The 121,103-nt window shown below is 41.3% G+C and overlaps 9 protein-coding genes and 1 pseudogene across 10 annotated transcripts; 7 read left to right on the top strand and 3 right to left on the bottom strand.

Moving 5' to 3' along the window:
• Positions 1–2,578: 2,578 nt before the first annotated feature.
• LOC139208270 (nuclear factor 7, brain-like) lies at positions 2,579–4,498 on the top strand. 2 transcript variants are annotated; one of them, XM_070837903.1, is made up of 2 exons: positions 2,579–2,679; positions 2,793–4,498. In XM_070837903.1, exon 2 carries the CDS (start codon positions 2,800–2,802, stop codon positions 4,207–4,209), a length of 1,410 nt encoding a protein of 469 aa, XP_070694004.1. In that variant the 5' UTR covers positions 2,579–2,679; positions 2,793–2,799; the 3' UTR covers positions 4,210–4,498. The 2 variants fall into 2 exon arrangements, with proteins under 2 accessions (XP_070694004.1, XP_070693996.1); XM_070837895.1 differs by having other exon boundaries at positions 2,623–2,679; positions 2,797–4,498.
• A 667-nt stretch (positions 4,499–5,165) lies between these two features.
• osgn1 (oxidative stress induced growth inhibitor 1) lies at positions 5,166–17,428 on the bottom strand. The gene is made up of 8 exons (XM_070837882.1): positions 17,269–17,428; positions 11,777–11,839; positions 10,321–10,457; positions 10,040–10,231; positions 9,483–9,574; positions 8,349–8,545; positions 7,906–8,249; positions 5,166–7,620 (listed from the first exon to the last, which is right to left on the bottom strand). Exons 2-8 carry the CDS (start codon positions 11,832–11,834, stop codon positions 7,000–7,002), a joined length of 1,641 nt encoding a protein of 546 aa, XP_070693983.1. The 5' UTR covers positions 11,835–11,839; positions 17,269–17,428; the 3' UTR covers positions 5,166–6,999.
• Positions 17,429–45,237: 27,809 nt separating this feature from the next.
• Positions 45,238–49,167, bottom strand: ccdc51 (coiled-coil domain containing 51). The gene is made up of 7 exons (XM_070846800.1): positions 49,098–49,167; positions 47,985–48,077; positions 47,685–47,883; positions 47,458–47,595; positions 47,107–47,271; positions 46,620–46,826; positions 45,238–46,050 (listed from the first exon to the last, which is right to left on the bottom strand). The coding sequence occupies exons 2-7, from the start codon at positions 47,987–47,989 to the stop codon at positions 45,475–45,477; spliced, it is 1,290 nt and encodes a 429-aa protein (XP_070702901.1). The 5' UTR covers positions 47,990–48,077; positions 49,098–49,167; the 3' UTR covers positions 45,238–45,474.
• A 75-nt stretch (positions 49,168–49,242) lies between these two features.
• Positions 49,243–52,941, top strand: tma7 (translation machinery associated 7 homolog). The gene is made up of 4 exons (XM_070849898.1): positions 49,243–49,359; positions 49,933–49,988; positions 50,340–50,424; positions 52,453–52,941. The coding sequence occupies exons 1-4, from the start codon at positions 49,344–49,346 to the stop codon at positions 52,485–52,487; spliced, it is 192 nt and encodes a 63-aa protein (XP_070705999.1). The 5' UTR covers positions 49,243–49,343; the 3' UTR covers positions 52,488–52,941.
• A 697-nt stretch (positions 52,942–53,638) lies between these two features.
• dnase1l4.1 (deoxyribonuclease 1 like 4, tandem duplicate 1) lies at positions 53,639–62,775 on the bottom strand. Its single transcript, XM_070849888.1, has 10 exons — positions 62,663–62,775; positions 58,048–58,133; positions 57,485–57,573; positions 56,949–57,035; positions 55,852–55,964; positions 55,515–55,627; positions 54,793–54,950; positions 54,558–54,654; positions 54,370–54,445; positions 53,639–54,120 (listed from the first exon to the last, which is right to left on the bottom strand). Exons 2-10 carry the CDS (start codon positions 58,126–58,128, stop codon positions 53,951–53,953), a joined length of 984 nt encoding a protein of 327 aa, XP_070705989.1. The 5' UTR covers positions 58,129–58,133; positions 62,663–62,775; the 3' UTR covers positions 53,639–53,950.
• Positions 62,776–67,826: 5,051 nt separating this feature from the next.
• Positions 67,827–68,984, top strand: LOC139207754 (nuclear factor 7, ovary-like; annotated as a pseudogene).
• A 3,201-nt stretch (positions 68,985–72,185) lies between these two features.
• On the top strand, positions 72,186–73,755 carry LOC139212946 (nuclear factor 7, ovary-like). Its single transcript, XM_070843531.1, has one exon. It carries the CDS (start codon positions 72,303–72,305, stop codon positions 73,692–73,694), a length of 1,392 nt encoding a protein of 463 aa, XP_070699632.1. The 5' UTR covers positions 72,186–72,302; the 3' UTR covers positions 73,695–73,755.
• A 2,025-nt stretch (positions 73,756–75,780) lies between these two features.
• Positions 75,781–79,727, top strand: LOC139214292 (complement C1q subcomponent subunit A-like). Its single transcript, XM_070845108.1, has 7 exons — positions 75,781–75,853; positions 76,754–76,937; positions 77,304–77,480; positions 77,771–77,847; positions 78,537–78,653; positions 78,864–78,944; positions 79,384–79,727. The coding sequence occupies exons 2-7, from the start codon at positions 76,775–76,777 to the stop codon at positions 79,534–79,536; spliced, it is 768 nt and encodes a 255-aa protein (XP_070701209.1). The 5' UTR covers positions 75,781–75,853; positions 76,754–76,774; the 3' UTR covers positions 79,537–79,727.
• A 4,916-nt stretch (positions 79,728–84,643) lies between these two features.
• LOC139214301 (complement C1q subcomponent subunit C-like) lies at positions 84,644–88,249 on the top strand. The gene is made up of 7 exons (XM_070845120.1): positions 84,644–84,732; positions 85,210–85,325; positions 85,414–85,476; positions 86,276–86,441; positions 87,078–87,218; positions 87,553–87,679; positions 87,861–88,249. Exons 2-7 carry the CDS (start codon positions 85,220–85,222, stop codon positions 87,993–87,995), a joined length of 738 nt encoding a protein of 245 aa, XP_070701221.1. The 5' UTR covers positions 84,644–84,732; positions 85,210–85,219; the 3' UTR covers positions 87,996–88,249.
• Positions 88,250–91,077: 2,828 nt separating this feature from the next.
• c1qb (complement component 1, q subcomponent, B chain) lies at positions 91,078–93,806 on the top strand. The gene is made up of 5 exons (XM_070844773.1): positions 91,078–91,153; positions 91,792–91,957; positions 92,436–92,667; positions 93,061–93,178; positions 93,316–93,806. Exons 1-5 carry the CDS (start codon positions 91,151–91,153, stop codon positions 93,526–93,528), a joined length of 732 nt encoding a protein of 243 aa, XP_070700874.1. The 5' UTR covers positions 91,078–91,150; the 3' UTR covers positions 93,529–93,806.
• Positions 93,807–121,103: the final 27,297 nt, after the last annotated feature.

The raw sequence follows: 121,103 nt of genomic DNA, 5'->3' as shown, positions 1-121,103 counted from the left end.
CAGGTATGCAGAGGCCTTTAAACGTCTCTCTCAGGCTCTACTTTTAATGACTTCCATCACTTTTTAGGTGAACAAATGAGTGCAGCATGTTAAGTATTTAAAGAAGCGCTCTCTGAATTTATGGTAGTTCTCAGCAACAAAAAATCCCCCAAAAATATGTCAGGCCAAAACCAAAACTGTCTCACATTTTCTTACTTGAAAGGTACATTTTATTTATTTGCTGCCTCAAGAGATTTCAACAAGTTGATTCCTACTTCTAGTGTCCACTTGATTCTGTCTTTAACTGTGAAAAGTACCACCAGAATCCAGAGGGAGCAACAGGAAACTACTGTCACATGAGCCAATAATGATATATATGGTATAATATACACACTGTTTAGATTCAGTTCAGATCTATTTCATTATTTCATTATGTAGCAACCATCAGGTGATACGCAGCAGTGTGTGTGTGTGTGTGTGTGTGTGTGTGTGTGTGTGTGTGTGTGTTTCAAAGTGTATTTTACTGATCACCCGGCAACAAGCTGAGTCACCGACAGCCTTCCCGCTGGTCTGATTACCATGGCAACCAGCATGCCACAGTGGTGTGTGTGTGTGTGTGTGTGTGCTTGCATGTGAGTATGTGTTTTGCTGAATCACTGGACCATCTACCCATCAAACATGAGCCTGGTTTCCATGGAAACCAAAGCATCACTGTGCATCCAGAATAACATAACAATAACAAAAAAAAAAAAGTGATAAGCTAATAAATGTGAATAATTCTATTTTTAATGTGGGATCAGTCGGTGGTTTGATTACATGTTTTGCAACAAAGACACAGTCAGCCAGGTCATGGCGCTTTACACTGAAAATAAAAACATGTTCAGATGAACAGAAAGCACACAAGTCACACCAATAAAAAGCCAAAATCCATTCGTGTCATTCGCCCCGCTGGCTTTGTTTGATGGTGAGCTGGGCTCTTATTTTGTAAGAAATTAACTCCCAGAAAGCTGTTTTTCCTGTTTACCTCTGGTCACCTGATCATGCCTACAGGAGACCTTCACACAGGAAGGAGCTCCATGTTATGATGTTACTATAACGTCTAAATGATTTTACCGAATTGTCACTTTATGCTACTTTTACTTAGATAAAAGTTCTGAGTACTTCTTCCACCAATGATCGTCTACCAGAGGAAAGAGAATCTGCCACAGACGACTTCTGTGTTCATGTTTTGAAAGAGCAGGGGGCTTCCTACAGTTTACCGTGGAGGCCTTAAACTCTTCGATGGCTTTAGTATCTGTTGGATCGTTTTGCAATCCTGTGCTGAATATTTAACACAGTACTCTACTGGCGATGGAAGGTTTTTATCTCTATTGTAAAGAAATACAAACTTCTGCATCCTTCTTGGGCTGCTGACTTCTGTTGGAACCTGATTGGAACATATTGGCCATGTTAAACAAGTGTGTGTCGCACTGATCAGAGACGTACTGGGATCAACTGAAGCCTTTAATAGCTGGAAGCCCGGACCGGCTCAGAGCTCAGAGCTCTACTTGGCTGTGTTTCATCATGATGTCGGTGACACCTGCTGACCAGAGGCACCAACTGACAACAACGAGGCTTTTAAAATCTCTTTATGCTTTTAAAACACTCCTCCTCCTCTTTTAAGAGTTATTTTGAATGATTCTCATCTTTTGAATCAACAAATTCATGGATGGGTCTAAAATCTCCCCATAACTGCTTTGTAAAAGATTGTATCTTTCCTTTGTTTCTTTAAGGTTTAAGGTTATGAATTCTCTTCTCTACATTTTCTCCACGATCACGAAATTCACACCTTCCTGTATCATGTCCTCTTATTTGAAATAACGTACTGTTTAATCCTGAATGATCAGAACGTAGCCTGATCTGTGGCAAAGTGTGACACTTTCTGATCTTGTGTCATTTTTTTATTATGATCCAAATGTCTTCGCCCTCTGCATTCTTAAACACAGGATGCATTTCTGTATTTACCAGTGGTAAATGGTGGAAATACAGCCGGTTGGGTTTGGAAGGAAACCTTTTCTGACTTACAGTTCTAAAAGTGATCGAGCCTCTCTGGAAAACGACACCAAATATTGTACTATATGACTATCATATATCACACATAAAGAGTGTGCTTATTATCTATCTGTCCGTCCACAACCCTTTAATCTCCTCACCAAGAAAAAAGTGATGGAAAAATGTATTCTTTATGTATTCTATTTCCTTGGGGCACTAATCACAAAAATCAATGTTTTTTTAAGAACAGACCCCACATTTTTTGAAATATTGGCCTCTACCAAACGGTTGAGATGTCGTAAGTAAAACATGTTTTCAATAAGATATAGTGAGTCAAAATGTGCTCTACCATATGGTTGAGCTGAAGGTTAAAGGGATAAGAGTGAGCAATGACAGATAAGCAATAGATAAAATAATGGATGTCAGTGAGTTTCATTACTGAGGAAATGAAACTCTCTCCTGCTGAATCACTGACGTGTCAAAGGTCTAACAAGGCTCCACCTCTAAGGCTACTCATATATAAGACATTCAAGGGAAGGGACATTTTGTTTTTCAAAGCAGAGACGAACAAAGATTTACTGTAGGCCACCTTCAGACCAAACTGGCGACCTCTGTGCCAAAAAGACAGCTTCTGGAAGGGAAATAGGACCACGACGCTGCATGCTGAGTGTGAGTTTTATGAAAATAATACAGATAAAATGAAAATAAATTGAAAGTAACTTGAGGGAGGCCATGGCTGATTAATGTCTGTGCTTTCTACCTCTTTTTTCAACTTCACTCAGAGAGAAAATGACTTCCTGGTCAGAGGAGGATCTCTCCTGCCCTATCTGCCACGACATCTTCACAGAGCCTGTTGTCCTGTCATGTAGCCACAGCTTCTGTAAAGCCTGTCTGCACACATGGTGGACGGCAAAACAAATCCGAGAGTGTCCGATCTGTAAGAGATCGTCAAAGAAACAACCACCCGTTAGTTTGGTGATAAGGAACCTGTGTGAGACCTTCTTACTGAAGAACAATCAGAGAGCTTCCAACGATCTCTGCAGTCTGCACTTTGAGAAACTCAAATTCTTCTGTCTGGATCATCAGCAGCCAGTTTGTGTCGTCTGTCGAGTGTCAAAAACACACAATAAACACGTATTCAGACCGATTGATGAAGCTGCACTGGATCTTAGAGAGGAGCTCCAGAAGTCCCTGAAGCCCCTACAAGACAAACTGAAGCTCTTTGAACAAGTTAAAGGAAACTGTGACCAAACAGCAGAACACATTAAGGTCCAGGCCCAGAACACAGAGAGGCTGATTAAGGAGCAGTTTAAGAAGCTTCGTCACTTCCTACAAGAGGAAGAGGAGGCCAGGATCTCTGCTCTGAGGGAGGAAGAGGAGCAGAAGAGTCAGGTGATGAAGGAGAAGACTGAGGCTCTGAGCAGAGACACAGCAGCTCTTTCAGACACCATCAGAGCCACAGAGGAGGAGCTGAGAGCTGAAGACGTCTCATTCCTGCTCAACTACAAGGCTGCAGTGGAAAGAATCCAGCAGCGCCCCCTGCTGGAGGATCCACAGCTGCTCTCAGGAGCTCTGATAGACGTGGCCAAACACCTGGGCAACCTGAGCTTCAACATCTGGAACAAGATGAGGGAGGTGGTCTCCTACACTCCTGTGATTCTGGATCCAACCTCTGCCAACCAGGAACTCCTCCTGTCTGATGATCTGACCAGCGTGAGACGTGGAGAGAAACAGCAGGTTCCTGAAAACCCAGAGAGGTTTGACACCTTTCACTCTGTTCTGGGCTCGCAGGGCTTCGATTCAGGGACTCACAGCTGGGATGTTAAAGTTGGAGACAGTGCGAACTGGGTAGTGGGTGTGTTAGCAGAGTCAGTCCACAGAAAGAGAAACAAAACATCTGGATTGTGGAGAGTAAGGTTCTTCAGTGAGAAATACACAGCGTTCTCCCCATTTCAGCCCTCCTCTGTCGTCCCTGTGAAGAAGCTCCAGAGGATCAGGGCTCATCTGGACTGGGACGCAGGAGAACTGACATTCTCCGACCCTGATACTAACACACACATACACACCTTCACACACACTTTCACTGAGAGGCTTTTTCCGTATATTAATAATGGAGATAAACTTCCACTTGAAATATTACCAGTGAATGGCTGTGCAGTAGTTAAAGAGTTAAGCTCAGAAATAAAGCAGGGATCGTAGAATATGAGGCAAGAAAATTAGCATCACTCTTAACCTTTCTCTTAAAACCACTGAAATTACTTTTCTGTCACGTTTGCTTTGTTTCTTACTATACTTTTCATTTAAATTCTGTTTTATGAACTGATTCCTGTCGTCTGTCTGAGAAGGGGTAGGGAAGTCACAAAGGTAAACAAGAAAACACACTAAAGGCAAATAAAATAAAGTCAGCAAAGACAATTACATATGAAAGAAAATATGTCAAAGTAGAATCTCTGTACTGTAATGTTTTGTTTGTTGCTCCATCCTTCAAAGTCCAATTGAAATTGAAATTTGAATTTATTTTGGCAAAGAAATCCACACATAAATGTTTGGTGTCTGTTCTTATGTTATTTTGCATTTTATGTCATAGTGACTGAAGCTACCGTCAATCAAATAACGCTGTAGCAGTCTGCATGTAACATACAAGATTTAACATCAAAAATACACAGCGCTGGGGTTGGATATCACTTCTGGTTGAAAGTGAAAAAAAAAAAAAAATCATGGGAGCTTTTCATTTGTGAACTTTTTTCAAAGTGGGATATTTTACATACACAAGAGGCTCATCAAACACCACCAACATGCTGCTGGAAGCCAACGGATTTAAGCGTTCTAGTATCTCTACATCTTCCTGCGTGGTAACAGGTTTTCATATTGTATGAAAATACAATAAAAGAGAAAAGGAAGTGGTCCTGCCTCACCGGTCTCCCTGTAAATCACAGGAAAATGTTGAAAATTAACATGTTAACATACTTTTAACATCTTAAGACTGTAGAAGATTGTGATTGTGATTTTTTGAAATTTAGAAAGACCATGCACAATAACAAGCACAAGAAACTACTAATTTTACACCTACAAAAGTCTACGTTTTTTACATTCTATGTGTTTTATGTCACGGTCAGAGAAAAACACAACAAAACATGTTTGCTGAAAAAATGGCCTTTTAATAGAAACCCATAAACATGGAAAATATAGAATGAATGTCAATACAGGTGGAAAGTTATTTTGATGCATACATTACCCCATTCATACACACGAGCTATGTTAAAAAAAAAAAGATTCTTTACAGTGTATCAAAAGAGACATTCAGATGGAGGCGTTTTCATTCGTTTTCATGTCATTAGAGTGTCTGAAGGCACTGCTGGCTCCTGTGGACCACAGCTCACTACCAGCATTCAGGCATTAGGCGCCAACAACCCAGGCAAGATAAAGGCTAAACTGTAATAACCCTTCGATTAAAACACTTAAAATAATGCATATGTAGTGAAAAGTTCATATGAAAACTGAGTTTATTTTGAACTCAAAAACTACAACTCTGTGGGTAGCTGAACTTGAGGCGATTAGCCAAACAATTAATTCCTCAATTAATCAATTGACAAACATTAATAGGCACCGATTTTAAAAACCGATTGGTCGTTTAAGTAACTGTAGCACGGTCACATAACAGCCTCTCAAATCAACTTTTTGTTGATAATAACCAACAATGGTTATTATAAATCAAGATTATACAGGAGAAAAATAATGGTATATTACAGTTGAAGTCAACATGATTTCAATTTACACTGCATTAGTCTTCTCATATGACTTCAACCAAAACACAGAAGAGACCATTCCCTGTCGTGATTACCAGCTACAGAAGTGGTAGGTTCATATGGAAACAACATTCATTGGCAATATTACACCAATGCAAATAGGGCTTAAAACCAGTGCTGGTTGTCTGTCATTCATTCAGTGTTAAGTTACTGCTCACAGTGAAATCAAACTCTGACGTTACAATGGCAGCAAATTAAACATCTTCAAAGACAGGAATCATAGAAAAAATATATATATACACCTTTCTCTTTTGTTTAGTTAAGTAGAAAAAGTTTGCATAATCATCAGATTTACAAAGATACCAGGTAAGGTACAGTAGCACCAGCAAACCCATAAAATGATAAACAAACATACACAGAAAATGATATAAAGAAAGAAGCAGGGATTCATTTTCAACCCGTTTGTGTTGTGGAAACAGCAAACATGACAGTGTAGTGTTGCAAAATCCCAGTAAAAAAAAGTAATCTCTAACTGGTGATGGCGACCAGGAAGTTACTGTAGTGACCACGTCTGAGTGATGAGAAACTGAACCAGAACTGCTCTTTCCCTTCTGCCTCCCCTCTCCACGCCCACTTCTCTCATCTCGTTTCTATCGAACTCTCTCTGCCTCTCGAGTTCCTCTTTCCATCCTTTTCAGATCTCCAACTCTGTTTGCACGGGCCCTCATTGACTCATTAAGTCTGAAAATGGGTGACAGTCGAGTCTGCAACATGATTTGGACCAGTAGAGTAATCATTTGACCACCAGAGGGCACTGATGAAAAATGGTTTCTAAGTAGACAACACATGAGGTGATGATGAAGTCTTACAGATACACTTCCACCTGGTAAATTTGTAGCTTTATACTTTGATAGTGACCTCTATGTCTATAACTGTCTGCATTTCTCAAGCTGCTTTTAGCCTTCAAGATTAGGTCTGGAGGCTTTTTAGATCAACCAGATCTACAGTAGATTTAATAAAGGTATCAGAAACACCCAAACTAGTCAAAGTCCAGTCATGGAGCCCGCTTGTTGTCTGTGTCGCACCCCAATATTTGATTTACTTAGTCTGTGCTTTCTGGGAAATGTGACCTGTGCCTTTTGTTTGCAGCATTTCCTGTTTTATCTCAATCCAGAAGCTCTGATCAGATCAAAGTCAGTCACTTTGCTTCAGTCCACTCAGCCTTCCTGTGCCAGGATACGTGCTACGAATCCACAACACAAACCTCTGCTCGTGTCTGGTTGGTCACCTGTCTGTCCACCCATCTGTCCGTTAGTCTGTCCATGGCCAGGTCCCCCGCTCCTCCTGCCCCTCCCTCCTTCTGTCTCTTGGCGAGGTCGCTAGCGATAGCCAGCGCTCCTCCTTTCAGGAACCTGACAAAGTTCTCGCCAACCAGCGGCCCCATGGCGTACATGCCCGGCCCTTCTGCCGCAACCACGCTGTTCGTGAATGGGTCCACCTCGATTGGGTTTCTGCGACACGTGATTGGGTCATTGGGGTTGATGCCAAGTGGGCGCCCATTGTCCTCCAGGAAGGAGAGGTTGGGATGGGCGCCAATCAGAACCAGCGCCTTGGAGACCTGGACCACCGTCCGCTGACCGGAGTCTGACTCCAGGACGCACTTGTGATCGGGTCGGAACGCCACCACCCTGTGGCGTGGGAAACTCAGGTAACCCGGGTAGCAGGAGGGGCATGAGGAGGTAGTGGAGGAGGATTGAGAGAGGGAAGGAGGAGAGGAAGGGGTGGAGTGGTCATGGTGGTTCTGGGCGTGGTGCTGTGGTGGTGGGCTTGGCTGGTACTGCTGCCGAGTCATCATCTGGTGAACCTGGAGGTCGAAGGACAGGGACGGTTAGATGCAACACAAGTACTAAACCCTTAAATTATTATTATTATTATTAGTATTATCATCATTATCATTATCATCATTATTATTATTATCATTATCATCATTATTATCATTATCGTTATTATTATTATTATTATTGCAAATATGGAATATTTGATTCATAAAATGTCTTTATTTTGGTCAGGAAATGTAAATATTTAAATGAAGCTATCGAATGCTGCAACATTATCAGCCATCAGCAGCTTCAGGTATCAAAGTCGTCACCTTGTGGTACTCCGGGTAGAGCAGTTTGGGCAGCTGGTTGAAGATGAGGCCGGGGTCGGTGACGGAGCGTCTGAAGGCATGGTAGACGGGGGTACTGAGATGGTGGGCGGCCAGCACTGCATCTGCTGCTGTAAGGCCCGCCCCCACCACCAGCACCGGGTCTGACGATTGGTCGAGCTCCCCGCGAGAGATGGCTGCCTCCAGCTCCCAGAAAGAGTGGCAGACGAAGGGCAGGGACTCTCCCTCCACGCCGAGCCTCGCCGGGATGTCGTGGGTCCCCGTCGCCAAAACCACATTGTGGGCCAGCAGGGAGAAAGGCACCTCCTCGGTAACAGAAGAACCATCTAGCCGGAGGAGGAAGAGGAAGGTGGGTGAAGGTTAATATGTGGCACTGTCTGTCATTTTGAAACGACACTAATCAGGAGTGTTTCCATTTGCTGTACCTCCTAGCTCCTCTCCCTCTCTGTGCTGCAGTCCTGTCACTCGCCAGCAGGGCGACCCCTCCTGGTTGCCAGGCTGTCTGGTTACCGAGGTGACGGTGGTTCCACAGGCGAAGCTCTGCTCCAGGGACATCTGGGAAACGTAGTGTTGGTAGTAGGAGGCTATCTCTGCTGGTGTGGCACGGTCATTTCGTACATTTCTGGAATAAAAACAAACACGAGTACTTTTAAATACAAAATACATACACCGATACGTTTAAACACGACATAGGACCGTTTTTTAAATATATTATCAAGGCTGAGAAGCTAAGAAATCCATTTAAAAAAGGCATTAACTGAAATTTGTATGCCATTTTATTAATCAAACATATGTAAGAATTAAAAATAACAAGGTGTGTCGAACCACTGTTAGTCAAAGAGCTAAACCGGAAGCTGAGTATGAAATAGTGTATATAGTGTAAAGGTCAAATCCAAATCAGGTGTTGGCAAATGGTCATTTTATGTAAATTCAGTGGGGTTCAGCCGGGCTGGAGTCATTTGAAAAACAAACTGAAAAGAGAGTAACACACACGCACACTGTTTGCTCTGAGGGTCATATGTCTTTATACAGCACTGATGACTGTAATGTTTTCTCTGTGGCTGCAAAGTGACTTTAACAAGAGCCCAGTCAGCTACATTAGGACTCACAGGTAACATGTCTGCTGTGTTAATAATCTATAGGTATATTGGGTAAAAATACAACAATAAAACTTCAGTTGGAAATTTCCTTTCAAGCCTGTTGCCTTTCAAGCCTGTTGCCTACCAAGGAGAGCCAAAGACTGTCCGTCAGTAGCAGCTGTCACTTAAGAAGCAGCTTTTTGTTCAGGTTTTCAACTAGCTGAAGAGTTTTTTTAAATGGAGTGGACGGTAGAGCTGTATTACAGAGTTCAGTAGGTCACAGTAACGTCCATGTGGATCTGTCATGTTGTTCAGTGAGACAGAGCGTTACTTAGTGTAGATAGCCGTCTGGTTTCTGGACCAGGACCAGGAAATGTATCACTACTTGTCCTACATTGTATAAACCCTGTTGTGTATTTAACTGACAAAAAGTGGTTATGCAAGTCACATGTTTGTTTGATGGTTTCACTGTGGACAGACCTGCGTTTTTCTCTCATCCAGTCCTTTAGTTTGAGTCCAGGGAGCTCCATCCAGTTAGCCAGGCTCAGCGTTAGCATGGAGCCCTCCATAGCCTGGGAACGGCACACACAACATTAAAATCACTCAGCTGTGTCACCGTGTGCAAATAAGCAGCTGATGAGGGGAAACTAAACTTGTTTGCACAGATTAGCATGATGCCTGCTGAGTAAATTTGTTTTCATATTCATGGACAAAGATAAAGACCCTGTTGTGTAACATGCTTTGGCATGTCAAGGAATCTTAGGAAAGATAAATGTAATACTTTAAAGATATTTCTGCCCATTGAAATAAAACTCAGTGGATCAAATAATCCTCTTCTGTCAGCCATTATTGGTAATATAACCATTTAAAAAAAGAGTTATTCTAATATTAGTGCTATTAGACCAGACCATCCCCTCATCCCTGCAGCTTTTAAACTCACAGTAAACCACACTGCTTTCACTAAAACTAAGTCTAGTGAATTAGTAACAGTCTGATATAACCTGCAGATAATCAGAGGGATAATTCTAGCTACGTACATGCCAGGCTCCCCCAGGCGGACCCTTCCCCAGCACCAGGTGAGGGACGGCACGCTCCGGCTCGTATCGCCACTCCAGCGGAGAGGTGTGGTCCAATCCGAAGTCACTGTCAGGGAGCAGCAGCGAATCAAAGAGCACGGCCACGGGGTTGGACGACCGTCCCTCCAACCCCTCGCACAGGTACTCCAGATCCTGGAGAGAGAGAGGACGAGAGACCCTGTGTGATCCTACTGTTAAAAAAAAAACTTTATTTTCAATTCTCAGACTCATGCATGTGCTACCTGCTCCAGCAGCGACAGGTGAGGCTGCTCTTCCAGCTTGCTGTGCAGCAGGGGGTTGGGGTGCGATGCCTCAGGCGACAGGTAGGGGGTGTAACCTGACAAGAGGTATGACAGACAGATCCCTGATGGGCCGTTACCTGAGAAACAGAGAGAGAGACAGGGGGGAGAGGTGAGCTTCGGTGGGACTGTCGGGTTTGTTGTGGCTAAGCAATGTGATTGGTTTCCAGTTACGCAGACAATCCACACGGTGCTCTGGTGGCCGTTATTGTGTGAGCGCTGCATGTCGGCACTCTGCTGCTACTCTTGCAGCCAGGAAACATGTCGTGTGACTGCAGCACAGCTTATGAATATTTAACTAAAATGAATCAGCGGTCAAAAACACAAACAGCGACGGCTAATAAAATAGACGTCGTCACTGCACAGTCCCTGAATGGCTCCAACATGAGAGTCAGTGGGGCTGCAGCATGAATCAGCAAGTTTGAATGCTGCATATCAGCCTGTGCAATAAGCCAATGACTCATCAAGAGCACACACACACACACACACACACACACACACACACACACACACACACACACACACACACACACACACACACACACACACACACACACACACACACACACACACACACACACACACACACACACACACACACACACACACACACACACACACACACACACACACACACACACACACACACACACACAGAAGAGGCAGTAAAACTCTTACTTGCTCATGATGATTAACTTACTTAAAAAAGGGAATGTGTGACCTCACAGATAAAAGTAACCTAACTTTCTGTCTTTTAAAGGGACATTCAGCCTTTCCTTGCAGGCTAACACTGTTACCCCGAACTTTGCCGGTGAGCCTTTAATCTGGGCGAAGCAAGAATGATCGGTCATAGGATAATGTTTAGTAGATAGTAGCGTCTTCATCTTCTTTCTTCTGGTGAACTTCTTTTAAGCCTAACAAACATTTTGACCTACTTTTGTGCAGCACTGCCTCTACCTCTTCCTGCTGTGGCGTCATTTGTTTTGGCAGATCACTTTGACATTTGGTGCGAGTGAGGCTTATTAGAAATAAATAAATAAATAAAAATGTTTTTGTATTTTCAATACTTGTCTTGCGACCAGTGGTTCTTGATTCGTTTAATCCGTCGCAGTGACCAACATGTCTGCTTTATCAGATTTGTGTCAGTGTGAGCGAACAAATCTGTTGTTTACTGGTGTGTTCAGGGGCTTGTGAAAAAGGAAGGAAGGAAGAGGGTCAAGTAGTCTTGTTCTGTTTCATAATCAGCTACACATAATGTAAGCCACACATCAACCGCCAAAGCAAACTGAGCTGCTACTCCTTTGAGGTTTTCTGCTGCTTAATTGAAACGGCAATTATGCATATGTGCTGGTGACATCTGTGTGTGTGTGTGTGTGTGTGTGTGTGTGTTCGTTCTTACCGATTATCACCACAGGCAAAATCTCTCCAGGGAGAATTTCTTTATCATGAAGATCCATGTTGACTGAGGACAGAAAAACATCATACTCATTATTACTATCATTTCTCTTATCACCACTATTATCTAAGGTTGGGAAAGTAGAGTAAGGGTGAATTAGTTAATCATTGACAAGTCCAGTCCGCGGTCACAATGGTCACTCAGTACATTTCCACTAACACACACACACACACACAGTCATGTTTCCATCACTTCAGAGGACATAACGTAGACTTGCATTAAATCATTGGCCCAATTCTTTACCCAAACCTTATGCAGAACCACTTCTTCCTGCCCCAGCTAACTGCTCTCACTAGTATGGTGTGTGTGTGCCTGACAGCGACTTAAGTCATATCCACACACGCACACACGCACGCTTCCCCTGTCTGACTTCATAATTTAACACTGCAACACGATCTTGTGTAAACAAAGATAGATATGGCAGTGTCTCACACACTTGATACTACATATGAAATGTGTGTGTGTGAAGGAAATGAAAGTGGGAATACACACAACTATTGATTGTCCAGAATCTACAGATCTAAATATATATTCTCTGAAATGTTTGAAAATGTAAAACAATTGTAAATATGAATATTATATTATTATATATTATATTTCACCACAACATGCATGTGTGCAAACAAGCACGCCTCCTCTTCTGAGGTTGAATTTCACTACATTTCAAAAGGTGTCTTAACTCTGAAGGCATCGGCAGCAGGGTGAGCCCTTAGGCTTGCTGCTTCCTGTATTTTGAAGCAGAGTAACAGGACTCCTGTGATGACAGAAATGAGCTTGAATGTAATCCTCTGATGTTGACACCTACAGTAGAGCTTGGCCTCGTTTCTTTTCTACAAAAAATGCTGTCATTTACAGGATAAAGGTGCCATGGCAACTGTCACAAAGAGTCACAGACAGTCTTCTCTTTTTGTCACTTTTTGCAATTTTTTAAATCGAACATCACGCTTGAGCGATCCTACAAAAAGACATGGGTAGATATTTTTGATAATAATGCCAGTAAGTACCTGAGTTTTAGGCAAAAACTTACACCATATTTTTAGAATTATAGTAATAAAAGGGTCTGAAATTGGCTGATTTTTAAATGAGTAACAATCTGATTAAAAGTAAACATAATAATGAATCTGCCCAGATGTTTAATGAGACCTCAGGTTATTATAGTCACTGAAATTCTGATACTTAAAAAGCACTGAGGTCCCACATGCACGGCTCCAGGGGCCAGTCGCCCAGGAGAAAATTGGAGTTTGAGTATTCTTGTGCACAAACAGTGGTGCAAGTCAGCTCTTGTAATTTCCATCCAAAGCTCATTGTTCACTCATTGCTCCCTGCACAGGGACAAACGCTCTCTGTCTGCACTCCCACATGTTTAAATCCAGCTGAATGCAACAAGATGTAGGAGGTGTTTGGTGTGGCAGGAGGGTGCAAAAAAAAAAAAAAAAAAAGGGTGAAACTTAATATAGATCATGATGTCAACTGTGATCTCACTCCTTTACACTTGCAGGGGGACGGGCGGGGGCAGTCTGACCAGAGGGCAGTCATGCGTAGCGGCTGGTGTCGGCCGCATTAGCAATTTGCAGAGTCATGCTTATACAGACAGACAGAAATTGAAGCAAGTGGAGGGTGGAACAGTGGAGAGAGAGAGGAGGAGAAAAGAGGAACGAATGAACCTGACTGAGTGAGAGAGGAAAAAAAAAAAAAGAGAGAAGCTGAGAGATAAAAAGGGTTACATAAGGACAGTGCACAGGTTGGCACACAGCCCAGACTGGAGTGGGTTTCAAAGCCAAATGTTTTACTGGACACACACACACACACACACACACACACACACACACACACACACACACACACACACACACACACACACACACACACACACACACACACACACACACACACACACACACACACACACACACACACACACACACACACACACACACACACACACACACACACACACACACACACACACACACACACACAGACACAGACACAGAGTGACTACGTGCAGCCCTAGTAGCCCAGTTTCCTTGTAGAATTGACCTGACAGGATGATTAGTTTTTCTTCGTTTTTTTCCGGAAAATACTGAGTACGTGGGCCAAGAAAAGGTGACTAACTCCTGGCTGAACAGACCATCAGTCAGCAGAGTCGCAGGAGCCCGTCGATCGCTGGCTTCACTCGTTTAAAAGATGTGAAGCAGCACAAACCCTCTGCAATTTCACATTTTCCCCCCTCATTTATCATGAGTGGAAACACACTCTTAAGCGGAGGATTGTGCTTACTGTAAACTCCTGGCTGCAGGAAAAACTACTGACTAACTTCTATTTTTTATGAGCATCAAATCTGGAGAGAATCAGGCTCGCAAATGTTCAACAATCCAGGTAAAAAAAAAAAAGGGACGATCATCGCAAATTACGAAGACTGCAGAAAATCCACAACCTCCACACGGGAAATTGTGACTGTATGTTGGTTAAAGGATGAGTTCACTCAAATAACTTTTCCCAGTCTTTTTTTTTTTTTAATCTCCAACTATCTGTTTGATTTGATACCAGCAGGGGAAATGGGAAAATATGTTCACAAATTTTTCTGTGTTTCTTCAGGAAATTTATGAACAGCTCCAAATACACCCAGTGAATGTACTGTTCCTTTAACATCAACTGTAACGGTGTGATTAAACTGAACTCCTTAGCAGCTTTTAAATCTGATTTCATTGTACTTTATTGTTTTATCATCATTCATTTCTTCCTGTATTTACTTTAGGGTGAGGCTGACTTGTTTAAAGTTTGATACTGACAACCACTCAAATATTTTCTCACCTTAATCAGGTAATACCACATCTAGCTACAAACTAGCAGCCAAACAGATTAAGCTTCTCAGATATGGCGATCCAAAGTTGTTTTCAAACAAGACTGAAAATGACAACCAACCGGTTTTATTTGTTTGCTGCATCAACAAACACAGAAGAAAAAAAAAGATGAGCCAAATGTTATCAGTAATAGTGAAGGGTTATCACTCAACGTGTGCATCACATGCATAACTTGACAACACACCAGAGACAGCAGTCACACAGCACCTCTTTAGTGCGCATGCATGACTGCCCACATGTGCGTGTGTGTGCACCATGCAATCAGAATGTAATGCAATCCTCAATCACTACAACATGTCGGCTTCATTGACCGAGATGGGGGTCATGTTCTAAATTAGCTTGCTCACACTCACATAATCTGCACATTAAAAATAACTTCATTCACAAATCAAACCTCCACCATCAAGACTTTGTAAGCAGATGAGGAACTGTACTAAAGACTTGATTTCACACACACACACACACACACACACACACACACACACACACACACACACACACACACACACACACACACACACACACACACACACACACACACACACACACACACACACACACACACACACACACACACACACACACACACACACACACACACACACACACACACACACACACACACACACACACGCCACTGAAGCCTTCACCTCTGTGACCTTAACCAAACTTCTGTTTTTTTTTAACTTCTCTTTTACTGAAGACCTCAGTTCAAAAAAATCAGTTCAGACAACACTTAAGTCTTATTTTCCTCAATACAACAATGGTTTAATAGAAAGAAAATGTTATAGTCTTTATAGTGGGACCTGATTTAAAATAATGGTGTCTCGGTATCAGTCCTGAAACAATGAGACCTGTTCTATAATTGAAAGATTTCAAACCACACCCAGCCTAAGTGCTCTGTTATTTCATGGTTGTGTGAGTGACACAGTGAGCTTCTTTCCCTCCCAACCTGAAAATAAGATATTGAAAAGGAAACTCCAGCTGTATTTGTCAATGTGACTCTCACAGGAATCCTGTTTATCTGCACAAGCTCTCATCCAGCTGCAGATGTTATTTCAATACGCGGATGTCTCTTTAACGCAAGTCATCGCTTATGTTATGCAACGTCCCCCTGACTTTGTCTCCAACACCGGCAAAGCACTTCAGCAACGCCCCATATGGCACCTGTGCTGACGCCGTCCTGGATCATCCTGCGGCTGGCCCGTTCCATCTGCCATCTGCGCCGCCCAGACGGCTAATGAGATTTTAATTATCTGAGCAGCAAAACGCCTGGAGGCAGCCGACAGCCAGAGAAGAGCCAGAATCTCTCCTTATAAAGTTAACCAAACAAACTGCTCTGTGGTAATAGAAACAGTCACTGATTCCAGATTTTTACATGAGGATTCCCCCCCTCCAAAGACAAAGCCATGGGAGAGAGTGTGTGGGTGGGGGTGGGGTGGGGTGGGGGTGTCACGTGATTTAATAATCACGTGACTCCCTCAGCTTTACCTGTCAGATTTATCTGGCAGACAGGAAATGAAAAGAAAAACAGTTCTGTACTTCATTTTTCAGACTTTCCTTATGGGACACTGAGAAAACCTGTAGTTACTGTGAACCCTTCAGATTAAAACTATACATGCAAGTTAAAATATGATAAAGTTCTTATAATAAATGCCACCAGGACAACATTCAAATGCTACTTACACTTTAATAATGCATTAGAAATAACAAAAAAATAAAGAATAACACTCTGAATGGTTGTGTACTTTTACTTCTGATATTCTGAGTGCAGTTTAAAGCCAAAAAGCCAAAAAAGACTTTCACTTATATAACATCTTAATGTTTATTCCCCCGCTGCACTGAAAGGAAAACATTAGTCCCATCATTAGTCCAGGGAGGAGATATGATCGACTGAGAGTCAGTGGGCGTGCCGGAATGTAACTGAGCGCAACTGAGTGCTGAGCAGCAATGTTCAGATATTTTACTTGAGTACTGTATTTCACCAGCACTTCCCCTCTGCTACATTTACACAGCAGCTTTAGATTATTAACATAAAATAAAAATCAACTAAAAGTACCAGGATGTATTGTTTTAGCTTCAGCTGCCCACAAAGTATTTCAAGTTAGTCCACTTCTACCAGCTGCAACATTAAAAGGGATGAATGCTTCAGTCATGTATTACTGTGTATTATGACTAACAGTCCAACAGAGTTCTAACAGGCCTACTGGCGCTTTTAGTGGAGGTCAGTGGTGTCCAGATATATCACCACTATCTGAACCAGTAAATTGACCAGTAAATCCAGGGAGAGGTCCAACCGGTGTGACAGTGTGTGTGTGTGTGCGCGCGCAGAGACGACCCCCCCCCCCCCCCCGCCCACCCGCCATGTCTCGCATCACGTCAGTGGGCTGAGGGCACAGACCTGCAGCCACCGGTTACCTTTAATGAACACACAGCTACACACAGATGAACCAAGCCACATAACACACCGCTGACTAACGAGCGACAAACCCACACACACACACACACACACACTCCGGCACGCGCTTTCCGCACCGCCTCATGAATGAATCCAAGATGAAGGTAACTCACAGATACGTCGCGCTGAGGAGGGTGTCTGTGTCCTCTCTGTGTCCTCTCTCTCTCTCTGTGTGAATATCAGTCTGCCTGGTTGTCTGAGCTCCTGCTGCTCCTCACTCGCTCATTTCGCAGCTTCGTTCCGAGCTTTTTGTCCGGTTTCTTCGGCACATGTGCGACGCGAGCCAGCAGCTGCCGCTCTGTGTGCACATTCACAGGTTATATACCGCTAAGCAGCGCCCGGCCCGCCGACCAATCAGCGGCCACCATGAGCCCCCATGAGCCCCCCCCCCACCCTGCCTCCGTCACCGCGCAGCCTCGAGGAACAAAGATCGTATACATACGCGAGATGGACGAGGCCGGAGGATGACGTAACGTCGTTTGGTAATTCTAAAAGCGGTGAGTCACTCACATACTGGACAGAAGCACTAAATGTAAATACTTCTACTTTACATGAGTGTTTAGCTTTTCTGTCGTTAGTAGGTTTGCCTGGGGAATAATGTGCTCTGTACTTCACTGCACAGTTCTGACAGCTTATTACTTTGCATATATATGCAGATTAATAATATGAAACATGATTACAAACACATGAATTATTAATTATTATTAATTATGAGTAATAATATTATATTATATACTCATAAGTAATACTATTAAGTAATTTTATGCACTTTATAATTTAAAGTGCATAATAAGTATTTTTACTTTAGTACTTTAAGTATATTTTTACTCCAACAGGCTACTTTTGAACTTTTACTGTGAATACAGGACTTTTGCTTGCAGAGACGCTGCTGAAATGGTACTTTTACTTAAAAGATCAGAGCTTTTGCTCAAAGACAAAAATAGTGAGAGCAAGGCTTGAAGGAGAGTTACATCATTGTGGTTATGATATGAGTAATTAGGCTCAGTGAGCTCATCAGAATGAACAGCTGTAATAATAAACAGATGAAAGCGCGACAGGAAGGGACACAATGTTGAGATTTCAGACAACACTAATAGAAAACAGGCGCAAACTCTTTGCATTTTTTTTCCCTTGACGGTGGTGTTGATGTATGGAAATGTAAACAGAGTGGGAGCTCTTGCTTTTCTCCTCCTCTCTCACAGCCAGCCACACACTGAGGCAGAGCAGTAAGTGAAAAGTGTTTGGTCACTTATACAACAACCTCTCAACACACGTTCCTGGTCTCCATCGGTTGAATCCCAATGACTTTGCTGAGTTCCCGACCTTTGCTCTAGGGCCACCAGCTGGTTGGAGTTGGAGTTTCCAATTATAAAGTGAAATGTCTTGAGATCAGCTGAGTGGTTTTTGCAGTACATTCATGGTTCCCAGATGATGAATCCTGATGGTTAAATGTCTAGTACTGGATGGATTACTGCCCATGGAGGTTCAGTTATCCATGTTCAGATCTTCACTGTTGTGTGTATGCAGAGAGTAGTTATGTTGTATTTTGTCCTTTGAACCCAGTGGAGGACAATTTGGATTCATTTTTGGTGACAACTGTTTTTTTTCTTAACTTTACATTCTGTTTTTCCTTTATTGAATATGATTGTTCTAACAGTTTCACATGACTGACTGACAGCATACCACTGACCACCTGTCACAACCCTGGCTCTCCATGGTTCTGGGTTCTGGCTCTTTCCTTCATGAGGCAACAGGCTGACTGTTCACCGCTGCCTTGCATCTCACTTTGCTTAAGTTGATCATTGGCTGACATCCCCACAGCGAAACATAGCAAGCCGATCCCTCATTAGAATCACAGGCTGTATTGTGAATACGCTCCACCATGATGACAGAGGCACTGCAAGGTTGTGTTATGTTGTCTTAACAAATTCAGAGAATGGAAAGAAAACATCGTCTGTTTTTGACTTTTGACTGGAAATTCAACTCATTTAACTGACTGAAAAAAAAAACTGTCGGTAAGCCGACAATTGCTTGTATTTATAATCAGGAATATCGGTCTAATGATATAAAGAACCCCCCCCCCACCCCATGAACACCTACTAGAGCTCTACATTACACTGGCAGTTATTTTACCTTTAAAGCATTGACGAAAAACATGACCCAGCACCCTCAGGTATGATGTGTGTGTGATAAACAGGGCAGCTGCACACGAACAGTATGAGATGCAGATGATTATATTACATCTGATGAAATGTATCCTGCTGATAGCACACTGGCCTGAAATGACTTTTTCACCTCAGTGTTGAAGGCGTTTGGGGAAGTGTCAGAAGCCTCACATGATCTTTTGTGAATGTGCAGTGCATGAACAGTGCGGCTTATACAGAAACAGGGATGACTCAGCGCCGCAGCTCTAACTTCAGATCCACATAACTAATTCTTCATTTCCAAGGCGTTGTATATGATCTATTAAACCTCATGCAAACATTTGATGTCATGAAAATGAGCCTTCCCATTTAGCTGGATTGCAATGACTTTTGACCCTGTGCAGTGCGATACTGTTATAAATAAATAAACAAACCAAATGAATCTCTATTGTTTTGTGGATTAGGAAACATTACATCATGTTTTTATTTACTTTTGTATTATATTCTTATTGTAAGTCTTTTTATTTGCCTTTATGTGTGCATTAAGGTGTGCTCACAGTTTGGTTTAGATATGTATCAAATACATAAAAACATATGTTGGATCTGTTTCTGTAAAGCACTTTGTAATCTCTGATTTTTAGAAGTGCTATATAAATAAGCACATTTTGACAGTATTGGGTTATCAGAGCAAGAATGCATTAGTTGAACTTAACTGCATCAGTTCTCCAATGTAAATTAACAAAGTAGTTTTGTATTAAAATTGACGAATGATGTTTGAAGTTAAGTTGGAGACTGGAACATATCCTTTCTGGGCGAGGCTTTATGTCTGAAGAGCTTTTACAGTGATGAGCTCTGCTGTGAAACTTGTTCTGCCGTTGTTGCCCCTGCTGGAGTGAAAATCACCACATGACTTTCGAAAAGTCTGCCTTTGGCAAATACTCTGAATACTCTGGGAGGTCACAGAAGCAAAGCATTCAGATCATGGCAAACAATAAATGGGACACATCATCTATCTATCTATCTATCTATCTATCTATCTATCTATATCTAAGTTCACATTGTCATTCACGTTCTCACTTTCTGCTTTTAATGGCCTCATTTTAAATCATTTTAATTATAGCAACCATTACATTCATCTTAAATCCATCCATCTCTCCACTGTGACTTTGGTGATTTAGGAATCGAAGCTTCCCATTTCCTACATTTAACGGCCATGCTTTAAGTCACTCTAGTTACAGCGATCATTTCAGATGAAATAAGATGAAATGTGATCTTTTTCTGTGGTTGCACTCTACTTAGTAATTCCTATGGTGGCCTTGAGGGTCAAAACACAACAACATTTCACAAAACAATGTCTCATTAAACAACATTTCACAAAACACAACATTTCAGATTACCAAAAAAGTGGAACAGCATTTCCTGTTTATTACTGAACAGAAACAAAGCACCTTGGCGACCGTTCAATGTAATTTCCTGATTATATTGTGTCATGCTCTCAGCAGTGTCCTTACACTTACGCAGCTCCGATAAGACGGCCCTTCTGAGGTCTGTTGTTGAAGAGCAGTCGCCTCGTCACCCCCGTCCTAATTCTTTCAAGCGTGGCTTTCAGGATTCCACGTGACATTTTGATGTCATGATATGTTGAGAACAATTACATCAAATGAATGCCCTTTTTTTAAAATACTCCCCTTTGGTTTCAAACTTCTCCTCCATTCTTTCAATTTGAGTTTAAACGCAAAAGAAACAGGAGCTGACATTGAGCTGTCGCCAGTTACTTGAGTTCTGTTCAGTTACAAACTCATCTTTTCTGTAATCTGAAACGTTGTTGGGTTTTCTCAAATGTTTTTAATGCATTTTTGTGGTGGCCCTGTAGGGCGCAGTTCGAGAAAAAAATCACATGTTGACATTAAAATGAATGAACCTAAAATGTGGTTGTTTAAAGTAGGAAGTGAAACGCTTTAATTGCTTCATCACCAAGGTCACAGCAGACCGATGGATGAATGAACACAGAGAGAGACAGCAGAACAAGTTTCACAGCAGACCTGATGATTACAACATACAGACAACTAAAAAGGCTTACAATAAGAATACATAAGGGTTCTGTCCAACCACAAACACAAGTCGCGGCTTTTCCATAAGCTGGTATATCGTTGTGTTTTGTGAAACGCTGTTGTGCTTTGACCCCCAGGGCCACTGAAGATTTTAGAGGAGAAGATTCAGGTATTGAACATTTGTACTTACTGCAAAGACTAGATAACTTGAGGTGTTCAGTGAATGACAACAAATCCGTATCAACAAACCAGAGAAGTCACTGACTGGATCAGCGGCCTATTGCTGAGGAGCTCCTGGTGGTGACTGAGGGCGCCGATGTAAGATCAGCTGTGATTCACAGTAAGTAACTTCCTCATAAAAAGCTAAAGAAGACTAAATATCAATGGAAAAACACAACCCTGAAGTCTAGGGACAGTGTACAGTTAACCAAATGATTAGTCTAACAGCCTAGTCATGGTTTCTGGCATGTTGCCTGGAATGTGTCAGTGTTTTGATTTATACATTAAACTGGTTCCTAACCAGAGGGCACAGAATGCTGAAGCAGAGGCAGAAATCATAATACGAAGATAAGAAGCTCTTTTGGCAACCTGTCCAGGTAATCCTCTGCCTCTCACACTATACAGATACAGAAAATGTCTGTTTAGATTTCAAGTTTCATTTGTTAATTACCTACGTTGCAGTTTTTTAAAGGCTTACTGTAACTAGCACCCGGGTATAAATAACCAGGTGGCAGCTATTTGATTTACACCCAGTCTGGTCACACAGTATAAAGAATGCTAAAGTTCACTGGTTGATGTGGCTGTGGTGGTAGAAGGGTTTGGTTAGAGGGCTTTTGTGTGGTCGATCAAGGTTTGAGCTCCATTTGAAACAAGCTGTTTATTGTTTATTGTTTTAAAAAAAATAAACTTTGCTAACTTATATATTTCAGTTTTCTTTATTATCAGTTTTCAGCCAAAGTTTGGTTAGGTTTAGGCTCCAAAACTACTTAGTTGGGTTTAGGAAAAGATTGAGGTTTGTGTTAAAATAACAAGTTAAATACAAATATAAAAGGCAGTGTACATTAAACACAAAATATATTCTATCCACCTGGGTGTAAATAGCCAATGTGGCAGTGCCAATAGTATCGTTGCATCTGCCAAAAAAACACGCAGTAGTCAAGCCTGTCTCTTACAAAATGCATCTATATTCACCTGGTAATTTGTTCTAGAAAATATGTTTGGAACAAAAATAGTGCTGCTTGAATTGGGTTCACTGAATCCAAGATGTGTTATGTGTTGATGCTACATGGAGGTTGTAGTAAGATGGTTGGGTGGATGGTTGGACATGCAAAGCGAAGGACCAGGGAGATCCTAGTGATAAAGCCTAAAAATAAAGATCCATCTACATAACAGCAACATCCAAAGCTGATTCAGCAATGGATCGAGGCATCTTCAGGCCGACAACGATCATAGAAACCACACAGCAAGACCAAAGGTTTTGATGAGATGGACTTAAGATAAAAGAAAAATGACCTGAGAAAGAAAGAAAGAAAGAAAAACTTTCCAAAGAGGGAGACTCTACATGGTGCCAAGGATGGGAACAGTGGTGGGAGCTCATTGCAGCCTTAAGAAGATAAAATAGTAGAATAGTATCCTGTTGTTGCCTGAACAAAACTATGAAAATGTTAAACTCAAACCAAATGAAGAAGTTGCTAAACTTTTTCTGAAGTTCATCAAAATATAACCTGGACATCATTATGTTTTTCACAAAATGTATTTACTGATGTAGATTTTGTACATATGTATATACATGCATATAAATACATACATTATTTTACATGAAGATCATTTTTAGGCTTCCAGGAGTTCGTCACTACTCTGAAGATGAAATCTTGCCCCTCTGGTACTTTGAACATCGTCTTCTGCATATCTTCTATCCAAAACCTTTTCAACAGCTACATTACACAGCAGCTAGTAGCATCATCCAAGCTAAACAAGGAGTGTTTAGCAGATCTGCAGCCTTTGAATCCTTTGTGATGGATGAATTAGAAATGGCAACATGCATTCACATGCATTCATATTGTTCATGGGAATATTTGGTAATTAACAAAAGGCCTCCAGACAGAGCACTTAATGTGACCAGATCCTACCTAAAGGAAACCCTTCATGTTTCAAATAAACTACTCCAACTGTTTTTGGCGTGAAAGCAAAGAGTCTAAAGATGCCTTTGGGTAACCCAACGCTGGTCTGTGAGTCACATCGTAATCCCGTCCAGGAAGCTTTCCTTTTGTCTGTGTGTGAGCGTTCGAGCGCCAACGTCACCGGGATCTGCTTTCAACAGCAGAGATCACAGGCAGAGGATGAACAGATCAGAGCGAGACAAAAGGGCCTGTGAAGGGTTAAAAGTACACAAAGCATTCCTCCTCGGCTTTTTTTCCAGGAACAGAGAGAACATTTGAACAAGACAGAGACACAGTGAGGTACAGTGGTGGTCAGACACAGAACAGGGTTTTAAACTTCACACAGCCCAAAGAAAACAGGAACGGATGAGATGTGCCGCGTAAGATATTTTACATGAATGTGGCTCTCAAACTGCTCATGAAGGGGACACGCTGTAAGATGCCTGATGCCTTTTAAGAGACTTAAGAGTCAATGATGAACATAACCTTTAAATGATTACTTCCCAGGAGTGTGCTGTATCACTTAATTCCCAGAAGAGCCTGGATTTCTCGCCATTTTCTCTCATCAATAAAGATTTATTTCAAATACACAATTTCCAGATAATTAATCATAAAACTACTGTTAAGTATTTCAAGCACATAGTTTCCCAAACTACAATTTTTCCTAATACCAGTTTCATTGAAGCCTCCTCATCCAAGGCTGTATTTTTAGTAATGTGGACATTAAGTACAATATAAAAAAAACAATGATGTTTGTAGTAAAAGTTCTCACATGCTCACTAAGTGATAATTCTGCTTTGTTTAACCTCATTTTTCATTCATTCATTCATTCATTTTTTTCATAATGTACCTAAAACTGGGCTGAAACATGAGCATTCAGTTCATCGGCTCTTGTTTTTTGAGCCATTTAAGCCTCACAGGTTGCACAATTGCGACTGTGTGTCTTCACAGTGAGGTTGCCAGGTTTGTAGAGAGACCGAAGCCTGTGCTCACCGACTGTATCTGGCAACCCACATTATAGCAAGAGACTCTGTGCAGAAGCATTAGGCTCATCCACACAATGGAGTTCATCAAGAAATAGTTCCAGTATGTAACTCCCTCTAAGACCCCAAATCTTTGTTTACGTCTCTGTTTCTGTACGGATTAAACGAACATAAGATAAGATAAGATAAGATAATCCTTTATTGATCCCCATGGGGGAAATTCAGGTGTTGCAACAGCCAAGACAGGATATATGAATACAAACATACTGCAAAGTGTGAACTGATGAGCATTAGAGGCTGTGGTATATGTATTTCTGAACGTCAGTGATAGCGATCTTCTCATGTGACTCTCAAAATCTCAAACTTCCTTTAAGTTTTATACAATCCTGTTTAAATTCAGTAACCTCACATGTGTCTTTAATGCTGTATCTGTAACCAATGAATGCAATAAAGGCCTTAGGAATGTGTGTGGGAGTCCCTGGACCCTGTTAACCCCCCCCCCCCCCCCGTCTAGCCTCAGTCTGCTTCACTCCTTCCTATGGACTGGTGGGTTGGCTGACAATTGGATTAAAATATTACATAAATAAGATTATGTAATACTTTGTCTTGGTGCACAGAGGCTGACTGATTGGTGGTGACGTAACACTTTCCTGTCAGAGCTGAAACAGCATTATGGTGACAGCTGGGATTATCCGACACAGTCACTTATGCCGTGTTTCCACTGCATGGTACCACTGTTCCGCTCTGTTCCTGTACATTCATGCTTCCCTCTAATCACTGACATGCTGTAACCTACACTGTAGATGTACCGCTAAACTGACAACTTCTCTGCTAACCTTTCTCTCTTTCTCCCACTGTCATTCTCTGGTGCTCATGTGCTCTTACTTGCTCAACCACACACTCGCCACAGACACACACACACACCTTATGCACTGCCCTATTCCTTAAAGTAGCTATGCTACTCTTAATCTTAAAGGCATTTTGAGGGGATTGTGTTCTTGATATGTCTGAAATTTGTCAATTGACCACAGTGTAGTTTTCGTGGTCTGACCCTTTTGTCTTGTGAAAAATGGAGGTGGAGAAAAAGTAAAATTTGTCTTTCTTTTGAATGTGATTGCCAAATACCAGAGGTGTGCGAGTGTGGCTGATGTGTTATGACAAGGACGAGCCAGAATAATCCAGAATCAGATTGTTCATGATTTGTCAGGGGTTTTCAAAGTCAGACTCTGTGGGCCTTACTATCATTATTACTTGCCTTTCTTATGTTTGGTAGATTATTCTCTAGATTTTGTATTCCCAAAAGATTTTCAGAAAATGTAAGAATATTATGATTCTCAGGCACTTTCTGGAGTTTTAAGAAACATCTGTTTTTCCTATGATTTATGGATGTTTATTGAAAAATCATCATATTTTCATAAAGTCACTGAGCTCCTGATGTTTTCAGAACACCAGCATGCTGCTTTCACCTCACACTGCAGTTTTCAGGGGTTCATAACAACCTTTGAATTGTCCAAAGTCAGCGAGCTTGTGCTGCCCTTCATACACATTCCACAGCATAATGTTTGCAACCATTGGTCTGATATCAGAAATAAATGTAGTAATGGAAACCAATTCTGTATGTGGACAGAAACTGATGATTCCAGTTTAACCCTCAACAGGCAAAAGATGGCAACACGCAGCATATTTCTATCAGCTTCAACGACCCAGGGTCTTCGCAGGAATTCAGCAACACCCATTTACCTTAAGAGATAAATGCATCAGATGTCATGGCTGTTAGTTACACCCCCCTCCATACTTGTATGACGTCTGATCAGTCTCATTATGAATGAATGTGCCCAAAAGGATTCACAAATGTTTGGGATTCTCCACATTGATATTTTAGAAGTCAGTGGTTGTATATATAAAACAAATCCACAAAATTAGGTTTACAAATGTATTTCTGATGCACACACAAATAGCATTTATGCTACATAATTTCAGCAGGTCAGTGTCAAATGGTAGCTGCTCTCCACAGGTAAGTGATAACTGTCCTGTCATGCATCATCCAGTATGTTTAAGGGATGAATGCTTACTAAGTTAGCGACATAGATTGTATAAAAGAAGTGGATGTGCATTCTGCAAAGACCCCTGCATCAAATTTGTTTAGACGTGACCAGATGACCGATTCAATAGTCACAAGGTAGTCCCGCCCTAAAGCATAACCTGCTTTATTGTCTATTTTACTCTAAAACAAGTGAGAAGTACGGTCATTTTCTCATAGACTTCCATACAATTGACCTATTTGGAGCCAGTGGAGTCTCCCCTAATGCTCATTAGAAAGAATGCAGGTTCATTGGGTTCGCTTTTCATACCTGGAAGATACATCCACTTTTACAGTGTTACTATTTCAGCTAGCTAATGGGTGAATGTTGTCTGTCAACATTTTATAGCTAGTTTGTCAGTCAACACTATATCCAATGCCACATCATTAACTCACTAACTCAAGCATTGATAACTCAAACATATTTAATCGTGCATGACAGAAGAGCTGTCACTTACCTTTGTATGCAATGCTACATGACAACATGAATCATAACATGAAACATAAAAGCTTTGAATCTATGCCCCCAGCCTCAAAGAAGCCACTCACAAATGCAGTGAAGTTCGTACATGGCAAGCAGCTCAGTGGTTTATATGTAAGTGTAAGGGTCGGCCTACTTACATAGGGGTCCACTGACATGACAGATCAGTCATATGCATTTCAGTGGAAACAGATATAACACTGGCAAAAAGTTTCTTTAATTACATCTTTCATTTTGTTGGTAGATGTTGTATAATCACAAAGTTAACGTTTAAGACTTGCCCGACACCTGGTTCCATCATGGACCGCTATCTGTGAGACCTTTTCATGCATCTACTAGCATGAGAGCTAATGCTGTTACAGTGGAAATCTACCAAGCCTCCATGGCACTCCCAGTGAGCGTAGCACCCTATTCAAATCTGGGAAAACTTAAATGCACAAGACGCTCAACCTGCAGGTTTTTCTTTTACTGTCAACATGAATTTGTGTTTGAACAGCAGAAGTACGTCTCCCTGACACACACCCTCCCTTCCCTTTTATTTCCACACAAGTGCACATTAACACACGCAAACACACGTACTCATTCACACACAGGGATATAGGTGCATGGATTTGATTTTATTATCATATATATATATTTCCATTTGATTTACTCAATTTACTTATATATTTGTTTGATGTTTGATGTGTTGTGTATTTCACATTGTTTGGTGTGTTGTCTTGACACCACACATTTTTGAAATAGCTTCAACACAAGGACGTGCTACACAATCAGCTCACTCACAAACAGACGTGTTCACTTGGCATTAGTGACACCAGGTGAGATTTCTAAGCTGAGAATGCAGCAGTAATTTTCTGAACATGATCACAGCTGGATTTTGTCTCTGAAACACAGGAGGGCTGTCATCTTTCCCCTCCAACTAACAGGCTCTAAAACAAACACCCCTGAGAGAGAGAGAGAGAGAGAGAGAGTGTGTGTGTGTGTGTGTGTGTGTGTGTGTGTGAGACTAAGTCATTCAAAATTTAAATGGTTTACATTTCCCACCCAAAAAAATAGTCCTTAAATTCTAAAGGAAATGAAGAGAAAGCTGGAATAAGTACTTTACTATATACACAAGCCAAGTGACCAAATTATATTCGTTTAAGGATAAACACTGTTCAAAAATGCACAAACATGAAATTGGAGATGTGGTGCATAGAAATGTACAGCCTTTTCTTTTTTCTCTTCCTACATATGAACTTCTTTCTAATGATTCTAAAGAACTGCGTTGTAGAAAAAAGACTTTCTCTGGTTATTTTTTAACTTGAATCTGTTTCTGTCCGTCTGACTCTGCCTCAACTGATCCTTGACATTTTCCTCTTACTAATGTTTCACCTGCTTCACCTCGTCTTCATCCAACATTTCCCCTTTCCCCCTCATTCTTTTTCTAATCGCTGCAGTATACAAGACACGTTCTCGAATGTCCACTATCAACGTTATTTGAATTTTCTACATTATAGCAACTACAGTATTTCGATGTGCAATCCCAGAGTTCCGATGCTGTTAGTTTTTGTTGCCTATTTATGTTGTTCCTTAAAACTCTTCCAAATTAAATGGCAAAATATATAATTTGTAACTGCCCTCAAAAATGCCCTCATTTTTTGATGCCACGATCAGCTTTCTATTTCTACAAATTACTTTTAATCCTCCTATTATGATGTGGATCAATTCCACATATTTTAACTTTTGTTCACAGTTGTTGGAATTACTGGCTATCTTCTCTTTTACCTCCTGAAATTCTTTGACTTTTTCTCATTTAGAGTCATGACATTTGGTGTAAAGTGTGGATATATTGTGGAATGTCTGGACTCAATTTATATACAACAGTAATGTTGTGAATCGACTTGACCCAGATGCTTTCATGTAAATAATAGTTAAACAGGCACAAAGACAAAATGCATCTGTGATGGAAAGCTGGTTTTATTGTTTTGACTGGTTCTGATTGGCCTGTCAGGGTAAAACTGAGCTTTCCCACACTTTACTGCAACATATTTTGCCAACAGACAGACGCTAATAAATGATCAGGAGACTGAAGGGAGTCACATGCTTGTCTGGGCAGCACATGATGTGAGATTTTGGAGGTGTGTGCGTTCGGCGCCATCTATGAACACGTTTTAATGTACTGTCGTTGCAGAATTACAGCTTGATGACTGATTTACTACCTTGTCTAAAAAGTTCAAGCTGGATATCCAGACCTGCAGCCACTGATCTTTACAAAGCACACAGTAACGCCCTGTGTTGTCATTCAGTCACCATGCTAGTGAGTTGCAGAGGGTGTAATACTACGCTATGGTTAAGGTTAATGCAAAGCAATGGCAATGAGACCCAAGTTGCTGTAAAACAAAATTATCCTTAAAATCTTTACTAAATAAGAGAACAGAGAGCCAGAGCCAGAAGGTGTCTACGGAACATTTTAAAGTCCTACGGCCCCTGGTGCCATCTACAGTGAGGCAATGTGTTTTATTCCCCCATAAAAGTTAGAAAAAGTGTAGCAATAAGGAGTTTGTAATGCCGCATCTGACCACTAGGTAGCAGTAATGCAAATAGCGCTACAATCTACAGTGATATAGTAATACCAGTGGAATTAGTATCCAATCGCAAGGATGCGTCTGATCAGTTCTAGCCAATCACAGCACTGCCGGCACTTTCGGCAAAAGTGGTCAGAAAAAATAACATTCCTGAAAAATGACTGGGAGAAGAGGAGGAAAAACACCTTCCTTGGTGCAAATATGTATCCACAGCATTTGTGAGTTAGCAACACAACAATTCAGATAGCAACTTCTTTGATCATCTCCTACTCTGTGTGATGGCAGTGCCTGGTAGTAAGATTAGCATGTTGTTCTGTTTGCTTTCCACATGCTGTACCACATCAAAACTGTATTTCCATTTCTGGCGTGAGTTAACTGGGTCACTGCCTGCTGGTAGCCTATCTCACTGGCTTGATAATGGAATTAATCTCAAGCTGTTTCCTTGGTAGGCTTGGACAAAAAAATCACCTGCTGGGTATTATAGCGATAACTACCAAGAAAAAATGGGCGGTTCGCACATGCAGAACGTGTCCTTATGGCGTGATATCATCAAACATTACCTGCATTTTTTGACGCCCCCAATGTTTAATTCAAGTCAGCGCCTGTGTCTACAGCTCAAATTGCATAATAGGCACAAGGAAAGTAAGCATGAAGCAGACAGAAGCAGGTTAAGATTAATGTTTAGTTCTTGAAATCCTTTGTGTAAATCTGTTGGTCCGCAAGTATGTTTCAGCCCCACCTGGTTACCTCTTTTGTTTTCTCCAAATGCAGACAAAAAGCTAACAATGTTGCTAAGGGACAGGTTAAAAAAGCCTCTGTTACCAAAGCAGGAGGTGCTCAAGCTAAAATCTGCAGCTGACTGCCTGTCTGTTATGTGCAATGTTTTAATAACTTAGTCGATCTCAAACCTAAGTAGATGTCACTGGAATTCCTAGTGAGCTACACTGACTTTATGTATTCTTCAGCAGCTCCTTCAGTGAAAGACTGTTACACCCCAGGTGTAAGAAGGAACGCTTCCGCAGGTCCTTCATTCCAACTGCAGTCAGACTGTACAATGCTGCATTATAGCTTGCTGCACCAATCACCAGCACAACCACTACCTAATGCACTTCATTATTACTACCCAATCTTGGGCAACTGTGCAATAACTGTGCAATAATCCACAATCTACATAATTCTTCTGTATATATTTTGTTTATTTAATTTTCTATTTCTTTAACTATTTCTGTCCCCTTGAGCTGCAGTAACAGCAAACTTTCCCCACTGAGGGATCAATAAATGTTATCTTATCTTATCTTATCTTATTAAATTTAAATGTGGATGAATAAATCATCATAAACTGTGATGAACCATGCAGATAGTTTTGGTTTTATTTGTCCATGTGTTCTGTCACAAAGATTTCTGCCTACACCCCAGCACAACAAAAGGGAAAGGCGTTGTGTTTGTGTTGCTCACAGCATTCAAAAATTACGTAATTAAAGGAATGAATTCTAACATGTCTTCCTGAACCCACAGTTTCAAATATCCGTTGTAATGGAGGAGTGCCGCACTGCCTTCCAACCCATATTAATTCTGCCATTGCACCGAAGGTACTTTAGATATGTTGAAGTGTTTTAAATGGCTCATTTGCTTGGGTTTTGCAAAAATACTGTTTTGCTTTTATGTTGCACATAAAATGACAATAAGGAAATTGATTGATTGAGGAAGTAAGGTTTTCCTCTTTTCTTTTTTTGTAATGTAAGACTACTAAATCATTTTCTTAACCTTCACAACAAATCGTCTAATCACAATCCTTAATCCTCCCTTTTAAAAAATAGTTCATCACAGCACACAGACCAGAAAAACAAGGAAACAGCTAGTCTAGTTAAAAGTGCAGAACAAAACCTCATCAATACTAGAACTGCAGCTGTGCGCCTCCTTCAAGTTCACTTTACATCCATATCTGATTGGTGTCACTAATTACTTAACCAAGTAAATGTGAGATATAGTCACAATGTCCCCCTCTGTTATGGGGTTGAATAATCACCAGAGAAGTGTTTTTTTGCAGAACCTTATGATGTCACAGTGAAGGTGACTTTTGACCTTTTGGACCTGAAATGCCATCACTCCATCATTTTGTCCTAATGGACATTTGTGTGAAATGTTCTCCGAATTAGCCAATTAATTGATTATGAGTTGAATGAGTTATGAGGTCACAGTGAGCTTGACACAAACACAATTGCGAGGCAAACAGTAGAAACACAGCATTCATGTTAGATTGCAATTCAGCAGCAAAAACTGAGACACAAGTACAAGCGGACACACACACACACACACACACACACAAAGCATGTCAGCACACATGGACATGTCTAGACACACTCCCTCGCATGTTTGACCCCATGACCCTTTGTCAATGAACAGACCTCCATAGGTCAAAGACACACACACACACACACACACACACACACACACGCAGGCTACTTTCCTAATCCCTCAGTCTGCTGAACCTGCTAACCCCAGAACTCCAACAGAGCTTGAATTCAAACTAACTTGAATAGAACAGATTAGAACAGAATACTTTCCTTTTATATTTTTGTCCTGCAGTCTTTTTCATTTACATTCTCTGAATCTGCTCCTTCCTTTAAATGGGTTAGTTTGTTCCAAAGTTTTATTAGTAGCTGGAAGGTAGATGTAAAAAACAGAGCCATCAGCAGCTGGCTGACTCACTGTCTGTTGATTTTCATAAATCTTGTTCATGGACACTTTGCTGCTTCTTACAGAACACACCTTAACTTGTTATGAAGGTTTTTCACTTGCCCTGTTAGTCAGTTTTAGCAGTATAAGCCTCTTTGTGGCTTTCATGGATTTACACCAAGGCATGAGGAATGTTCCTGCCGTATTAGACCTCATGTCTGATTCTGTTCTGGACGGCTTCAGGGGAAATTATTGGGTCAGGTAGGACCAGCAAGAGGACAACATCACATTTTAGAGCTAAACAAAAGAATTTGAGAAATACTTACTGTGTTGTTGTATAAAATAATATAAATGTCTACTAGACAGATCCTTGTGTGCCTCTGTTGCTCTCATCAGATTTTGGTGATCAGTGGGAAAGAATCAGTATTTTTGAGGTTTTTTCATGCTTAGATATTGTTTTCGGTGTCTAATTCTTTAGTAATATACGTGATGTATATTAATAACATTGTAGAAAAATATAGATTGCGCCTTTGAGCATACAAATTACTCAACCCCCATTGCAAATAAGGTGTATTGGTAAAATTTACAAACTGTCAGCTGTGTTCAATGAACAACTCAAATAAGAACAATTTAAATAGCTCAAGACAACTAATATGACAAATTCAACACAAAACATCAATTTTAATGACTACTGTAGCCTCAGAATTATTCAACCCCCTGAAAAGAATCCCTCATACGCAAATCAGATGTTGTCTGAAGCACACCTAATCAAGAGCCTCATTAGTTGCATTAGATGGGCTTGAGATAGAACACATCAAATACCAGGACTGGCTCAGGGTTTGTTCACAGTGACGTTTGGATGCATGTAAGAAATATGGGTAAGCTGAGAGAACTGTCCAGATTGTTAAGAGAGGAGATCATTGTCTTGCACAAACAAGGACAAGGATACAAAAAGATAGTCAAAACACTGAATGTTACCAGAGATACTGTAGGAATCATAGTTCACAAGTCCAAAGCTAAAGTAACACTGGCTGCACTACCTGAACGTGGCAGAAAGAGGAAACTATCAACAGCTGCCACCTGATTTCTGAGGAGGCAGGTGGTCAAAACCCCCCGAGTGACTGCAAAAGACCTGCAGCAAGACTTGGTGGCAGCAGGCACTGAGGTTTCAGTTTCTACAGTAAAGCACAGACTAAATACTGAAGGCCTCCACGTTACCCCAAGACACAACAAAAGAGCACAAGACAAGTCGGCTCCTCCAATATGCTTGAAACCATATAGATAAGCCACAGACGTTTTTGGATTTTGTTCTGTGGAGTGATGAAACAAAACTGGAACTTTTCAGGTCTCTGGAGGAGGAAGAATGAGGCATACGCTGAAAAGCACACCCTGCCTACAGTGAAGCATGGCGGTGCCACGGTGATGCTCTGGGGCTGCTTTGCTTCATCTGGCACTGGAAACCTGCAGTATTTGGAGGGCAAGACGGATTCTATCAAGTATCAGGAAATCCTAGGAGAAAATGTCATGCCGTCCGTGGGAAGCTGAAGCTTAGACGTCATTGGACCTTCCAACAGAACAATGATCCCAAGCACACCTCGACCAAGTGCACCAAGGCTTGGCTTCAGACAAACTCTTGGAAGATACTAGAGTGGCCGTCACAGTCACCTGACTTGAATCCCATCTCTCAAATGTCTGGTGGGATTTGAAGAAGGCAGTTGCAGCGAGCAAACCCAAGAATATCAGAGAGATGTAGGCTGTTCCTCATGAGGAATGAGCTAAGATTCCTCAGGAACGCTGTCAGAACCTGGTGTCTGGCTGTGCATCATGTTTACAGCAGGTCATAACAGCTCTACTAAGTACTAAAGAAGCTTGTCAAGAAGGGGTTGAATAATTTTGAGCCTGCTGTAGTTATTAAAAGTGGAATTTTGTGTTGAATTTGGAGAAACCACTTGTTATATTAGTTGTCTTTAGCTATTTAAAGTGTTCTCGCTTCAGTTGGTCATCGAACACAGCTGAAAGTTTGTAAATTTTGCCAACATATTTAATTTGCAATGGGGTTTGAATAATTTTGAGTGCAACTGTGGATGCATGTTAATGTTCAACAGATCACTGGAGGCTTAGCACTCATATCATAAATTCCATGTAAACATCTGTGATCACCAGCACCATGAGGACGTTTTAATGTAATACCTGCTACAGTTTCAGGTTTTCATTTTCTTATTTGCCTTCCACTGGACTAGTTAGACTAGACTCGACTATCTGCTTTATTCTTCATATCATCCCCTCCATTACTGGAAGATGTTATGGTGTTTGTAGTCAATGAGTCACCCCTGTCTAAAGGCCAAAGTCTGACAGAAGAAACACGAGACTGATCTCCAAGTTTACAACCAAAGAGCTACTACTGACCTACTATGCTGAAAAGTAAACATTACAAAATCAGGGCTACAACAACTACTACCAATATTACAGTCGAAAATATGAATTTGAATAACAGGTTTTACTGTACTTGGCCTATTCGACTAGTAACATTTTGTAACATATTTAAAGCTGTATTAATTTCTTTGCAACCTGAAGGCAGCAGAACAAGATGTAAATACGACATGTTATCATCTAAAGTTGTTAAGGCTAGCATGTTAGCAAAAACTTGCCTCCTCATCCAGTAAATAGAGAACAACATTATTATACCACTAAGGTTGTTTGTGTCCACTTGATCAATAAGTCCAATATTCACTCTCCTTTTAGCTCTGGTTTGGTCTCCACCAACTCCTGGAGGCACAGCAGAGCTTTGAGCTACGCACGCTAATATCAGCATGCTAACAAACTCACAATAACAGTGCTAACATGCTGATGTGTAGCAGGTGTAATCAGAGACAGTTTGTATCTTAATTTAGGGTGTTAGCATGCTAACATTTGCTAATTAGCCTCAAACAACAGCTAAAGATGGTGGGAATGTAATTTGTCTAGCAATTCATAAAAGAAAGCATTGGATATGTTGAAATTTGGACCTGATTATGGTGCTAGATGAGAAGTTCATTGATCACCAAAGTGACTACAATTCATCTTTATGTGGACCAAATTTCATGTCAATCAATCCAAAAGTTGTTAAGATATTTCAGTCTGGACAAACATATATGGGTATGCATGGCTGAAAAACTCTGTGCTAGTCTGTTTTTGGACATAATTCATCATTGATACAATGGAATCAACAGCAAAACACAAGTAGTTGATAAACTTTTCAACTGTGCAAATTCAAGTAAATGGCAGGCTTTGACACAATCGTTTGCAGTAATGTTAATCAGAGGCAGCAAGGAATCCAAAAATCAAGGACAGACTGGTTCAGTGTTGTTTCAAAGCTTTCAAATAGTGAAAACAACTAAATAATGAAAGAGATTCAAACTTCTGTTTCTTTCAGAAATGTAACAGCTAATAACAAAATGTACTGCTAGCTGTAAATGAATGAGCCTCGTTCTATAATAAACTGGCATGTGTGTGTAAATATTGTGTTAATATTCCACAGATGTTAGTCAGGTCCATAAACCACTCATCCTTATCTGGCAGTAAATAAAGTCACATGGTATGACTAAGCAGACCTCACACCCTGGAATAAAATCACAGTCATCAATACTGTGAGTGTATCTCATACATAATGTATATGTGAATTGAATAATGGTGGTCGGGACATGCTTGTAACAAACATGCTTAAAAAAAAAGGGCCTTTCATGCATAGAGGTCACTACAGTGTACAGTTATTCAAAAGCTGTTTTCTTGTATATGCATGAGTTTTGATGGCATAGTTGCACATCAGCAACTACAGTGGATGCTACTGCATCATCTCATACACTGCTACCCAGTGCCAAGCCATTGCAAGTGACATAGAAGTGTTCAAACCTTCTATAAAAAGAAACCCTTGCAGGTAAGAAAAATATGGTGCCATCAAGTAACATCTAAAGAGTCATGCAATTGCTAAATTTTCCAAGTATTGATTTTATATTGGGAGGAAATTATGACTAGTCACATGTCCACTGAATTGTTCATCATGCATCACTAGCTATATTTCAACTACTGGACATTTTTTGAAAAAAAAAAAGTTCAAATCTTGTTTTTCATGCCTAAAGATGAATAAAAACCCTTAGTAAAATAATCCTGACTGAGGTTATCATAATTCATGCATGAAAGGGTTAAATAAGCATGACCAACCTTTTGATTGAATTTACAGCTTAAGTACTTGAACTTTTCCACAATGAACTGTGTTATCTGCCAGTTACTTATATAGCTGGGCAATAGAGGTCAACGTTTCGATGACTTGACAATTGAGGACTATAAAAGTTTTCAACCATGTTGTTGTTGATGTTATAAAAGATATCTTATAAACATAAAGTATATGAACCACAGATTTACAATTTGAACATACATTTTTATTGGTAATTTCTTCATTTCTTCATGTTTCGGGAAATCAGACCCTGGTCAAGAATCTGAGACATGAAGATAAAATAGTCCTGCAGCTAAAATATAGGAATAGAGTATAATGTAATAAAAATTTGAAATACATTAATGAAATAAATGTGAAATATAAATATAATGTTGTGTTGGACGGTTGAGTAAAATGGATGAACTGTAAAGTTGGATCTATGGAGCGTGTGCTGTAATGTGGTAAATGGGACAGGTAGGCATAGAAATACACATAAAGTGCTCGATCAAATATACAGAGATGGATAGATATATATTCTGATGGGTAAAAGCTTATAAATAGGTGGTAAATAAATCTAAATACAGTAGAATTGTGTATTTACAGTATATGTTAAAAAAAATTGTATAAAGTAAAGGAAGCATGACTATTGGATTGTCGGTTTAAGAAAGTTACAGAAATTGTTTGATACACCCCCCCTCATCCAGTGTCCCAAAGCTGTTGGGGGAGGGTTAGAGTTTTCTGCTGCTATTTGACCATCTGAGAATCTGTTCTATAGAAGCATACTGGCAGCTTCATGGTGATTAAAGCCTGGGAGGGTGCATGGCTTAGCAGCTATATTGGAACGGGGTCATTAGCATTTTCACAGCTTATTTGCTCAGTTCTTTTTCTGTCCTTTTAGTGCAAACAAAGTTGAAATGTCTAACTAACACTGCTTTACAAATCTCACAATTACGCTGCGTCAATAACCTCACTTCACTTCAGCTGACTCGCTGTTACATACTCCACTATGGTCGGCAGCTAGTTTCTAACCGCATCTCTGTTTGTCTGCTGTTTGGTGCTGAGCAGGTAATGTACAGAGGGTTTTTAGAGCTTTATCTCTGAAAACAGCTGCCTGCTGCAACTGAAAACAACGTTCTGAGAACATCGAGAGTGAATTAAAACTGTAAATTTACTGACCAGACAGAAGTGATCAAATGTCCAGCTGTGGAGCCCACAATGAATTTTAAAGTAGACAATGCAGTGAATTAACTTAATGAATGAATGACAGCCTGATAATACATACACACACACACACACACACACACACACACACACACACACACTGCATAGCACAGTGTAGTGATGTGGGTGACCTGGATACCACTGTCATGTGAGAAGACGTGCTAACTCTTTCCCTCGATCTCCCCCTCACATGCTGTCTTTCTCTGTATTGCTTTTCAGGAAACAGATTAATCTAAGGAAGGATAAAATACACCTCCTGTGGAAGAAATTATAATTGTGACATTATAATTGAGACAATTGTGACAAAGTCAGAAATATACATGAATCAAAATTAGAGACTCACAAATTCACATGTACAACATACAGTGTGAGGAGGTAGGAAACAGAGACTATCCACTATTTAAAATGGTAAATGAATATATAAATATTGGTGACTTGTGACCAACACACTGACCAAACAATATAATTCACTCTGCCATCAGCTGGGAGTTTTTAGAGACATTCTAGCGTTCTAGTGATCACTTCTGTTTTAAAACTGTGTCAGCCCTCCAGGTCTTTCAGTACAGCAGGTCACTAATATACCTGATCACATGACCAAAACAGTGTGTACCTGGTGGGAAGTGAAAGGTTCATCACATGACAATGGTAACCAGGTCATTCAGTTCACAGCAGTGTAAATGTGTTTGTTGTCACTTTGAGTTTCACACCTTGAGAGAAAGGACTGAGCTGCTCTTTAAAGTAAAGGGCTGTTTGAGGGTTCGTGTGAGACATGTAGAATGAAAAGAGACACCTGTTCCAAATCTCCACACTATTAGAGGCCATTTAGGTCACGATTCACACTTTCTCACACACACTCGACAATAATCTTACACAGACACAATTATACTTTCTCACACACACTACTATACTGCCTTTCATACACAGTCATGCTGTCACACACACCATGATGTCTTGGCCATTCATCATAATTACTTACAAACACTGCTGCTTTCCTAGAAACACATCATCACACACACACCATTAACACAGTCAGTGTGTATCAGACATAGTTGTGGTGTGTATGAGACAGAATGACGCAGCACTAGTCAAAACCTGTGCGCCAAGCATGAGTTGATTGACAAGGAATCTGACTGAACATTTAATTCTATACAGCCTACAAATAAATTGCTTTTAAAATACAAAAAAGTAGGCTATTCACTGAAAAAGGTGATATATTGTTCTCCGAAAATTCCAATAGTTTGTAGTGTTTGCTGGTTCTGCACCTTGCTAAACTAAAAAAAATAAAAATCAGAAGCTCAGGTCCACAGTGCATTCTAAACCTGTCTGAATGAAACATCCTCAACTTGTTTTCAACTACTTGTACTTGTTCTGTACCAAAACCTAGAGCACGTGTTCCCTGTAGCAAAGTCTATGCTCTTCCTGAAATTCTCATATGTGTCTAAGCAGTTGATGCAGGTGCTCATCATCACCTGTGTTGCTGTTGATCAGTGATCACATAGGAAATCAACTGATGGCAGAGGGTAGAAGCCAATGGGGGGATGATTGTACCTGACTTTGATAGTCCCTCTTGCTCTAAAACTGACATGATTACAACACAGGGATTTTCAATGAAGGCATGAAGTGGCCTTCTTGTCAATTACAAGCGAAAAATACCACAAGGAAAACTTCAAAATGTAAGAATTACAGACAGACAGAGAGAAAGGAAGGTGAGAGATAAAAAGGATGTAAGGAGAGAAAGAGTAAAATAAAGGAAGGGCAAAACAGGGGAGATAGGAAGGTAGGAATGTTCATCACAATCGTAATGTCAAAGTGATACTAGTCTCTTCCAGGACCAATATTGTGTGCACTTGGAATGACCAACAATAGAGAGACAAGAGACAATAGCATACAGCAGCAGCATTTACCTTCAACTGTGTGTCCGCAGCTAATCTCACATACTACTGGACTGACATGCGTGATGCTTTTGTGCACATTTATGCCTTGACTGTGTTATACTGTCATTGACTGCCCATTCACACCGTGCCACTATGACAATCAGCTAATAATCCTGGCCTCATTGAAGGGGTACTTTCTGCAGTGGAAAATAAAATGAAAATAAGCACCTGATACCAAAAGGGAGTGGTGTTGTTTTGTTGATGTGGACGTTCATGCGACTAATCATGTGAGATGACAGGCAGAGATCATACCACATCAGCTCAATAGGCAAACAGGAATTCTCTTGGTGGCCAGATGGCCAGCCTGGACATGCCCCTGCCTCCCCAACTGCTCTGTTTTGTGTTCATCTTTACAAGACGGACATAATGAACCTTACGGGGATAATGGAGCACCCTTCATAGTTTCTCCTAGAAGGCATTCGTGGTGTGGAAAAATGAAAAGCGTGAGTGTTGGCTGATTTCACACGATCCATCAAGTACTTAATGTGAAGCATACCAACACCTTTAAACGGGAACTCCTCCAATTCAGAACAGCACTGCTGTATCATTGTCACACTCATGACGGACAAAAAAAAAAAAAAAAAAATCAGCATAACCGGAGATATCCTGGGTCAGATATTTTTAAATAATCATATCTTATATTAAAGATAAATGCTGTGATTTGATGACTACAGAGGTCTTGTAGGCTCCACACTCCCTCATCTTTTAAACTTGTAGTCTTCAGCTCCATCCAAAGTTGACTCAGTTATATTTACGCAGCTCCCTGTTGGAGCCTTACACAACTTCTTTCACATATCATGCAGTGGTGCTAAACAAGACCTGAATAGACTTTGATGTGTAAAATCCCCTCTGAGTTCCCCTTTGAACAAACTATCTCAGCTTACATCGTAGACTGACGGCAACAAGCGTCGCATACCTGCAGGGATGAAACAGTATTAATTGAGTGGTATGTGTTGTTCCGTCCTGTGCATTCAGTGTTGTATGTCATTGTCACTATGTTTTTACTGTAGTCTGCCCAGAGACTGCAGATCCAAATACACTGTAGCTCCCACGCTGGAACAAAACATCAAATGACAATATTTATCTTTGATACTAGACATGATTTCGTTCAAATAAATGAAATAAATGTGTATAGAAGGCATGATTAGATATTTAATCCAGGTATATCTGTGGACCCACATATCTCTCTACTGTACTGCGTTAGACTTTCTTTATTGATCCCCCATAGGGGGAAATTCACATGTTACAGCAGCAACAATAGAAAAGAAAGAGTGAAGAAAGCAACAGTAGAAAATAAGCAATAGCAAATAAATATATGTTGTGATGATAAATAATATTTACACTATGGACATAGAATGTACGAGTATGGACAGGAATATGAAAGGAATGGAATGATATGAATGGAAAACAGTGTATTAACATCAGCCAGTGATGCTGCTGTTAAAGAGTCTGATGGCTGATGGGAGGAATGACCTGCGATAGCGAATATATATATGGATGTTATTATGCTCTGTGCATCATGTTGGTGGCCCAGCCTTGTTGTTGAGTTCAAGGTTTTCTTCTGTGTAATCCTTTTCCTGCCCAGACTGTTTATTAGCCAGAAAGCTATAAAGAGCTTAATAAAAGAATAAGGTTTCCAGATCACCAACATCACAATCAGCCAATGATTAACAATGTAGAGTGGATGTGTTCTGAAGAGTGCTCCTGTGTTTGTTCATTCTTTGACTGTTTCTTGATATTTTTGCAAAATTGCTGAAACAGGTCTAACCAGAGGTTTAACCAGGGAACCTGGAGTTTGTGTGTGTGTGTGTGTGTGTGTGTGTGTGGTTTCATAGCTGTCACTGTGCTAAGTAAAGACCCAACACCTGCTGCAGTGGATTTACCAGGACAGAGGAACACTGGAGAGAGACAATACACAATATGGCCATAAGTATATGTACACCTAATAACCCAAATTGTGATTACAAACCCATGGGCATGAACCTGCTGCTCTAACAGTCTTCACTCATCTGGTTTGAGGTTTCCCACCAGATGTTGGACCTGGCACTGATTTTCTCTTAGTCAGCCAAAAAAGCATTAGTGTGGTGCAACACTGATGTTGCCTGTTTTAATCATTAGTAGTAGATGAAGTAGTGGTATCGACATTTTTCTCTGCTAAAAGTGTTTGTGAGGCAAAATCTGTAAGACCCACTAACACCAAAATTGGTACGTGGTTTGCAAATTCCACCCACCACTCAGTCACACACAAGTACACAACTCATGTACTTCGTAGTTGCAGCGTAACAATCAAGTTAACATTTTGACAATCATCCTGAAAACGGCTCGGTCTACGGTCAAAATTCTTCCATCATTTTGATCTCTCAAGTCACCTGCATCTTTGCTCCACTGGTCTTGTGCTCTTCTGCTCAGTTTTCAGGGATCATGTACAGATGTGTGATCTTAACCTGGTATAGGAATTTCAACATGTAGATCCGTTCTGACAAGGCAATTAATTTTCATCAAGATCGGCCATTTTCCTAAATTTGTAATGAGTCATGATGCATTGAGGTATCAACCTGAAGTTGGGGACACGTGTTCAGGAGCTTTCACTAATTGAATTACCTGAGTCATCCTCAGTCAATGCAGACATTTTGGTAATGATTGAATAAAGCTGGTGTGGCTCATTGCAACATATTAAAATTTCAGGGCATTTCACATTCCAAAATTCCAAAAATAAAACAAAATCAACCATCATCCTACAGTGCTGACATTTTTTTAGCACATCCCCTGATGTGTGACAAAAGTTTGCCTCACTGGACCAACGATCAATTCAGAAGTCCTCATTCAAATGTTATCGAACTTGACACAGACATCTCATCATAGATATCACGTTTCAAATGGTGTTCAGATCTGTCGAGCGATGATTCTGCAGTGACTATTATAAGTAATGTCTGCACAACAGTGGTTTGATGTGGATGTGAGAACACACCTGAAACCAGCAGAATGATGGCTGATGTTTTCAGAATTATACATTTTAATTATAACATTTTGACTGTTGCAAGCCTTTTGACTTTATGTAGACAAAAGTACACCATTGTCATATTTGACAACATACATGCATCTGGTGTGTTTTCTCATTTGAATCTTTCAAATCAGCTGCATCTTTGCTCCACTTGTCTTCTTTTCAAAAAATTGTGAAATTCTTTTCCAAAAATATTTTTTATTTAAATAGTTTTTGTATTTTTTTTCAAAATCCTAGTTTCAACACCTTGTCGGAAACCATTGGGCCAGAACTTAGACGTCATCTACTGACTTCACTGATCTTACTGCAACCTCTTAGAGGAATTCCGATACGCCAATCCATTTTAGTTTACAAGCCAATAAATTCTCATGAAAACAGCTACAATGTAGTCAAGTGAAGCAGTCTTCACTCAAGGTCTTAAGCTGCATCAAATGTTTCTGAAAGTAGATTTGTATCCTAAACAGAGCATCAGCATATAGTGATGGTGGTCATAACTATATGCTGAATTATTTTCAAAAAAAATCAAGAGTTTTGATTCTCCATAATTAAATAAGAAACAAGCAACCAAATGTTTGCAAGCTGCCTGGAAACCCGTCAGTGCAGCTTGTGGCTGCATTTCTTTCTATTCTTATTTTATGTACTTCTAATAATCTATTTCTTATTTTTTCCATTTAGCTTTGTCTATTTCTGTCCTTGTGCTGTTGTAATCCCTGAATTTCTCTTTTTTGGAGATCAATAAAGATTTCCCATAACTGAAAAAGTACAGTATGTTGTATCCACATACTTTTGACAATAAGCTGTATCAGAAATAGTGAAAAAGGACACAGAGCTGGCTCGTCTTGACCTTTACAGGAGATAGAACATAGACAGAAAAACCACAGAAGCAGCAGGTGTCAGCTGATATCTCATCAGCTGCTGCCCCCTACTGGTTGCTGCTGGACCTTACACAATGTCTCTAAAAGTTATCGCTGATGAACTGTCATCATGCACAGTTGTTTTAGAGGCAGATTATAACTTGGCTTCAATTCCTCAAGACAGTGGTTCATCAGCAAATTGCTGATTCCAGCCTCTAAAATCAGAATATTTCCTGTTTCTCCCTGTCTATGTATGAATACCTTTGGGTTTAGAATTGCTGCTCAGACATAGCGAGCACTTAAAAGAGATCACCTTTGACTGTAGGAACTTGTGCCCTATTGTGTATTGTGTATTAGTATTGTGTGAACTATTACAGTACTATACTGTACTGCACTCTACTATTTTTTGTAGACCTGGCAATTAATCTATATCTATCTATAATCTGTATCTGGCAGATTACTTGATAATGATTTGAGAATGATTTGGCTGGTCAGTTACTATACAAGTCATTAAGGCAGTTCTTTAGCAAACGGTGAGGCTCAGCAGAACAAACAGTTTAATACATTAGTGGTGATCGGCCATGAGGAACAGCCCAACATCAGCATGAAAACACACAACACATTCAAGTACTGGAGGAGATTCAAATGGAATTCCACTGCAGGGAGCAGGCTTTGTAAAACTTTATTAACATTACTCTACATTTTGTCATATAGTTAGCTTTTGGGTGTTTTATTCTAGATTTTTATCTAAAGAACAGTGAGGACTGCAGTGATTAAAGGCAGGTAAAGGCCGTCTTTTTAAAAAGAAATATAATTTGGTCAGTTTTATTTTGTCAACACACATAACAATGCTTCCTTACATTACTGAAAAGTCACAGTTCATTTACTACTCCTTCATGTGTTTATACTGATCTAGTGCACCATTCATGTGAGATAAACCATCAAATATAAATTAACATGCCATAGGTCCTTCCAACGTCTGGAAGCAAAAATCAAGTGCAACTCTGATGTGTCTTTTGTCCGAGTATGGTGCCGTTTTAGCTCGGAGAGGACTGGACACGAATCCCAGAGGTGGGATCAAGACGTGGTCCCTCTGAGGTGAGGCTGGTTAACTGTGGAGGAGGCTGAAGAGGACAAGACTGAATGAAGTTACCACAGTTCGAAACTCACTTGGCAATGGACTAGCTTGGCCGCACATACCCGTCAATTATATCATCACGTTCTGATCAGATAATCGAAGGCTCAATTATGTCTCAGTCCTCTGCTGACTGGATGTGATTCAGAAGTGGTTGTTTGGCCAATAACCATGACATTTTTTACAAAGCACAAGGTTTAGCTCAACCTTTAGGTATTAAGATGCTGCTGCTCTCCACATTCAGCAAAATCTGGAGCTCTGAATTTTTATCAGGAAAAATGCATTCTTTCTGAAAATTAAAAGTCAGAATACTCAACCGGGAGGCTTCTGAGATGTAGGAAAAGAGGAGAAGGAAAAAAAAAAAAAAGCCAAACATATCGTGGTTTCTGTTTTATATCATGAATTGAATTTTTTTGCATTTTGGATTTCTACGCAGGCAAAGCAGGAACCTGCTGCTTACCAAAGGCCTCATAGTTTCCTCACAACAATATTAAGGTGGGTCCTTTAGAACTATAGTGTCAGTTTCGACAAACCTGATTATCATGTTTGACATTTAGGGGGGAAAAAAAAACATGGTGGACAGTAAATGAAAAACACAGGTGAATTGGGACTAAGCTTCTGTTACATGTTACCTTTAGATCACAGAATTAAAAATATTTAGAAGAAAGCAAAGTCACTCTCAGTTTCAGCAGTTCAATAAGCAGCAATAGTAGATGATACTCCCAAATCAAAACCTGTACCATGTTTATTAAAGGGAACTGTGTTACTTCCAACCAACTAATTGAGATAATTCCTCCCAGTGTCTGACAGTGTTAGAGTGCATGTGAACATGGAGGTATCATGTCTAACCAGCTCCTCTGAGCAGCAGGTAGACAGCAGAGATGGTAACAGCGGTGGCTGTGTAGGTAAATACAGCATTATAAAAAGTGCTGGTCCTGATTCGTTCTCCCAGTGTCCTTTGGGTCTCCTCCAGACACCTCACCACCGCCTCAGACTCCCACTGGTCCCCTCTCTCTGCCCTCTCTGGCGTTGCTAAGTGCAGCTGACCAGCCTGTGCTTCAGCCTGTGGTCTGGTCTCCAGCAGCTTCCTCACCACCGACAAGTCATCCTCAACTCTACCAAGACCCTGCTCCAGTTGGACCAGTTGTGGTGGCATGGACTCCAGGAGGGACTCTGTCTTTTGGCTGCTAATCTGGAGGTCTTTTAAGGCCGAAAGAGGCACCGTGGGCGAGTCTCGGGTCCGACCTCTTTTGTCCTGAGGGTCCCTTTGTGAGAAAGCGTCACTCAGAGTGACCCTGAGGCTGTCGATGAGCCCTCGGAGCTCGTCCTGCTGGGAGTGATGGTTTCCCGCCTGGACTTTGAGGGCTTCCTGCAGGCTCTCTGGACCTTTCTGGGCTTCCAGCAGCAGACTCTTCAGCTCCTACAGGTGAGAGAGGTGAGGCTGTATCAGCTGAAATAAGACCAAATGCACATTGGCGTCCTGGTGATGTGCTGATAGCGGTAAAATATACAGCACATGGGGAAAATCAGAACAGAGAGGTATGTGTGATTTGAGGGAAAAGGGAAAAAAAGCAGCTCTGTAAGGCTGGACTTGTGCACCGCTGTGCTTTGGGCTAAATGCTAATATCAGCATATGATGTTTAGTGGGTATAATGTGTTAGCATAACTACATTTGCTAATTAGCACCACACACAGTGGTCATCAACCAAAATACTGGACAACCTGACAACAGGAAGGTAACAGACCAACATCCAGGTGGTCTGCTGCTAAAAAGAACTTATTGCAAATATTAAAAAACTAAATTATTAAAATAAAAACAACAATCCACAATTCAAGCCAACATGTCAATAAATCCTAACAGTCTCTAGGCCCAATCTGACCACTGAGTGCAAACAAGACATTTTTTCTCAATATAGTGGTTGAAAATGTTTCAATTAGTGCTGACACAATTCGTGAAGTAATCCACCTGCCGTCATCACCGCTCCTCACCTGCAGGCGGACGCGGTTGACGTACGTCGATCCCATGACCCCGATCAGGGCTCCGAGCACCGAGCCGATGACGGACCAGTTCTTGGTGCGTTCCGCTCTCGTCCTCTCCTTCTCGTGGCTCTCCCTGACAGCCGCTGAGAACAAGGCGAACTTCTCCCTTTCCGCACCCTCGGCGTTCTCATACGCTGTGCGGAGACGACGCTCCTCCTGCGGTCAGGAGAGATCGCAAGGGTGGTTCACTACAAATTAACTTCAGTTAACTATGAACAGGTACATTACTGAACAGATCTCTCTGACAGGACTAATATTTCCTATATCATTAGTGATTAATGAATCGTTTTAGTGCATTTTTGTTTGTTTTGCAAATGGACTTTCTTCAGAGCTTTGAATGGACATCTGCTGGTCATTGTAAGGCTGAAACAGCAGTTACTGTATATCCGTCTCCCCCGTCCGATGTTTATGCACATTTTCAATTGCCTCAGCTAACCTGCAGCAGTCTGTGCTCCAGCGTGGCCAGCTCCAGGTAGTGAGCTTCCTCCCTGGAGACTCTGTCCAGTCGGTCTCTGACCTCCTTCAGTCTGACCTGCAGGGCCTCCAGGCTAGCATGAGCCTCGCGCACCATCCCTCTGGCCACCATAAACGCTGCCTCAGCCTGGAAAAACACACATCTGAAACTCACAATCTTTCTCGGTGTACATCAGTTGTTCTCTGTGACTTGTTGGAGAGTAGCAATGATTCATGGACAACTAAGAGTCTTCAGATCATTTGGCGTTTTCACTGACTATTAACATGCTCACACATCATCCTGGATTTCCAAGGTTTCCTGCGTGTTACTGACCTCAGTGACCTTGGTCTGGGCCACTCTGAGCTCATTGAGCCCGACAAACTCCTCATATCTCTCCCACCAGTAGTTGACTGTGGTGGTGGCCGTCTGAGCCGACCTCTGACCCCACTGTCGCCCCAACTCCCCTGCATGCTGGAGGATGGAGAGAAGTCAGTGGTAGTCAACATGTTGGCAGTGACGTCTATGACCTGGAAAGTTGTCAGAGGAGGGATTTCTTGTACCTGTAGGGCAGCCAGGGCACGCTCCTTTACCACCTCAGCTCCACCCTTCCCATTGGGAGGGCCGGGGTTAGTGGGTGGAGGGGGGCTAAGCTGATGATGAGCACTGTAGGTTCGGACCTGAGTGATTCTGCTAGGCAGGGACAGGCGGGACAGACAGCACGAGCCATGAGCCCAGAGACAGATCTGAGCTTCTCTGTACCTGTCACAGCGAAGATACTGTTAATCATCATCCTCTGTGTGCTATCTTTTATGTAGAAGCATCCAAAAAGCTACGGTCTCCCCCGCCTATGGTCCACATACCTCATTTAGAAAGGCAGCAGTCAGAAGTGCAGCTTGTGAACCGTCAGAGCTTCACTTTCACTACAGCTACAGATCCAACACTGGAAAAGGCACCTGTAAAGAAATAAATTAGATGATCAGTTATACATGTTGCAGAAGTTCAAGGCATTCCATTTCGGATCGGGATCTGACGACTGAATTGGGTCCAGCTTCTTAAAATATTTCTGATACAATCTCAGCAATCCAGCTAGATTAAATTTCAAATGTGAGTACTCCGAACTTGATGGTACTCATTATTAAGACATTTAGGCTCTGTCCACTCATTATTGAGTGAGACTATCTGCCCTACCAACTTATTAGTCAGGCTCTGATTTATACTTAAAAAACAAAGTTACTGCAACAAATGCCTGTATATTCATATTTGAATCAATATCAGCATTAATGCTAATTATATAATTCTTGGCATTGATTTAATAATTTATTGAATAACAACAAACTGACTGACTGAATGAATGAATGAAAACAGATTCCAGAGAATAGTTTTACTGTCCCATGTGGCAGTAAATAGTTTCACATGTTAAATTATGTCTTGATGAAAAGAAACAGACCATAGACATTATAATCTCAATCTAGCGACACCATGATGTAAGCAATTAAGAGGAACCTTACTCTGTTGCTCAATTGTACCGAGTGTGATAACTTATAACAAAAACACATTTAGACAAGACATTTAATAATTGGCCGACTTCAGAACCGCATCTAAATCTAAATCCAATCTAAATCTACCAGCTGGTGAACAAAAACATGACTAATATGGACTCTGTACCTTGATGATTTGTCTGTCCTCGTCATAGTGCCAACATACAACAGACTGATACTTAACATCAATAACCGGACAGAAAGGACAGGAAAGGAGGAAGGGGAAGTTTGTTCGTGACATTAGCTTAACATATATTTTCTCCACGGTTAGCTGAGTGCTCTGTCCCCTCTCCTGCTTCATTCATAACCAGCTAACTGCCTTTTAGCTTCACGTTGCTAACAGTTACCGGTAACATGGCTTTTTAGTAGTGTACAAAGTCGGTGCAATCTTTTAATAGGTTAAATGATAGAGAAAAAGTATCAAAATAAATATACCTGCTTTCTTCAATGTTGCCAAAGCATACTTGTCACACGGATTAAGTTTCTTTTGGCTAACTTGTTAGCATCTTGGTGACAAATGGTGTGTCAGATGATTTTCGCTCGGGCACATAACGGTAATACTACTTCCGGGTCACAGTTTACTGGGGTCCTAACAGCGCGGATTGGATCGACAACCGGCTTTATTTGCGACAAAAAATACATCTATTTCTTCCTTTTAATCCACTGTGACGAGTTTTAAGCATGTCCGGCAGAGAAGGTGAGCTGTTGTTTCATTTCATGGTCAGCTGAAAGTCTCGGCCATCATGAAAGGTTCATATTTGACAATGTAACAAAATCCATCGTAGCGTGTTTCGCTGCGTCGATTAGATTAGCCTGCTAACGGCTGCTAAAGAGAGCGCCAGTCCGATTACGTCCTCTTGAGCAGCCAAACTGCATTAAACTCGTGCTTCTTAACGCTGAATACTTTATTTTATGCCCGGAAATACACAAGATATGCCATGTAACCTGTAACATGTAAACCACGTACGAATAACTGCAATTGTCTGGGACGTTCGGGATGAAGTTTAATCACATGAAATACATAATTTAGCTAAACACAATCTATTCTATTTTAATGTGTTGTCAACATTTAAGCTAATGTTTAAATATTTGCATTGTAGCGGTACCGTAGGCTTCTTGGTGCAGCTACTTAGAAGTCATGTTGCTGCTACCAGTAAAGCAACATTTTCTGATAAGCAAAGTAAACAGTCAGGTTTGTCAAAGGAGCGTGGTGCCCTGGTCGTTATTACCAGTAGAGCTGTTACAATATCCATTCAATTATTGTCCCCAGGAGGCAAAAAGAAACCGCTGAAGGCGCCCAAGAAACAGGCCAAGGAAATGGATGACGTAAGTGTGTCCTTCTGTCCTTCTGTCCCATCACACCACACGATTATTTTGAATTTCTGTCGATATAAACATTCTTTTCATTCACATGTAACTTGAGGCGTGACAATAAAGCTAATATCCATATGTTCTTCATACAATGAACATTTGTCCAAGTCAATGCTTTGTGCACTCATTTCTCTTCCTTTTAAACACTGCAAAGCTGTTTTTCACTTAAATAAATAAAAAATATATATTCATATATCGACCAGAATTAATGTTAGTTGCAGCTGGAACTGAAGAGGAACATAAGACATAAGTGATATCATGGGAAGAGTTTAATCAAAGGATTGTTATCTGTCTGTGTGCCTGCAGGATGAGATGGCCTTTAAGCAGAAGCAAAAGGATGAACAGAAGGCCATTGATGCATTGAAGGCCAAAGCTGCTAAAGGACCTCTAGGTAAGACCGGAAAAACAGCCGTGTTGTATATGACATGTATGTGGCCCTAGAAAGAAATGTTTTGGATTTTTTTTCCCCTCCCAAGTCAATCCTCAAACATTAATCACATTTCATATTAACATTGAAAGAGCTCGGTTTATGGTCATGAGTGGTGCAAGGATTTAACTGGGGTTCTGCTGATACATCGTCTAGTGCAGCGTCACATTGCTGCCCGTTATTAGAACCCCTGCAGCACTAAATGGATGTTTCCATAGCCCAATTGTGTTTCTCCTTACTGTTGCTCTCTACTGAACATCTTTCTGTTCTTTCGTTCATTGTGAGAGAGAGCAGCAGTCACAGTGAGGAGATGTTTTCCAGTGTAATGGCTTTAAAAGAGAGCTGTCAAAGTCCACAGTCCTCACTCAGTGCAAGAATCATGCAAGAATATCGTTCCATATAGCCAACGTGAGGCTTCAGCGGTCTGACTTAAACACATGAAGCGGTTATCTTGGTCCTGGTGGCCGTGTGGTGGTTAGCTTGTGTTTTGGCCCAGTAAGAAACCAACACACGACTACCAGGACAAAGATTCTTTCAAATCAATATTTACCCTAGGATGGAATTGCCAGTACCAAAAGGGCTCCCGAGGCGTCTCAGTACATTTGTGCACAGTAATGAACGGAGGGAATCTGTTGACATTAATATCAAAAATTGAAATGCGTGCGCACAATGCTCAGGTTCATTGCAATGAAGTAACATGTCACCCTGTGCAACAGTAGGGCTCACTTATGTGAGTTTAACATTTTGGAGAACAATGGAGCTTTATGGAAGAGAAGAATAACAGTAATCAGCTTTAGCTCCAAAAACAATACTCTAGCTATTCAGATCAATCATTGTTAGTTTATGTCTTTACATGGGGGTTCGTGACTGTTAGAATATTCTAGAATATTCCCAGCATTACACTTTAAACTGACATTCAGGGATTCTCATATTCTGGTAAAAATGATATTTTTATAAATCATTAAATTCCTCTCTGATAAACTGAACAGGGACAAAGCTGCGTATAACAAACAGCTCAGCCAGTCTTTTAAAAAAGTAGTTTTGACTCATTGCAAATTAAAATAAAAGGAAGTATGTAACTCTTATACACACAAATCCCCCCAAAAACATCTCCTTAAAAGGTGACTAGTTTGCATCTCTTAATTCTGCAGAAGGAGCATGTAGCTATATGAATTCATTAATGCTACTTCCTGTTTATTTTGGTTATGTAACATAGCAGCCAAAAGATGGAATGTTACTCTTACAGGCAGGCTACATTGAACACGTAACGTATGTGGACCGTGCGGCAGGGCCCCTCCACTGTAATCAATGAGCCTGCCTAGCTGACAGACCACAGTCGGAGGTGCAGGGAGATGTTTGCTTAGGCTAACATCCTTCACTTCTCCTGCTGTTGGTGACACAACAAGACTTTTTTTGGGTCTTGAGAAGCCGCAGCATTCATTAACTGACACACTGTAGCTCATACTGCATATTTACTGCCTGACTGAACACTTACCGCTAACCTTTTCCTTGGCCCCACTCGCTCACACAGTCACTTTTCTGACACTCACTCAGATTTTAGCAGGGGGGGGGGGCACATAATTCTGCAGCAGTGGCGTGCTGCTACTGATTGAACATGGGTGATGCAGTGCAAATGACATTTTCCGTTTCCAAAATAGCCACTGTGGCGCGTGTGATGTGAATTTTTAAATCATCTGCCCATATCCGCAAAGGATGCCTGCAAAAGTGTATGCAGACATCGATTGTCATATCAACATAACCGTTTCCGGTGTGGAATATATCTACACCTTTACAGCGACAAGAAACTACACGAACATATAGGCGAGTGAGTACTGTATTAAGACCACCCCCTACCTTCATTTACAATCTGACCTTCAGTTACTAACATATTGACAACTCTTGAAATGTACACACTTAAAAACAAAGTATTGGTCCGATTAGAGGTTTTCTTTGACACTTATGGTTCCTGTCTTTTTTTTTTTTAACCTCCAGGCGGCAGTGGCATCAAGAAATCAGGCAAGAAGTAAAATCTGAATCTGAAGACAGTTTGACTATTCCCCGGCTTCGCTTCCTGCGTCTGCGATGTGTGTATGTTCACTGAGAAGACTCCAGTTCATTTTTCTCTCTTAAACATGAACGGCGTCAAACTTAAAACCCGCCCTGGTGTTGACCCTCTCCACCAGAGAAAATGTACAGAAAGCAATTTCAGTGATTTTGCAGATTTCAAGGCCCGGAGTATCTGTTGCCTGTCAGGCCCGGTACACACCCCCTAAGTCCCTATTGGCACGTAATTAGAGTGTTCACACTGTGTTGTTTGTTGTCAACCACACTGAAGAAATGGAAAGTGTGAAAGAATCCTGATCTCCACAGTGTTTTGGTTTGTGGCCATGTGAAACTTCAGAAACACAAATTACCCCCGTCTGTCTTCTGATTTTTGTTGTAATGTAAACAGGGAGATACTAATAAAGTTTTTGTAAGTAATGCTTGTTATTTCAATCAGTCAAGAACGATCAAACTTTAAATTCACATTTGTTGTTTATTTTTTAGGCCTCATTAATTCAGTAACTTGAAACTGCAGCTTTTTATTAGCAGTGACACATGACACAGCTTCAGTAACAACACCTCTAGTTGGGAATAACCAGGACATAATCGCCATTTACATCCTTAATTTAAAAAACAGATTTGTGTGACCAACAACTTCTGTCTACTGTCAGTCAACAGTTGTATTTGCAGACTCATTAGACTTGAGTGTAAAATGTGTTGTTTAAAGCTAGTTATGTTGAACTAGTTTCTTCCTGACATGAAGCACAATGCAACAAAGTTAATTGCAACCCAGTATTTGTTAAACCACTTTAACAACTGTATACAATCAACACTTTTTCACTAACTGAAAAAATATTTACTTATAATTTGTTCTCCTGTGATTTCTGAGTTCTCTGAGAGATGACCGCTGTCTTTGTTCTTTACTGAAAGTGCTTAGTTCAGTGCACAGCAGCTGTGCGTCCACATGGACAGTGAGGACAGAGGAGTAAAACCAAAGCATTTCTCTGCTGTGACACTAAACTGAAAATCAATCATTCCATTGTTAATTAAAAAACTGAAGTAACATCAGATTTCCCCTTTAAAAGAAGATGCAACTCATAGATTCAACACATTCTTAAAAAAGATACTGATAGAATAAACTCCAACCAGGCCCAAACCTGGTATCCTTTATTTCACTTCGTGTGACAATGTGATACAATGATTCAGTCATAAGACAAGACTAGCTGAAACAGCCAGTTCATGTCAGTTGGGGATATGAGCGCTCATCTAGAGAATCAGACAAGAGGCAGTAATCAAGGATGGCGCCAGAGGTACAGCGTTGTGAACCCAGAACATCTACAGTGTCCAGTGAGCAGCTGGGGTCTAGTGCGACGGTCAAGTTGAACACTTGTTACTGTAGGTAAAGGGCTTAGTTTATTCTGCTGAGTGTTGTGGACAGATCCACGGTTTAAACACCACCTCCGCGGTCTATCTTGGCCATCTTCATCCGGAGGATCTGGATCTCCATGCTGAGCTTCTCCCTCTCCAGCATCAGGTTTTCCCTCTTCAGCTCCAGCAGGTCCTCGTCCACGGCCACGAGTCTGCGAGGCACCGACTGAGGCTGCTGCTGCTCCACACCTGCAGAGCAAAAAAAAAAAAAAACACCATCCAATGAGTCCTGGAGCTATGTCACGATGGGTTGGAAATAGTCCAACGCATAACCCCCTCAAAATGTGGAATTACTATTTTTAAATCACTGGAACTAAAAGGGGCAGAGCTCTGAGAGCTTATCTTAAAATTATGACTTGGTGTTTTTCCAAATATCTATCAGTGATGAAATTCAGTTGAAGTCCATAATAAGTTTGGAAGTATAATTGTTTTAGTTACCGTCGTCTTCATGTGTTGAGTTAGTCAAGGACTTCATCTCCACCTCCACGGGGTAATGGTCGCTCACTTTCAGAGCCTGAGAAACAACAACAGTTATTGATCAGGTGACAGGAGCTGCTGTCAGTTTTCAATATCTGACCCATTTAGAGTGAAGATAGTGAAATAGTAGAGTGAAAACAACAACACACCTTCTCCTCGCTGAGTCCATATGCCTTCTGGAAGTTGAAGGGTTTGGCAGAGTTCGGTACCACAGCCTGGAGCATGTCGTCCCCGTAAACCACAATCCTGAGCGCAGACGTACAGGATGTGTTTTTACTCGTGTTACTCTTGAGATGCTCACACTATGCTACTGGTTCTACTTTCATATGGAAAGACTCCATTTTCTATATTCTCTTTTCCACTGCTGGCGCGTGTGTGTGCTACCTGTCGTATGTGTGGTCGTTTCGGTTGCTCGCAGTGGTGTCAACATCGTCTCCAATCAGCCAGTGGAAGTTCTTGTCGCTGCGGATACGGATGCTCTTCATGTCCTTTTTGGAGACGTACGTGCCGTCCGCATTGAAGTCGCCCAGGATCATGACGTTCTAGAGCGAAGAGGTGGCAGAGCATCAGCACATCAACATCAACAACATCAACTCTTTTTTATACTGTTGGATAGTTCTTTTGATTACATGTTCTTGCTGTTTCCAGACCTTTCTGTCGGATGAAGCACACTGTTCATTACATAAAATTGGAATGGAGTTATTGGGTTGAACTTTCCGTGTTTAGATATATAAGATTGCATCTGTTGCATCTTTTAGCTATTTTGATCACTTACCCAATTTACAATCATATTTCCATTGCTTTTAATTATATATTTCCACAATTTATTGATTACTTTTAGTAATTTCAAGCATTGGTCCATGAGCCGTTTCAGCATTTACCCACTCACTCACTATTTCAACTGTTTGTCGCTATTTTAACCATTTATGCACTTTCACCGCTGTTTGAGCTTTCTGTCTACCTCTATAATCACTTGGTAACTAGTGATGCTGTCAGTGTACTGATGCTGTCAGTGTACTGATGATGTCAGTGTACTGATGCTGTCAGTGTACTGATGCTGTCAGTGTACTGATGCTGTCAGTGTACTGATGCTGTCACGTCCTCACATCAGTCCTCCACTTCTGCTTGACGTGCTGGAATACGTCATAGAGCTCGTCCAGCTCTTTCTCAGAGTCCTCTGGTTTGGTGTGTACCGGGATCATCACTAGGTCCTTCAGCACTGTGGTGGGCACACACACACACACACACACACACACACACACATTAACTTGGAGCCCACTGCGGTTGTTTCCTCCTGTGAACTCTGATATTACATTTTATTACACTCAGACCTAACCCCAAACCAAAGCCTTACCCATAATCTAAAGAGGTTGATAACAGACAAAGTGTTATTGCCGTTTCCTGATTCTTATATCTGAAAATATTCTCTCTCTTGTCTCTTACCTGTATTGAGGCATCTGAATCGCAGGATGTAGGGATCTCTGGCGAAAACGTCTCCTCCCTCGGTCACCTGGTCATCAAACTGATAGGAGCCCACCAAGTCAAGCATGTCATCCCTATACACACACACACACACACAAATTATCAGATGTCTAAATGACAAATCTTTATCCAGATGTTATGACTGAACTCCTTCATTTCTGGTTCCATATGCTAGAGGTCCATATACAGTGGGTCAGAATATTTTGCTTGAATTCATCTATTTGCTTTGGCTCAGTGTGGCCCAAACTAAATGATCTGTGATCACTAAATCCAAACAGATGTATTTTTGCAAAATCCTGCTTAACCTGTTGAGCCCTAGCCTCTATTTTGGAGCTCTCGAAAATTACATGCCCAAAGTTAATGTTTACAACCACAAGTTAAGGTATCATGATAAAGGTAAGACATAATTTATAGTTATGGCGTCATAAAGTCTCCGCTTTCATACGACACCTCGTTTGTGTGTCTAGCATGAAGCGACATACCGGTAGCCACAAAAATGTTTCAGTACGTGGCGCTATGATGATTTTCATATGTGGTCGTTAGTTTGCTTGGTGTTGCAATTGTGTTTAGGTAAAAATGGTTCACATGAGCTTGTAGCCGAGTCTGTTTAATTTGATGTGCAACGTGCGTATGTTCATACATGATGAGTGTACTGCTGGCCGCTGTGTTTTAAAAGAATTAGCCTGCAGAGCCCAATTGGGTTCAACAGGTGAATCCATAGCTTTCATATTGCACTGGTACCCTTTTTAAAGCTTGCATCTTAACCACAAACCCAATTAGCACCTCTTGATTGACTTTCTTTGCCATGAAAACGTGTCATCAGAATCTATGGTATCTGACTCGGACCCAAGCTGATCACTGTTCTTCAAGAAAGATGATGCTACACATTATTTATCATTATGCACCATTTAGTCTACAAGAGCTGAGTGTGAGTGAGAGGTGAGCTAGCCTCGACCAACAAGAAGATTTAGGCTTGTGTCAAATTATCTGCTCCACAGACTTTGAACTACTTATGACTCAGTTGGTCCCTTTTATGGGGAATCACTGAGAACACTCACCTGTACAGGAACATGAACTGCTCCTTGTAACGGGTACGGCCCAGACGACTGCTGATCTTCAGAGTGTAGTGATGCGTCCGGTTGGATCTGGACGGACAGACAGACAGACAGACATGTTCATCTCCTTTCTCCTTACATAGCTCCAAATCATCTTCAGATCAAACATCTTTTCAACAGCTATTGGATGGGCTGCTGTGAAATTTGGCTCAGACATTCACTTCCCCTGAGGATGAACTCTAATCGCTCTAGTGATCCTCTGATGTTTCATCTAAGAGCGTCATCAGGTCAAACTCTTGAATTGTCTAATATTTATAAGATTTTGGTTGGCATTCCCATCAGCCTCAGCTGTGCTTTGTGTTCAGTGCTATTTACCAAATGTTAGTATACTAGCACACTAAACTGAGACGATGGTTCGGCATTGTCACTGCTCTGTTGGCACTGGGATCTTTTTTTATTATTTTACGTAACTTTCTGATCTTAATAATAATAATAATGGTGATGATGATGGTAAAGATAGAAACAAAGCCTGCACTCACTTGTTGAGTGCTTCCAGGAAGATTTTAACAGAGTCTCCGCTGACGTCCACCACCTCCAAGATCACGATGATGTCATATCGAGACACGATCTGGGGGCAGAGAGAGAGAGACAGAGGGATGGTTTTGTCTTAAAACCTCTGGCTGCTTTTACCGCCTCATGTAAACACGGTCTCAGTCCTGATTGGCCCACACAGCCCTACTAGCATCTGACAAGGTTTGGAACACACACTGTAAGTCATTCCTTAACGGCTTTAGCAATTTTGTTACAATGAGGAGGACAAAGAACAAAGAACAAAATTCGATATGTAACAATACAAATGTTGAAAAGGACTTGAAACTGTTTCATCTGCTGCAGTGTTTGAGGGCCAAATCGGCTCTTTATCAATTCTTATTGATTCTCTTCTATCAGACTAAGAGACAAAACACTGACAAAATTCTAGTAGGAGCAGGTGACAGTGTTGCAAGGCCTTTACAGTTTTTGTGTATTTGTGTTTTTACAGTCAATCAATCTTTATTTATATAGCGCCAATTCATAACAGTGTGCACACACAAGTCATTGTTACCTTAACCAGGACACTGAGGACATCTGGGTCTGACACTTTGTTTTTTCCAAACTTCTGGATGTTAAAAGATGCTATCTTCATGGTGGCTGCAGAGGAGACAGAACAAGGAGTGGAAACATCACTGGTATTTTAATGAGCCTGTTTGTGTCTCAACATGCAACAGCATGTGTGGCATTACTGATACATTAAACAAGCTGGTAAGTGTGTGTGTGTGTGTGTGTGTGTTTGCAGCTTTTCAGTTCACTTCAACTGAAGCCAAAAATTCTCATGGCACAAAGAAAAGATGTTGAAAGAGAAAATGTTTTAGTTTAAGAGCACGCTATTAAGATGCTGGCAGCCTGTTTTATTGAGACCGACTTTATACAGCAGCTGTATGGCAACTGAAAAAAAAATCTAAGATCGTTCGATTAAATTGGACATTAATTGATCAAAAACAATTTTAGTATAATTTTTCACCACTTTATCTCAGTAACTGTTTCTGTATATAAGCTATCATGAGAGAACAGGATGATGAAAATGAAGCTGAATTTAATTTCACAAAATGTGAATTTTTTGCAGTGAATCGTTGGAACATAAAACAAATTAAGCACATTTTTGAAACAAAAAGTAATTCATAAAAAGGTAGTTTGGGGAGGTTAAATGCAAATTCACTCCAAATGAACAAATACAAATTCTCATGGCGTTTATTTTTGCATTGCTTTTAAATATTGTGGCTGAATCATTTGTCAAGCTTGATTGAATGTTTTGGTCAGGGTTTCATTGTTCATTTATAAAAAAAAAAAGAAAAAGCCCTTTCGAGTCCACAAAGTTACTGTTTTGAAATGATGCTGAAACAATGAATTAAATCAAGTGCTTTAAAACAGAAACAGAGGGACCGTTGAGGACTTACTCTTAACATGTCCAGTCACATGTGTCTTTACGTCGCCCCTCCCTAAATCCCCTGTCAGCCCCTGTCTCGACTGATCTGCCCACCTGCAGCCATCTGCTTTACATCAACACAGGACATACTGTACTAACAATGCACTGAAGATTTAGCTTCCAGAACCGCTCTGTCAGTTTACCCTGTAGATCTCCACCCTGTTATTTACCTGCCATGTCTGAAGGAAAAGTTTTTGTCATGGGAAAAAAAAAAAAAAAAAACAGTTCGAATGTCAGAATACTTTGAGACTTAAGTTTTAACTGTGAGGTTTGAGTCTTTTGAGAAAAAAAGTTAGAGAAAGTAGTCATGTCTTTATATATATATATATATATATATATATAAAAGGAATACTATGAGAGTTATTTCATTTTAGTGTCCTTAAGTCCATGATAGTGAGATGCTTGGTGGTGGTAACTTCAGATGCACCACATCCACGTTGGTCTCACCTGTTAAGTGCAGGTATTTAAATGAACATTTTGTAATTTAAGACTTATTTCCTGTAAACATAACTCATCCTGGATCCTGACTGGGATCATTCGAACTCACACTGGAACAGTTTTTGACGAGGGAGCAGTCATGTAGTCATGAATGATCTGGTGCTTCTTCTTTTTTCTTCTTCTTCCTCTTTTATACAGTCTTACAGATAGTTTTTGCCTTTTATTGTTCTGTCTGTCTGTTTTGTACATATTTATTGTTTTGCACTAGTTGTATGTGCTTTAAAAGCCCATTTAGGGGCAGGGGCAGGCACCGCTAAATAGCAAAGGCCGTAAATGCTGTTGTGTGTGGCATCAGTTTATACTACATACATTAAATTGACTGTTTTCTTCCAAATTAGTGACTAAAACTGCTACTATGACTACTGTATAAATAAGAAAGACTTTCATCCCAACTAACATTTTATTCTCATGACATTTTGACTTTATAATAAAAACATTCAGACTTTATCGGAGTGGCCCTAATACCCTGTCCTAACATGGTGAATGTATAAACAGGTTTATTGTTTATTCCCTTCGAGCACTAACTTCGTGAATGAACACGCTTACTGTATGTTGACAAGATAACAAGCTCAGGTCCCATTTAATAAACTTAATACACTCACATTAAATTTGTTTTTTTGGTTTACAACAATGTGCACCGCTATGTAACAACATGTGTAACATCAAAGCAGCAGTGAGCAGCCGGAGGGCATTATTAGTACATGACTCTGTAGGGCAGCGTCTCGCCACAGGAATGTACTGGTAATCTGTCAATCTTCCTAAGCCTGAAGTAGATCACACACCGCTGGTAGCATGCGGGACACTTCCCAGCTACGTATCATTCTTTATTTGTATCTATTCATGCATTTATTTCTTTGGTAGCTTGTGCTAAATGGAATATTATTTAAATAGGCTTTGTTATTAGCTCTAAAATGCACAACTGCATTTAAGTAACAGTAGGAGCCTTTGAATATGTTTTTGGCACCTAATTCTGTAAAAAGACGCTGTAAATCGCTGGTTGTGTTATCAGTTATTTTCATAAAGACTTCACCCAAGAAAGAAAGAAGTCAATCAGGTTAGATTGTGGGCCATTGGTTGGATAAAACCACCTGAAGTCGTCACATTGGGCACAAAGAAATTATTATGAGCCTTATTTGTGATTTTCTAACATTTTTATAGACCACGTCTGTTCAAACAGAAATGTCGCAGTGGAGTATGTTTTCCCCTCCCTCTCTGACACTCATTCATTACCAGTTTCACAGGTGACTCATAAAACAACAACATCCTGTGCAGCACTGAGTTTGCATGCGTGTTGTGGAGGTTGCTTAGCTGGTTTGCATTCATCCTGCTGTTCAGCCAGGTGATCAGTGGAAACAGCCACAAGATGCCAACACACACAAAGCGAATATGTTTCCTCAGAAATAACACATGATGACATAGATATAAACACTGAGAGTGTTATCTCAGTGTTGCTCTAACAAGCTGAACTTCTTGTGAAACTTTGGTTTCATAACGGCTAATCTGTACTGATGGTGAGTGTTGTGATGTACTCTTTCTGGATGGTTGTGTGGGCATATTGTTGTGCTTTTGACTTCAGGGCCACCGTACTTCTTTTCCCTCTGAGCCCCTTCGCCAGAGATCCAGCTGTTACTTGTAAATCAGTTGAATCTCAAGGCCGATCTAATGCTGTGTTAACCAATTTGGATGATGCCTGTTATGTCGCCTGTTAAAAGCCAGTCCAAGCACAGTCAGATGTCTCCCCTGCTGTTGGGTGGATTGAAGTGATTTTTGGTACATTTATGGCCCCCAGAAGCTGAATTCTTTTGTTTTGTTGGTCCCCTGACTTTTTCTTCAAATGCAATCTTTATCACTCTTAATAGAGCGTCTCTCTATTTTCAATCAATCAAATAATTTAGTTTTCCGGTGTAACTGGCCTTTAGTACAGTGCAACAGACTGTGACCACTTAAATATTTGAACAGAGGAAGACAGTAGGTGGAACACTGCATACGTCCAGCAGCTTACTGGCAGTTTCAGGTTTCACTGGTATTTTATCTCTTTGTTCTCCAGTGACCATGTCCCACAGCTTTAGGCATAACATAGAAAAATATTCAAAGTGGTGGAAGAACAACTCCGATCTTTTAGGTTTAACACTGTATAGAAATGTTCTGTTACAAGTACATTTTAAGTACAATGACCTATTTCAGAATAATATATATTATACATTTAATGTAACTACTTATTATACTGCTGGATAGCTTAATCTCTAATAATACATCATGATGTAAATGTTAATTGTATTTTGTATTGATAATCTGACTCTTCAAAGTAATTGGTAAATAATGCTCTGAAATAATTATAGTAAGTAAAAAATAGCGTGAAATGGAAAAAAAGTACCTCACAAGTGTACTTGAGTCAGGACTAGTCAGGTAGGTCAAGTAAGCTACTTATGATCGACTGAAATGACCGCAGTGTTAACCTTTAAGCAGTGTTTATGTTTTTATTGAGGAAATTGAATGTTGTATGTGGAATTGTGTCACAATGTCACATTTATGTAATATAAATGTATTCCTCATTGAAAAGCAGTGGATCCAGTGGAGTCCGGTAAAACGTTAGTCCACAACATTCATTTGACGATTGGACTCTAGATTTTACATGAAACATGAGATAAAACATGTTGGTGTATCTCAAAATGTCAACTCTTTATGAACTCTTGTTATAGATTAGTAACACAATGATTTTGTCATAGCTTGTAGAGACAAAAATAAAAATCTTCAACATATTTTACAGCAGAAAAATTCTGCTGTTTTCAGACTGTTGCATCCAATTCTGTGGACTTTTATTATTGATGCGACAACAAATACAAAGCGCCTGGCCACACATCAATAAATGACCTTTCCTCTAAATGAGCATTTCTACTATTCACATGTCCAGTAAGTTTCACTGTCAATATATGCTTAAATTTGACTTTTGTGTAGTTAGGTTTACTCTGTATTTTTACATTGTTATTTTAGCACATTAAATGAACAATTTCAGTACTTCTTCTACCAAATACACGACAAAGAAAAAGCCAAGTTAATCAGCAATACCTTAGATCTGTACTTCAGTGGCTCGACTGTGATAGTGAGCCTGTTAATGTAGGTGTACAGATGGAAGAAGGAAGTCTCATTGTCTAAAGACCTGTAAAGCTCAGCGTGAGGACAGACAGAAACTGTTTCTCACCTGCAAGAGGAGAATCTGCTGCTGACAGGAGATTAGATCAACTTAGTTGGTTCCCGGTATGGTTTAAATAAAGTGAAGAGAGAGAAGGAAAGCCTTGTAGACTCCACAACGAGCTGGATCTTGAATCTGTTGTCACAGCCGGGGGCAAAACATTCTATAGTGTCTAACCTCAGGCAATATGATTGGTCGAAGGCCAACCAATAGCAGAGACGTTTCCCGCCCCAACATACATAATGCTTTCCTGCTGCATATGTGTGTGTGTGTGTATGTATGTATGTGTGTGTGTGTTTGTCTGTGTGTGTGTGTGTGTGTGTGTGTTAAACATCTGGTCCACAGCAGAGGAACATTAAACTTGTTTGCTTGTTAGCAGCAACAACATGAACCCACAATGCACTGATACAGCAAATCAACAGGAAATGGTTAACCTGCCCAAAACAACCAAATACATTTGGCTTGTTTGAGATGAATTATGCTAAAAAGCTGCAGTCCAGTTAAACAGCAGACGAGCCTTTCTAAGATAAGATAAGATAAGATCAACTTTATTAATCCCGAAGGAAATATTTTGCCAGAATACAATACAAAAGTTGAAGCAAGTATACACAATTACAGAAAGGAATTAAATGAAAATCAAAATAAGTATACAAAGTACATTTTCATACATTTTTCGCCTTATTATTTAGGGTTATTTAGATGGTGGAAATATGTGTCAAAATGGAAGCAGTGTTTTTACAAATAGTCAATTAATTGCTTGCTTAGCTGATGACAAGTGTCAACTATCATTTCAACATGGAGAAAAAAAGCACCCATGACGGGTCAGAAAATCATACATATAACAAGATAAAGCTAGAGACAGACTCAGACAGAGCTGTGAAGGCCAGACACTGATAGCTAGTGATCAGACCTGGAATTAATCAGACTTAAAAGACAATGCAGTAAATTACAGTCAACATTTAATAACATGCTTTGCATTAAGATCGGCACATGTTAAGAGTTGTGAGATGAACGATGAACGTTCGTTTTCTAAGCTTCACAACAGAGAACACAGAGAGGAACACGCCGTCACTTATGGCCTCTGACCTGGAACACGACCACGAGTTGTTTGGATGTCTTCATCAATGAGCACTCATTGTGTTGTACAGTAGGAAATATGTCTTTCATTGCTCTTTCGGTTTCTGCATAGAGCAAACAGAGGTCATTTTTGGTTAATTTCATGTACCAAACAGCATGATGTGTTGAATGATGTCTGATGTCTGAGTAGGTAAGTAGGTCAGCATTGTATTTAAGTACAGTAAGTTAGTTACTTTCAAACATTTCACAAATACAGAGATCATCGGAGAGATGATGAGATGGTGGAGTGGGACGTAACTTAATCATCAGTCATTAAAGAACTGGAACAGAAGGCCTTTAATCAGTCAGTATGATTATTATTCCTGGGCCCCCTTGATCACATCACTCCATCTGTGGTTGCATTTGAAATGTCAGATTGAGTTATTCTATCTTCATCACAAACTTTAATCTATACAAACATAAAGCATGGTCATAATCACGACAGCGTTTTACTCATCAGATTTATTAAATTTTCTAATGTAGATTTAAAGAAGGAGAGTGAAAGTAAAAGTTATAAATAAGACACAGTTTTCCCAGATGATGGGTCAGGCGTAATTCAACAGCCGGCTTAACGTCCGTCTGTTATTTTGAGGATTCTCACATCCTGCTTGTTACCAGTTGTTTTATATCCCCTCACAATAAATAAATAGCATTAAGGTTGTGATATTGTATCTGAAATATTTGATTATATTTTTCAGCCTCTCTGGGCTGATAAAAGTTGTCACTGACAACTTCAGAACATTAGTTCTGTAAACTTCCATATTTCATTCACAGCTGTGAGATGTGTTTGAAAGTTCTGAAAAAAAACTTAAGTGGACTATAATTTAAGGTTGTTTTGTCATTTCATCTTCTTTTTCCAGGTTCCAGTTGCTTATTTGCGCATCCAGCAGCTACCGAGAAACATTATCATTCATTTGGAGTCGTGTTTCTGGCACGTGGTGACTTTAAGTCCAACATTCTCATTCTTTTAGCTCTGCTTCTGGTCTCCACCAACTCCTGAAGGAAATATCTGACACTTTAACCACTAAATTCTTCACTCTTGTGCCAAGCTTTTTACAGCTTTTTCACTGTTCAGTCAAAAACTTAGAATGAGTGGTGAATGTGAACCAAAGCAGTAAAGTTGTGGCCGGGCAAAGAGACAGTGCTCACGTTTACATGCACATTAATAGTCCACTATTATTCCGAATGTGACAATATTACAAATTTGATACAGGTTGTGTAAACAGCATGCAGGTGGAGAGCATTAGCTGCATGTCACGTTTGTGTGTTTGAGCATGTCCCATGTACATGTGTATACGTGCTTAATGATCTGCAGTCAGTTTTGTAGGATCAGCAGATAAATAAAATCATTATGATATGGATAATCGGTCCTGGCAGCCCTGCAACCATCCAGCAGCTCTGTAAAGGACCAAGAGGAGACACAGGTTTATTTCTCCAAAGAATGAAAAAAATGTATTCACAAGAATACAAAGTTCTGAACCCATAAAAGAGCTCAGCTTAACAGAGCTCAACCCAGTCTTCCAACTAACTGACCTAACAAACCGAACACAGGGGGGGCATATATTCTGGCTGATCAGACCGTTTTGCACACACAAGGGGAGCCGACACCAAGACAACCGACCAACAGCAAATCAGCTCCAAACAAACAAAACAGGGTCAGTGCAACAATTCTAACAAGTTAAAACAAACCAAAATTATAAACTAATTATATACTATTGTCGTGACCCGGGCCCACTCCCTTATTGGGTCCTTATTGGATCCCCGGCCACCAGCAACATGAATCAAACAGGATGCAGTTTAATAGTTTAATAGTTTATTTGCCCCCCCCCCCCCTCTTGGTACACTTGTCAGACCATCACAATCAGCAGACACACTAGCCAGGCAGTTCTAACAGTCTATAGAAAACACACGTGAGTAAAAAGGTTTCAGAGCATTTGCATTACAGTGGCACCGCACACACAATTCATAACCACACAGTTAAGTCACCGCAACCCACACTATGCTGCTGGCAGTGTGCTGTAACCACCTGTACACCCGTAACTAGAAGGGGGACAAACACACAGATGGACAAACGGACAGACAGACAAACAAATTAAATAACTAGCTCCGTCTGGGGGGACTGGCGGCTCGCCCCTGGCCACCCACGAGGCCCACTCCCCAAGCGGAGCAAACAAAAGGAACACAAACCCCGACCAGTCCAGTTTCCCCTACTCGGGCACCCCAAGTCCGTCCAGGGCTGCTCCTGGTGAGGCCTAATGTCCTCCCTGCATGTGCGTCATTCCAGCAGATGTCCTGGGTCAGAACCAGTTCTAGGCAGTGACACACAGACACACACAACATCGACAGGGAGAGAAAGGTGGAGAGGGAACGGGGGAGAGACCAAGAAGGAAAAGCAGTATGTAGGCAGCCAAACGAACACACACGGCCCAGAGGCACCAGTCCCTCTCCGCTGCCGTCCTGGTTCTGGTCACTCCACCTGTGCTCTGCTCTGCTCTCCTCGAGTGCCAGAGTGTCTCCTCTCTTTGTCCTGCTCAGCAGCCAGTCAGTCACTCCAAAATCATCAGCAGCTGGCTACTGATTGCCAATTAATGGGCAGGGCTGCAGGTAAGGTACACACCCTTCCCCCTCATCACCCTCTGTGGACACAACCAAAACAAGACAAAAACACACATCCCTGGCTGGGATGTGACACTATACTTGTATATATATACAAACGAGTGCACAAAATCTACTATTAATACTTCAACTAACTACTACGGCAACTGGCTAATTAAGGCAAACTTAACTGAAACTAAAAGGACTGCACAGAAATGAACTAAATGAGTGCACAACAAATAGAAACCAATGTGCTGCAAACAATAACATGAGAATGATATATGAAACTGAAGCAACGTGTCATCATGTATCTGTCAGCTGATGTATGTGCCATGAGAGTGTGGTGAGCGTAAGGTCGAGTTAGGAGAAGTAAAGTTGAGTACCAGAGGATAACATAGATAGCATTAGAATTAGATGTGTGGCAGCAGGCGCGGCCATAAGGAAGCAGCTTTAGGTTCAGAATTCACAACAGTTTGTTTTCTTTTACTAACAAACCAGAGACAACAGGATTCCTAAAAAAATGTGTTAACGTGATTATTCATTAATAATTATTGTCACCCAGTTTTTGCTCTGTTTCCTCATCATTATCTATTATATAGTCCTCGATTTGGACTTATTCAGAAACAACTTAGTAGCACTTTAATTATCAAGTTGTTAAAAATCTCATTTGTTGGTGATCACTGAATTTTGTTTGTGGCTTTTTTTGTATCTCATCTATCTGTTTTAACATTGTCATCCGTCTTGGAGACGGCTTAACGACAGAATACTACTGATATGGTTTTACTCCGATTTTCTTTGTTGTGACATGTTTCTTGTGATGTATGAAAATATCAACAAATCTCAGAGGAGTAACAGTGTAATTTTCCGTTCACACAGACACAGAAAGCCTACAAGACAGAACTTGTCTTGTTTTCTTAGTGCTTTTCCCATGAAAGGTATGTTCACATAGCATGGCGATCTCAAAGCAGTGTGGCAGTTTGTGTTCGTCATATTTATCATTAGTTTCACTCTAAATAATCATGAATCTGAAACGCTTTGATGGTCCGATAAAGCTCTACGTCATCTCTTCCGTCATCTGAGACAAACAGGAATTACATTTTTTTCCCTTCACTGCTCATCCAGAGACGTGCACACGCAGACATGAGAATACCGATCTTTATAACTGACTGACAGAAGAGAGGTACAGGATGTAAAACTGGAACACTGAATACTAATTCTACTGTTAATATTAAAAAAAACATGGATCTAAGCGAAAGTAACTGAGGTTACTGCAGGGAGGGTCTTCCTGTTTTAGCATTCAGCCTGGTTTGTTTTTAGTGTCACTCAAGGAGAAATTGGCTTCCCTTTGGAGAAGGATCTCACCTGTCCTGTCTGCCATGACATTTTTAAAGACCCTGTTGTTCTGTCATGTACCCACAGCTTCTGTAAAGCCTGTGTGCATGCATGGTGGAGAGAGAAAGTGATGAGGGAGTGTCCGGTTTGTTAAGGAAGACCTCTCCTGAATAATCCATCACGTAACCTGGCATTAAAGAACCTGTGTAAGGTTCTCCTCTGAGGATCTCTGAAGTCCACACTCTGAGAGATTCAAACTCAATTCAAAACATACAACAACCACAGATTCAGACCCATCCATGAATTTGGCACTGGACTTCAGGAAGGAGCTCCAGAAGTCCCTGAAGCCCCTACAGGACAAACTGAAGCTCTTTGAACAAGTTAAAGGAAACTGTGACCAAACAGCAGAACACATTAAGGTCCAGGCCCAGAACACAGAGAGGCTGATTAAGGAGCAGTTTAAGAAGCTTCGTCACTTTCTCCAAGAAGAAGAGGAGGCCAGGATCTCTGCTCTGAGGGAGGAAGAGGAGCAGAAGAGTCAGGTGATGAAGGAGAAGACTGAGGCTCTGAGCAGAGACACAGCAGCTCTTTCAGACACCATCAGAGCCACAGAGGAGGAGCCGAGAGCTGAAGACGTCTCATTCCTGCTCAACTACAAGGCTGCAGTGGAAAGAATCCAGCAGCGCCCCCTGCTGGAGGATCCACAGCTGCTCTCAGGAGCTCTGATAGACGTGGCCAAACACCTGGGCAACCTGAGCTTCAACATCTGGAACAAGATGAAGGAGGTGGTCTCCTACACTCCTGTGATTCTGGATCCAAACTCTGCTCATCCACACCTCCTCCAGTCTGATGACCTGACAGGTGTGAGATGTGGAGAGAAACAGCAGGTTCCTGACAGACCAGAGCGGTTTAACTTTTATTGCATTGTTCTGGGCTCTGAGGGCTTTGACTCTGAGCCTCACAGCTGGGATGTCCACTCTGGGCCCTGGGTGTGGCAGCACAGTCTGTCCAAAGGAAGGGAGACATAAAGTCTGGATTGTGGCAAAAAGAGTTTTCTGATAGTAGATATGTAGCAGTCTCCCCATCAGACCCTTCCACTGTTCTCCGAATTTAAAAGAAGCATCAGAGGATCAGAGTTCATCCGGACTGGAACAAACTGTTATTCTCTGATCCCGATACTAACACACACATTCACACCTTCACACACACTTTTAGTGACATCCTATTTCCATGCATTAGTAATCAGAATGAACACCAACTAAAAGTATTACCATTGAAAGTCTCTTAAATGAGACGACCAAACAGTTATGGTTTATGTCAATATATGTAACTGTCTTTCTATATACAGTATATTTACTTTGCATTAATCAAATATTACAGTGCTATCATTTGTGTAGACTTAGACTTTACTTTATTGTACCCTTGTAGGCTTGCAATGAGGTACATACAATGGAGTCATAGCAAAAAAAATACTGTATCATAATGTCCATAGAAACTACTTCATCTTTTCTTCAGATGATATTTATGATTCCAGATTTATTTTTATCGACTTCTTCCTTGTCTTTTTAGCAAGCTTGGATTGGATCAAGGCATGCTGACTGTGAAATAAAAGTAAATTTGATTTGGCTGATTGGTGATAATGGACACTGTTGTGCTTTAACAAGTGGTAATGTTCAATTGGGCTATCAGAAATAATTAATAATTATCAAAGATAATTATTAAAATGAATGGAACTTTGAATAAAGTCCACCTCGATTGGGGCACCACCTCGAAAAACGAGGAAAAGACAGCCGTTTTAATTCATTTAGTCTCATAAAAATACTAAACTATCAATTTGGAATTATGTTTTATAATTAATTTAATAATTTCTACCAAAATTACCACATTGATAGCTAGCTGAAGGATTTTGGAGTTCTTGACAGTGTAGAGGTTGGCAGTGTTCACCCTTGTATAACATTAAAGGAGACAGCAAGTATTAAAACATTTATTAAAACAGAGCAAAATTCAGGGACATCATTTGTTATTCGTTAAGGTGAAGGACTTGTACTTTGGTTGTAAGTACAGCTGAAGCAGAGTAGGTATTAAAGACATCTGCTGTTACAGAAACAAAATCAATCAAACAATCTAACTATGTCTCTATGACTAAACTAACAAATAATAGGAAGAGTGTAAGAGTGTGTGTGTGTGTGTGTGTGTGTGTGATAAGGCTGAGGAATGTGAGATGGGCCCACAAAGGTGGGGCGGAGAGCCCAAATGGTGATGGCCAGACCCCCTGGGGTGTGGGGCACAGGAGACAAAGGAAGCTAAGTGCTGTTAGCTTAGCTTTGTCTCTCAGTGGCCTGTTGCAGACTGTGTGTGTGAGAGAGATAAAGGTGTGCAGGTTAAGACAGGATGGTTAGTTTGTAGACTAACATCAACTAAACTTAATGGCTGCACAGTCTGCACCAGTCCTAAAAGGGGTAGAAGAAGTGTCCTTGAGGGTGCTGCTTTCTCAGCCTGTTGCTGGAGGAAAGGTGTGGTTCGTGTCCGTTGCTGTGTGGTTGCAGGCTGGAGGAATCCGATCGCTCCTTTGTTCCTGTTAGTTAGCAGCTCTGTGCTAACTTGCTGGTGTGCTCTTGTTGTTGGTTATCAGCTGGCAGACTCTGGGTCGTGCCTGCTGGCGCTGATCTGCTTACTTCAGGCAGGACCTTGTGTCGCTACCATGAAGGAGGTGGCTGCTCTGGACAGACCACACTGAGGCAGAGCTTAGCTGAGTTGAGCTGGTCTCTCCTCTGCAGGAGGAGAGGGAGCAGAAAAGAGTGGTCTCTCCGCTTCAGGAGAGACGATGAGAAAGAGAAAAGTGGTCTCTCCACTTCAGGAGAGACGATGAGAAAGAGAAAGTTCAGTGGGGGTGAACTGGTTTTGTGGGCCTGCGGTCGTAAAATCATGTGCCCCCTCCGGCCAATGGTGACTGTGGAGCTGGGCGCGGGGGTGATTTCACACCTATCTGTGAAACTGGGGGCATTGGGGAAAGGAGCCCAATAGTTTTACAGACAAAGAAACATGCGGTTTCACTATGTGCTGTTCACCGTATAGTGAAGCCCAACAACACCTATTGAGTAGTTCCGGTGAAACTGTCTCTTCACCGTTCTAAATTAATAGAGTAACCATAGCAACAGGGACACAGTCAGAGCCTCTGTTTATAATCTGTTGCAGCACTTTTCCAAGCTATCTTATTTCAACAGTGATTGTAACACCGGTCCTTCAGTGTCTCATCCTCTGAACACCACAACATGGAGACACATGAGCCGCAGGAAGTAGACTGATCCCCTCTGAACTCACCGAGACTTTGGATCACATGGTCACTCTCTGATCTGGAGCTTTTGTCTGCGATCCTGAAAAACTGCCACTGTGTGGAAAAATCAGGGCAACAATCCTGTAGGGTGAAGTCGGCACAAGCCGTCATCTCACATCTCACAGTCAGCTCACAGCTTCAGGCTGCAGCCAACAGTAACATTATACACTACCATTTATTTGTCTGTGAAAGTCTTGATAATGATCTGGGGACAGTGACACAGCTGGTTAGCTAGCTAGTCTTGTTGTTAAAACATTACAACAAGGCGTGGCGGTAGTAAGACATGATATAGCCGGTCTGGCAAGATGGACACAGCCGGATCCCGCTGGATGGATGAAGGGAAGACATCTTTGCTCTTTAGAACTGCTACTTTATGCTGAAGAAAAAGAGGGAGCAGATATCAGGTCACGCAGGTCTATTATATACCACTCATGTGGACCTGGGTGGGGCCCGTGCATGGCACAATGGTGCGAAATAAATCTTCAGGACTGCAGATGCACGAGGGGCATACGAAATAGAATAACATCGATCTGTACTAGATATTTGATTTATTTGATAGATAGCAACCATTAGTTTAGAATTTGTTTTAAATAGTTTCAAATTAATGACATGTTATTTTGAATTCCTTCCAATTTAATTCTCCAAGGTGATTTTCTAAATAATTTCATAACATGAGTAACTAATTTTGGTAACATCACTTTGATTTTATTTACTTTATTTATCTTATTTACTTCTGACATAGTTTTAGTTTGGCTGTCTCCTGAATGCTGTAGTAGTGGGCAGACATGGGGGCACATAACCACAAAATTATACTCTTACTGCTTAAGTAAGAACGTGTGTTTTAGTGCCGTGCTTGATGAAGAAAAGCCAGCAATGACGGTGCCGTGACAGGAAAGTCATGCCTTATCTGTAAAGTAATGATTCAAACCTTGACACAGATTTCCTGACAAAGCTCCACCTCCAACTCACCTGAGACGAATCAGGAAACAGACTGATGTTCCTCCACCAGGAAGTGACACACACACACCGAGTTAGAAAGTCTCTGTCAGACCAAACCCACAACCTCCCCTGACGGAGGAAAGCTACAGCAGCAAGTACTGCAATTTTGCCGCGACACTGCTGACTGCATTCACGGCTGGGAATTTAGGAGGGAAACAATGACTTGGAGTGAATGTAACTTTGAGTGTACTTTCTAGAGAGCGGGCAGGAGCTACAATTGGCTGACTTCCTGTTTACTTTTCTGCCTGGTCTCTTACAACAGTAAGAGAGAGAATGTCTTTCCGGTCTGAAGAGGATCTGTCCTGTCCTGTCTGCCAGGACATCTTTAAAGATCCAGTCGTTCTGTCTTGCAGCCACAGCTTCTGCAAAGACTGTCTGCAGACATGGTGGAGAGAGGAACGTTTACGAGAATGTCCAGTTTGCAAGAAAAAATCAAGAAGTGATCCACCCTGTAACCTGGCACTGAAGAATCTGTGTGAGGCCTTTTTACTGGAGAGAGACCAGCAAGCTTCTGAGGCTCTCTGCAGTCTGCACTCTGAGAAACTCAAACTCTTCTGTCTGGACCATCAGCAGCCAGTTTGTCTCGTCTGCAGAGATTCAAAAACACACAACAACCACAGATTCAGACCCATCCATGAATTTGCACTGGATCTCAGAAAGGAGCTCCAGAAGTCCCTGAAGCCCCTACAGGACAAACTGAAGCTCTTTGAACAAGTTAAAGGAAACTGTGACCAAACAGCAGAACACATTAAGGTCCAGGCCCAGAACACAGAGAGGCTGATTAAGGAGCAGTTTAAGAAGCTTCGTCACTTTCTACAAGAGGAAGAGGAGGCCAGGATCTCTGCTCTGAGGGAGGAAGAGGAGCAGAAGAGTCAGGTGATGAAGGAGAAGACTGAGGCTCTGAGCAGAGACACAGCAGCTCTTTCAGACACCATCAGAGCCACAGAGGAGGAGCTGAGAGCTGAAGACGTCTCATTCCTGCTCAACTACAAGGCTGCAGTGGAAAGAATCCAGCAGCGCCCCCTGCTGGAGGATCCACAGCTGCTCTCAGGAGCTCTGATAGACGTGGCCAAACACCTGGGCAACCTGAGCTTCCACATCTGGAACAAGATGAGGGAGGTGGTCTCCTACACTCCTGTGATTCTGGATCCAAACACTGCCAACAAAGAATTTATCCTGTCTGAAGATCTGACGAGTGTGAGACGTGGAGAGATTCAGAATCTTCCTGAAAACCCAGAAAGGATTGATTACCATCGGTCTGTCTGGGGCTGGGAGGGCTTTGACTCAAGGAGCCATAGCTGGGATGTTGAAGTTGGAGACAATACAGCATGGTTTGTTGGTTTAACAGCAGAGTCTGTCCAGAGGAGGGGATGCATGAAATCAGGGTTCTGGCAAATAGAGTTCTACAATGGTAAATACAGCGCACGCTCGTTAGGAGAACCATCCACTGTTCTCCGAGTGAAGAGGAAGCTCCAGAGGATCTCAGTTCATCTGGACTGGAACAGAGGAAAACTGTTGTTCTTTGATCTTGATACTAACACACACATACACACCTTCACACACATGTTCATGGACAGACTATTTCCATGCATAGGGACTTTGAATGAACTCCCCCTGAAGGTTTTACAAAGAAAGATCTCTGTGACAAGAGAACAATTCAGTTAGAGACGATTGTAATGCACAGCAGAGATGCTGTCTCATGCTTAAAAGGACCATTGCTGTATTTCAGTTGGTAATGGCAATATTGCATGTAATACTGCTAATTTAGACACCACGATTTAGATAACTATGTTATCTGTGTGGTCCTGAGGTGCAATAACATTTTAGATAAACACAGTCTGAAGAATAGCACTTAAAGCTGCAATGCTTTTTCACTACTAGAAGTAAAACAATTTCAAGTGGGCAGACACACAACACTGACATATCATCTCCATGTAAAACTGTTACATTTGCAAACGACAAGCAGCAAGCAGTAGTCAGTAGTATTAGTAGTACGAATAAGCAGACCCTCTAAATAGAGGTACCAATACCACACAATCAAAGTATCCAAAGTAAAACTATTGGTTCTATAGAAAATTTGGTTTTACAGACTATTGACTGATATAATACTTAATATATCATATATTATATGATATATAATAATTTTACAAAATGCTTCACAGAAGAAAGGAAGAAGCATAACTAGTGGAGGAGGAAAGAAAAAGATATTTGTGATACACACCATGGAATTATTTTTTGGATTTTTGTAAACTGTCACAAGGCAAAAAGGTTGGAAATCTCTGGCCTAATAATTAACTATGTGTTTTAGTTTATAAGCTTGTGTTTTTCATTTTTCATTTTTTGTGTGTATTTCACTCTGAGATGTTGTAGAGTAGAAGTGTATAGTAGCATAAAAGGTATCTCAATAAGTCTGTGTGCACTGACCTCTGCATCTCTTGCAGGTAAATAACAGATTGTTCAGTATGTTGCATCATATGACCACATGGCGGCGTCCCAAAACTGTTGTTACCTCACAATGAGTTTAGTTAGAGGTTAGTTTGTAGGTTGCATTCATACCATTAATGCTGGCAGTTTGAATCTATTCCATTATAAGTTATTTAGGATTTGTTTTCCAGTTGGAAGACAATTACATGTTCCTTTTTTTTTTTTATTCCTCTTACTTTCCTTCTTTCTTTACTAATTTCTTAAATCATGCCCCTCTTTTCCTTCTTCATCCAATCTAAAAACATGAAAATGTTCTGTATCTGGTGTTCAGGGTTTTCACCCACACGTTACATTAAACAAAACTCCTTCTTCGCTAATTATTTGGATACTTGAATACATCACAGTCAGAGGTTCATGTGTTCATATTTTAGATTCTGAAGGCCACATATTCTAACACAAAGGTGTGCTTTGTTACATGGCCATCGGTGATGTTGGGTAGGCTACAAGAAATTTGCACTTGCTTAAGATTTATTAAACCACAGGAATGGAGCTTTAAAGCAGTCCCCCTTTAACCTGAGACAGACTTTGACCATGGCTTAGATCTAACTAATAGTCAAACAGACAGACATCTAAATGAATCTGCTTCACCAAGCTGTCAATGTAGAGTTTAAGTAGGACTAGTTTGCAATGAATTCTGAGTGAATTAAGACAGTTTGTGTTACTGATTGTTACAATGCAAACATGGCATTTAGCTCTGAGTTAGCCTGGTTGTAGAGCAAATAACCTCTTCAGTTTTATAATAAGCCAAGCTATTTAACTTGCATTAGACTAATCTAAGAGAATAACCTGGGGTGAGGAAGGGTGCTTGGGGCGAGTAGCACATGGGTGCAAGTTCCCTGAGCAGCAAGTTTGATTCCCAGTTGGCCAAATTACTTGCTGTATTTCGTTCCTCCACTCTCTGTCTCCATGTTTAGTTATCAAGTTATCTTTCTGCACTGTTGCTGAATAATCTAAAAAAAAAACACTTAAACATATAACACATATAACACTAAAGGCCTAAAGGTCTAAAATATCTTTGTGAAACTGGTCCCACATCTCAAACAAGTTGCTCTGGACAGTCTGTCTTTCTGTCAGATCATGAGTTTCATTTCCTTGCTGATTTGGTACAGTGTGAAATAAGAGATATTCATTCCTGGTGTGTGTGTGTGTGTGAGCGGGTGTGTGTATAGACACGTATGTGTGTATGTGTGTGCATGCGTGTGGGTGTGTGTGTGTATCAGAATAAGTAAGTGAGTCTCCCTTCAGTCTAATGAGAAGTTGACTTGATCTGTACACTGAAAGAGGAAATCCCGTCCTTTCATCACAGCTCCAAATCTCTGGTGGGGCAGAAAACTCGGCTGGTGAGTAAAATAATGTCTCCCAACATTCAAATGTGCTGAAATCCTGCCTATGATGTTTTTTTTATCAACATTACAACATCAAAACAGCATAACTTAACTCAACTATTTTATAATTCAAAGATAAACTAAATGTTGATTTGCATGATCAAACCTCTGCAAGTGGTTTTTCATAGACATAAACTGAAATTAATGGCTGATAGGATGAAAATCAATGTAAAAACTGTTGGATGTACGATTATTAGTAATCCTACCCACGTATGTGTTTTAGATTTAACTAGATTAGAGTAGATTTTAACCTTGGTGGTGTCGGACTGTTAATCAGCAATGATGTCTTTCAGCTTTACTTTTTTCAATTGTTACACTCACAAACTTTGTATTTTTAGGTTTTTGTGTGTGAATAAATTCTGTGTTTTGTGCATGTGTGTGTTTTGCAAACCAGCTTGCCTCACACGGCTCCTTGTGGAACAAATAATTGTAGAATAAAAAATTGAAATAATTTCTTTCAAACTGCCTCTTATTTACATTCATTTTAATATATTAATTAAGATTCTAAAAAGTCTTTTTTTATGTTTGAATCAGGGGTAGAGCAAACATTTTAGAAATCATAAAGTCAAAGCCCCCCACATACCACACTCCAATGCCAAAAAAGTAAAGTTTTAATTATTTGGATTTTTGTATCTATTCAGTTAATCATATTCTCCTGTAAAATGTGAGTGATGAATGAGTGATGTTTCAAAACTTAATTAATTAAGTATTCTATAAATACTGGAACCATTGTATAGATCCAAGAGAAGTATACAAGATCCAAATTTATCTTCCAGCTTCCTCCCACCATTTTGTCAAGTGTTTTTATTTCCATCATCACCATCACCTTCGTCTTCTTTCTCTTTTTTCATGTAGTTAAATCCAGTGTTTTGGACAATGGGAGGTTATTATGGGGTTGCAGTTCTGTTGGGTGTGGCCTTGCTTCTGATGAGCGGCCTATGCGATGTGAACTGTGGAGGAAGGGATGGCCACGCGGGACTGGCCGGAGCCCCGGGCAGAAGTGGTTGGCCTGGAGCAAAGGGAGAGAAAGGAGAGGCAGGTAAAAGTCTCCTGATGATACAAACGCAGAGCGGCTGCCTGCTGTGGTCTTTTATGGTATATGTTTTGTGTTGAGCAAAAAAGTTTGAAAAACCCACCAGCACCAAACAGCAGGCTGTTACAAACAAGTTGGTGAACATAGTGGAGCATTTAAAGAGACAGATATTTCTATTTAAGTGTTGGTAGAGACCAAAAACAGAGCCAAAAGAGAGTGAATATTTGAGATTATTATATTTTGTACGGTGAATGACATATGAATGACATATTATATATACATAATATTTCTTGCTTCTCTGTGTTTGCTAATAGGTTTGTCAGGTTTGCCAATTTTTTGTTCGTACCTTGACATGTGTCTTCTTGTCACCAGCTGTGATGGCCAACAACATGGTGGATACAGCCGTCCTGCAGAAGCTGAAGGGGGAGATGGGGAACCGGGGACTGCAAGGGGTCATGGGTCCTAAAGGTTTCAGTGGATATCTGGGACCGGCGGGTCCACCTGGAAAGCCTGGTCCCCCTGGCCGCAATGGGGGAAGCTTCAGCCAAGGTGTGACACGACGTCACAACGTACAGCCTCCAGTATACAACATAACATACAGTGTATCTAAGCAAGAGCTCAAGACAGGCCGTGATATGTGGTGATTGTATCACAGCTAAGAGGCATTATTCAGCACAACTTTATGGCTTGTGCGCTCAGCAGTGTAGATGTATATGTGCATATGTTTCACTGATCTCTTGTGGAAGGTGATTTTTATTCCTGGTGTGTGTGTGTGTGTGTGTGTGTGTGTGTGTGTGTGTCTGTGTGTGTGTGTGTGTGTGTTTGCTCTCTGCTCTCAGAACAACACTCAGGTCACCAGGCCCGTTCAGCCTTCTCAGCGTTTCGGACTGACACCAGTTATCCGACCTATGACGAGGTTCAGTCTGCCGTCCATCACACCTCTCTGACTCTCCACGGTCTCTCTGCTGGAAGAAAAGAAAAGAACACTGCATTTTAATGCAACATTAAGCTGCTATTTCACCTTAAAAAAAACATCTTCCAAATCATTTGGTGTTACACTGATTTGTAAAAAGGGAGAATGGCGCCTCTTAAACTCCAATCTGTGCCCCGAACTCCTGTTCTTGCTTCCATGTAACTTGGGTTGGGCAGGTACGATCTCCCAGGAGAAGTGCATAACACTTAACAGAACTTTGTCACACACCACCAACTTTGGTCCTCAGCTATCTGTAAGAAGAGGCTAGCTCGATAATCTCAGCACATCATGGCAGAGATGGAGAAACCGAAGAGGGCGCTGGCTAAAGAACCTGAGAAGGGACAGAGGAAGGCATAATTTGTGTTTATGATGGGGCTGTTGCAAGTGATTTGCTCCCTGAAACTGTAAGAGCACCAAGTTGCAGAAAAAAACACAACCTGCATCATGTGTCGTTAAAGGGTCAGCTCACATCCCTCGCATTTCACACATAACGATAACTGGAAAATATAGGAACGCACAGCAACAAAATTTTCACCCTGTATTTTACCTTGTTCATTTTACATTTTACAGCTTCTACCAGCTTATTATTTATCTTCAACTCTTCTGTATGTGTGTGTGTGTGTGCATATCAGACAATAACCTACCAGAATACTGTGGTCAACACATCCTCCGATTTTAATGCTGCCACAGGACAGTTCGTCTGCAAAGAACCTGGTGTTTATTACTTCACCTTCACCTGTGTCGCTAAGGTAACCAACTGCTGCTGCTGCCATTCTTCATATAAGATATGCTGAACATTTCGTAAAATATATATGTTTTAGACATCAGAATGTGTGTTGACTACCTTCCAGCCATGAGTTTGATCTATTTTCAGTAACAATTTACAGTTGTCTAAGATATGTAATCGGCTCCAGTATCACACCATCTTACAGTTGTGCTGTCTGTTGTGTATATTTTAGGTCAGCATCTGTCTGTACATAGCCAGTGATGCTCTCACCGACAAGCTGGGATTCTGTGATTACAACGTGAACACTGATCAGGTCAGTTTCAGAGTACCATGGAGACAAGGAGGCAAAATCTTTGATAAAAACACATCATTTAAGTTTGGCACAAGAAGAACGACAGAAACTGTGACTGTGGCTTTTTGCTGTTTATTTAGTAAATTATATATAGCATAATAATTTATAATTATTATTTATAATGAATTTAATTAATTTATTTATTTACAATTTATTAATAAAATGATAAATAACAGAATTTCACCCATTTTCCTTAGAAACTTTCCATCTCTGAGGAGTAAACGCTGTACACATAAATCTTTCATCCATTATTGTTGTTCATTGTTGTATCCTGACACAGTTTATTCTGCTATTGGATCACTGATGGCTTACAGGGCAGAATAATCTGTGGCCTCTATTATATATGAGCATTTGCGCTTTGTCATGAAGTTTTGCTGTGATTGGCCGTGCTGCGTTTCAGGTGCTGTCAGGCAGCGTGGTCTTACATCTGGCAGCTAAAGAGAAGGTTTGGCTCGAATCCTTTCGTGACCAGCAGAAAGCCACTGATGCACAAGACACCAAAGCCAAACAGATCATCTTCAGCGGCTTCCTGCTCTTTGCAAATCCAAAATAAAGTTCATTCACTACAGCAATTCATACCATTTAAAAATCTCAGAGTACAGTAATATTTCTGAAATGCTTGTTTAGTTTGGATTTGTTCACCTGATTTCTTTCCTTCATGTTGACTCATGTAAACCACCTTTGAATGCGGACTTTCTCTGTGAATGCAACTAAAATGAAATTAAAGTTTGTTAGTGAGTATTGTTTCATAAGTTTAAAGGCATGATGTAAAAGCATGATACATAATATAATGATAAAAATGTCATTACACAAACGATCTTTACTTTGTTGTAGCCCCGAAACCATAAATGTACCACTGCTTTGATGTAATCATAGTTCACATAGTTTAAAAACTTAAAAATGTCCTGTCATAATGTTATAATAAAATATGTCTATAATGCAGGATGACCACTGCTAAACCCAGCTAGATAATCAATTTGGTGCTGGTGCTTTTGGTATTTCATACTTTCATCAGAACATATGTGAAAAAACTATACACTGCAATACATGAGTATACTGCATGGATCTAAGTGTGCGAAAACCTCCTTTATTCCAGTAAAATATGTCTAAAATGTTTCAGTATTTAATGATGCATCTAGATCCAGATCTTTAAAAGAAAAAAAGTAGTTGAGTTAATCATAATTTTGAAATGTGCTCTTTGTCAGTCAACTTTCTGACTTGGTGATTCTGACCATGGGATAAAAAGTCTAAATTATTTCAACACCAAAATTGTTATTTTTATCAGAAGAACATCCTGAACAGACCACACATCGTCCTACATCCATAGAGTAAACTTGAATACACTAACACAGTAAGTTTGACCTTTTTCGAAATGATAGCATTCAACATCATAGAACGTCATAGAAGGGACGATAGAAAACTCATCCATTTCGCAGATGGACGTATATATAAAGAAAATATGCAAATATGTTCATCACCCCACCCGGCGCCACCCAGAAGGATAAGGAAGAGGAAGAGCACGGCCAAGGACAGACATAATCTCTTATGATGGGTGACCATGTGACTGAGCAGAGAGGACAGCCGAAACAGGCGACAGGAGACGCAGTGCAAGCTTCTATTATTTTGGATCTGTATTTAGAACACTTTACACATTCAACATTTGTGCGTTTTATATGAGTATAAAAACAAAGAAAAATATTTTACAACAATCTCCTCAACATACATAGTAATTGTAACACACAGGCATAAAGACCCATGATAAAGCTTTCATACTAGTGTTTACCAACCAACTGTTCTTAGAAATATTTATTCATATAATGGTGTGCATGTGTGTGTGTGTGTGTTGTTTGGAAAGCCATTTGAGAGGACATAACGTTGTTTTTAATGGACTGCTTCAGTTTCATTTTTCTCTGTTATACAATAGTTCAGTATTTTCCCTCATCAAATAGAAAAGTTTTGTGCGACTTCTCTGTGTCACGTTTGGGAGTCCAGGCAGCAGGACGAGGTAGCAGAGTGACTTCAGTGATTTACTGAAGAAATATGTTACAGACAGATACACAGGCAGCAGGCACGCAGGTTGACAATTACAGGTCTGGATAGAAACAGAAGCTCAGACACAAACACACAAAGTCAGAAACCAACTAAACATCCAGGATGAACTGACAAGAGAAGAAAGGATCAGGACAAAGGACAATAATCTGTCTGGCATAGGTAATGGGAGGGAAGTGAGAGCAGGCAAATGAATAAGTCTGGTGGAACAGTTTGAGATGACAGGTAGGGAATGGTAGTCAGTGGTTTTGAGGAAGTGAGAAAGTGGCTGAAGAGGGAACAGTTGGGCGAAGTGTGACACTCTGAAGTTTATGGAGTGAAACATTTCTCCTTCTTGTTTTTTTTGCTGTTTTTGTACATCCTCAGTTGCTCTTGTCCTTCCAATATTGCATGTGTGTGCTGACACTTGCTTTTTTGAGGAATTCATCCTCAAAGAAGCATGGGTCAGAAGTTGAACTGGGGTGATTGGAGTTAAAGGTCTTGAACTCTTTTGTTTGTAACTGTAAGCAGCACATGTATGCTACCAGCACGGTGGGAACAAGCACAGGGCCAAAATGTCCAGTGAGCCACAGTTCTCTGGACAAAAATGCTTTGTCAATAGAAGAGGTCAGGTGAATGGCCAAACTGCTTTGTAGATCAGTTCATCATTGTCTTTTTATGGGATTCATTGACATTAACAAAATATAGAATGCCAGCAGCTATATTCTTTAAAAGGTCTGTAACATTGGAAAATCCAGCAAGTGTAGCAAAGATTTGAAAAGTATCTGCAAAAGTCCCACCCCCTCCCTTCAGGCCTCCCTTCATAGCCACTTGCTGCCTGACTACTGTCTCCACAGTCTTTCTCTACACAACAGCTGACAGCCTCTCTAAGCTTTTCAGTCTAACAAATAAACAACTCTGTTAAATGCCACAATCATACAAACACAAGCTTCACCTCTAGCTCAGAGTTACTGCTCTTTCCCTAGAGGCTCGCTAAAGAGGTTCACTAAACGATAGTCTGTCACAAATTTGAGATCCATACCTCTCCAAATTAGGCCTTACCTTTTATGTTATTTTAGTGCCACTTTAGCAGTAAGTCTGCTTGTGGAAGACTCATTCGCAATGAGTGCACTTGCACTTGAGTGTGTGCAGGTAGGCAGGTATGTGGGCAGACAGGCAGAATGACATGACTGGACGGGCTCATTGCAGGCCTGTGACAGCCACAGGTACTGTGATTTTTTCTTTTTGCAAAGTATTTCATTTATTGATCGCAGTCAGACTGTTAACGGAATTTCAACAAATACAACAAAATGCTTCTAGAATAAGTACACAACATAAATAAACGCACCCTCCATGGTCAAATGTATGTGGACACCCCTGTCCAAGAGTGCTTTTGGTTTCTGGTTGTGTTCCCTGGTTTGGGCTCCTTAGGCTCATTGGAGGGAAATCTTAATGCTAGCACAGTGTTTGCTAATCCTGATCCTGAGGGCCTGTCTGAACTGCCCTGCATTTTTTAGATGTTTCCCTGCTTCGCCACACCAGGTGTGTTGGAGCAGGAAAACATCCAAAACATGCAGGACGGTGACCGCAGGGTCAGGATTAACAAACACTGTGCTAGAGCATACAGGAATAGTTTTGGCAAGTTCTTCCAGCTTTGCATCAGCAGTTTAACCTTCCTCTTGTGTTAGTTTCCTGTTACCATCTCTTATGTTAACAGGTCGGTTTTGACCTGTGTCTTAAATCAGCTGTAAAATACACTAAAAACACTTATTTATCATCCAATTTGTTTCTCATCTCTTGGTTACCTTGTTAGGCTTCCTTATCCATGAAAATATTGGTTTTAATATTTTTAGTGTGGGCCCCTGGGCCTTTTCTTGTCAGTATACCCCTCGATTTCAATTAAAAAAAAATGTAAAATGAACCTCAGGAGAATCATATAAATAAATAAAAGGTTGTTATGTCACCTGACTATTACTGAGGGGATTTAGAACACATCTCTTAAATAAATTTGTGTAAATCTGTATATTCCAGGCATAGCTGGTTTTTTGCATCACAGGCTGCCCAGATTTTTATGCCGTACTTCCCTGGCTTACTGGGTATGTATTGCCGGAAGGGGCATTTTCCTTGGAAAGGGACAAGACGTTCATCCACTGTCACCTCATCAATGTCGTTACACATGCCGCCATAGACTTTTTTTCCTTCAATGTTTGTCATAGTAATGATGACTCTTTTTAGTGACCATGGCATAAATAGCTCAAAACATGTCTTGATGTCACTGACTCTGGTCACAGCAAACCTTGTGATTCCAGGGGTCACTTTGATGACATTTGCAGCAGCTGCCCTGCCATGTACATCAGGAGGTACTGAGCTCCAACAGATCTTATCATTTTTGGACTTGAATCTTTCAGCTGGAGCAGCTTCAGCACCGGTGACCTCCTCATCAGACTCATCAGATGTGTCTGTGTCTTCTGGATGATACTCCACATTGTCTTCCTCCTCAGAAACCTGCTCATCAGAATCACTATGCTGCTCTGTGTCCTCTCCCTCATTTTCACCAAAAATATTATCCAGAACTTGGCTCACTGAAAATCTTCTTCTCACCAACTCTGCAAGTCACTAACTCTATACTGAATTGACCTCACATATTCTCGACATGCTCGTTTTTGTTTGTTTTGTTTTTGTGCAGGTATACTGGAAAACAAGGCAAAATGAGAATCCCCTAAAGCTCACATGATTGGGAGAGGAGCTGGCTGTCAGTGTGTTGGCTAACAGTGAACTTGTGATTTCAGTTTTGGCTCTAATTATTGCTTTATAATCTTATTTTTATAACTTGGTCGAAACCGACCCTAACAACACAAAGGTCATAATTTTAACTAGAGCATTTTATAATTTAGTGAAAACAATTTTGTTTCGTTTTATTTTGTTGAAATAGAGGTTCCTGACAAAGTCATAAAGCCTTGATGCAATAAACAAATGTATGTGGTTTTTTTTATCCATTTAAAACCTAAAACGGGTCGGTACCGACCCTAACACAAGAGGAAGGTTAATGAAGAATCAATCCCCATGGCAATGAAAATCTGTACAAAGCCCTAAAGAAATGGCTTTGTGCATGACTGTGTGTCCAAAAAATGTTTTTCTCAGTTTATTGTGGAAGAACTTGCCTGGCCTGCACAGAGCCTCGACCCCATCCAAAACACTTGGATTGAACTGGATCACCCAACATCAGTGTTGGGCCTCACTAATGCTCAAAGCAAATCCCTGCAGTCAGGTGAAGCCTGAAACCAGAGTGAAGGCTGTTAATGTTAATGGTTTTGGAAACGCATGTTCAACCACCACATGTGGTTGGAATGTTCCAGTATCCACATACTTCTGACCATGTAGGAAACTCACTGTAAGTCACTTGACCTCTGCTGGTTTTGTGTCTTATTTGAAAGTTCTGTGATAAAAATGTTCATTTAAATACAGAAACGTTTGATAAACACTTCTTTAATGTTTCTGTGGTTGTCATTTTAGTTTTTCTCTCTCTGTCCCTCCAACTTTCAATAACCTCCCACAATTGCAGAACTACATTCATCGGCTCAGAAAACAATTTGTGACACAAAAGCTGCTGAATCTTTGGTTTTGTGTCAGCTTCCTCATCTGGCTGCTGCAGGACTCTGAGCTTCACTTCAGTCCGGTTTGAACTCACTGTGGTGGGTTTCATTCTTCTGTCTGTTCTCAGGTGAGCTTTATACACTTTTTTTACATTTATTTTCCACATCTATGTGTTGATTACAGTTTACTGAATTGGATTTATATTTGTAAAAGATAATGTGTTTTTGTTGACCTCCTGTGTCTTTTTATTTACTGCTATGATTGTGTTAATCTTAATTACTTAATATACTGTTGGGTAGTTTAATCTGCTGCAATACATCATGTGCTATAATATTGCCATCACTAAGAAGTGTCTCTAAGTCTTTTCAAGAGCTACGAATACCAGCCCTGTTTTCAGCTTTCACCGCTCCTCTCATCTTTCCTCATTTTATCTCCTTTGTCCTCCTCTCCTCTTTCTTTATCTCCCCTATTATCATCTCCCAATTCCCTGTCCCTCTTATTTCAATCCTCTCCTCTTGTTCTTTCATTTCTACTTATTTCCTCCTTCCTGTCCTCATTTCCTCATCTTTTCACATCTTTTGTTGTCTCCTCTACTCCCTGTCAGGTTCACCATCATGCTTCCTCGTTGTTTTATTGTGATCGGCGCCTTGCTGTCTTTGGCCACACCCCTGCTGGTCTCCAGTGAGACCTGCACAGCACCAGGGATGCCAGGGATTCCAGGTATGTGTATCCGTGTTTGTATACATTTATATGTGCGTGTGTGAACCATTTCATTTAGTTTTGTTTGTTTATGTCTTAACATCCTCAGGTATTCCAGGGATGCCTGGTAAAGACGGTCGTGCTGGAGAGAAAGGACAGAAAGGAGAGTCAGGTATTCAACACACACTTAGTCATAGAGTCAGAGTTGGCCAGGTTAGCAGCAGCAATACTGATCCATCTAAAGGTAGCCTGTAGGCAGTGACACCAAGTGGTTTGTATTTATCATATTATTTAGGAGCAGCCATATATGAGATGGATTGTAATGACATGGAGACAAATAAAGGTTCATCCGCTGTTCATCCTCTTTGATGATCTCCGGACTTTTCTTCTGTTCAGCCCATTGGTGACCTTTCCTCTAGTGCCTTTATCAGTGACCAAATCCCTGCAAAACCAACAACTTTCCCATCAGCCTCAGCTGTACTTTGTCTTTAGCACTAATTAGCAAATGTTAGCATGCTAATGGGCTGAACTTAGATGTTGAACATAGTAAACACACCTGCTGACTATCACCATGTTAGCATTGTCACTATTAGCATACTGATTTAACTTAATGCATTGCTTTTTCAAAGTACAGCCTCCCAAAGCGGCTAGCATGGCTGCACCTTTAGAGCTGTTACGGTTTACATGATTAAAATCTCAAACAGCTCTTGTCTTGGTCTCTGTGGAGTTTTTAACAATTGGCTCGATTCCTCTAAAGCCACAGCAAGGAAATTGTCTATGTGCAGCACATTTCATTACAGGTAAACGCAGTGAGCTCAAAGGTTTGGCTCACATCTCCAAGATTTATTCAAACTGTCTGGTCATCATTAGTGGTTGCTATTTTTTTCTGTATCCATTTCCTTCAGTGAACTCCATCTAGAATGAAATGAGAATATGCTGTATTGAGATCAGTCTGTTGTTGCTGTTCACAGGAGCAGTGTGGAAGGCTGACCTTGGCCCTCAGAGGGGAGAAAAGGGGCAAGTGGGGACGATGGGATTTTCTGGTAAACGAGGTCAGAGTGGGGAGCCAGGGGGACCAGGGTCCCAAGGGATTACCGGAAGTCCGGGAGAACCAGGCGAAGCAGGAGTAGTTGTAGGGTATGTAATCATGCAGCTTTGCTTCTAAAGATTTTTTTTTCTGAATTTCTGCTTTATTAAATAGGACAGATAGGACAGTAATGTGATGGGAAAAGGAAAGAGAGAGAGGGGTGGACTTGCAGGAAAGAGCCTGGGGCATTTTGGGATACACTGGGATACACTCTACCAGGTGAGCTACAGGGGTGCCCATGGAAATTTTTGGAATCCATTGTCACTGAATTCAAGGAGACCACAGCTTACATCATAAAACCTTAAAGGCTAATAACATCTGAAAACTGCTCTTCAAGCCCACAAGGTCCAACAATTCCTGCAAAACTCATCTCAATCCCACACTTGTTGTGTGGCAATAACATCATTTCATTTTGCATGTATAGTATAAATAATATAAAATGGAAAATGCAACTCCTGACCTACCTGATCCTAAAGGCCTGTCTTACAGAGAGGCCCTGTTTCAAAATCTAGTTTTGATACCTTTAATATTCCATTTGATATTATGCTTACATGGTTCATATTCTACATGACAGCAGGAGCCTAACCAAGCCAAATAGGGGCCCATGGTTTCCATTTTTCCTTGGGGCCTAGAAGTGAGTTAATCCATCTCTGAGCACCACTTCGTGTTTTTGTCTGTGGCTGCAGGGCTGTTGGAGCCCAGCAACAGGCTGCCTTCAGTGTGGCCAGGGGAACCAACGAATACCCACTGAAATCCAGCGTCATTCGGTTCACCAACGTCATCACCGACATCAATAATGACTATGACATTGTGACAGGACACTTTAGGTGAGAAAAACACCTTCTTTTTTTTTTTTTTATCATATCTTACAGAAACCAACGAGATTCTGTCAGTGGGGTTCAGCATCTGGGGACCATGAATGTCTTTACCAAATTTCATTGCAATCCATCCAGTGGTTATTAAGATATTTCAGTCTGGACCAAAGAGGTGAATGACACTGATGCTGCTGGCTAGCTTAGCTTGGCTAAAGGCATTTCCCTGATTGGTCTGCAGTAATTGGTCTGTTCAAACAGATTTCCAATGTGATCATGCTGCTTAAGCACATAGAAGTTGAAAAAACACTTCCAGTCAATTAACTCAGTGTGGTTTTGTGTATTGTAGGTGTCGGGTCTCAGGAACGTACTACTTTGTGTTCCACGCCTCTATAGAGGATCGGCTGTGTGTGCTGATGAAGCTGGACCAAACACTGCTGGCATCATTCTGTGATCATCGCCGTGGCAGGAGACAGGTACAGATTTTATGTCATTATGCCACCAAATAATAATCTATTAAAGCTGTAGAGTCAGTACATGAACCATCAAGTACAGTATATGAGTGAATGGAAACATTTACAGTACTTCCCCTCTATGGTGTAAACTCTGCAAAAAAGATGCACTGTGTCATTAAATTTCAACTGGTACTGATTCCAGGTGACTGCGGGCAGCCTGGCGGTCTACCTGTCGAGGGATCAGGAGGTGTGGCTGGAGACTAAAGACTACAGAGGGATGAGAGGGAAACCAGCTGGTTACAGCATCTTCTCTGGCTTCCTGCTGTACCCGCACTAACAAACAGGACGGGAAACACAAAACAGCCTTTTTTCTCACTTCTGTTAAAGAGCTTTACAGCATCACTCCAAGGCTGCAACTACAGACAAAATACTGTCTTCCTTTCTTTCACAAAAAAGTACAAATGGGTTACTTTTCATTTTCCTTTATGTAACCAGTTCCATGTGATTAAAATCTCTTTTTTAAGAGAGACCCAGCCAACAAGGCAACACAAAAACATTGTTACAATAATAAACACAAACAATATAAATAAACTAAGACAACTGTCATATTTATGAAATAAGACCTCTGATTACTAGAGTGAAATGTGCTTCCGTTGTAGCCAACAGAAATGTATGCATAAAAGTCAACCAATGGGAACGTCAGTACACACACAAGTAGGTGACATCACCTTCAAAGCAGTGAGAAGAGCACAGAGAAACACAGCAAATACAAAAATCTCTCGTGTGAAATAACCCAAACTTTTCAAACTTTGGCAGAAAATAGTGTGTTCAAACAGGTTCTCAACACACAAAGTAAGCAATAAAGTCTGAGGGCCTCTAAGGATGCAGTTTTTCACAGAACGAGGACTGTAGATCTTGTTCTCCATGTCTTACCACATTATGATGAAGACTCTTCAAAGCCACTATAGAGAGGAGGATATATTTAGGTATATTGCAGACCTAGTGTTTACATTAATATGTGTTTTCATACTATACAATAATTTAGTCCATTCAAATTTGTCCATGTTTTGTTTTCCATTAGTGATTGGACATGGTACTTCTCACATTTATTTATTCATTTCATTGAAGCTCTGTAAATTACACTGGGATACTTCATAACCGATCCAATTTAATCTGTTGGTTTTATCTGCTCTGTCTCTTGGTAAACAGATACTATACAAATAAAAGCTGGAAGAACAACCAGAATGCTTTATATCTGTATGAAATTTCTCCTTTTCTATCGTTTGTGTGTGTCGTATTTGTAATTCCCTCTCAGCCTGAGCATGAACAACTTCAAAGAATATTTTGATTTAAAATGTAATTAAAAATGCTAACCTTAACAAGGCTGGGGAAACAAACACTGGACACTACATGCCATTCAAAACCATTCCCACATTTGAGAAAAGTGGCCAATGGCCATCTTGGTGAGGACATAGAATGTCGGCCCCCAAGGGGTCAGGAAATGTTCAATCAGAGGTCGATCTACAATCTGGATGATTTGACACAATTGGGAAAAATGTCAAAGGACCAGGCTCTCAACGTCACAGATAACTTCAGTGGATTCACTGAGTCTGCAGAAGCGAATGTACCCAAAACTGCAGTTAAATCATTTCAGGCAAACAGAGGCAGGGTTTAATGGATGGGTAGCTCCACCAAAAAAGGGGAGCTATGTGAGATTGCTGTTCAATGACTACACTTCAGTGTTTAACACCATAGCTTCCTCCCTTCTGGTCACGAAGGGCCTGAGATCACACACGCCACATCACTGTCTGGTACGGAAACAGCAAAAAGATGGATTGTTGGGTTGAATATAGAATAGGTGGTGCTTTACAAAGAATATTTACACCCGGCGCTGCAAGAATAAGGCTAGGAGTATCAGTAAGCATCCCAACCACCTGGATGGCCTGCATTTTCTTCATGCTAAACACCTGCAGGTAGTGAGATTGTCCTGGAATTAAGGTGGACAAAAGACAAAGAAACAAGAAATAGACAGGATCTGAGAAAAAAGGAAAATGACATATTGGACTATTTCCCAAGATGTAATTACTAAAACTATACATCAGCTCTTTGTTGATAGATGACTGTGGATAGAATGAAATATTGTGTAGAACACATACTGGCACTAAGGCTGTGGTTGGGAGCTTTAGCAACACACTGCCAGGAAACCAGTTCATGTTTGAGGCAACAACAAAGAGGAAACAGAAAAACCGAAATATATTTTTAATCCGATATATTCAATGATGCTTCATCATCAGTTCTTCATTTCATTCATTTTTTTTTTCTCACTTCTTGTTCAACTGTTTCACTTCCTCTAATTGAAAATTTGCTTTGTCAGGTAAATGCAGCAAAATAATTACATATTCATATAAAAAGGCATCAACACAGAGATCAAACTGGTATGAGGAATTGCTAAAAGTATATAGCAAACAAAAAAGATGTGAACGAGAAATGGAAATCTGCGTGGTGGTGGAAAAGTAATTAATTACTGTACTGTAGAACAATTCTCTCTCTCTGTATTTCTATGAATTATATTTTTATGAGTATTTCCTTTATATGTTACATTTCACAGGGAGCTGTACTGTACTGTGCTTTAGTTTGTAGCAGTTCTACAAAAGTGGTTTCTTTTACCTTTATAACTGAAAGGAAGCAAAAGTCTTTAATATTATGGGGTTAGGGTTAGGAACGAATACAAACTCATGCTGCAGAACTTTGTATTGTTGTCTTTTCAACCCCTTTTATTTATTTTATTTAATTTCATTTATTTATTTATTGTGTGACCCATAGAGAAAAGGTTTTGTAAACTTAGCTATTAGTTTTAAGGTATGTTTACTGCATATTGTCTTCTTGTTAAGCTTTCCTTATATACATTTGTATTTTCTGTATTTAATTTTGTTATGTAAAAGGGACAAGTAGAATGAATCATTCCAAGTGTTGGCAACATAAATAAACCAAGTTAGTGTGACTTCATTGAACAATTCTGTTAACTCAATAAAATTTAGGAAACCAACTGTCTTAGAGCAAGTAAGCAAAGTCCTTTCTATTTAAAAAGGCCATTCAGAGAACCTAAAAGAAGACAAGTGAGGCGGGGGTTTGGGGAAAACAGACATCCTGCAGTAAGAAATGGTCTCAAAATATCAGTAAAAGTTTTCTAGGCGATATCACCAGAATGTTTTTAACGTATGAAAATTAAGACTAGTTAAAAGTAAGTTAAAAGTAAAATGGCTCCTGTGAGGGTTATGTTTGTTGATGATGATGTTGAGATTTTTCCAGCTCCCTGCTTCAGTCAGTACTGTAGCCTAAAAATGACCATCATGAACACCAATAGAACAGCGATCATGCGCTCTTGAACTGTTTCACTTCCTGCTTTTTCCTCACTGAGCTGCTGCTGTCAGTGTGAACCACGACAGCTCTTCAACTCCATCAGCTTAGGACGAGTAACTGCATTACCTGCAAATGGTGAGACTTTTGTGTCCTACAAAACCAAAGAACAGGCAAAGAAGAATGTGTTGGAGGGAGAGAGGGAAAGAGAGAAAATCACTTATTCAGACATTGCATTTCTTGCTTAATGTTTCTTAAATCTAAATCCCTCCAGTATATTTAACATAGTACAGTATTATTTGTTTTGCTTGAGCAGCGGTGTTACAGTTGTTGTCCAGTTAAAATGCACAAACGTAGGCATTTTAGTCTGCATTGTATAATATATCGTACATGTGATTTATGAGAAGAGTCTTTCAAGAGCAATAATTGTTATCATTGTTGTCAGTTACCAACTTTAAACCTCCAAACTGTCAACTCTTCAGGATTGTATTCTTTTCCAGCTCTTCGTGCATTTGTAAAATGTGAGTCACTGTTGCTGTTTTTTGTGGGTTTTACTGAATTAATTTCTAATCAGATTCAAAGCTCACTGGGGACACAAGACAAGGCATTACATTCTAAGGTTAAAATCAGGTGTCTCTTAAAATTATGGTTAAGATTTGGGTTTAAACATGCACTGGTTATGGTTAAAGTTTAATTGGTAAAGGTCAATACTCGGTAATACTCGTAAGTGTCAAAAACAGGGTTTTTTTGTTGTATTTGTGTACCCGTTCCCCCAGGCCCCCCGCTGGCTGAGCTGCAGTACTGCAGTGTTTCTGCTCTTGGTTCGTGTCAGCCCCATTGTCACACAGTCATGTGACAGGTATACCCCAGGGATTCCTGGGATACCAGGTGCCTATGGTCCTGATGGCTTAGACGGTCCCATGGGGGAGAAGGGAGACCCTGGTGAGCTTATACTGGACATGACAGCATCACATACGTTTTACACTTCTGTTCATGTTTTTCTTTATGTTGTTAATATTTCTGATTTGGGAAAATGTAAATGGCCTTGAAGAAGTTGCGCATGTCGATAACACACATCCAAATGAAGATCTGCACCACATCTTCACCTTGTGTTTTCTATGTTTCTTTGGATTTTCTTACTGTTTTGTTGCGCTGCATATGTGTTGTCAAATTGGTCAAGATGCTTTCTTCATTTGATTGTGTTTTGTGTCCTTTTATTACAGTGAAAAAGGCTTGATGAAAAGTTAAAAATTCCAAACATTTCCTTTGATCACAATAACACTGGTGGACTGTGGTGTAGTTTTTTTTAAGTTGACTCCAGTTTTGATTTTCAATTTACAGATAAAACATAACCTCTCTATCTTTCATCTTAGTTTCAGTTCACATGACACTAACAACAAGTGTTTCTCTATGTGGGTAGGTGAGTCAGCTCAGCCTATCAGGGGCCAAAAGGGGGAGCCAGGAATTCGGGGCCCCCCAGGACGGCCTGGACTGAAGGGGGATGAGGGTCTCTCGGGGCCTCCTGGTAAACCAGGCCTGCGGGGAGCGAAGGGAAGGTCTTTCATTCCTGTGGACCAGCAGAGATCCTTCTTCTCCAACAAACGGGAGATAGCATATGCACCAGAGCTTGACACTGCCATCGACTTCAACAGGTCAGCGCTGTGAGGATTTAAAGTCACAGAGAGAACAGCAGTGGTATTTAATGGGATGACACAAGATGCTGAGGTGGGATAGAACACAGGCAGTCATTATTTAAGAAGCTCATGGTGGAGCAAGAGGAAAAGCCAGGAGACCACCAGAGTCATTAGGATTTATCCTCAGGGCACCATTGATAACTGAACCAGACCACATGACAATCTATGTTGAGATATTTCAATCTGGACCAAAATGGTGGACTGAGTCTTTGAGGAACTCCAAACTTGTCAAATACAAAACAAATCATATGGAGAAACAAGAAATTCTTCATTCAGGTTTTGATGATAGAGCTAGAAAACAATCATAAAATAATCAGTAAAAACTGAAATATTTGTGTAAACTTCCCACAGTCACATTCTGCCAGGCCAGGATCAACAGTTTCAAGGAGAATCTCTGACGAATGGGACGTACATATGTTCCGTCAAAGGGATCTATTTCTTCAGTTTCCACATTTCAGCAAAGAGCAAAGTGAGTCTGAAGAGTTTGTTTTTCTGGTCTGTCTACTTATTGGTATCTTTGTCTGCCCCCTATTCTCTTCTCACTCACATCTTTTTGATTTGTTGTCCTCAAGAGGACTGTGACTGTATTTGTATGATCACATCTAGGTGTGTCTGAAGCTGGTGAAGGGCAGTGACGATCACATGATTCTGTGTGACACATCTCATGGTTTCCTGGTCACCTCCGGCTCGGCGGTCCTGGAGCTGGGTGTCGGAGACACAGTCTCACTGCAGACAACCAAGTATAACAGCATCGTGACGAGCCAGACCGACAGCACGAGCCACATCTTCACCGGCTTCCTGATCTTCCCCATCGACTAGAGCCCCGTCCTCTCATCCATGAGATCATCATTCACAATATCACCGATTTGTTGGGAACATTTACAGCAATGTGATGTAATATTACAAATATTAGCAGAATTAACTGATAAAAAATTAGCTTAATAGTGGCACTGTTGTCATATCAGAGTTTTTGCATGTTATAGCCCATTAAATACAATTAATGTGTACTTTACTGGTGTGCGTTTTCTAAAATCTCCCATTTGAGATTGATTTTTGAGATTGTAATTCTCATTAAATAAGAAAATCTTCATTATAAATGCTGTCTGAGTCCTAAGTGTTTCATTTAATTATGAGGACTTGATACTTCATTTAAACCTCTTCAATAAACCTTAAATTTCTATCAACATAAAATTATTGAACATACTTACATACAGGTTTGTACCAAATGAGTACAAAAATCACAAGATCAGACTCGCATGGCAAACATATTTTGCACAGACTCCTGAAGAATTGGTGCCATTTCATTCTTGTATCATTTCATTTTACTGATTATTTTGCAGTTAAATTACAGAGGTCAAAGTGATGTCTGTCAAGGTCAGGAGATATCAAAATATCGGTCTATTTATAGACATGATATTGCACGGGTATGTTCTGCTCATGTGCATGCCGCTCAGGTGCTACATTAGAGTATTCAGATTTATATCTGCAGCATGCATTGGACCAGTCTGCTTCACCTACTATGTCCCACAATGCAAGGTGCTTACTGTTGTATGAACAGAGACGTTTCAGAAAGCTATGTACATTTTGACTTACTTCTCCTGAGCAGGCCACCAAAAGCTGTTAGTGAGGGAATTTCAGGTGAGAAATATGCCTACCAGCTGCTGAACATTCACAAGGCCGAATTTAAGTGCCTGTTGGCCTCTGTGAATGTGGGAGAAATCCTTCCAGGGATGTCTGCTCCAATGACATCGCACAGAGCCTTGCCAAATGAAGTGTGCAAACTTGTCTGCATAGTGTCTTCAGTGATACCAAAGTACTGAGTGAGAGGTGCAGAGGACAAGGAACTCAGGATCAAGGTGCGTGAGGTAGAATCTTGACCTTGGATGGCCTCTAGGACGTTCGTAGCAACCGACTCTGAGATGAAAACCAGCACATCTGTGCACATTTTAGTCAGCTGCTCCTTCACATTCTTGTTATAAACACCTTCGCTCACTTCTCTCCATTGCCTAAAAAAGAAAGACAAGAAAGATAAAAGAAATAGAGGTTAAACATTGAAATAATACACACAAATGTTGTAAATGTATTTGAGTATCCACAGGAGTTTCCATGAGAAACTTACTCTTCACTGACACCCTCGAGAAATCTCCTTATTAAAGTAGAGATGGTGGAGGAATTCAGGACAAGCTGCCAGTCTGCTGCTGCCCCTTTGTTCTCCTGGGAGAATGCATGATGTCCATCATCTTCTGAGGGTCTGTCGTATCTTCTCTGATGACGATGATGTGCAGTTGATGAAAGGAAACTTCCGCTGACAACGACTTAGTGAATAAAATAGGTTTATTGCAAAAAGGTCAGTTGTCTAACAGGCACCATGGAGGCCTGGGAAAACGTTCAGCCAATTCTAGGAACAGACAGCGTAACCCCCGGCCGAATCTGCTGTCTCTCTGTCCTCGTCTTCCTCGAGCCACCTCTCTGGTCACTTCTTTATACCCCGTTTGACCATCCATCCCAACATCTGGTTTTCATCCATATAACAGTTCTATTCTTTGTTTTAGGGGTACAAGGATATATTAGAAGGACACCATCCCCCAGTATCTAGTAAGGGGGAGCAAAGGTCAGATCTCCCCTGGCCAGGTCAAGCAATTCCCAGTCTCTCTGTCTCCAGATAATCGATCACAGATCCAAAACAGAGAAACACTGACCACTACCAACATCATATGCCCTAAAGGCACATACCAAACACTACATTCATATTTATACTCACTACAGACACATATCAGACACTACAGGTCCTGGAGGAAAAGTCTCCTCTCGAGGTAGATCCTGTCCCTCCTCAATCAGCCTCAGGCGACTAGAACTCAGGTCTGCCTGGTAAGGAGCGTTGCCTTCCTTTAAGGTCTTGAAAGGCTCTGTGGTCTCCAGTGTCTCGACAGGCTCAGTGGAGTGCCATGTTTCGACAAGCTCAGTGAACTGCCATGTCTCAACAGGCTCAATGGACAGCCATGTCTCGACAGGCTCAATGGACAGCCATGTCTCGACAGGCTCAATGGACAGCCATGTCTGGACAGGCTCAGTGGACAGCCATGTCTGGACAGGCTCAGTGGACAGCCATGTCTGGACAGGCTCAGTGGACAGCCATGTCTCGACAGGCTCAGTGGACAGCCATGTCTCGACAGGCTGGAAAATGTCAACGTCCTGTCCTCACTGATGATGGAAGGCGTGCGAGGGCTGGTGATCTCGTCGTTGACTGAATTCATGGACAAAGCAGGAGAACTACAGATTTCATCCATGTTCTCTGCTTCTCTGCTCATTCGACTTGAATCAGGAATCTAGTGGAGAAACACAAACATTGGAAAATACATTTAACACTAGAACCACCAACAACGTAGTACCTCCTAGAAACGCCGTGAGGTTACTTTGACGTCGCACCACTGCAGGTTTTATAATTGCAAATTAGAAGTCTGTTACTGGAATATTTGATCATCTTTTTTCAAAATAGCATGTAAAAATGGATGAAATAACATCAACATCATAACAATAACATCAGAATTTTATGAATTTCAGCATGTTGTAGAAGATGGCGACTGGCCATCTGCGGGTGGCAGCTCTGTCTGGAGTGGAGTATTGTCTGGTCATTTGGTCCAGGACATCCACTCCCACCTTGCTCTTGTTATAATAGTGCACTGGTGTCTGGCTTGTTCTTCTGACTGTCACTTTGTTCACAGTGCCTACCTGGTGTTCCTTACTAGGAGTTTGTGAGCTGGGGGGAGCGATGTAAAAAAAGTTGTCTGTAGCGACATTTCTCCCCTTGCCTTGGTAAGGCTGCATCAGGTTCATCACTACACTCTCCTAAGCTCTGAGTTGGTGACCTGGCATGGTGTTCATCCTTCCCCAGATATAGATAGCCATTGACCATATCCACTGTTGCCCGTAAAGTTGGAATAATTGTTCAGTACCCCCAATTTTGTTAAAGCCTGAATACACAGTTTGCAAAGGTCAATTGTGGTTTAAGTTTCACTTAATGCCCAATTTGTCTGCTTTACCTGGCATGTACTGGATGAACTGACAACGTGCTTTGGTGGGGAACAGCTGCACGGTTATGGCTGCCCCTGGCTTGTAGCAGCTAATGCTATTTTGTGCCAATCTGTCTCACAGCAACGCCTATTGTTATTTTTCAACTAGTGTTAGCAAAAGTCATCGCCTGGGAGACATAACGTTTTTATTCAGAGTTAAAATAAAAATCAAAATGACCTCATGGCGGTTCTAGTGTCAAAATGTTCTAATGAGTTTTAACGAGCTAAACAAGTCTTTTAAAGTAGGTGTTGTAAAAGGCCTGTTCCTCGGCATGATATCATTTACTGTGTCAAGTGTAGGCTTAGGAAAAACAAAGGAGTAACACACAGACACAAAGGCACACACACTACACACACCTATATAAGCATATGCACTCAATTTTGACTTTTTGGACACATAATTGTGTTTTTATGTGTCCCAAAAAGTCAAAATTGAGTGCATATGCTATTGAAAAACATGACGAGTGGCCCACAATCCGCAGCAGTGATTCATGAAGCAGAGAACCACATCAGCAGGACCAGGACCAGGACCAGGACCAGGATCCACAGGAACCTGTGAAAAAGGAAGGTTTTTAAGTCTATAGTGTTAGGAAAAGTCATGGCCTGGGAGACATAGGAAAGCTCTGAGTTGGTGGCCGGGCATGATGTTCATCCTTCCCCAGATATGGATAGCCATTGACCATATACTTGGCCTCCACATCGGTGGCAAGCCAGAACTTAATGCCCAATTTGTCTGCTTTACCTGGCATGTACTGGATGAACTGACAACGTGCTTTGGTGGGGAACAGCTGCATGGTTATGGCTGCCCCTGGCTTGTAGCAGCTAATGCTATTTTGTGCCAATCTGTCTCACAGCAACGCCTATTGTTATTTTTCAAATAGTGTTAGCAAAAGTCATCGCCTGGGAGACATAACGTTTTTATTCAGAGTTAAAAGAAAAATCAAAATGACCTCATGGCGGTTCTAGTGTCAAAATGTTCTAATGAGTTTTAACGAGCTAAACAAGTGTTTTAAAGTAGGTATTGTAAAAGGCCTGTTCCTCGGCATGATATCATTTACTGTGTCAAGTGTAGGCTTAGGAAAAACAAAGGAGTAACACACAGACACAAAGGCACACACACTACACACACCTATATGAGCATATGCACTCAATTTTGACTTTTTGGACACATAATTGTGTTTTTATGTGTCCCAAAAAGTCAAAATTGAGTGCATATGCTATTGAAAAACATGAGGAGTGGCCGACAATCCGCAGCAGTGATTCATGAAACAGAGAACCACATCAGCAGGACCAGGACCAGGACCAGGACCAGGATCCACAGGAACCTGTGAAAAAGGAAGGTTTTTAAGTCTATAGTGTTAGGAAAAGTCATGGCCTGGGAGACATAGGAAAGCTCTGAGTTGGTGGCCGGGCATGATGTTCATCCTTCCCCAGATATGGATAGCCATTGACCATATACTTGGCCTCCACATCGGTGGCAAGCCAGAACTTAATGCCCAATTTGTCTGCTTTACCTGGCATGTACTGGATGAACTGACTACGTGCTTTGGTGGGGAACAGCTGCACGGTTATGGCTGCCCCTGGCTTGTAGCAGCTAATGCTATTTTGTGCCAATCTGTCTCACAGCAACGCCTATTGTTATTTTTCAAATAGTGTTAGCAAAAGTCATCGCCTGGGAGACATAACGTTTTTATTCAGAGTTAAAATAAAAATCAAAATGACCTCATGGCGGTTCTAATGAGTTTTAACGAGCTAAACAAGTGTTTTAAAGTAGGTGTTGTAAAAGGCCTGTTCCTCGGCATGATATCATTTACTGTGTCAAGTGTAGGCTTAGGAAAAACAAAGGAGTAACACACAGACACAAAGGCACACACACTACACACACCTATATAAGCATATGCACTCAATTTCGACTTTTTGGACACATAATTGACACATAATTGTGTTTTTATGTGTCCCAAAAAGTCCAAATTGAGTGCATATGCTATTGAAAAACATGAGGAGTGGCCCACAATCCGCAGCAGTGATTCATGAAGCAGAGAACCACATCAGCAGGACCAGGACCAGGACCAGGACCAGGACCAGGACCAGGATCCACAGGAACCTGTGAAAAAGGAAGGTTTTTAAGTCTATAGTGTTAGGAAAAGTCATGGCCTGGGAGACATAGGAAAGCTCTGAGTTGGTGGCCGGGCATGATGTTCATCCTTCCCCTGATATGGATAGCCATTGACCATATACTTGGCCTCCACATCGGTGGCAAGCCAGAACTTAATGCCCAATTTGTCTGCTTTACCTGGCATGTACTGGATGAACTGACAACGTGCTTTGGTGGGGAACAGCTGCACGGTTATGGCTGCCCCTGGCTTGTAGCAGCTAATGCTATTTTGTGCCAATCTGTCTCACAGCAACGCCTATTGTTATTTTTCAAATAGTGTTAGCAAAAGTCATCGCCTGGGAGACATAACGTTTTTATTCAGAGTTAAAATAAAAATCAAAATGACCTCATGGCGGTTCTAATGAGTTTTAACGAGCTAAACAAGTGTTTTAAAGTAGGTGTTGTAAAAGGCCTGTTCCTCGGCATGATATCATTTACTGTGTCAAGTGTAGGCTTAGAAAAAAACAAAGGAGTAACACACAGACACAAAGGCACACACACTACACACACCTATATAAGCATATGCACTCAATTTCGACTTTTTGGACACATAATTGACACATAATTGTGTTTTTATGTGTCCCAAAAAGTCCAAATTGAGTGCATATGCTATTGAAAAACATGAGGAGTGGCCGACAATCCGCAGCAGTGATTCATGAAGCAGAGAACCACATCAGCAGGACCAGGACCAGGACCAGGATCCACAGGAACCTGTGAAAAAGGAAGGTTTTTAAGTCTATAGTGTTAGGAAAAGTCATGGCCTGGGAGACATAGGAAAGCTCTGAGTTGGTGGCCGGGCATGATGTTCATCCTTCCCCAGATATGGATAGCCATTGACCATATACTTGGCCTCCACATCGGTGGCAAGCCAGAACTTAATGCCCAATTTGTCTGCTTTACCTGGCATGTACTGGATGAACTGACAACGTGCTTTGGTGGGGAACAGCTGCACGGTTATGGCTGCCCCTGGCTTGTAGCAGCTAATGCTATTTTGTGCCAATCTGTCTCACAGCAACGCCTATTGTTATTTTTCAAATAGTGTTAGCAAAAGTCATCGCCTGGGAGACATAACGTTTTTATTCAGAGTTAAAATAAAAATCAAAATGACCTCATGGCGGTTCTAATGAGTTTTAACGAGCTAAACAAGTGTTTTAAAGTAGGTGTTGTAAAAGGCCTGTTCCTCGGCATGATATCATTTACTGTGTCAAGTGTAGGCTTAGGAAAAACAAAGAAGTAACACACAGACACAAAGGCACACCCACTACACACACCTATATAAGTATATGCACTCAATTTTGACTTTTTGGACACATAATTGACACTTAATTGTGTTTTTATGTGTCCCAAAAAGTCAAAATTGAGCGCATATGCTATTGAAAAACATGAGGAGTGGCCCACAATCCGCAGCAGTGATTCATGAAGCAGAGAACCACATCAGCAGGACCAGGACCAGGACCAGGACCAGGATCCACAGGAACCTGTGAAAAAGGAAGGTTTTTAAGTCTATAGTGTTAGGAAAAGTCATGGCCTGGGAGACATAGGAAAGCTCTGAGTTGGTGGCCGGGCATGATGTTCATCCTTCCCCAGATATGGATAGCCATTGACCATATACTTGGCCTCCACATCGGTGGCAAGCCAGAACTTAATGCCCAATTTGTCTGCTTTACCTGGCATGTACTGGATAAACTGACAACGTGCTTTCGTGGGGAACAGCTGCACGGTTATGGCTGCCCCTGGCTTGTAGCAGCTAATGCTATTTTGTGCCAATCTGTCTCACAGCAACGCCTAATGTTATTTTTCAAATAGTGTTAGCAAAAGTCATCGCCTGGGAGACATAACGTTTTTATTCAGAGTTAAAATAAAAATCAAAATGACCTCATGGCGGTTCTAATGAGTTTTAACGAGCTAAACAAGTGTTTTAAAGTAGGTGTTGTAAAAGGCCTGTTCCTCGGCATGATATCATTTACTGTGTCAAGTGTAGGCTTAGGAAAAACAAAGGAGTAACACACAGACACAAAGGCACACACACTACACACACCTATATGAGCATATGCACTCAATTTCGACTTTTTGGACACATAATTGACACATAATTGTGTTTTTATGTGTCCCAAAAAGTCCAAATTGAGTGCATATGCTATTGAAAAACATGAGGAGTGGCCCACAATCCGCAGCAGTGATTCATGAAGCAGAGAACCACATCAGCAGAACCAGGACCAGGACCAGGACCAGGATCCACAGGAACCTGTGAAAAAGGAAGGTTTTTAAGTCTATAGTGTTAGGAAAAGTCATGGCCTGGGAGACATAGGAAAGCTCTGAGTTGGTGGCCGGGCATGATGTTCATCCTTCCCCAGATATGGATAGCCATTGACCATATACTTGGCCTCCACATCGGTGGCAAGCCAGAACTTAATGCCCAATTTGTCTGCTTTACCTGGCATGTACTGGATGAACTGACAACGTGCTTTGGTGGGGAACAGCTGCACGGTTATGGCTGCCCCTGGCTTGTAGCAGCTAATGCTATTTTGTGCCAATCTGTCTCACAGCAACGCCTGTTATTTTTCAAATAGTGTTAGCAAAAGTCATCGCCTGGGAGACATAACGTTTTTATTCAGAGTTAAAATAAAAATCAAAATGACCTCATGGCGGTTCTAATGAGTTTTAACGAGCTAAACAAGTGTTTTAAAGTAGGTGTTGTAAAAGGCCTGTTCCTCGGCATGATATCATTTACTGTGTCAAGTGTAGGCTTAGGAAAAACAAAGGAGTAACACACAGACACAAAGGCACACACACTACACACACCTATATGAGCATATGCACTCAATTTTGACTTTTTGGACACATAATTGACACATAATTGTGTTTTTATGTGTCCCAAAAAGTCCAAATTGAGTGCATATGCTATTGAAAAACATGAGGAGTGGCCCACAATCCGCAGCAGTGATTCATGAAGCAGAGAACCACATCAGCAGGACCAGGATCCACAGGAACCTGTGAAAAAGGAAGGTTTTTAAGTCTATAGTGTTAGGAAAAGTCATGGCCTGGGAGACATAGGAAAGCTCTGAGTTGGTGGCCGGGCATGATGTTCATCCTTCCCCAGATATGGATAGCCATTGACCATATACTTGGCCTCCACATCGGTGGCAAGCCAGAACTTAATGCCCAATTTGTCTGCTTTACCTGGCATGTACTGGATGAACTGACAACGTGCTTTGGTGGGGAACAGCTGCACGGTTATGGCTGCCCCTGGCTTGTAGCAGCTAATGCTATTTTGTGCCAATCTGTCTCACAGCAACGCCTATTGTTATTTTTCAAATAGTGTTAGCAAAAGTCATCGCCTGGGAGACATAACGTTTTTATTCAGAGTTAAAATAAAAATCAAAATGACCTCATGGCGGTTCTAGTGTCAAAATGTTCTAATGAGTTTTAACGAGCTAAACAAGTGTTTTAAAGTAGGTGTTGTAAAAGGCCTGTTCCTTGGCATGATATCATTTACTGTGTCAAGTGTAGGCTTAGGAAAAACAAAGGAGTAACACACAGACACAAAGGCACACACACTACACACACCTATATAAGCATATGCACTCAATTTCGACTTTTTGGACACATAATTGACACATAATTGTGTTTTTATGTGTCCCAAAAAGTCCAAATTGAGTGCATATGCTATTGAAAAACATGAGGAGTGGCCCACAATCCGCAGCAGTGATTCATGAAGCAGAGAACCACATCAGCAGGACCAGGACCAGGACCAGGACCAGGACCAGGATCCACAGGAACCTGTGAAAAAGGAAGGTTTTTAAGTCTATAGTGTTAGGAAAAGTCATGGCCTGGGAGACATAGGAAAGCTCTGAGTTGGTGGCCGGGCATGATGTTCATCCTTCCCCAGATATGGATAGCCATTGACCATATACTTGGCCTCCACATCGGTGGCAAGCCAGAACTTAATGCCCAATTTGTCTGCTTTACCTGGCATGTACTGGATAAACTGACAACGTGCTTTGGTGGGGAACAGCTGCACGGTTATGGCTGCCCCTGGCTTGTAGCAGCTAATGCTATTTTGTGCCAATCTGTCTCACAGCAACGCCTATTGTTATTTTTCAAATAGTGTTAGCAAAAGTCATCGCCTGGGAGACATAACGTTTTTATTCAGAGTTAAAATAAAAATCAAAATGACCTCATGGCAGTTCTAGTGTCAAAATGTTCTAATGAGTTTTAACGAGCTAAACAAGTGTTTTAAAGTAGGTGTTGTAAAAGGCCTGTTCCTCGGCATGATATCATTTACTGTGTCAAGTGTAGGCTTAGGAAAAACAAAGGAGAAACACACAGACACAAAGGCACACCCACTACACACACCTATATAAGCATATGCACTCAATTTCGACTTTTTGGACACATAATTGACACATAATTGTGTTTTTATGTGTCCCAAAAAGTCCAAATTGAGTGCATATGCTATTGAAAAACATGAGGAGTGGCCCACAATCAGCAGCAGTGATTCATGAAGCAGAGAACCACATCAGCAGGACCAGGACCAGGACCAGGACCAGGATCCACAGGAACCTGTGAAAAAGGAAGGTTTTTAAGTCTATAGTGTTAGGAAAAGTCATGGCCTGGGAGACATAGGAAAGCTCTGAGTTGGTGGCCGGGCATGATGTTCATCCTTCCCCAGATATGGATAGCCATTGACCATATACTTGGCCTCCACATCGGTGGCAAGCCAGAACTTAATGCCCAATTTGTCTGCTTTACCTGGCATGTACTGGATGAACTGACAACGTGCTTTGGTGGGGAACAGCTGCACGGTTATGGCTGCCCCTGGCTTGTAGCAGCTAATGCTATTTTGTGCCAATCTGTCTCACAGCAACGCCTATTGTTATTTTTCAAATAGTGTTAGCAAAAGTCATCGCCTGGGAGACATAACGTTTTTATTCAGAGTTAAAAGAAAAATCAAAATGACCTCATGGCGGTTCTAGTGTCAAAATGTTCTAATGAGTTTTAACGAGCTAAACAAGTGTTTTAAAGTAGGTGTTGTAAAAGGCCTGTTCCTTGGCATGATATCATTTACTGTGTCAAGTGTAGGCTTAGGAAAAACAAAGGAGTAACACACAGACACAAAGGCACACACACTACACACACCTATATGAGCATATGCACTCAATTTCGACTTTTTGGACACATAATTGACACATAATTGTGTTTTTATGTGTCCCAAAAAGTCCAAATTGAGTGCATATGCTATTGAAAAACATGAGGAGTGGCCCACAATCCGCAGCAGTGATTCATGAAGCAGAGAACCACATCAGCAGAACCAGGACCAGGACCAGGACCAGGATCCACAGGAACCTGTGAAAAAGGAAGGTTTTTAAGTCTATAGTGTTAGGAAAAGTCATGGCCTGGGAGACATAGGAAAGCTCTGAGTTGGTGGCCGGGCATGATGTTCATCCTTCCCCAGATATGGATAGCCATTGACCATATACTTGGCCTCCACATCGGTGGCAAGCCAGAACTTAATGCCCAATTTGTCTGCTTTACCTGGCATGTACTGGATGAACTGACAACGTGCTTTGGTGGGGAACAGCTGCACGGTTATGGCTGCCCCTGGCTTGTAGCAGCTAATGCTATTTTGTGCCAATCTGTCTCACAGCAACGCCTGTTATTTTTCAAATAGTGTTAGCAAAAGTCATCGCCTGGGAGACATAACGTTTTTATTCAGAGTTAAAATAAAAATCAAAATGACCTCATGGCGGTTCTAATGAGTTTTAACGAGCTAAACAAGTGTTTTAAAGTAGGTGTTGTAAAAGGCCTGTTCCTCGGCATGATATCATTTACTGTGTCAAGTGTAGGCTTAGGAAAAACAAAGGAGTAACACACAGACACAAAGGCACACACACTACACACACCTATATGAGCATATGCACTCAATTTTGACTTTTTGGACACATAATTGACACATAATTGTGTTTTTATGTGTCCCAAAAAGTCCAAATTGAGTGCATATGCTATTGAAAAACATGAGGAGTGGCCCACAATCCGCAGCAGTGATTCATGAAGCAGAGAACCACATCAGCAGGACCAGGATCCACAGGAACCTGTGAAAAAGGAAGGTTTTTAAGTCTATAGTGTTAGGAAAAGTCATGGCCTGGGAGACATAGGAAAGCTCTGAGTTGGTGGCCGGGCATGATGTTCATCCTTCCCCAGATATGGATAGCCATTGACCATATACTTGGCCTCCACATCGGTGGCAAGCCAGAACTTAATGCCCAATTTGTCTGCTTTACCTGGCATGTACTGGATGAACTGACAACGTGCTTTGGTGGGGAACAGCTGCACGGTTATGGCTGCCCCTGGCTTGTAGCAGCTAATGCTATTTTGTGCCAATCTGTCTCACAGCAACGCCTATTGTTATTTTTCAAATAGTGTTAGCAAAAGTCATCGCCTGGGAGACATAACGTTTTTATTCAGAGTTAAAATAAAAATCAAAATGACCTCATGGCGGTTCTAGTGTCAAAATGTTCTAATGAGTTTTAACGAGCTAAACAAGTGTTTTAAAGTAGGTGTTGTAAAAGGCCTGTTCCTTGGCATGATATCATTTACTGTGTCAAGTGTAGGCTTAGGAAAAACAAAGGAGTAACACACAGACACAAAGGCACACACACTACACACACCTATATAAGCATATGCACTCAATTTCGACTTTTTGGACACATAATTGACACATAATTGTGTTTTTATGTGTCCCAAAAAGTCCAAATTGAGTGCATATGCTATTGAAAAACATGAGGAGTGGCCCACAATCCGCAGCAGTGATTCATGAAGCAGAGAACCACATCAGCAGGACCAGGACCAGGACCAGGACCAGGACCAGGATCCACAGGAACCTGTGAAAAAGGAAGGTTTTTAAGTCTATAGTGTTAGGAAAAGTCATGGCCTGGGAGACATAGGAAAGCTCTGAGTTGGTGGCCGGGCATGATGTTCATCCTTCCCCAGATATGGATAGCCATTGACCATATACTTGGCCTCCACATCGGTGGCAAGCCAGAACTTAATGCCCAATTTGTCTGCTTTACCTGGCATGTACTGGATAAACTGACAACGTGCTTTGGTGGGGAACAGCTGCACGGTTATGGCTGCCCCTGGCTTGTAGCAGCTAATGCTATTTTGTGCCAATCTGTCTCACAGCAACGCCTATTGTTATTTTTCAAATAGTGTTAGCAAAAGTCATCGCCTGGGAGACATAACGTTTTTATTCAGAGTTAAAATAAAAATCAAAATGACCTCATGGCAGTTCTAGTGTCAAAATGTTCTAATGAGTTTTAACGAGCTAAACAAGTGTTTTAAAGTAGGTGTTGTAAAAGGCCTGTTCCTCGGCATGATATCATTTACTGTGTCAAGTGTAGGCTTAGGAAAAACAAAGGAGAAACACACAGACACAAAGGCACACCCACTACACACACCTATATAAGCATATGCACTCAATTTCGACTTTTTGGACACATAATTGACACATAATTGTGTTTTTATGTGTCCCAAAAAGTCCAAATTGAGTGCATATGCTATTGAAAAACATGAGGAGTGGCCCACAATCAGCAGCAGTGATTCATGAAGCAGAGAACCACATCAGCAGGACCAGGACCAGGACCAGGACCAGGATCCACAGGAACCTGTGAAAAAGGAAGGTTTTTAAGTCTATAGTGTTAGGAAAAGTCATGGCCTGGGAGACATAGGAAAGCTCTGAGTTGGTGGCCGGGCATGATGTTCATCCTTCCCCAGATATGGATAGCCATTGACCATATACTTGGCCTCCACATCGGTGGCAAGCCAGAACTTAATGCCCAATTTGTCTGCTTTACCTGGCATGTACTGGATGAACTGACAACGTGCTTTGGTGGGGAACAGCTGCACGGTTATGGCTGCCCCTGGCTTGTAGCAGCTAATGCTATTTTGTGCCAATCTGTCTCACAGCAACGCCTATTGTTATTTTTCAAATAGTGTTAGCAAAAGTCATCGCCTGGGAGACATAACGTTTTTATTCAGAGTTAAAAGAAAAATCAAAATGACCTCATGGCGGTTCTAGTGTCAAAATGTTCTAATGAGTTTTAACGAGCTAAACAAGTGTTTTAAAGTAGGTGTTGTAAAAGGCCTGTTCCTTGGCATGATATCATTTACTGTGTCAAGTGTAGGCTTAGGAAAAACAAAGGAGTAACACACAGACACAAAGGCACACACACTACACACACCTATATAAGCATATGCACTCAATTTCGACTTTTTGGACACATAATTGACACATAATTGTGTTTTTATGTGTCCCAAAAAGTCCAAATTGAGTGCATATGCTATTGAAAAACATGAGGAGTGGCCCACAATCCGCAGCAGTGATTCATGAAGCAGAGAACCACATCAGCAGGACCAGGACCAGGACCAGGACCAGGACCAGGACCAGGACCAGGACCAGGACCAGGATCCACAGGAACCTGTGAAAAAGGAAGGTTTTTAAGTCTATAGTGTTAGGAAAAGTCATGGCCTGGGAGACATAGGAAAGCTCTGAGTTGGTGGCCGGGCATGATGTTCATCCTTCCCCAGATATGGATAGCCATTGACCATATACTTGGCCTCCACATCGGTGGCAAGCCAGAACTTAATGCCCAATTTGTCTGCTTTACCTGGCATGTACTGGATAAACTGACAACGTGCTTTCGTGGGGAACAGCTGCACGGTTATGGCTGCCCCTGGCTTGTAGCAGCTAATGCTATTTTGTGCCAATCTGTCTCACAGCAACGCCTAATGTTATTTTTCAAATAGTGTTAGCAAAAGTCATCGCCTGGGAGACATAACGTTTTTATTCAGAGTTAAAATAAAAATCAAAATGACCTCATGGCGGTTCTAATGAGTTTTAACGAGCTAAACAAGTGTTTTAAAGTAGGTGTTGTAAAAGGCCTGTTCCTCGGCATGATATCATTTACTGTGTCAAGTGTAGGCTTAGGAAAAACAAAGGAGTAACACACAGACACAAAGGCACACACACTACACACACCTATATGAGCATATGCACTCAATTTCGACTTTTTGGACACATAATTGACACATAATTGTGTTTTTATGTGTCCCAAAAAGTCAAAATTGAGTGCATATGCTATTGAAAAACATGAGGAGTGGCCGACAATCCGCAGCAGTGATTCATGAAGCAGAGAACCACATCAGCAGAACCAGGACCAGGACCAGGACCAGGATCCACAGGAACCTGTGAAAAAGGAAGGTTTTTAAGTCTATAGTGTTAGGAAAAGTCATGGCCTGGGAGACATAGGAAAGCTCTGAGTTGGTGGCCGGGCATGATGTTCATCCTTCCCCAGATATGGATAGCCATTGACCATATACTTGGCCTCCACATCGGTGGCAAGCCAGAACTTAATGCCCAATTTGTCTGCTTTACCTGGCATGTACTGGATGAACTGACAACGTGCTTTGGTGGGGAACAGCTGCACGGTTATGGCTGCCCCTGGCTTGTAGCAGCTAATGCTATTTTGTGCCAATCTGTCTCACAGCAACACCTATTGTTATTTTTCAAATAGTGTTAGCAAAAGTCATCGCCTGGGAGACATAACGTTTTTATTCAGAGTTAAAATAAAAATCAAAATGACCTCATGGCGGTTCTAGTGTCAAAATGTTCTAATGAGTTTTAACGAGCTAAACAAGTGTTTTAAAGTAGGTGTTGTAAAAGGCCTGTTCCTTGGCATGATATCATTTACTGTGTCAAGTGTAGGCTTAGGAAAAACAAAGGAGTAACACACAGACACAAAGGCACACACACTACACACACCTATATAAGCATATGCACTCAATTTCGACTTTTTGGACACATAATTGACACATAATTGTGTTTTTATGTGTCCCAAAAAGTCCAAATTGAGTGCATATGCTATTGAAAAACATGAGGAGTGGCCCACAATCCGCAGCAGTGATTCATGAAGCAGAGAACCACATCAGCAGGACCAGGACCAGGACCAGGACCAGGACCAGGATCCACAGGAACCTGTGAAAAAGGAAGGTTTTTAAGTCTATAGTGTTAGGAAAAGTCATGGCCTGGGAGACATAGGAAAGCTCTGAGTTGGTGGCCGGGCATGATGTTCATCCTTCCCCAGATATGGATAGCCATTGACCATATACTTGGCCTCCACATCGGTGGCAAGCCAGAACTTAATGCCCAATTTGTCTGCTTTACCTGGCATGTACTGGATAAACTGACAACGTGCTTTGGTGGGGAACAGCTGCACGGTTATGGCTGCCCCTGGCTTGTAGCAGCTAATGCTATTTTGTGCCAATCTGTCTCACAGCAACGCCTATTGTTATTTTTCAAATAGTGTTAGCAAAAGTCATCGCCTGGGAGACATAACGTTTTTATTCAGAGTTAAAATAAAAATCAAAATGACCTCATGGCAGTTCTAGTGTCAAAATGTTCTAATGAGTTTTAACGAGCTAAACAAGTGTTTTAAAGTAGGTGTTGTAAAAGGCCTGTTCCTCGGCATGATATCATTTACTGTGTCAAGTGTAGGCTTAGGAAAAACAAAGGAGTAACACACAGACACAAAGGCACACCCACTACACACACCTATATAAGCATATGCACTCAATTTCGACTTTTTGGACACATAATTGACACATAATTGTGTTTTTATGTGTCCCAAAAAGTCAAAATTGAGTGCATATGCTATTGAAAAACATGAGGAGTGGCCCACAATCCGCAGCAGTGATTCATGAAGCAGAGAACCACATCAGCAGGACCAGGACCAGGACCAGGACCAGGATCCACAGGAACCTGTGAAAAAGGAAGGTTTTTAAGTCTATAGTGTTAGGAAAAGTCATGGCCTGGGAGACATAGGAAAGCTCTGAGTTGGTGGCCGGGCATGATGTTCATCCTTCCCCAGATATGGATAGCCATTGACCATATACTTGGCCTCCACATCGGTGGCAAGCCAGAACTTAATGCCCAATTTGTCTGCTTTACCTGGCATGTACTGGATGAACTGACAACGTGCTTTGGTGGGGAACAGCTGCACGGTTATGGCTGCCCCTGGCTTGTAGCAGCTAATGCTATTTTGTGCCAATCTGTCTCACAGCAACGCCTATTGTTATTTTTCAAATAGTGTTAGCAAAAGTCATCGCCTGGGAGACATAACGTTTTTATTCAGAGTTAAAATAAAAATCAAAATGACCTCATGGCGGTTCTAGTGTCAAAATGTTCTAATGAGTTTTAACGAGCTAAACAAGTGTTTTAAAGTAGGTGTTGTAAAAGGCCTGTTCCTTGGCATGATATCATTTACTGTGTCAAGTGTAGGCTTAGGAAAAACAAAGGAGTAACACACAGACACAAAGGCACACACACTACACACACCTATATAAGCATATGCACTCAATTTCGACTTTTTGGACACATAATTGACACATAATTGTGTTTTTATGTGTCCCAAAAAGTCCAAATTGAGTGCATATGCTATTGAAAAACATGAGGAGTGGCCCACAATCCGCAGCAGTGATTCATGAAGCAGAGAACCACATCAGCAGGACCAGGACCAGGACCAGGACCAGGACCAGGACCAGGACCAGGATCCACAGGAACCTGTGAAAAAGGAAGGTTTTTAAGTCTATAGTGTTAGGAAAAGTCATGGCCTGGGAGACATAGGAAAGCTCTGAGTTGGTGGCCGGGCATGATGTTCATCCTTCCCCAGATATGGATAGCCATTGACCATATACTTGGCCTCCACATCGGTGGCAAGCCAGAACTTAATGCCCAATTTGTCTGCTTTACCTGGCATGTACTGGATAAACTGACAACGTGCTTTCGTGGGGAACAGCTGCACGGTTATGGCTGCCCCTGGCTTGTAGCAGCTAATGCTATTTTGTGCCAATCTGTCTCACAGCAACGCCTAATGTTATTTTTCAAATAGTGTTAGCAAAAGTCATCGCCTGGGAGACATAACGTTTTTATTCAGAGTTAAAATAAAAATCAAAATGACCTCATGGCGGTTCTAATGAGTTTTAACGAGCTAAACAAGTGTTTTAAAGTAGGTGTTGTAAAAGGCCTGTTCCTTGGCATGATATCATTTACTGTGTCAAGTGTAGGCTTAGGAAAAACAAAGGAGTAACACACAGACACAAAGGCACACACACTACACACACCTATATGAGCATATGCACTCAATTTCGACTTTTTGGACACATAATTGACACATAATTGTGTTTTTATGTGTCCCAAAAAGTCAAAATTGAGTGCATATGCTATTGAAAAACATGAGGAGTGGCCGACAATCCGCAGCAGTGATTCATGAAGCAGAGAACCACATCAGCAGAACCAGGACCAGGACCAGGACCAGGATCCACAGGAACCTGTGAAAAAGGAAGGTTTTTAAGTCTATAGTGTTAGGAAAAGTCATGGCCTGGGAGACATAGGAAAGCTCTGAGTTGGTGGCCGGGCATGATGTTCATCCTTCCCCAGATATGGATAGCCATTGACCATATACTTGGCCTCCACATCGGTGGCAAGCCAGAACTTAATGCCCAATTTGTCTGCTTTACCTGGCATGTACTGGATGAACTGACAACGTGCTTTGGTGGGGAACAGCTGCACGGTTATGGCTGCCCCTGGCTTGTAGCAGCTAATGCTATTTTGTGCCAATCTGTCTCACAGCAACGCCTATTGTTATTTTTCAAATAGTGTTAGCAAAAGTCATCGCCTGGGAGACATAACGTTTTTATTCAGAGTTAAAATAAAAATCAAAATGACCTCATGGCGGTTCTAATGAGTTTTAACGAGCTAAACAAGTGTTTTAAAGTAGGTGTTGTAAAAGGCCTGTTCCTCGGCATGATATCATTTACTGTGTCAAGTGTAGGCTTAGGAAAAACAATGGAGTAACACACAGACACAAAGGCACACACACTACACACACCTATATAAGCATATGCACTCAATTTTGACGTTTTGGACACATAATTGACACATAATTGTGTTTTTATGTGTCCCAAAATGTCAAAATTGAGTGCATATGCTATTGAAAAACATGAGGAGTGGCCGACAATCCGCAGCAGTGATTCATGAAGCAGAGAACCACATCAGCAGGACCAGGACCAGGACCAGGATCCACAGGAACCTGTGAAAAAGGAAGGTTTTTAAGTCTATAGTGTTAGGAAAAGTCATGGCCTGGGAGACATAGGAAAGCTCTGAGTTGGTGGCCGGGCATGATGTTCATCCTTCCCCAGATATGGATAGCCATTGACCATATACTTGGCCTCCACATCGGTGGCAAGCCAGAACTTAATGCCCAATTTGTCTGCTTTACCTGGCATGTACTGGATAAACTGACAACGTGCTTTGGTGGGGAACAGCTGCACGGTTATGGCTGCCCCTGGCTTGTAGCAGCTAATGCTATTTTGTGCCAATCTGTCTCACAGCAACGCCTATTGTTATTTTTCAAATAGTGTTAGCAAAAGTCATCGCCTGGGAGACATAACGTTTTTATTCAGAGTTAAAATAAAAATCAAAATGACCTCATGGCGGTTCTAATGAGTTTTAACGAGCTAAACAAGTGTTTTAAAGTAGGTGTTGTAAAAGGCCTGTTCCTCGGCATGATATCATTTACTGTGTCAAGTGTAGGCTTAGGAAAAACAAAGGAGTAACACACAGACACAAAGGCACACACACTACACACACCTATATAAGCATATGCACTCAATTTCGACTTTTTGGACACATAATTGACACATAATTGTGTTTTTATGTGTCCCAAAAAGTCCAAATTGAGTGCATATGCTATTGAAAAACATGACGAGTGGCCGACAATCCGCAGCAGTGATTCATGAAGCAGAGAACCACATCAGCAGGACCAGGATCCACAGGAACCTGTGAAAAAGGAAGGTTTTTAAGTCTATAGTGTTAGGAAAAGTCATGGCCTGGGAGACATAGGAAAGCTCTGAGTTGGTGGCCGGGCATGATGTTCATCCTTCCCCAGATATGGATAGCCATTGACCATATACTTGGCCTCCACATCGGTGGCAAGCCAGAACTTAATGCCCAATTTGTCTGCTTTACCTGGCATGTACTGGATGAACTGACAACGTGCTTTGGTGGGGAACAGCTGCACGGTTATGGCTGCCCCTGGCTTGTAGCAGCTAATGCTATTTTGTGCCAATCTGTCTCACAGCAACGCCTATTGTTATTTTTCAAATAGTGTTAGCAAAAGTCATCGCCTGGGAGACATAACGTTTTTATTCAGAGTTAAAAGAAAAATCAAAATGACCTCATGGCGGTTCTAGTGTCAAAATGTTCTAATGAGTTTTAACGAGCTAAACAAGTGTTTTAAAGTAGGTGTTGTAAAAGGCCTGTTCCTCGGCATGATATCATTTACTGTGTCAAGTGTAGGCTTAGGAAAAACAAAGGAGTAACACACAGACACAAAGGCACACACACTACACACACCTATATAAGCATATGCACTCAATTTCGACTTTTTGGACACATAATTGACACATAATTGTGTTTTTATGTGTCCCAAAAAGTCCAAATTGAGTGCATATGCTATTGAAAAACATGAGGGGTGGCCCACAATCCGCAGCAGTGATTCATGAAGCAGAGAACCACATCAGCAGGACCAGGACCAGGACCAGGATCCACAGGAACCTGTGAAAAAGGAAGGTTTTTAAGTCTATAGTGTTAGGAAAAGTCATGGCCTGGGAGACATAGGAAAGCTCTGAGTTGGTGGCCGGGCATGATGTTCATCCTTCCCCAGATATGGATAGCCATTGACCATATACTTGGCCTCCACATCGGTGGCAAGCCAGAACTTAATGCCCAATTTGTCTGCTTTACCTGGCATGTACTGGATGAACTGACAACGTGCTTTGGTGGGGAACAGCTGCACGGTTATGGCTGCCCCTGGCTTGTAGCAGCTAATGCTATTTTGTGCTAATCTGTCTCACAGCAACACCTATTGTTATTTTTCAAATAGTGTTAGCAAAAGTCATCGCCTGGGAGACATAACGTTTTTATTCAGAGTTAAAATAAAAATCAAAATGACCTCATGGCGGTTCTAGTGTCAAAATGTTCTAATGAGTTTTAACGAGCTAAACAAGTGTTTTAAAGTAGGTGTTGTAAAAGGCCTGTTCCTTGGCATGATATCATTTACTGTGTCAAGTGTAGGCTTAGGAAAAACAAAGGAGTAACACACAGACACAAAGGCACACACACTACACACACCTATATAAGCATATGCACTCAATTTCGACTTTTTGGACACATAATTGACACATAATTGTGTTTTTATGTGTCCCAAAAAGTCCAAATTGAGTGCATATGCTATTGAAAAACATGAGGAGTGGCCCACAATCCGCAGCAGTGATTCATGAAGCAGAGAACCACATCAGCAGGACCAGGACCAGGACCAGGACCAGGACCAGGACCAGGACCAGGACCAGGACCAGGATCCACAGGAACCTGTGAAAAAGGAAGGTTTTTAAGTCTATAGTGTTAGGAAAAGTCATGGCCTGGGAGACATAGGAAAGCTCTGAGTTGGTGGCCGGGCATGATGTTCATCCTTCCCCAGATATGGATAGCCATTGACCATATACTTGGCCTCCACATCGGTGGCAAGCCAGAACTTAATGCCCAATTTGTCTGCTTTACCTGGCATGTACTGGATGAACTGACAACGTGCTTTGGTGGGGAACAGCTGCACGGTTATGGCTGCCCCTGGCTTGTAGCAGCTAATGCTATTTTGTGCCAATCTGTCTCACAGCAACGCCTATTGTTATTTTTCAAATAGTGTTAGCAAAAGTCATCGCCTGGGAGACATAACGTTTTTATTCAGAGTTAAAATAAAAATCAAAATGACCTCATGGCGGTTCTAATGAGTTTTAACGAGCTAAACAAGTGTTTTAAAGTAGGTGTTGTAAAAGGCCTGTTCCTCGGCATGATATCATTTACTGTGTCAAGTGTAGGCTTAGAAAAAAACAAAGGAGTAACACACAGACACAAAGGCACACACACTACACACACCTATATAAGCATATGCACTCAATTTCGACTTTTTGGACACATAATTGACACATAATTGTGTTTTTATGTGTCCCAAAAAGTCCAAATTGAGTGCATATGCTATTGAAAAACATGAGGAGTGGCCGACAATCCGCAGCAGTGATTCATGAAGCAGAGAACCACATCAGCAGGACCAGGACCAGGACCAGGATCCACAGGAACCTGTGAAAAAGGAAGGTTTTTAAGTCTATAGTGTTAGGAAAAGTCATGGCCTGGGAGACATAGGAAAGCTCTGAGTTGGTGGCCGGGCATGATGTTCATCCTTCCCCAGATATGGATAGCCATTGACCATATACTTGGCCTCCACATCGGTGGCAAGCCAGAACTTAATGCCCAATTTGTCTGCTTTACCTGGCATGTACTGGATAAACTGACAACGTGCTTTGGTGGGGAACAGCTGCACGGTTATGGCTGCCCCTGGCTTGTAGCAGCTAATGCTATTTTGTGCCAATCTGTCTCACAGCAACGCCTATTGTTATTTTTCAAATAGTGTTAGCAAAAGTCATCGCCTGGGAGACATAACGTTTTTATTCAGAGTTAAAATAAAAATCAAAATGACCTCATGGCGGTTCTAATGAGTTTTAACGAGCTAAACAAGTGTTTTAAAGTAGGTGTTGTAAAAGGCCTGTTCCTCGGCATGATATCATTTACTGTGTCAAGTGTAGGCTTAGGAAAAACAAAGGAGTAACACACAGACACAAAGGCACACACACTACACACACCTATATAAGCATATGCACTCAATTTCGACTTTTTGGACACATAATTGACACATAATTGTGTTTTTATGTGTCCCAAAAAGTCCAAATTGAGTGCATATGCTATTGAAAAACATGACGAGTGGCCGACAATCCGCAGCAGTGATTCATGAAGCAGAGAACCACATCAGCAGGACCAGGACCAGGATCCACAGGAACCTGTGAAAAAGGAAGGTTTTTAAGTCTATAGTGTTAGGAAAAGTCATGGCCTGGGAGACATAGGAAAGCTCTGAGTTGGTGGCCGGGCATGATGTTCATCCTTCCCCAGATATGGATAGCCATTGACCATATACTTGGCCTCCACATCGGTGGCAAGCCAGAACTTAATGCCCAATTTGTCTGCTTTACCTGGCATGTACTGGATGAACTGACAACGTGCTTTGGTGGGGAACAGCTGCACGGTTATGGCTGCCCCTGGCTTGTAGCAGCTAATGCTATTTTGTGCCAATCTGTCTCACAGCAACGCCTGTTATTTTTCAAATAGTGTTAGCAAAAGTCATCGCCTGGGAGACATAACGTTTTTATTCAGAGTTAAAATAAAAATCAAAATGACCTCATGGCGGTTCTAATGAGTTTTAACGAGCTAAACAAGTGTTTTAAAGTAGGTGTTGTAAAAGGCCTGTTCCTCGGCATGATATCATTTACTGTGTCAAGTGTAGGCTTAGGAAAAACAAAGGAGTAACACACAGACACAAAGGCACACACACTACACACACCTATATGAGCATATGCACTCAATTTTGACTTTTTGGACACATAATTGACACATAATTGTGTTTTTATGTGTCCCAAAAAGTCCAAATTGAGTGCATATGCTATTGAAAAACATGAGGAGTGGCCCACAATCCGCAGCAGTGATTCATGAAGCAGAGAACCACATCAGCAGGACCAGGATCCACAGGAACCTGTGAAAAAGGAAGGTTTTTAAGTCTATAGTGTTAGGAAAAGTCATGGCCTGCGAGACATAGGAAAGCTCTGAGTTGGTGGCCGGGCATGATGTTCATCCTTCCCCAGATATGGATAGCCATTGACCATATACTTGGCCTCCACATCGGTGGCAAGCCAGAACTTAATGCCCAATTTGTCTGCTTTACCTGGCATGTACTGGATGAACTGACAACGTGCTTTGGTGGGGAACAGCTGCACGGTTATGGCTGCCCCTGGCTTGTAGCAGCTAATGCTATTTTGTGCCAATCTGTCTCACAGCAACGCCTATTGTTATTTTTCAAATAGTGTTAGCAAAAGTCATCGCCTGGGAGACATAACGTTTTTATTCAGAGTTAAAAGAAAAATCAAAATGACCTCATGGCAGTTCTAGTGTCAAAATGTTCTAATGAGTTTTAACGAGCTAAACAAGTGTTTTAAAGTAGGTGTTGTAAAAGGCCTGTTCCTCGGCATGATATCATTTACTGTGTCAAGTGTAGGCTTAGGAAAAACAAAGGAGTAACACACAGACACAAAGGCACACACACTACACACACCTATATAAGCATATGCACTCAATTTCGACTTTTTGGACACATAATTGACACATAATTGTGTTTTTATGTGTCCCAAAAAGTCCAAATTGAGTGCATATGCTATTGAAAAACATGAGGGGTGGCCCACAATCCGCAGCAGTGATTCATGAAGCAGAGAACCACATCAGCAGGACCAGGACCAGGACCAGGACCAGGATCCACAGGAACCTGTGAAAAAGGAAGGTTTTTAAGTCTATAGTGTTAGGAAAAGTCATGGCCTGGGAGACATAGGAAAGCTCTGAGTTGGTGGCCGGGCATGATGTTCATCCTTCCCCAGATATGGATAGCCATTGACCATATACTTGGCCTCCACATCGGTGGCAAGCCAGAACTTAATGCCCAATTTGTCTGCTTTACCTGGCATGTACTGGATGAACTGACAACGTGCTTTGGTGGGGAACAGCTGCACGGTTATGGCTGCCCCTGGCTTGTAGCAGCTAATGCTATTTTGTGCCAATCTGTCTCACAGCAACACCTATTGTTATTTTTCAAATAGTGTTAGCAAAAGTCATCGCCTGGGAGACATAACGTTTTTATTCAGAGTTAAAATAAAAATCAAAATGACCTCATGGCGGTTCTAGTGTCAAAATGTTCTAATGAGTTTTAACGAGCTAAACAAGTGTTTTAAAGTAGGTGTTGTAAAAGGCCTGTTCCTTGGCATGATATCATTTACTGTGTCAAGTGTAGGCTTAGGAAAAACAAAGGAGTAACACACAGACACAAAGGCACACACACTACACACACCTATATAAGCATATGCACTCAATTTCGACTTTTTGGACACATAATTGACACATAATTGTGTTTTTATGTGTCCCAAAAAGTCCAAATTGAGTGCATATGCTATTGAAAAACATGAGGGGTGGCCCACAATCCGCAGCAGTGATTCATGAAGCAGAGAACCACATCAGCAGGACCAGGACCAGGACCAGGACCAGGATCCACAGGAACCTGTGAAAAAGGAAGGTTTTTAAGTCTATAGTGTTAGGAAAAGTCATGGCCTGGGAGACATAGGAAAGCTCTGAGTTGGTGGCCGGGCATGATGTTCATCCTTCCCCAGATATGGATAGCCATTGACCATATACTTGGCCTCCACATCGGTGGCAAGCCAGAACTTAATGCCCAATTTGTCTGCTTTACCTGGCATGTACTGGATGAACTGACAACGTGCTTTGGTGGGGAACAGCTGCACGGTTATGGCTGCCCCTGGCTTGTAGCAGCTAATGCTATTTTGTGCCAATCTGTCTCACAGCAACGCCTATTGTTATTTTTCAAATAGTGTTAGCAAAAGTCATCGCCTGGGAGACATAACGTTTTTATTCAGAGTTAAAATAAAAATCAAAATGACCTCATGGCGGTTCTAATGAGTTTTAACGAGCTAAACAAGTGTTTTAAAGTAGGTGTTGTAAAAGGCCTGTTCCTCGGCATGATATCATTTACTGTGTCAAGTGTAGGCTTAGAAAAAAACAAAGGAGTAACACACAGACACAAAGGCACACACACTACACACACCTATATAAGCATATGCACTCAATTTCGACTTTTTGGACACATAATTGACACATAATTGTGTTTTTATGTGTCCCAAAAAGTCCAAATTGAGTGCATATGCTATTGAAAAACATGAGGAGTGGCCGACAATCCGCAGCAGTGATTCATGAAGCAGAGAACCACATCAGCAGGACCAGGACCAGGACCAGGATCCACAGGAACCTGTGAAAAAGGAAGGTTTTTAAGTCTATAGTGTTAGGAAAAGTCATGGCCTGGGAGACATAGGAAAGCTCTGAGTTGGTGGCCGGGCATGATGTTCATCCTTCCCCAGATATGGATAGCCATTGACCATATACTTGGCCTCCACATCGGTGGCAAGCCAGAACTTAATGCCCAATTTGTCTGCTTTACCTGGCATGTACTGGATAAACTGACAACGTGCTTTGGTGGGGAACAGCTGCACGGTTATGGCTGCCCCTGGCTTGTAGCAGCTAATGCTATTTTGTGCCAATCTGTCTCACAGCAACGCCTATTGTTATTTTTCAAATAGTGTTAGCAAAAGTCATCGCCTGGGAGACATAACGTTTTTATTCAGAGTTAAAATAAAAATCAAAATGACCTCATGGCGGTTCTAATGAGTTTTAACGAGCTAAACAAGTGTTTTAAAGTAGGTGTTGTAAAAGGCCTGTTCCTCGGCATGATATCATTTACTGTGTCAAGTGTAGGCTTAGGAAAAACAAAGGAGTAACACACAGACACAAAGGCACACACACTACACACACCTATATAAGCATATGCACTCAATTTCGACTTTTTGGACACATAATTGACACATAATTGTGTTTTTATGTGTCCCAAAAAGTCCAAATTGAGTGCATATGCTATTGAAAAACATGAGGAGTGGCCGACAATCCGCAGCAGTGATTCATGAAGCAGAGAACCACATCAGCAGGACCAGGACCAGGATCCACAGGAACCTGTGAAAAAGGAAGGTTTTTAAGTCTATAGTGTTAGGAAAAGTCATGGCCTGGGAGACATAGGAAAGCTCTGAGTTGGTGGCCGGGCATGATGTTCATCCTTCCCCAGATATGGATAGCCATTGACCATATACTTGGCCTCCACATCGGTGGCAAGCCAGAACTTAATGCCCAATTTGTCTGCTTTACCTGGCATGTACTGGATGAACTGACAACGTGCTTTGGTGGGGAACAGCTGCACGGTTATGGCTGCCCCTGGCTTGTAGCAGCTAATGCTATTTTGTGCCAATCTGTCTCACAGCAACGCCTATTGTTATTTTTCAAATAGTGTTAGCAAAAGTCATCGCCTGGGAGACATAACGTTTTTATTCAGAGTTAAAATAAAAATCAAAATGACCTCATGGCGGTTCTAGTGTCAAAATGTTCTAATGAGTTTTAACGAGCTAAACAAGTGTTTTAAAGTAGGTGTTGTAAAAGGCCTGTTCCTTGGCATGATATCATTTACTGTGTCAAGTGTAGGCTTAGGAAAAACAAAGGAGTAACACACAGACACAAAGGCACACACACTACACACACCTATATAAGCATATGCACTCAATTTCGACTTTTTGGACACATAATTGACACATAATTGTGTTTTTATGTGTCCCAAAAAGTCCAAATTGAGTGCATATGCTATTGAAAAACATGAGGAGTGGCCCACAATCCGCAGCAGTGATTCATGAAGCAGAGAACCACATCAGCAGGACCAGGACCAGGACCAGGACCAGGACCAGGACCAGGACCAGGACCAGGACCAGGATCCACAGGAACCTGTGAAAAAGGAAGGTTTTTAAGTCTATAGTGTTAGGAAAAGTCATGGCCTGGGAGACATAGGAAAGCTCTGAGTTGGTGGCCGGGCATGATGTTCATCCTTCCCCAGATATGGATAGCCATTGACCATATACTTGGCCTCCACATCGGTGGCAAGCCAGAACTTAATGCCCAATTTGTCTGCTTTACCTGGCATGTACTGGATGAACTGACAACGTGCTTTGGTGGGGAACAGCTGCACGGTTATGGCTGCCCCTGGCTTGTAGCAGCTAATGCTATTTTGTGCCAATCTGTCTCACAGCAACGCCTATTGTTATTTTTCAAATAGTGTTAGCAAAAGTCATCGCCTGGGAGACATAACGTTTTTATTCAGAGTTAAAATAAAAATCAAAATGACCTCATGGCGGTTCTAATGAGTTTTAACGAGCTAAACAAGTGTTTTAAAGTAGGTGTTGTAAAAGGCCTGTTCCTCGGCATGATATCATTTACTGTGTCAAGTGTAGGCTTAGAAAAAAACAAAGGAGTA

The sequence above is a fragment of the Pempheris klunzingeri genome, chromosome 2 (assembly GCF_042242105.1).
Source record: "Pempheris klunzingeri isolate RE-2024b chromosome 2, fPemKlu1.hap1, whole genome shotgun sequence".
NCBI lineage: Eukaryota > Metazoa > Chordata > Actinopteri > Acropomatiformes > Pempheridae > Pempheris > Pempheris klunzingeri.
The sequence above is the reverse complement of the archived record's forward strand: the minus strand, read 5'-3'. Positions and strand labels throughout refer to the sequence as shown.

Excerpts from the sequence above, each read along its gene's own strand:
- osgn1 (XM_070837882.1), bottom strand. The coding sequence starts at position 11,834 with ATGGATCTTCATGATAAAGAAATTCTCCCTGGAGAGATTTTGCCTGTG. Across the intron at positions 8,250-8,348 it reads AGAGGGAGAGGAGCTAGGAG|ATGGTTCTTCTGTTACCGAG; the intron begins GTACAGCAAATG and ends TCCTCCGGCTAG. Across the intron at positions 7,621-7,905 it reads TCTACCCGGAGTACCACAAG|GTTCACCAGATGATGACTCG; the intron begins GTGACGACTTTG and ends TTCGACCTCCAG.
- ccdc51 (XM_070846800.1), bottom strand. Across the intron at positions 46,827-47,106 it reads TGGAGCACAGACTGCTGCAG|GAGGAGCGTCGTCTCCGCAC; the intron begins GTTAGCTGAGGC and ends TCCTGACCGCAG. Across the intron at positions 46,051-46,619 it reads TCAACCGCGTCCGCCTGCAG|GAGCTGAAGAGTCTGCTGCT; the intron begins GTGAGGAGCGGT and ends TCTCACCTGTAG.
- tma7 (XM_070849898.1), top strand. Across the intron at positions 49,989-50,339 it reads AGGCCAAGGAAATGGATGAC|GATGAGATGGCCTTTAAGCA; the intron begins GTAAGTGTGTCC and ends GTGTGCCTGCAG. Across the intron at positions 50,425-52,452 it reads AGCTGCTAAAGGACCTCTAG|GCGGCAGTGGCATCAAGAAA; the intron begins GTAAGACCGGAA and ends TTTAACCTCCAG.
- dnase1l4.1 (XM_070849888.1), bottom strand. The coding sequence starts at position 58,128 with ATGAAGATAGCATCTTTTAACATCCAGAAGTTTGGAAAAAACAAAGTG. Across the intron at positions 57,036-57,484 it reads TTCCTGGAAGCACTCAACAA|ATCCAACCGGACGCATCACT; the intron begins GTGAGTGCAGGC and ends CTGTCCGTCCAG. Across the intron at positions 54,655-54,792 it reads AACGACCACACATACGACAG|GATTGTGGTTTACGGGGACG; the intron begins GTAGCACACACA and ends GTCTGCGCTCAG.
- LOC139212946 (XM_070843531.1), top strand. The coding sequence starts at position 72,303 with ATGTCTTTCCGGTCTGAAGAGGATCTGTCCTGTCCTGTCTGCCAGGAC.
- LOC139214292 (XM_070845108.1), top strand. The coding sequence starts at position 76,775 with ATGGGAGGTTATTATGGGGTTGCAGTTCTGTTGGGTGTGGCCTTGCTT. Across the intron at positions 77,481-77,770 it reads TGGGGGAAGCTTCAGCCAAG|AACAACACTCAGGTCACCAG; the intron begins GTGTGACACGAC and ends CTCTGCTCTCAG. Across the intron at positions 77,848-78,536 it reads GTTATCCGACCTATGACGAG|ACAATAACCTACCAGAATAC; the intron begins GTTCAGTCTGCC and ends TGTGCATATCAG.
- LOC139214301 (XM_070845120.1), top strand. The coding sequence starts at position 85,220 with ATGCTTCCTCGTTGTTTTATTGTGATCGGCGCCTTGCTGTCTTTGGCC. Across the intron at positions 87,219-87,552 it reads ATTGTGACAGGACACTTTAG|GTGTCGGGTCTCAGGAACGT; the intron begins GTGAGAAAAACA and ends TGTGTATTGTAG. Across the intron at positions 87,680-87,860 it reads ATCGCCGTGGCAGGAGACAG|GTGACTGCGGGCAGCCTGGC; the intron begins GTACAGATTTTA and ends TACTGATTCCAG.
- c1qb (XM_070844773.1), top strand. Across the intron at positions 92,668-93,060 it reads ACTGCCATCGACTTCAACAG|TCACATTCTGCCAGGCCAGG; the intron begins GTCAGCGCTGTG and ends AACTTCCCACAG. Across the intron at positions 93,179-93,315 it reads ACATTTCAGCAAAGAGCAAA|GTGTGTCTGAAGCTGGTGAA; the intron begins GTGAGTCTGAAG and ends GATCACATCTAG.